Source organism: Acipenser ruthenus, chromosome 13 (genome assembly GCF_902713425.1).
Source record: "Acipenser ruthenus chromosome 13, fAciRut3.2 maternal haplotype, whole genome shotgun sequence".
Classification (NCBI taxonomy): Eukaryota; Metazoa; Chordata; class Actinopteri; order Acipenseriformes; family Acipenseridae; genus Acipenser; species Acipenser ruthenus.
This window is the reverse complement of record NC_081201.1, coordinates 28892476-29006165: the sequence shown is the minus strand read 5'-3', so window position 1 is coordinate 29006165 and position 113690 is coordinate 28892476. Positions and strand designations below refer to the sequence as shown.

The 113690-nt window shown below is 36.6% G+C and overlaps 4 protein-coding genes across 7 annotated transcripts; 3 read left to right on the top strand and 1 right to left on the bottom strand.

The window, feature by feature from the left end:
• The first annotated feature begins 10982 nt into the window (after positions 1-10982).
• Positions 10983-19126, top strand: LOC131740140 (protein TBATA-like). Its single transcript, XM_059035262.1, has 8 exons — positions 10983-11202; positions 13500-13670; positions 14771-14859; positions 15904-16071; positions 16369-16450; positions 17995-18166; positions 18656-18705; positions 19017-19126. Exons 1-8 carry the CDS (start codon positions 10983-10985, stop codon positions 19124-19126), a joined length of 1062 nt encoding a protein of 353 aa, XP_058891245.1.
• On the top strand, positions 19123-36778 carry LOC117418621 (microsomal triglyceride transfer protein large subunit-like). The gene is made up of 18 exons (XM_034031819.3): positions 19123-21393; positions 21672-21862; positions 22206-22349; positions 22672-22779; positions 24609-24725; positions 26307-26446; positions 28650-28803; positions 29741-29892; positions 31097-31265; positions 31568-31675; positions 32381-32590; positions 32904-33115; positions 33488-33585; positions 33910-34031; positions 34290-34514; positions 34978-35102; positions 35650-35820; positions 36241-36778. Exons 1-18 carry the CDS (start codon positions 21324-21326, stop codon positions 36395-36397), a joined length of 2673 nt encoding a protein of 890 aa, XP_033887710.3. The 5' UTR covers positions 19123-21323; the 3' UTR covers positions 36398-36778.
• Positions 36779-42293: 5515 nt separating this feature from the next.
• On the top strand, positions 42294-43888 carry LOC117418600 (steroidogenic acute regulatory protein, mitochondrial-like). Its single transcript, XM_034925703.2, has 3 exons — positions 42294-42377; positions 42722-42835; positions 43707-43888. Exons 1-3 carry the CDS (start codon positions 42371-42373, stop codon positions 43871-43873), a joined length of 288 nt encoding a protein of 95 aa, XP_034781594.2. The 5' UTR covers positions 42294-42370; the 3' UTR covers positions 43874-43888.
• Positions 43889-58445: 14557 nt separating this feature from the next.
• LOC117417937 (A disintegrin and metalloproteinase with thrombospondin motifs 3-like) lies at positions 58446-113488 on the bottom strand. 4 transcript variants are annotated; one of them, XM_034030359.2, is made up of 22 exons: positions 113074-113488; positions 111622-112013; positions 98840-98996; positions 94630-94826; positions 81785-81868; positions 76169-76325; positions 72755-72860; positions 71451-71594; positions 70802-70934; positions 70054-70167; positions 69358-69506; positions 67496-67668; positions 65829-65962; positions 65273-65396; positions 64777-64857; positions 63711-63874; positions 63280-63445; positions 62890-63022; positions 62166-62373; positions 61571-61700; positions 60826-60936; positions 58446-60457 (listed from the first exon to the last, which is right to left on the bottom strand). In XM_034030359.2, the coding sequence occupies exons 1-22, from the start codon at positions 113297-113299 to the stop codon at positions 59838-59840; spliced, it is 3903 nt and encodes a 1300-aa protein (XP_033886250.2). In that variant the 5' UTR covers positions 113300-113488; the 3' UTR covers positions 58446-59837. The 4 variants fall into 4 exon arrangements, with proteins under 4 accessions (XP_033886250.2, XP_058841007.1, XP_033886249.2 ...); XM_058985024.1 differs by having other exon boundaries at positions 76178-76325; XM_034030358.2 differs by having other exon boundaries at positions 64777-64860; positions 113074-113487.
• Between the last annotated feature and the right edge of the window lie 202 nt (positions 113489-113690).

The following is a 113690-nucleotide window of genomic DNA, read 5'->3' as shown; positions in this document are numbered from 1 at the left end:
TCTCTCTCTCTCTCTCTCTCTCACGTTTTTGGTCAAATACATTTTAGCAAAAATGTCTGTTCTCAATAATTTAAACAACATTGAATCGTCCTTTGACTGTGTTGCAATAAGCTATTAGTTTGATTTCGTTCATACTAATTAATACGTTTTTCATTATTTTTGAAAATGTAAGAGTGTATGTCATCGCTCATTTTATTCCAGTGCAATTCTAAATCTCTCCGAGTGAAGAATTTCACTGCCTGAAACAGGGAATATAGGCTAAAAGTTAAGCGTCTGATTGCGAGATAAGTGTCTGATGATAGCTTGACCGGCATTTAGAAACTTGCTGATAGCTTGACCGCAGTGCATCACTAACCGATTCAGAGTACAGTACGTCCTCTCTGATTAATATTTAAATCTATGGTATAAAAATGAAGTGTGTTTGTTTTCACTAATGTTAATTCATGAGTTCGATATCAAAGCCTATGCGAGATGTATTGTATGGAAGCTGTGTCTCTGCGCCGGAGCAGACCTGGCTTGAGCTTCTTAAAAATAACCTGACCTGTTGCTGAAAGTCAGATGACAAACACAATGATTAAAAAAAAATACTGTATGGCGGTCGTGCTCTGGAGATCTAGATGTTCACTGAGCGAAAAGAAATTGCTAATTGATATTCGCTGTAACTTGAGCTTTTCTTTATCATGTGCTGTGAGCCGAGTAATGGTTCATTAAGTCCCGTGACCGTTGTTGAGGGTGATGTACTTGTGGTTGCAACGGTGTTGCTCCATTAATTAAATGTCTTAATTGAGAAGCATGTTAATTTTATTTAAACAAATGTATCATTGTCTTTTAGCCTGATTTAACCAATTCTGCCAATGGTAAATGCTTTAAGGGTCAAGTGAATCTTCATAGGCTACATGTTTCCTGTCCCTCCAGTGTCTGTGAATACAGCTACATTTATGGACCTGTTTGCTGACTGTCCAAGTTCATATGCTGGGTACTGTCATTATGGGACCTGTAGGCTTATAGTTTTGGAGGCTACTGCATCTTGTATAAGTGTTTTGGGTTCTCCTTTTCTCCCCCATCCCTCTGCTTCCCATGAGCAGTTTACAAACCTCTCCCCTATCACAAGTTTTGAAGCTTGTCTTCATTTTTTTCTTCCCTCAATAGCTGTCCAGTTGGTTTTATTGGAAGCTGGTGCCAGCATGTGAATCTACTGTCATTTTTTTTTTTTTCGGAGGATTCTGACACACTGACAAGCATGTGGTTGGCAGCAATAACTGTTTGTTGCTATAGCTTTGATCTTTACAATCTGTGTAGTAGAAGACACTAGCCAAAATATTGACTTGTTATATATATATATATATATATATATATATATATATATATATATATATATATATATATATATATATATATATATAATAAAATAAATAATAATAGTTTAAGTTCTTTTTTAATGCCATTTTCCTTGCCAACAGTGCAAAAAGAGAAATTATTCATAGAATAGTTTTGAAAAATTTGTCGCTGAACTCCAGTACATGAATGTCTTCAAGGTAACCCTTTTAAGCTTTTTAATGATGGCCATAGATCAAGGAAATCTGAAATTGCATACAATACCCAGCATAAAATGACCAGACAATCCACCAAAAAAAAATTCCATCTCTTATTTTGACATGTCATTTCTTGTATATTCCAACACTCTTTCTTTCTTCCCCCACAGTGAAAGAGCAGAACTTGACATATAAGTTGAATGTTCCAATAAATATTTTAAGTATTTTAATTTATTGTTTGTTAATGCCAGGTACAACATGCCTGCCCCCCTCAAAATTGAGCTGGAATATGTTCTCAGCTATGTGTCAATTTAGAAATTGTTTACTTTACAAATATTAACTTTGCCAGCTGTTGCACAAATGTTGGTCAAGGTAATAATTAACTGGGATTGAAGCATTTCTTAATGAATGTTACATGAGTGGGTTATAAGCTTCCACTGTATTACTGTTGTCTGGACTAACCTTTTAACTTAAATGTTTTTTTTTAAATAAAATGTTATATTTACAATCCAGTCTTTGCTGTTATCTTTCAATGTATGCCTATCATGTCTAGAATATTCTGTATCTTGTCATCAATATTTCATTCTTGTCTCACCTGTCTGGTTATCAAAGAGTTGTGAATTCAGCCCATTTTAAACATTTGCATTCCCATCTTGACAGTAAACAAACTTATGCAGCTAATTTAAGAACTACAGCAACACCTACTGGGCTTAAATCCTAAAACTGACATCAGCATATACTTCTGATGGTAATTATTTCAAGACTGGACAATGCCTAAGGTTGGTCTCTGCTCATGGTGGAACAAGGAAGACAAGACCATTTCTCTAGTGTCTGTGGAAACCCAGGTAGACTTGTTTATTTTTAAAGTACAGGAAGATGCAGTGTATGAACCACTCTGTGATTAATTTCCATATGCTTATATCTTCCTTCAATCCATTTACAAAACAAAAGCTATTATCCTGCTTGACCTGAACATTGATAGTCTCTCCTACCCACTCCTGCTCCCCTTGATTATCTTCTGTTTCGTTATCTGCCCCTTGTGCTACTTTCCTCAGGATACAAAATTACAGCCCCTGCTGTAGTAGGCTGTGATACTTGTATAAGTGAATCTGATAGCCTCATCTCTTCAGAGAGGTTTTAGTTTCATGCCTTCTGACTAATGTCTGTTCAACATAGTAAAAGCTGATTTATAAACTTGAATTGCTGGTATGCCTGAAGTCTAATTACAGTAATTACCATCTCCTTAGATGTAATATTTTCTAGTGTGTTTATGAAAGTGCAGTGTAAGTTAATGTGTTGATTTCATGTTTTCTTTGAAAACAGGAGCAATACATGAATTTCTGGAATTACCATGAAGCCCAGAATTAAATTAAATTTTTAGCTAGAGAAAAAAATCGAGGGCAATGAGAACACAATGAATGGAATGAGGGAGAAGGTAGCTGTAGATGAAAGAAGGAAATGAACAGATTACATGTTCAAAGGGAAGTGTTACACTTTCATCTCCACCACTAACATTTTTGTTAATCATGGACACTGCTTCTGGGTTTGTGAAGGTTATACTGCTGAAAGAGCAACTGAATTAACTTCTTGTCATCTTTGCATTGCTAACTGTTAAACCCACTCATCACACCTCAAACGATTCCCCCAAACTGACCATATAACCACTTGACCTGGCTTCTGGTTGCACAGGAATACATCAGCCTAGAATACACACTAAATCGTTGAATCACCTTTTCAAATTATATCCATGTACTGTTGGATCTGTATCCAGTATCAGATGTGCTGATGAGACAATAAGATAGTAAAAACATGCCTTTGTTCTTTGCTGCAAAATATGTCCTGTCATATTCCTGTGGTCATTGAGATATACATGAGATATGCAGTAACAAATGTATGTTCTTTTATTGATTGAGAATGTATATGTTTAAGGGAAAAAATAAATGTAGTGCGCTATAGCCACTTGACCCTGTCCTTTTTACTACCATGACTACTAATTTATTAGATTTTTTTTTAACTGCGTACCATTAACAGGTGCTTTATTACTCAGTAATTCAACCATCAGAATAGCTTAACTGTAATATGAACTTCTTTCAAGGTAAAACAAAATGTGTCTGGTAAAAGATGTATGATTCTTAACTGAAAATCAATTCATTTTCAAAGAAAGGCTATTATAATTATTATAAGAGAAGTATGTTTGTATTAAAAACTTTCCAACAGTGGAATTCGATGTGATCTTAAGAAGGGCAAGATAAGGATTTATTGAGTGAACTGTATTGAGAGATATATGTTTTTTGATACCGAGTTTCATTTACCCTTATTTGTTCTGAAGTTATGCAATACAATAAGCATTTCTTAACACAAGACTTGAATGGGATTACAGGAGATAAGGAGTGTATTGGATTGGTCATCGGCTTTGGTTAGTTTATAGAACCCTGATTGGGAAACCCCCACTATATCTGTGCAACCTATTACAGTTCTCTGCTTCAGTTTACAATTTAAGATCAGATTCATTTATTAGACTGGTAATTCCCAGAGTGTCCACTGTTTTTGGGTGTAATTCATTTAATTTTGCGGCTGCTTATGACTGGAATGAATTTCAAATTAAAACTATAGAGTTTTGTTTCGGAGGATGTTTTTAATCGGAATCTGAATTCACTGTTGTCTGACTCAGGTGTATGTACTTGTTCATGTGTTATTTATGTATTTATTTTTTCTATGTTGTATTTGTTTGCTTTGTGCTGCTGTGATGTTTGCCTCTTGACCAGATCGTCGTTGTAAATGAGAATTTGTTCTCAATCTTCTTATCTGGTAAAATAGAGGTTAAATGAAATGAAAAAAAAAAAAATTCTGTTTCAGTAAGATGATGATTCCCTGGAATTTGCATTCTGACCCAACTGAATGATGTTAATCATACCAAACTGGCACTGGTCTAACCCCTCCCATTGTGGGTGCCAAAATTCATTGTAAACGTAGCCTTTGTTAGCCAACATTGATTTTATCAGCAAGTGTTAAAGGCTTAGAGTCTCACTGTGTATGTCTGTAAAGTTAAGTAAATTGACTTATTCAATCACAATGCAGGTACTAGCTACTGTAGCAGGCATATGCTCTTTTGCCAAACCATTATGCCTTCCTTTGAATATGACACCTATTAAAATCTGCAATAAATACAGCTGTTAAGTATCCATATTAAGTGCTGTGTTCTGTTTGTTTTTTATGTTTTAACTGCTGTTATATTACCAGAATGGAATCAACTTCGAATTTAAGACGTATGGTTTGACACAATGCAATACATCTTATTAAAGCACATTAATGCTAAATTGAGCTCACGAATTAATGATGATTTATAGCCGTATCGTATTAATCACAGTTATTACAATGAATGAATGCATTTTGTTGGGGTTACTCCAGTTTCATAGTTTGAAAGAATGTCCTTTCTAGTAAAAAGATGAGAGACTTGTGTTCCAGATACAAAGCAATTACAAAAGGGCAACTATATCTGCTTGTAGGGCAGGTTGAGAAAAGCTTGAAATGGTTGCCTGGACTGATACTTCAGACAGATTATTTTCCATGATGTGTACAGTATGTCAGTATCCTGGTGTTGATTGGATGAAAGGCGGTAGAGACTATTTTACCAGGTCACCACACAAGGGGCATCTGAAATTAAAGTGCCTCAAGAAAAGATTTGAGAAAAAATAAGGTATTTGAGAAGAAGAGAAGGGCATGAGAAGATTGTCTTGCCAAGCTATAGACCAGAGGAAGCACTTTAGCACAATTTGTTTCTTAAGGCAGAATTGAGGGGGAAAAACCTGCCACTGCTCTTGCGAAATTTGCATCTCTTAATATCTGGTCTATAATTCTTTGGCATCTTGGGTAACAACTCCACTGTCATATTGCATACATTGTTTGCCTGTACAAGTGGCATTAGCATTGATTGAAAGACCACATAGCGGAAATGCTGTCTGGTTTCTGAAAACTACAGTCTATAAGGAACAGCTACAATGATAAATCAGCTTCCTTTTAATTTTATAGCTACCAGGGTTCTTAAAGTAATGCCTTGCAGTATTGCCAAGTAATTAGATTACTTTTCAGGGCCTCAAGAAGTAGGCAGACTCCTTGTGTGTAAATAACCTTTCTTTTAGTAACTAATCCATTTTTCCACTAGTTAAAAATCAAATTTTGAGATATATTATGCTCTTTCTGAGAAGGTGGCTTTGTTATGTTTTTTTTTTTTTTTTTTTTTTTTTTAAAAGGTTATTTAAAAGATTAAAAGATTAAGAATTCTGTTTAAATTTAAAGAACAATTTCAAAGTATGCCATTTGGATTCAAGAATTTAAAGTGTATTTATGAGTAATTTTGTGTGGTTTTATTATTATTATTATTATTATTATTATTATTATTATTATTATTATTATTAGTAGTAGTAGTAGTAGTAGTATTCTTATTATTACTATTGATAACAGTCATAAGTAATCACTTATATTTTACTAACCAGGCTCCATTTTCAGAGTAGACACGTGAGACTTCATTTTACTCAATAAGGTCAGCTACCTGAGAGATTTAATAAGACTAATTACAAGACCTGCCTTTATAGACTTCTGGAATTCTGGAAAATGATACAGACCAACCCTGTGACACAGGGCCTTAGGGGCAGCAGACTTGCTTCTCCTAGGCTTGTTTTTTTCACTATGTGTAATCAGCATCAAAATAATCCAGATTTTGTATTCCTATTTATTCAAATGAGTATACATTTTATCTGGACAATTTGATCGCACTGTGGTTGATCCCCGGAGCCAGCATCGCAGCCGTTGTGTGTGCTGATGCGCTGGGGAGGCAAAATAAGCTGATCCCGGGAGCCAACATTACACTTCAGCCATCAACACCAGGCAGAAGGATATCTACATCATCAGATGGAAGGAAACGCAAATGGATGGAGATGCAGATGGATCACTTTACTGTGCTTATCTTGGCGAGAGCCGAGTTCAAATCAGCATGAAGTTTTAACATCTACGATCGTGTAATGGAAATCAAATCATCTGGCTTTTCAGAAAATGGGATTGCAGGATTCCATTTATGCAGGTATAAATACAATCTCCCCACATTATTTGTATTTTGATTTTTATTTCCAACTATTTGTGTTGAATTATTGTGTTGAACAGTATTTTTGAATGCATGCCTATATTCCTTCTTGGATTTGAAAAACAAAAATAAAAAACCTGTACTGTATGAACAATAAATTCAAATACTATACTAATGTATACAGGGGTAACAAGACTTTGTGGACACCCTACATAAAGTGTCTCTCTCTCTCTCTCTCTCTCTCTCTCTCTCTCTCTCTCTCTCTCTCTCTCTCTCTCTCTCTCTCTCTCTATATATATATATATATATATATATATATATATATATACTGCAGTTTTATATATTTATATATATATATATATATATAAAAGATGTACACAAAAAGTTTAAAAGATTAAAAAATCTTTTATTTTCAGGATGTTTCGGGCACAAAATCTGAAGAAGGGATTTTTTTAAAACCCTATTGCAAGGTTTGATCTATGGATTTGGATTTAAGAATCGGATTGCGCAACATTTATCCCAATCACATATTTAAATTTTGAAAAATCCAATTTGAAAATATAATCCTCGTAAATCGGATTTCCCAATTTTTTTTTTAAATGTGCCCTGGGGATGTAATAAATATTTGCCTCTGGTTTGTTTTTCAGCAACCTCCTGATCCTGTTTGTGGAAAAGGAAGCTATTACAAAACTAATACAATTCTATTTTGAGTTTACTGTATATGAGGTTAATTTAAAAAATGTGTATAAATTACATTGCTCAAGTTTGACTAAACACCATCTGTGTATAATGAGTCATTTTAATGCAAAACAAGAGTGTGTTTAATTCAATGGGCAGAACAGTATTTATTTTATTATTACTACAATATCAAATGCTAATGGATCTTGCAAATGAGTTATCTGTGAGCATAAGATAATTGGAAATTAATGTATTAGCATGTTTGAAGCTAAATGGCTGGTTGTAATTCAAACCATAGCACAACCATAACAGGGTTACTCAATTTGACTCAGTTTCATAGGGGAAGAGTGCTTTTTGCTTTTTTCTAACTACCCAATTTCATGTACTGCTCACAAATCTAAAGGTAGACTTAGTACTGCATCCCTGATAGGGAGTCTCTGATATTCTTGTGTAAACTAGCATTTTGCTTGTTTGTTTAATTTATAGGTAAAGTCTAACACTTGATTGATTTATAATATGTCATTGTTTAATGCTACAGTCAACAAATACATTGTGTCATTTCAGTAGACCATTGTAAAAGTGTGTAAAAGTTATTGAAGGCATTTTGTTTTTGAGAATATGCAAACCTGTTACTGCTTTCATATTCTATAATTATATGAGATGGAAGCAACAGAAAGACACAATGATCTTACAAACATCTTGGTATCTGAAGTAAAAGGCTGCCCTACATTACCTGTAGTACATTTAATTTAAAAAGCTATTGCAGTTTTCTTTTAATGGCAAACCAGAGGGCACATAACAGCAATCTAATCCGAGTTTGTTTTACAATGACAGAGAGATTAATAAACAGCAGTATACAGTCCAAAACAACGCATTCCAACAGTAATCAGCAGGATATGAGTGTCTCAGTAGCTGTTGTGGGTTCTCAATGGGTAAAATACCTGGCATTTTTTTGTCACCAATATTTCAATAAGACATTAATTGCAGACCAATAATAAACATGTAATTCTAGTGTAACTTAAACATTACATACATTAAATGTCATTGTTCAGACAGTTTCTATTTTTTTCTTAAATCCTGTGGTAATCTGATTTTAATGTGTGCTTATTGATTTGACCTTGGGGTATTTTTGTAATTCACTGAATAATAATTAAACAATTTTACAAAGATCCCTGGTTACACTGATTTGCATTCTCACCTGGGTACGTTTGACCATTTACTGTACCTAAGGCTTGAAACATCAGCTGATAGTATAGTTTGAAAGTGCAGATTCAGCTCTCTATGAAAGGAACAACATTCATTGAATCTGGTAGCTAACGGCACCAAGTTATCCCACAATGCTAACAATAAGGCCTTTTACCTTTCTGCTTAGATTAGACAGTGACCTGATCAATGAGTATGCTGTTCTATTTTGCACTTGTTACAATACCAGCAATGCTTGACTGACATACATATTAAAGTTACAGCAAAGTTCAATCTCAATATTCTAACATATAAATTGTACACTCTAAAAAGAGGGCTCCAGGTCCACAGTCATTTCTCCAGAACTTTTTTTTTTTTATTTCTGCTGTAAAGTTCCACTCAGACCGGGTTTGCATTTTCAGTCACATGTTTACTTTGTGGGATACTGTTGTGTATACTTTCACAAAGCACAACACTGGGGGTTTCACTGTAATTATAATGGTAAACTGTAATTAGAACATAATGGAACTCAACTGAGTGAATTCTGATGAGTGCTCTGTGTGTGAGATGTTCATTGTGGCAAGGTTTTTTCACTTGTTGGGTTTTAGTATCCTGGCAACTAACTTAGAAACAAAGCAAATAGAGGGACCAAGAGGATTTCCAAATGCTTTACCATTTCACTGGAAAGCTGAGGAAGGTCTGTGCTGGTAAGTTTTATTTATTTATTTTTTTTTCAAATCTATTGCCTGTTCCAAAAGTGTTTCTCACAGCAGACCTAATGTTATACTTTTGTCCCTTGTGTTTTTTGATTTATTCTTCTTCAAGAGTGTTATTTATATGTTCCCTTTTGCATGTTCTTTTTTGCTAGCTATGAAACATAATGAGGAAAATATAATGACGTATTGCTTTGGAAAAGGCTTTTTAAATCAGCAAAGAAACATATGTTTGTATAAACACATGGTACACTGATGTGTACTTTCACCTCTTCTGGTGCTTTCTCTCTTAGTACTGATACCACCTGTTGGAAGGGCAGCTTTACAGTGTAATGCTCTCATAGGGTTTGTCAGTATTGTAAATTTTGTTCATAAATGTATGAGTTAAAAATAGCGTTAGGAATAGATACAAATAATATACAGCTCTACTTAATGACCACAATTATTTCCCTGTTTTTTATGGTGCTATTCAATCAATCATCCAGACATAATCAAACTTCCAGTGCTAACGTTTTATTCATTACGATGCCAGAGAACAGGTCTACCAACGTGGGTGTTCAGTTTTGTATTGCATCTCCCCTTAGTGTGACCTACCCTTGTGTATTGGCAAAATAGTTCAATTAAATTGACCTTGCAAAGTTTTCAGTTACTATATTGATTATAACATTTTGTAGCTTTGAAAGAATTCATATTTTAAATCAGTGTTTACATATTTTCTTTTATAAACCTACTTGCGATAAGGTCAAACTCCAGAATGGCTACAGAAACCAGCAATGTTCAGAATTTGTCCTCAAAACAGGAGTAAGTACCATAGCATTTCAATTCAAGTTTAAGCACCATTATGTATTTATTTTTTTTTTACAAAAATATTAACTATTAACATAAAGTGTATGACTAAACATTTTTAAACAGCATTTTATGTTCTCTCTTCACCACACAAAGCTTATCCACTGATGCATACAGTATGGCGTAAATTAGTATGTTAATAAAAATAACTTGTATAGTGTATGTCAGTATGTTTCTGTAAAATATATGACTTGTATAATACATGTTTCTCTTGATATGTGATCAACAGACTACATTCAAATGTTTCAGACTACATTCAAATGCATAAATGTAACATACAGTATAAGTATGTTTGATCAAGGAAATTTGGTTTAATCTCTGATTAAAGAGTAGCGGGGTTCCGAAAAAATATATAGCGTTACACATCCCCACATGTTGCTACAACTGTTTAAATAAAGCACTTGTAATTTTTCTTTTCATTGTTAACATCCTGACAATTTTTTACACGTATAACTTTAAACTCTGTCAGTTTCAAAGCTCTTTTCAAAATGTCAACTCTAGTGCACTGGTAGTGTAAGGATTAGTGCCCACATTGTCAAACAAGTAGCACAGCAATAACGAATCATGATGTGGTACGAAACAGAAGAGCCAGAGCACTTGTTTTAGGTTTCTTTTTTTTTTTTTTTAATTGACCTTTCTGCAGTGATATAGAGGACAGATTTCAAACCCCAGTGCACTACAGTGGCCATTTTGAACAGAGCTTTGAAACAGAGTTTAAAGTTATAAGTGTAAAAAGTTGTCAGGATGTTAACAATAAAAATAAATATTACAGGTACATTATTTAAACCGATGTGGGGATGTATAACGCTATATTTTTTTGGAACCCAGCTACTTACCCTTTATGGTCTCTGATTTGAACAACACTGTTTGTGTAACATTTAACAGGCGTGATTGTCATACTATCTTTCATATGGTTTTGCTTTAAGTGCTTTAAATGCATCTGTAAAGAAAAGAATGAAGCAACTAGAAGATCCAGTGTCCAGTACCTTCAACCATAAGGACATACTGAAAAGCATGACTAAAGCTGGGGATGTATCATTTAATAACCCTCTACGTTTTATTGATGATGCTGTAAGGCCTCCATCCAAGGGCAGTCCTCGGTTTGGGACTCTGAGTCATCATTCCTTCTTCTCCAGGCACAACCCGCATCCCCATAGAGTGACTCACATTCAAGGTAACAAACTGTGAGATGCAAAATCACCATCAAATGGAGAGCATACCATTTGTAGTTTTGAGGTCTGCTGGCATGCTGGGGGCATCAACAGGACTGATGTGTGCATATCCCTTTGTTGAAATGGCTTTAGATCAGCAGAAAACAGCTTAATGCCCTCACAACGTACAGTAGCAATCTTGTGGTCAGTGGTTATGGTTCCTATCCTGTAATTCCTATTTGCAAAAGTCTAGGAACGTTCCTACTGTTCCTTGTACTATCACAGAGTAAATAACAGGAACCTTCATTTGTTAGCAACATTCCAAATGCTCTATTTTCTTTAGTATATACAGTAATATCATAGTGGTTCAGTTAGGGTTAAAGAAGGAACATTAATATACCAATAAGATTAAAGAATACTGCAAGTATCTCATATGTTTAGTTATAATAATGAGAACAATGTGGTTGCTAGGTTACATGTGTTGCTGTTATAGTTGCACAACAACATGTACAAAGCTATTCAAGAAAAACCTCTGATTAGCATATCTATTTTTTATATATATAGAATTATTTCTTTCTATAGAATTGCATTAAAGCCTCTATGTTTTCTCTGTGTATTTAAAATAGATCTTGTGCATGCATTTGCATAGTCCTCATCTACGTGCCACCTGCCAAAGATCATAAATAATTAATGTGTAGTTTATATGTCACTAGTCAATTTCAATGAATTGTAATCAACCCAAAACAAGCGTTTGAATTTCTTTCCAGCTTGTTTTACTTGTTCAGGCTTGTCTGTGGTGCAGTTTGAAAAGGCCAAGCACTTGCTGAGTACACGCTAGATGTTGTGCATCTTTATGTCACACAATGAACAAGCACATTAAAATAGCATTATCTTTATATTGGAGCCTTTAAAACCCATGGGTAACTGCATAATACTTTTAGCTTTCCCCCGTATCATAGAATAAAATATGCACAAAACTTAGCAGTAGTATATTAGTGATTGTAGTTACAATAAGCAGTATTTTAGGTGTTAACATTGAATTAAAATATATGAAGAATCAAAGAAATCACAAAACATGTATAGTTTACATTTTAATGCACATTTTACAGTTTTGCACTAAAATTAGGGGCTCTTCCTTCTGCTCTCATTGTTGTTGCTCATCATTGTTAAAAAAAAAAAAAATAATCTATGACCAGCAGCAAACACCTGCTTTAGTCATATTTTTATTTTGACAGCTTCTAACCTAAACTTATGTTAAGTCTTGTTATCTTCATAACATCCTTCTCCTCCACACCGAAAGAGGGCAAACTTTGAATATGCAAACAGAACATAAATTGATCCTGATAAGCTTGCATAGAATATGGATGGCAACCAATGACAATGTACTATACTGTTGGTAATGAGACTTTCCTGAACTTATATCTGCAGATAATAAAGCTTTAGATTGTGTAAAAGTCATTTTTTCTCAGTGTGTGGTACAGTACATTATTAATTTGCCACCCACATAGGATGCTGTGTGGTCTGGTGGTTAAAGAATGGACTTGCAACCAGGAGGTCCCTTGTTCAAATCCCGGCTCACTCACTGACTCACTGTGTGACCTTGAGCAAGTTGCTTAACCTCCTTGTGCTCCGTCTTTCGGGTGAGACGTATAGTTCACAGACCCTAGTTTCTGAAAGTTTCCTTGGATAAAGGCGTCTACTAAATAAACAAATAATAATGACTTGATTATACCACTCCCATCAAAGGGAAGCTTCTAAAATCCAAACACACCAATGAAGGGTATGACAATTAGCCCACTGGTAAGTGCTTTGCCCCGCATGCATTTTCCTTTTCTCACTTATTTCAAATTCTGCTTTCAGATCCTAGCAGGAGACTTTCTGAATACGCATACTGGAAGTTATTTATTTATTTATTTATTTATTTAGATAAAAGAGCTCTGAAATTTAGAATACAAAATAAGGGAACTACACTTTGTGGGTGGTAGTACTTTATCATAAAAAAACTAAAAAAGAAAATCACAAAGTCTTGATAAGTCCTTGTATTTAGGACTAGACAGGATTTTTAGGTAGATTGATCATAACATGCCGGCATGCTGAAAAGAAGAAGTAGAAATTATTAAATATGGATGACGACTATAGCTATGGAATAGCAGCTACCACATTTAAAATGTGTAATGTAATGATCAATAATATTTATGGTTGGCTTTTTTGACTTGCCCATACTCCCAACACTTTCTTTAAGAATCAAACTTGATTTAGTCAGAACATGCTGACCTAGATTTCTGAAAATATTTACTTGACCCTTTCTCCTTTTCTTAAGGTCTGAATGGAAACCCTGTGTGCATGGTAAATGACGACTGGTATGCTTCTACCCCTCTGTGTCCACACCCTTTAATTAGAAGCCAGTTTCCCATGACTGTTTTGGGAGCTCCAGGGTTGGAGTTGCCCTTTGGAGAGCTTTACGGAGGTGGTACACAAATACAGGGCACAGGTATGGTTTTATTCCACCCAGTTTTGTTAACCCTTTTCTGATGTCAATCTCCTCTTTTCACCCACCAAACAATCAAGAGGAGACAAGGGCCCAGGACTAGGAAGTCTCAGCCTGGCATTGTTGGGGGTGTCTGACCAGTATTGGTAGATTGAGCACAATGAGGAAATATCTATAGCCCCATTCTGTTTCTCCTCCCTACCCCCACGGAAGCACAAAGACCAACGCAGTGCTCCATATGAGTCCCCAGCCAATACTTGGTGCAATTAGAATAAGAACCAATTGTTACTAATTTATAGTTCAGCCTTGTTGACAGTGCAGTGAATTTCAGATATACTTTATTAAACCTGACTGACTAAATCACTGTTCTCATTATGTCATGAATTTTTTGTGTAAAGGAATGTTCATTATCTAGGGTATATGGGTCCTATTCGTGCAGCTTTAACACATGAGTAATTTAAATAATGCATTTTATCAATAATAAAATACAGTTTGATATTTACGAAACCGTTCTAGATTGCTGCTGGTTTTGTTTCTAGTGTACACAGAGCAGTTTCATGTATATCATGAATACAAACAGACCTTAATAAATGAATACATGCATTCTTTAAATAAGTTGTGCAGTTAGATCTTTGTGAATAGGGTCCAATGATAGAAGTATGCTTATCTAATCAGTGATAGCATTTGATTTCACATTGTAGTTTATCTAATAGATTTTTGGTATGGGAATCCTACAGATTACAAAACACTGCAAAGATGTACAAATATATTTACAAAAACATTTGCAGGGCTTGTTAAAATTTTAAGATCAGTAATTGAATTGCACATTCAAATTCTGAGTACTCCACATCATTTTGGATACTTTTGTATAATTTACTTGTATATTATAAATACATGTATGACACATTTTGCAGTTCCAGTGTACTTTTAGGCTCAATTTAAGATGTATTCCATTATTTTGTATGTGTTAAGATGTGTCTTCTTGGAGATAGAAACACCAGAACAATTGCATAAGTTGATAGGAGAGGGGTTTTCTTGTTGATATCCAGAACTGTGCTGTTCAATTTTGATCTTCACAAATCATTGTTTTTTTTTTGTTGCAGGTTTGCTGTCGGAGGCCTGGAGAGAGGAGCTTAAAGATCTTGCAGCTAAAGTCTGTCTGGCAGGCCCTTTTGAAAAAGAGGAAAGGAAAGTAAGTGTACAGGGTTTTGAATAATATTAACAAATACATTATTTTCATAGCTCCAGTACAGGAGTGGGTATATTATTAACAACACGACTGAACTGCAGGGCTTATCCGGTAGTAATGAGTTTTTGACCCACAGCTGAGGCTCGTTGGATGTCTGCCTTTGTTGGTCACACTGCTAATGGGTGCCTGCCTTGTGTTATGGCTGTCAGGGGTGACAGTAGCACAGATATGACCCCAGAGTATCACTGTTAGTCTGTAGGGTGGAGCAACACTTAGAGTAGGCTTAGAAGTTTAAACAAAAAGTCTATTATACATTCACAGTTGTTTGGGAAGGTCTATTTGCTGGCCGAGTTGTATGCATTTAAATTAACTGTGTTTGATGCCCAACACATTTTTGGAGAGAATTCTAAGGTACACAATCCATTGTTGCTATTTTGTTTGGTCAGGGGGTTATCAGGGGTTTCCAAATTGCCTAACAAGGGTATTAATAAAGACCGCCTTCAACTAACATGTTTAAACCTGCATTCCCCTGCTACTACTTACCGGCATAACAGAGTTAGAAATTTGGGTTTTCCAAACAATTTTGTTCAACTGATAACACTTTACATGAAAAACCTGTTGAGCTCATATTCTCAACATGGTATGGAATATGTGGGATACTGCACTTTTAATAAAAACTTAGCATGAAACATACAGTATATGTACAGGTAAATGAAAGTAAACAATGAGAGGATGATAGACAAGAGCAAATGCCATTCAATTAATGTGTCACAACATAATATAAAGAGTCTCATACAAGCATTAGTTTAAGTTTTTTTAATAATATATATATATATATATATATATATATATATATATATATATATATATATATATATATATATATATATATATATCTTAAACCATAAAGCATTGGTTAATGCTTTGTGAATTAGGCCCAAAAAGTTATTTAATATGAATGCAACCCTAAAGCAGGAGTAAAATGCTTATTTTTGGTATCAGGTGAAATCAGGTAACACTACAGGAGTATTAATAATGTGTTGATAGGTAGAAGAAGTACTGGTACACAGAGTTACACAGTACTCTGAACAGACTGGTCGAATAATCCCACCATCATCACGAGCTGCAAGTCGCCGTTCAAACCAGGCTTCAAGAAGACATGCCCGAACCAAGGGTCAATTTCCATCTGCAGCTATCTGCAATCAGGAACTTGTGGTAAAATATAGCTTTTTTTAATACAACACACCAAATTTAGTTTATTTAGTATAAATGTATATTATAAATCTGATGAGCTATCATAGGTACCATACAATATCTATTTACCCCAGTAGAAAAATTGGTACATAATAAACTGATTGAATAGAAGTAAGAATTAATTAATAATAGAGTTTGAACTCAACAGTACAAATACCAACTGCTGATTTACAAGGTTGCTTCATTGGCAGGTCAAGTGTTGTGTGCTTTGCTATTTGTGTCACACTGATCCTTGTCAAATCATTTGACCCATAACAGGTTCTGGAACTGCTCTGTCAAATTCTCCAAACTGATTCTTTATCTCAAGTTCAGCAATGGTTACTGTCAGCAGGGCAACGTGGTAAGAGGAATAATACATCTGAAACATTCAGGCAATGCTGTAAATAATTGCAGCTCTATATACAGCTTTATTTTTCAGTTGTAAAAATCTGCCAAATTGTTCCTTCTGCAAAAAAACCCCCCCAAAACATTGTGTGTGACATTTTTTTCTGCCAAATACAGAGACATTGCTTTTCAGTTTTATAATAATTAACCAACATTTGCATCTGAATCCATTTCAAAGCACACTAGCAATGATTTTGCATTATTTGCTAAACGAAACCTGTAAAAAAAAACAAAAAACTATATGAGTGGCTGTTTTCAGGCATTTATTTATTCAACATTAAAAGTTTTGCTATCTTAAGGTTTAATAAATATTTTTTAAATAGTACACATATGTTCAGTGAGAGTAAACATTACACCCCCCTAATCTCCTTCCCACAGACACTCTCCATTATGTCCCCCTAAGGTGTTATTTTTTTCACAGAACCAAGTACTACTGAGTATTGATAATCAGCCTGTGTTAGAATGTCAGTGCTAGAGAAAGGCAGATTTTTAAAATAAATAAATACATATATATATATGGAGAGAGAGAGAGAGAGAGAGAGAGAGAGAGAGAGAGAGAGCGAGCTTAGAATCTGAGTATTCATTAACCTTTTGCATACTACAAGATGGATGACTCCCTCTGATTGTCACAATACAAGACTGAAGTTGTGTTGTACCAGTAGTGATTAAAGTGGAATCTCTGGTGAAGTCCTTTGTCTGTTTCAAGAAAGACAATGTCTCACCAGAATGTAATGGGAGTCAATGGGGAAAAGCCCCTGATAGTATCACGTCAGGTTTTTAATATAACTCACATTTATCAGTCATACAACTGATTTCCACTGCACTTAGAGTAAGTAGCGGGTTTCCGAAAAATATAGTGTTATACATCCACACGTGTTGCTACAACTGTTTAAATAACTTACCTGTAATTTTCATTTTTTATTGTTAACATCCTGACTTATAACTTTAAAGTCTATTAGTTTCAAAACTATTTTCAAAATGGCTGCTCTAGTGCACTGATAGTGTAAGGATTATTTCCCACATTGTCAAACAGGTAACACAGCAATAACGATCCATGATGTGGTATGGAAGAGAAAACCCACAGCACTTGCTATGTGTTTTTTTTTTATTATTCGCTCTTCCTGCAGTGATTGAGAACAGATCTCAAACCCTACTGCGCTAGAGCGGCCATTTTGAAAATAGATTTGAAACAGACTTTAACGTTATAAGTGTAAAAAGTTGTCAAGATGTTAACAATGAAAAGAAAAATTACAAGTATGTTATTTAAAGTTTATAACGCTATTTTTATTGTTTTAATGCCTATTTTGTCAGGGTGTTGGTCAACTCCATTTAATGTCACCATTGTGGCTCAGTCCCTTTTAAAAACCCAACTGTATAAATGGGTAATTGTATGTAAAAATAATGTGAAATTGTGTAACAATTGTTAGTCGCCCTGGATAAGGGCGTCTGCTAATAAATAAATAATAATATATGTTATTTTTCTGGTCTCTCTCTATCTAGAGAAAGACATGGTTATGGGAATGATCCAAACTGCAGTGGCAAACAGACCCTTTGACCATCAACAAATTGGTGAGAATCCGGAAAGATTTATCACTCAGATGTCTCCACTGGCGCGTAGTTCCTCCTGCCCCTTGACTACTGGACACAACATGAACAAAAACCTGCTAAATCGGTAAGATGCAACATGAGCTATTATTGATAAATAAATATGAGAATCTTTGTGGGGAGCCATAAAGAGTTGTAATTTTAGCTAGATTTGTCGGTTGTCATAAGTGGTGGTGTTTCAATTTACAATATTCCATCTTCTGATGTCTGCTCATAACCACTTCTTATATCATGATTGTACTTTTCGGCTCCTGCTGTGGTTCAGGTATTATTATTTCCATATTTGATGCAACAGTTATAAGACTTTTGAAAAGTGATTTTCTGTACAATATGTTATTCAAATTGTAGATGTTCCTGGAGCATTTAGTACCAGAATTGAAGATATGAGCTGTAATCGTAACCTATACTACAATTAGCAAAGATATTAAATAATTCTGATCATTATTGTAAACAGATTTAACTTCCCACTTCTCTACTGAATCCTACAGTGTCCCATTCATTTAAAAGTAAACACATGTATCAGGGAATTAATTTGCACTACTATGCTTCTTGTCAGATTCTACCATGAACAGAAGCCCAAACCAATTAAAGAAGAGGAGATGCCAGGTAATGGAATTTATTATATTGTAGCATGGACAGGGGAAGGCAGCAACAGGGCTGGTAGGTGACGTAATCACACACAGCGATGTAAGACCGATATACGCTCCTTGCAAAAGAGCCAACTCTTTTGTACAGCGGTATCAGTGCTATGGGGGTTTGCGCCTGTGTGTGGATTGCCTCGCCCTGTGAGATCGCTACAATATATTCAATTATAAATATGACTGCAGCATCTGTACTCATACACTGGGAACATGGTTTTAAAGGATAATACAGCACTTGGCTAATATGATAACATATACATTTTCTTTTGTCTACAGAGCGTATTGGAACAGCAGAGGTTCTTCAGATTCACACAGATCCGTCTCTTGAGTCGCAAGAAAATGAAAACAGTAACTCTGGAAACTCCAAAGACAATTTAATTCAGTAGAGTATTTAATAGTGATCTGTGGACTTGTACACTGCTAGTCTCCTTATTCAAATGTGTCCAACAACTATAATCATGAATGCATTTGTGCACATCCAAGCATTTATAAAAAGAGGTGCTGACCAATATAAGGCATTTTGTACACTAAAGAATGTCTCCACAAACAAAGTCATAAAACAGTTCTTAGTAACTGTGTGACCCTGAGGAAGTCATTTAACCTCCTTGTGCTCCGTCTTTCGGGTGAGACGTTGTTATAAGTGACTTTGCAACTGATCCATAGATCACACCGTAGTCTCTGTAAGTTGCTTGGATAAAGGAGTCTGCTAAATAAACAATTAATCATCCATGTATACCTTGTTTAATTGTTGATGTTTGTGGAGTTGGGACTGGTCGCACACTCAAAAAAGCTCTTCTATATTTTTGTAGAAATGACCACTGATGTTGTGCAGAAGCATATTCTTACATTTAATTTGCTTTTGATTCAACCAGAACAAAGTAAAAACACATCCAGTCATACTGTGTCACACATTTAACCTTATGAACCAAATATAATCTTCCATACTGGGTTCTGTTCCTTTTAAACGTATGACTATAGACTTTTTAAATATAGGATATTCTGTTAAAATAAAAGGATTGATGCTGTGTAATTAATTACACAAAGCAGGGCCCAGTATTAGTTTGTGCTTAATTACACCAGTTGTAAATCTTCCAGTTTTATTGCGTATGTGAAGAATAACTTTATAATTTTTAATAAATAAACAGGACATTAAAACCAATAACGAATAATGTCAATGTTGTCAGAAGTTTCAAAGAGTTAATGTTATTGATACAAAAGACACAGAGTCTAGTTCTGATTAGGAGCTGTAGTGGAATCATGAGGCATTGTTAAGATGCTGGTTTGTAAGAAATCAATTTACTGGAGGTTTTCATTAGTTAAACCCATGTAGCTGATGCCTTTCCCTAATTGCCTTTATCAGAAGACATAGAGAACAAGAAGGAATACAATAAAATTGGAACATTCACTGACTATCAACTTACTTTTTCATAACTCGCACACAGTACCTGCATTAAATTATATGTTATCAGCTAAACAGAATGGTGCACTTACAATCACATCCTCTCTAAGTCCCTTTATTAATTTAAGTAGATGCTGTGATTTTCATAAAATATCAGTGTGTTGATGCTGTAACTTGCATTGGGCATTGTGTGTATGATTATGGAGATTCATTGAACATCCCTTGTATAACAGGCATCTATTTATAATGTGCTACTCACATTAGACGTGCTCCTCTCATAAACTGTGTTCCTCTGATGTGATAAATGCAGAGAGATAATGCAAAACAGAATACTTAGTAGGATCAATCATACTTTAAACTGTGATTAAATATATGATCGTATTAATTTATCAATTAAGCATAAACTGTACACTTATAATAATGCCAACAATCTCAATATGAAACCATTGGTTTTAGTTTTAGTTTTTATCAAAATTAAATAAAAGCTCAACTGTAACATCAGCTTTTGTAGACAGGCGCAAGAAAAATGTGTTAGTGTTCATATAGGTTGCGAATTATGATACACATGTAATCTACACTCAAGTATACCACACGCCTTGTAAATAACACACACCTTGTGTATAGTGCACCACAACCTTTTGCACAGATAAATGCTTATAAACAATGTATCTTCCAACAGTTTGTCCTTTAATGTAAATAAAGTTGTCTGAATTTTAAAGAATTATATTGAAGAAAACACTTGTCACTTGTAAATATGGATGTGAAGAGGAGAAGATTAAAGACTATTAAGGTGTAGATAACAGAAAAAGTAATCGACATTAAAAATGAATTCCTCACATGCTGGGTACATCTGATCTACAGTTTAAAATTCAGCATTGATATAAAGCAATATCAAAAATCATTATGTACAGCATATCGTGTTAAAATTAATGACTCAGCAAAACTTACATTCCATCTGTTCAACAAACAGTTAATTATTGATCATGTTTTCTGTACACACAGACTCTTTTTGGTGAAATTTGGGCATGATCTAACATGGCGGTGCCCTGCCTCTTTCCAAACTGTGCTCATTATTTGGCAAGCACTTTTATTGACTCTTGTTATTCTTATGTGAGAAGTTGAGAGAAGGGGAAGAAGGCTTTCTCTCATTTGGAATTCATTTATCCTGCACTGCTCTCTCCATCATGAAGATGACTAAAGCTTTCAAAAATACTTTGCTGACCTTGTCCTTCCTTGTTTTGATTGAGAAAAATGGTACAATTTTTAACATTTATTCAAGCTAAGTTTTTAATTGTAACTTTCTAGGTATACATTAGCATTTATTTTTTTCAAAAGACATTTTAATGCAGATTTTAATGTGGTTCTACTGTTTTTTGTTTTTTTTGTATTTGCAGTGGTCATGTTCTATTGCATCAAAGAAAAATATGCATTCTATCATAAATTAATATCTTTGAACATATTGCGTTTTTGAGAGTTGTGTGAAGCTATTTATTTACATTGTTGTGATCTCATTGTTCGTTTTTATTTTTTAGTGTCCTTTACAGTTGTCCCTCCCTATAAGTCAGGAGTTGTATATGAGTACCTCTATACACTGGACATTTTACTGGAACCTGCCTCTGGTTCTGGCATCCTAAGATCTGGGTTCGGGATAGAAGCTCTAATTCAGATACACTCACTCTGGAGAAACAGCACTAACAAGCTGGATCAGCTAATACAAATCCAAGTTAGTGTCATATTGGCAAGCTGTAGTTATACAGTACATTAGGTGCCTACAATGTTCTGTTAAATATTAGCTTTTATTCCTGCATTGTTTTTGTCCCATACCCATATGATTTTCCAATACTTATTACATGTACTGCTGTAATTACCAGACTTCCATTTTAATAAATGGGAAAATACAATTAATAGCATGAAATCTATTTTGAAAAAAGTGTTTGCTCGTCTGGACGCCTTGTCTTTGTAATGTTGTTTAGTCACTTAATTTTATTATTTGTGCTTGTTTTATTATTATTATTATTATTATTATTATTATTATTATTATTATTATTATTATTATTTTTTTTTAGTTTCAAGACATCAAGGTTCTAAAAAATGTAAAACGTGAAGACAATCAATATATCTTTGAAGACTCATCTGTGGAAGGGTTACTCGGACAAGACACTGTAATTCAATTAAGAAAACCAGTTCTGTTTCAATCTGTTTTGGGCAAGGTAATGTAACGTAGTCCTCCTTTTTACAATTCAAGGATAATTGAGCACCTCAGTAGTTTGCCTCACAATACTGACAGCATGTAATGCCATTGTTGTCACACTCATGATTTCAACATATGTTATTATGTTTTTTTGACTAGGGTATAAATAAGCTGATATGGTAATTCATTCACAGTAAAACTGTCTGACAACAATGGATGTTTACTGGTCTCCTTTAGCCTAGGAGTGGTCCAGGAGTACCCCCCCCCCCCAACCATTGTTCTAACCTAGTGAGCCCATTTTTAAGAACCCATGTTTTAATATCTTCATAACCCTCTTCCAGATTGTAAGAATGTTTGGAGCTAATGAAAACAATGGGACCGTTTTGAATATGAAAAGAGGCCTGGTCAGCATGTTCCAGTTCCAGCAACATTCTGGGTCTATAATAGAGGTGAGGCACAACCCCTTCAAATGAATATACAACTATTGATCCTATCTCATTTAAACAACAAGTGGCTATTTGTTATTAAAATGCAATCTGGATGGAACCATCATCAATAGCATTCAAAAGCCAGAAATGAGAGAGAAAGGTTATAGGAAAGCTATAGTTTTAAAATATCTGTATACCTTAAAGATAAAATATAAAAATAGAATTACACTAAATCACTCAATTATTTTCACTGGTAAAAAGAAATTGCCTAAAACTACAAAATTTGCTGGGAATACTAGGCAAGCTCTAAGAAAGGACTGACAAAATAAAATGAGCCAGTGGCATTGAAACAATTAACTTAAAGCATTACCAGTACCATTATTCTGCAGGGCTTAACAGCCATATAATTATTATTATTATTTATTTCTTAGGAGACACCCTTATCCGGGCGACTTACAATTGTTACAAGATATCACATTATTTTTATATACAATTACCCATTTATACAGTTGGGTTTTTACTGGAGCAATTTAGGTAAAGTACCTTGCTCAAGGGTACAGCAGCAGTGTCCCCTACCAGGGATTGAACCCACAACCCTCCGGTCAAGAGTCCAGAGCCCTAACCACTACTCCACACTGCTGCCCCCATAATTGAATAACTGCCAATGGTTCCTGCTGCTACATGGTAACTACATGCAGCTTTGTTCTGACTGATTTGCACATCAGTAATGAAGGAATCTGTTGTCACCATTTTTAGATTAATTAGTGTAACTCTAGTTATTTGAAATTATTTTAAGGGGGTAGAATTGAGGCTTTATGATGTTTAGCTAAAAAAATAATAATAATAAACCCTAGCCACTAATATAAAAAGAAACATGAAAAATATGGATCAGTGTATCCAAGCAAATAAATGCTGTATGCACCTTATGAAAGATAAGAGTTCTCAGTTTAAAATCTTCCGATTTGAAATTGTGTACCGTTCCAATTTTCTTTCTCTTTAATTGCTTACCTGGATAATATTCATTATGAGTTCAGTAGTATTCTGTATCACAGTTTCTGCTGCTGTTATTTTGTGTGTTTACCAGCTATACATGCCAGCTAAATAACCAGTGCTTCTGTACTTGATTGACCTTTGTTGGTTTGGTGCCTGAAACTTGGATAGTTTTCTTTTTATTGGTATGGTGCAAGAAACTAAAAAAATCCAAGTACACTTGCAGGTTAGGTAAGAGGTGTCTGTAACCATGGATGCACATACACACACAAAAATACAATAGAGATACTCAGAGACCTTAGCTCATCATATCAGACAAAGAAAAAGAAAAAAATCATAATTTCAATGGGAATTTGAATGGGACTGATGAAAAAAAACTAAGAACAATATGCCCACTCGACACAGAATGAACTCTTACTCTTCTGAAACTAAATGTTATAATTTAGCAACATATCCTAGACTATACAACAAGTGGTGTGATATATAGCATCAAATAACTTTTTTTTTATTTTTCACATTCAGTGAGTGAATATGTTTCTTACTAGATCTCATCTTGCATTCATTCAAATCCAACAACATAATCACCAGGTGACTCACACTGTTCCAAAGTACATTCAAATTAGGTTTAAGCATTCTTTTCCACAATTATGCTTGTTATATAAACAGAATACTCTATGAACATGTATAGTATTCTATGATTTAGCTCACACAAACTCTTCCATGGCTTGTGGCTTATTCGGCTATCCTCATTCGTGGAATAACTACTGTACTACAATAAGAATGTTTATGGTGTATCCTCTATGTAATGTATAAATATACCATATATGATTACACCTTATGTTTTCAAATGTTCTTTGCAGAATGATGTATCTGGTAAATGCAGTGTGACGTATGCAGTTTCTCAGAACCAGGTGCTAAAGTTAAAGAACCTCCAGAGCTGTGAAAATCCGACTTTTGGTCATACGTCTGCAAACAAGGTATAATTCTGTATTTACTTACTGTTGTGATTTAAAACTCTTTTTTTTTTGGAGATGGATGTTTTAGGATATTTTATAGATCCACAGACTTGCTGCATAAGTTTCAACAGTGAAGAATTCCTGAGGCTTTCTAACCAAAAAGATGCTAGATACATACAAGAGGTTGATGAAACCATGATAAGTGTATGCAACTACAGTATTTAATTAATGCCAACACCATCAGTTATCTTTATTACAGTTGTTTACTTTTTTAGCAGTGCCATGATATAAAATTCACCTTAGAGTCAGGATCTATTTTTATTGAGCTAAGTTTAAAATAAAACAATGTCCAACCAATGTTAAGAAACAGAATAGGGTTAAACAGTACACTCAGTTGTCAAGGTTTATTTTTTTTTGTTTAAAATTTTGATTGGAATTCACTTTTCATTTAGACTGGCATCTTGATTAGTATTGTATATCTGTTCTAAACAGAGCATGCATGTTCAATAACATTAGCATGACATTGAGTTATTTGTGATTTATTATAAATCAAGCATACCGTTACTATAAAATCAAGGCAAAGTTCATATTTGTCGTCATCAGCTTTTTTTGCAAGGACACCTGTAAACTCTGTTATCAAGGAGGAATTTGCTGGCATTTATTCAGTTTTACTTGAGGCCCATAGCAACCATCTGCTGTGAAAGACTCAGAACTGTATTATTGACACAATCTGTAAATCCTTACTGGGGCAGAAACAAATGGGACGACGGACAGGGGACTAATAGGATTATTATTAGAAGTTAATAAGTTGTATGAAGGTTGTGTATAATTGTATAAGTGAAATGATGTTATTTCGCTTCGTAGTCCCCCACTCAAACAGCTGTACATTTCTTAATATAGCTAAAGTTAGAGATGGAACCCATTATACATTCACTGTTGTGACTCGCAAGTTAAAATAGAGTGATAAACTGTGGTTCTCCCTGAGTGTATGGGGAAACGGGGACGGCAGGGGGCGTGGTAGCGTTCGGGGGGTTAGGGTAGATAATAGGGACCCCTCAGTTCTAAATATAGCACTACATCCCTGCCCTTGGGGTTGGATAAGATTTTTATTTTGTACATTGTGACAGCAAAGCAGTAAAATGGCACATCCCAAAAGGCTTTTCTGGAGAAACATTTTTCTAAAACAGCAATCGCAATGTAACCCCACTGTAAACTGCAACATTTTACTTATGGGCAGCAGTGTGGAGTAGTGGTTAGGGCTTTGGACTCTTGACCGGAGGGTTGTGGGTTCAATCCCAGGTGGAGGACACTGCTGCTGTACCCTTGAGAAAGGTACTTTACCTAGATTGCTCCAGTAAAAACCCAACTGTATAAATGGGTAATTGTATGTAAAAAATAATGTGATATCTTGTAACAATTGTAAGTTGCCCTGGTTAAGGGTGTCTGCTAAGAAATAAATAAATAATAAACAACACATTGTTAAATCAGCACTTGAACTTCTCTCTGTAGCCCAATTAAGATCACACTGAGCAAGTGCCATATGGTATCAAATTAATGCAATAGTACAACATTGTAAAACCATGCCAATTTGATGTTTTGAAGGTCTTTGGAGTGAACTGGCAGGGTATCATTAAAAGTGTCTACTCAGTAGAAAACAGCCTCATCAAATCTGTAGTATCTGAGGAAACTCATGTTATTAGTCTGAATCTGCAGTCTACTGTTGGCTCAAAGATCACCTCAAGGTTTGTATATTATATGCATTCTTTCACTTTAATTATTTTCTTGTGGTTGAAAATGCCAGTATTCTGTTTTTAAAAGTATATTTAGAAAGCAGCAGGATGTAATACAGCATGAATGTCAGGGGCAGCAATAAACTGTCTGAGAATTACCAAGCCAAACTCTCCTGGGAACTAACTACATAATACCTAGATAATACTGACCCAACATCTACTAGCCCTCACTTCTTTAACATTATGTTTAATGACAAGCGGGATAACAGAATGCTGCATTGATGTAGACTAATGCATAATTGGACTGTTGATATGTATATTGTTGAAAATCTGAACATACCAGTAACATTAAATAGCAGATAGCAATAGTACATTCATCACAATTTTAGACACCAGTTTACAAAGCAACCTCCTAATTCTCCCACATAATACCAAATGTTTAATACCCAATGAAAAGTTCATTAAATAAATAAATGAACCTCCGTAACCTGGGTTATTAATCATATTTTGACATTATAAACTTGAAATACGAAAGATGGTGGTGTCAAGCCATAAGCCATAGTGCACTAAGTACACCAATCAGAAAACCATCCATGTACTGATAAAATGTCACTTTTAGCAGGCCATTAATTTAAAAAATGTAAAAAAATCTGTGGAGATCTGTGTATATTACCCATTTATACCAGTACATAAAGAATGTGTTAATGAATACAACTTATTGCATGCCGCAGTAAGGCCACCATGTTTTAAAGCTGAAGAGATACAATAAAAATGAAATTCAATATGTTTTGCTTATTACATTATACACATCATCCATAAGTTTAAACACTCTATCGTAAGACAGTAAGTGATACTATAACTTAGATTATATTTTGGTTACATCTGAGTTGATGTTACAACAGGAACTACATTGAAATGTTTGTCTAAGTCTAATTACTATGGTACTGATTATATATAATACTGTACATGACAAACTATAAGGGGTTGTTTAATACTATCCTCTTCACAGGCAGCTATCAGTTGACATTGCAAGGAACTAACAGGACCTAGAGATCAATGTAATACTTAACTCTGTAGTATAAATCACAACCAAGTTACATAATAGTATAGAAAATCACTGACCTTGTACAGTATGAACTGAAAATCAAGCAATTGCAAGAAGCAAATGTGAGCTTTGGTTTATAGATCATGTTCAAATGTGTCAGACCTCATCCTCAAAGCAAACCACTGATTAGTTATTTTTGGCCAACTGAACTTTCAGAAACACACATTTAAAAATTAAAAGTAAAAAGTACTTTTTTGGAGCTGAAGTTATATAAAAAGTCTAGTCCATAGTCATAGTGTAGTCTAGTCATCATCATAGAACAAATACCCAGAGGTGCTAGTTATAAGAGTTTGGGTTGCTCATTGAAAATATCACAGGGCTTTGTCTGTGGCTTAAAACCTTTGCTTTTGCCTGATACAGTCCTCCAGTCATTCGATACATGAATATGTTATGTAGACATGCATGGGCGCTGATACATTGGGCCCATGAGAACCTCAGAAAGTCCAGTTACAGTGCAGAACAAATGCTGATGATAAAAGAGCTACATTATTTGAAGATCTTTAGCTAAATACATTATGAAAAATCAATAAACAGGTTAATTTCAATATAATCCTGTGTAGCTCCCTACAACAACGTTAAAATATCATACATGTTCAGAATAATTATCTGCAGTGATATTACCTGAAGAATTCGGCCTTTTCAAGAGCTATCAAGACTCAAGACACAAAGTTGTCCCTCGTCTCCCATAGCATAGCATAGTAAAAAAAAGCATAGCAACATGTGATAAAATGACAGTGAAAGCATAGGTAAGCATTGTAAAGCACAAAGATGTATGGTAAAGCATATTGTAGACCATGGTAAATTTATAGTATAACCAAGGGAAAAGCATGGAAGAACTGCAAAATGACCATGCAAAAATACCATGGCAAACTTTTATAAGGGGTTACTCTATAGTAGTTAATTATCTGCCTGATAATTACAGTCTGTATAATAACTGGTAATGCAGATTATTTCTTAACTCAACACAAAACTTCCAGTGTTTGGAAAATGGGAAGTATATACCAAGGACATTTAGTTAAGAATCACCCCTCAAACCAGTCTAGATTCACTGGTGAAACTGATTTTTCTGCAACTTACTAAAAGCAAAAAATGTCTTCACACTTGTTTTAGACAACAGCTAGAGTTGTTAACAACACACACAGGAGCTGCTGAGTTTTCAGGACCACGCTTTGAGGAAATATTGACTGCTCTTCAAGGAAGTTACATCCCAATAGATCTCAATGCTGGTCCTTTGAAGAAGAAACCTTGCACAAACTGTCCATCGGTAAGAATAATTAAGCAACTAATTTGATATTTAACCCACAATATTAGCAAGGGTCTAACAAGCTGTGTGAGTTTAGCTCAAGGTCCAACAATAGCACATGCAGAAATATGACCTAACCAGGCTTCCCTCAGCAGTAGCATTACAGCATTCTCACAAGCTCTTTATTTGTTTTGCTGGTAAAATCTATACTTATATATTTTTTTGTCAGATTTTGTTTCTTGGATCTACTCAGGTGAAACAACAAAAAACCCTGGACTTATTTTACTTTTAACTGCATGATTGTTTTAAAATGCTTAAAGATGTAATTTAGCACTGCCAGCACGAAGATCCATACACTGGGCAAGATCAAGCTTTTAGGAAAGGATTATAAATATGCTACAGTATGGTTTATTACAAATGTAATGTTTAATAAAAGCAAACTAAATTATTTTTTATCATATTTGTCCTTTATGAAGGTCATTTACATATTACATTGAAGGTTAGGGTTAGGCATTACATTCCTGAATCTATTCCCAAGGTCCTAACCTTAATCTACCAAAGAAGCGTAATACACTATTTCATTGAAATTGAATTGAAGAGCAACAAAGTATAAATCACCCTTATCATACCAAAGGGCATTTTGTTTAAAATATGTTGGTGACTTATCTTTATTGTACTACACATAAAATAGAATAATCAATCTTGTCTGACAGTGATTACAAGTAATTTGTAGATTAACATTGGCCTGTCATGGTGTTAGTCTAATTTAAATTATAATTAAAAATGTACAGTTGTTTTAAATTCTGTTTCTGGTTTCCTGCTTAAAGAGGTTCTTGTTTTATTAAAAAATAAAGCAAGCATAGCAAAGACCCCTGCATTTAAAAGTCACATTTAACTCAATTGCTTTTAGTCCTGTACTATAATAATTGATAACTATATATATATTTTTGAATTCAAGGTTACAGACTACATGAAGACTTTAAGGAAAAAAAGATTGGAAATGTATAATGTATCAACAGTGAAGAACTTTCTGAAGATGGTCAGATTGCTACGAGAGGCAGAGAAGAAAGAAATTATTCACTTGCTCAGAAAAGCAGAGGATAGTGTAATGTAAGTGTTGTATTGTAATGAACAGTACAACAGAGATAACAGGACAATAATAAACCTGCCAAAGATTGGCTGTAAATCCACCATAACACAAAGAATGATTGAATGAATAAATATCCTACTGGTGTGCAAAATGGCAGAATGACAGCTGGGATTAAGAGGCTTCAGGTTTGGAAATATAATGGCGAAAAGTACTGAAAGTTATTTCAAGTTCCAATGCACCTGACCATACTCAAATGAATACTATGAGGCTCACGTGTACAATGTAAATGACCCTGCTTGTTTATCTTGATGCTACCAACATGTTTGTAATTTTTAAAACAGGAGACACAGTAGGAAAAGTTGACAGTAAAAAAAAATAACCTCCATGATACGATCCATAATAATTACTTTATTAGAAATCTAAATCAGCTTTGCCAAATTGGAGTTTAGATTTATGTTATTGTTAGCTAAACATCATGCTCCATGCAAATTAGCCATGACAGACATCTGTGTATAAATATGTTGTCCCTAACGTAATGGCTTAGTTTGATGTTTGAAATGTGGCAGCTCCACACTTTTGAGTGAACTCTTATCACGTATTTTTCTATGCAATAATTTTACTGATAACGGTCACATTTCTCATGAAGCCCTTGGCTGAATCCTTTTTGTGTTTGTTAAGGAATTGATATTCAGGGTGATATTATATTCAGTAGGCCACTTTGAACTGCTTCTGTGGGATTCAAAGGATTCCAACTGTCAGGAGCTGTTGTGAGTCTCTGTGGAAAGGCAGAATTCTGCAGTTGTTATTATGATGGAACACTTTCTAAAAACGAACTGCCAGTGCATTCATGTGCCAAGCTTCATTGCTTGTCTTGTGAATGGTTCCACCACAGTAGCACTGTAAAGTGAAATACTGTATAATCCAGGTCTTTCTTTGACATAAGGCAAACTATTAATAAGAACATTAATTAAAGTATTGCCTGTTTTCATTTTTGATCAATACATAACTGCAATTAAACAAAACAAAATATTACTCTTAACAGCAACCTAGGTGAAAGAAAAATCTAATGAACTGGGAACTACAGCTCAAAAACTTTTCTTATTCAATAAGTACCATATTGAAATAGTTGAACTTGTATGCTCTTGGGGTCTCATGTTATTTTTATTGTGAATATTTGCTGAAAGCAATGCTAAATATGTCCCAACTTGACATTCTTGGATTAAGCCCCTTCATTATAGATGCTGCTACTGCGGCCCAGACCCCAGCCTCCCTTGGTGCTCTTACCAGCTACCTGAAATTCACTGATGAGAAGCAGAGTCCCCTCTTAAAGAAGTTTCTGTATGCCTGTGCCTTTTCTTCTCACCCAACAAAAGATTTATTGAACACTTTAACAGTAAGTACATCACCTGGTACCATTTTTCAGTAGAAGCTGTAAACCATGTTGCCATTTTTATTTCCCTTCCAATAAAAAATATGATGGAATTAAGTATCATTGGAATTCAGTTAGCAATACCGTATATGTCTTTTATATATTTCATCACATTTGAAAACCTTCTTTTCCTATGCCGTATTACCTTTTTTTTTTTTTTCAAAAGCAGCGAAAAAAGCAGGAGAGAAAAATATATTATTTGTTATTGTTGTTGGTTTTTTTTTTTTTTAATAATAATACATAACTTGTATTCACTTCAATCATAGAATGTACTGAAAGGTGAAATTACTGAAAAAGAAATACAAGAGATTGCCATTATAGCATTGGGAGGAGTACTGGGCAAAATGTGTGCAATGGATTTATGCAAATTACAGGTAAGTGTTAAAGAATTTATTCTGGAGTTTACAGCACCTGGTGTTTCCAGGCAGACTCCTAATCAAATATGAACTAGGTACAGCACTGTTTAACTATTGACGGCCACTCTTGTGTTAACATGTTCTGTAATACCTTCAGTTAAAACACATTTATAGTGCTCCTTTGCTCCCCAGATACACTGTCCACTATTGGAAGCCCTGTGTGTCAATAATGCTTACAAACGAAAGAATGTGTTACTTATGCAGCTTTTTCTCAAATCTAAACCTCAACCTGAGGAATTTCTGGACACTTATCTTAAGCATAATGTTAGTATTTGTTTAAAATATAATCAGCAGTTAAATACTTTAATTTATATACATTTGTACATTTAGAATACACAGAAATTTGAAGGCATTCTTTTTTTTTTTTTCTTTTTCGAGACCTTGCCAAAGAGTCAGCGTTGATAACAATAAACATCCTTTCATTGGTTATGATAGGCCTGGAATGTCAACGGTTTTGTTTTTCTGGATGTTATAAGGTCAAAAACTGGTGGTGGCAATCACAAAGATGGATCTAAAAAGACAGTTCAAGTAAGGGCAGTTAATTAAGGCTGACAAAAACATAAGAAAATAGAAAAGTTATTAAACTAAGTGGAAGCAAAATATGTTAATGGGTTTGTTTGTATAACTTTACAAAACTGACTGCAATGTATTTTTTTTTATTAGGAGGTGGAGTTAGCTAAAAACCTAATTTTGGAAAGGCTGATAAACACGGATGAAGTATCTGAGATTAAGACATATCTTTTAGCACTGAAGAGTGCTCTTCTGCCTGAAACTATTCCACTTTTTCTTCAGTACACAGAGAAACCCAGCACTGTTTCTGCAATTGCTCTGTCAGCACTGCAAAGGTTTCCATCAGCACACATTGATAATAAGGTATTTCATTAATTCATTGAAGAACATCGTAGAATACAGAATACAATGGTTCCATAATGTACAGTATTAACAGGGTGTGAAGGAAGAAGATACAGCATGAGTGAGAACCCTATGCATGACGCTTTAAGTTTATTAAACTTCCACTACGTTCATTAAACAGGATTTTCTGGCAATAAAAAAATGTAAATGTTGTTATATGGAGTGGCATTATTCTGCTTCATATCAATACACGATGCAATACAACATTAGAAGGTGCAATACCTCTCTAGAAGCAAAGTGCATGTGGAAAGACATCTGACAGTTTTTTCTATAGGTTAAAGATCAGATGAGAAGGATTTTTCATCAGAGAGGGAAGAGCTTTGGTGAAACTGTTCGACTCGCTGCTGCAGACATTCTACTCAACAACATTCCCCAACATGTGGACATAAGAAATATCATATTGGCTATTGGGAAAGAAGGACCAGAGGTGTCCAAATATTTAGCATCAAAAATTCAGAGTATTCTACATTCTGACCATGTGGCAAAGTATGTATGTACATTCTAATCAATGGACCATTATCTTCAAATTAAAAGATAACTATATTTAAGTGTGCAGAATGAACTTTTGCAGCCCTCATAACATTATTTATTATTTGGGAAGACTGTTCCAAATAAAATAGTTTTTTTTTTACAGTACTTTGTGTGTTTCTTTTTAAACTATTAAATAAATGACTCAGGAATTTTATTCCAAAGGGCTCCTTGGGTGCATTTGTATAGCTGCATTTGAGAAAAATTTAGCTCTGTAGAGCTGTCTCCCTGGACATATAAATACATATTACATATAAACCAGCCTTTAATATGACTTTACCCTACCAGCTGATTTTCTGAAGAAAATAAATATTATTCTTTTTTTTCTAGGAATGTCATTCTTCAAGTCTTGGAAGATCCAATGTTAAATAACTACAATCATCTCTCGAGAATTGGAAGTTCTTCCACATACTCTGGGTATTTCACAGGTAAATATATACTGAGTAGATACTTTAGTAGGTCCAGGGCTCACTGTTTCCTCTTTACACTCTAAATTATGATTAAAGGCAATTAGGGTCAATTGAGTTACCAAACTAATGACACGTGTAAGCAGTGTTGTTCGCTGACTTTCTGGATAATTGACCACACCCTGGAAGTAACAGGAATGCATTGCAGGATCAGAATCTAGCTTGTCTGCTTTATAAAAAAAAAAAAAATACATTTGTAGCCTACAGATCCCACATTATCCTTATTATTTAAATGGTTATTGATCATGCTTTTGTTTCTTTATTTTTTTTCTTCTTCAATTTTAGCTACTAAGGATATGGTTTCACCCTACCACCTGGACTTCCTTTTCTCAGAAAATGGATTCTTAAGGCAAATTAACAGTAATTTCTTTACACACAGCCATGGGAATCAAATGCATTCTTTACAGGTATTTTTTACTGAATTCCATCAATATTAGTGCCCTGTTAGATGCAGTAGACTTGATACAGTTGCCAGTCAAGAGATTGGTTTCACAATATACTGTACCAAATGTCATTTGTAGCTCTTCTTTTTATTATCTGTATAATTCCTCTTGGTGACAATTTGCCACAACAGAATCAGATGTAATGTCTATGTCAACAATATTTATTACAGCTTGGCCAATCCATTTTTTGTGGCCATTGAAGTTCTCCATGCTGTATCTTAGGTATCTATTGAAGCAAAGGGCCTCCAGTCTTTTTTTGGAGGAGACACGGAGGAGGAAGAGGAAGAGGAAGCCATGGCAGGAATGTCAGCCATGTTGTTTAATGTCCAGCTCCGTCCAGTAGTGTTCTTTCAAGGTTATAGTGACTTGATGGAGAAATTCTGGGCGGCCACTGGAGAGCCAGAAAATATAGTTAAGGGAACTATCCTGATAATTGATCATCTACAGGTAGGAAAACATACAAGCAGATATACTGGATCTCAGGTTGTAATCACAATTGCAAAATACCTGTTCCACACAATATAATATACATGACATGACATAATATACAAAGTGCTCCTTGTTTACATCTGCCATACTTTCAGACAAGGTCAAGTAACCAATTCGATCTAGAATGAATGTAGTTCTAGTATACCTATCTGTTTATGTGCGTCAGGCATGGTTATCAAGACACAATAAGATCTCAAACCAGTTTAGCAGACAGCACTTTCAATACAGACTCTTATGATCAGCCTTATTTTTTTTGCCACAAAACAAATTAAGCATCATTTCCCATGTCCACTGGACGTAACAAAACTGCATTACTGGCATTACAAATTCCACACTCAGTATTTAATTCTAAAAGTATGACTTTTATTTTAGAAGCTTAAAATAAAGTGACCAGTTATGACATCCGAGTAATATTTTTCAGGCCATTTCGCTTCAGTCTGGGCTACAGACACTGATCGAGTTTCAAGGGGCAATTAGCATAGACATATCAGGGAGTATTGAGATAAGTCTGCTCAGCCAAGAGTCCAAAAGTACTGTAACAAACAGGTAAGTGTTTGCTAAATATTGTTTCAAAATAGGGATTAAGAATCCTTACTTACAGTTCAAACACCCACTGTATGATATACATAATACATATATTGTTTGGTCTCTGAGAGTCTTATAGATGTTCTTGGAAAACAGAATTCTTGGATCAATGGACCAAGAATAAAGAAACTGACCTAAGTTGTATCTGTATCTGTGTTAGTCTTTCATTTTTAGAATATCGTACAGTTCTGAATTTCAAAAGACGATAGAAACAGTTATTTTACAATGTTGAAAAATAGATATACAAGTCTGATATAAACAGACATAAAGAATGTATTTTATCACAGTTTCTACTAATAATATGCATGTTTTTACACACAATACTGTTGTCCCATTTGTGGTTTTTGAATATATCTCTTTATTTCCTCCTGACTTGACCCAGGAGGCAGTTGTCTGTCTTTTATTATAGTCCAGTCAATTTTTAAGAATAATTTTTGGGATTCTCCTCATCAAATATGTGAGTAGTTTACTAAATGTTAACTGATAACTGGAAATTAAAATTTTACAGGGGTGCCATGGTTATTGGTAGTAGAACACAAATTGATGCTTCCTTCATACAAGCAGTTGTGGAAACCAAAGTAGAAGCTACAAACGCATTCATTTTTGGCAATACTGTAAACTTCTCAGAGTTTCCAGTTTTGTATTGTTTACAACTGAAAAAGGAGTCTTTCCCTTACAGGTAAGATTATATATATATATATATATATATATATATATATAATGAAAAGTTTATTTTTTTCATTTTTGTACACTGCAGTTATGCCTCTTTTATATGTAATCATCGTGTCTGTACAAACTATATTTATGTGTGTTTGCAGTATGTTTGTGTGTGTACAGCAGGTTATCAATTTGTCTAGTGTTAAATGTACTGGAATAATCCTCACTTGAATAGCCTATGTTGTATAGAGAATAATATTTCAATAGTTCCACTGTGGGACTGAATAGCAATCTGATAGGTAAAGGTATGGGTTTGTAATTGTAAGGTTAGGATTTGGTGGTTGTGTTGATGATACAGAGGTGTTGATGTTCCTGGAGCATTTCACACCAGACAGTTGATCCTAAAGTATACTGAAGATCTTTTCTATTCTTTCTGATATAGGGAGACCTTTTTAGTTTATGAATCTTTTGCTGATGGAAAGAATTTCACATTGCAAAAGGGAAGAAAATTCAATGTCCAAGGAGGAGAAGCATCATTGAACCAGGACAACTCGAACATGTGTAAAAAGTTGCTTGGAGACACTGACACAACGGCTTAGGAGAAGTGATGAGTCCATCACCCAGAATTAACAGAATTTTGCTTATTCTGAATGTGTAAGCAAATAGTGAAAAAAGCTTAAAGATGGGCTGATAATTTGATATACAAAGGGACTCCAAACACATTTCTCATATACATCTGCATTCAGATGTAAACAAGATTCTGAATGTTAACCAGTTGGCGAGCACACTATTATAATTTTTTTAAAGTGGTACTTTTTGTGGGGGTCTTAGATCACCCTGTCACTAATAATGCAGAACAATCAGCAACTTAATTTATAATTTAATAAAAATCAAGCAAATTAGCTTGTTTTTGACATTAGAAAAACACATGTATGTAATGTAATATTTTTAGCCCCACTAAAATATACAGTGAAACAATACTATATATATTTTTTTTTAATTTAAAAATGTCTTAAATGCTTTATGACTGAGTTATACTCCTGTGACATACATTAATAGGCCAGAAAGTTTGACAATGAAAGAAATAACATCTTCAATAAATTGATATTGTCATGTGGTTTACTTGACTATACAGGTCAAGTAAACCACATGACAATATCATATTTTATATATATATATATATATATATATATATATATATATATATATATATATATATATTAGTAACAGAACTGCACCTCTCTGCAGTTCATTGCCCCTTTAAAACACAGACCCAGGACACAGGAATGGAGTTTTCAAAGCATGGATGCGCTATTATTTAATTCATAAACACAAAAACAAAATAAAACAAAAGCCAAAATAAACACTTAGCTCTCTGAGCACTAACTAACACATCACAAGGAACCTAACTAAAAACAGGACAGTTAAGCTGTTCCCCTGTAAAACAAACCAACCAAAATAAACACAGTTTTCACAAGCCTTCACTCTCGTGGTACACCTGCACACACTCACAAGCAGGGGTCTACACACAGCAGCCCTGTGCAGACTGACTGCACCTCTTATATACCCTGCACCTGGTCCTAATTTACAATTACTACCCAGGTGCAAGGGATAATTAACAATAAAACAATTAAACAAAACAATTAAACTTAACAAAAATGTGCCTGCACACATGTTTTATGCAGGGAGGATTTTAACCCTGTCCCTGCTGTGTTACAATATATGTATATATAAAATTAAGTGACTGTCAAGTGACTATTGTAAACGAGCCTTGCGGCTCGGGTTCGTTTTGCCCCTTAAAATACCGACCAGACACAGAGATGGAGGGTTTGAAAGCGCTTTCGCGCTAATTTTTAATAAAGAACCGATGAACAAAACAAAACAAATCACGAACACAAAAGACCCACAAACAAAATAAATACCTAGCTCTGTACGAGCCCTAACTAACTCACAGGAACACCCTGACTACACGTGGGACAGCTAGGCTGTTTCCCCACTAAAAATACACAAAAACCACACAGGTTGAATACAGCACTTTTTTTTTTTTCCTCTCACGACTGCCAGGACGCAGAGTACCACTTTCTGCTCCCTTCTTCTCAGCAGTCACGAGCAAACTAACTCTTTCTCTTAAGTACCCTGCACCTGGTCCTAATTTACAATTGTTTCCAGGTGCCGGGAATAACTAAGCAATAAAATAATTAACAAAACCAATTAAACAATAAAGCAATACAATCAAACAAAACAAACCCACACATTTTACTGCAGGGATGACTCCAATCCCATCCCCACTGTGTTACACTATATAGGTCAAGTAAATCAATATATATATCTATATGTGACCTGCTCCCACAAAATCAGTCACATGTCGCCAACATTCCTTTTGCTAAGAGGCAAAAAGAGAAAAAAATGGTGTCCCTGAACAAGTTTTTGGTTTTCATGTTATTTTGGTAGTTTGAAGTCTAAACTATAACTTGGTAACAGCTATTTATATTAAACAGCTTTAAAATCTTTATTTTAAGTGTTTTATAACACATACACATTTCAGTCAAGTGCTTTTCGTGTGAGAACTCTTTTAATTATGCCTAATTTAAAGTGAAGCGGGTGTTCATTCAAAGCCGTGTACCACCTCAAGTTATACATCCCCTGAAAGTTGAAAGTCTGCGCTTTCAACACAACACCATCTGCAGGTCAGATTTCACATTACCTGCCAACGAGATGACGTTTTTAAGTGCTTTATGACTGTGTTATACTCCTGTGATATACATGAATAGGCCAGAAAGTTTGATAATGTAAATAAAATTATAACGTCAATAAATTGATATTGTCATGTGGTTTACTTTACCTATATAGTCACTTGACTAATATGAGTGATTATATAGGTAAAGTAAACCAATATCTATCTATCTATCTATCTATCTATCTATCTATCTATCTATCTATCTATCTATCTATCTATCTATCTATCTATCTATATATACACACACAGTATATATATATATATATATATATATAAAATTCACTCACTCAAAGTGGCTACATTGACAAACCTGTTTCTAAGCAAATAATACTCCAGGAGTTACAGTATGTGGTGCTTAAATCCGTTCTGTTTTTGTTAAATTATTTATTAAATAATCAATAATATACTGTTTTTGAATTACAGTAAGACCACCTGCAATACTGCAGATTTCTAACACAATAGACAGGAAAGTGACATTTTAACAGAAACAATGAACACATCAGTCATGTTAGCTTGCTTCATCCTCACATAATGTTCTGTATGCTAATAAACCAAGTTGATGTATAATGAGTCTCTGTGTAGGGGATTACAATTCCTTTGTATATTTGTAAACCAGCAGGTTCCCTACATAAACAAGAGAGCACGATACATCACAGCAGGTAAGCTGCAAACAGAGTGATTGCGTTTGGATTTTGCTGTCCATGTCCCAAAGCCTGGAGGAGGGGGTGAACATCTCTTACCTGGGTTTTGGTGTAGCAATTACACTAAATGCAACAATTTTTAATAGAATTTGAATGAACAAAATTAAAGAAAAGGCTCTTTGTGTGAATTCCTGGTCCTCACAATATGGCCATAAAGTTACTAGTGACTGTAAACTGAGGCTGTGTGGTCCAGTGGTTAAAGAAAAGTAGTAACTTGTAACCAGGAGATGTCTGGTTCAAATCAGTTCTTAGTAACTGTGTGACCCTGAGCAAATCACTTAACCTCCTTGTGCTCCGTCTTTCAGGTGAGACATTGTTGTAAGTGACTCTGCAACTGATACATAATTCACACGCACTAGTCTCTGTAAGACGCCTTGGATAAAGATGTCTGCTAAATAAACAAATAATAATAATACATTTGATGTAAGGATCACTGATTAACTTATCGGTTTGTGCTCCAGAACTGTAGCTACTGTATGTTACAGCAATAGTACCCTTGTGAGGATGAAAGACAGAAGGGAAGTATCATATTCATAATTAAATATCCCCTGCTTTTATAGGTACATTTGTGTAGCAAAAGGCATGAACTAAAAAAGAACATTGCAAATATAAGCAAATGCCCCACATACATTTTTTTCATACTTTTCTTTCTTTTAAAATGTAAAATAGCCATTTAGTGTCAGCTGTACATTGTCAAAATGTTTGTCTAATTTTAAAAGTTTTTTTCATGATTAACTGTTTAAAAGTTATGGATGGACAACATTTGCCACCATGTACTGTGCTCTTAATAATTCACAGCCTGAGGCCCAGAGGCTGTGGAAATTATTCAGAGGCTCCAGATGTTGTTTATATACGCCTCAATGCACCATGATAAAATCATGATATATGCTTATGTTTTTGTTTTTTTTTTAACCTACCCGACTCCAACAGTCACACTCACTTTCAAACTGGGATACACTATTCTTTACTCTACAATACACATATATGTTGTTACATGCCTTATTTTTTAAAGTTTTACTTTTCAAATGCTGTTGGGGGATTCCACAGCAGAATTTTAAATTTGAGTGGATACTGGAAAAATACATCCTCGTCTAAATAATACATGTCTACTGGGACAAGTAAAGAATTAATCCAGGAATTGTAAATATATACACATAGCATTTTGTATTTACAGCTTATTTACCATCCTTAACTATTAACACCTCAACAGTGCTGCATTTAGAAATACTAAATGAAACTTAAATGACATGTTTTATGTAGAAGTATTTTTCTATGTCTTTAAATATTGGAATGGTTTGAGATTTGCTACATGTACCATTTTGGAGTGTGGACTCCCACCTCTGATTGATAAAGTGTGAATGCTCTTTTAATGGCCACATTAACACACCAGCAGTGGAGATTTGGCCTTGACAAAAACAGGTGGAGGCTCCTCACCCTGGTACACACTCTCAGCAGAAAAAGAGAGGGTCATTAGAATATTGGGGATGTCTGTCACATATCCTCCCTGTTTAAGGGGTACTTTGCTATGATTCCTTGCTCAGAAACCCTGTCAAAAATGCTGCACACACATCTTCTGATGCCATCTGTTGCTGTAATGGTCTCATCCTTTGTCTTAAATCTCAAAGTTTCTCAAAGTTCAATGAAGGAAATGACTGTGGTCCACCTGTCATTTATAGGGGCGGTAAGTAGATGTCGGTGGAATACGACAGGTAACATGATAACGCAGCGTGAGCAGCGTTATATAGAAACGCTACTTCTATTGTATAGTCTGCTACCCTTATACGACATCATTTTGGTATATGGAAACGAGGCCCAGGATAGAACAATTTTATCACTGACAATGATTTGAAAATTATAATTGGGACCATTTTGTCTTAAAGGCAGTCTCTTGTGTATACGCTATTTCATTATGAAATCATGCAAGAGCATGAACCCACATTTCATTTCATGGCAATTCCAGTACTGTACAACAATCCCACAAATAATGAAACACGTCCAGTTAATAATGCCAGTTGTACAGGAAAGAAACTGAATGCACATGCCCAATATTTTCAGGATTTAAAGATTGTGCTGTGGCATTTTCAACCAAAGAACTAATTGTTATTGGCACATCTGTGAAAAGGTTATCCTGCGTTCTGTGTGCACATGAACAGACTTTAAAATGATCCCTCCCTTTTCCAAATATATTGTTCAGCATATGCACCATATATTTCTTGTTATCTTTATTACACAAAATGATAATAGAACTTAAATGTAAATCTAATTGGCTGATCCTGGGCTGGGGTGGTCTTTTAGGTCATGTTTTTGTGTACTTGCTTTAGAAAGCAAACCGGCTGTCACATGCCTGGCCTGGTGTAGTTTAATGCACTCTCGTAAGGTGTAGTGCATAATTTATTGGTCCTAAATGTAACATCTTTGTAAAATGTATTTATATTCCATTAAAGCTCATTGTAACAAATTAATTATGGTATATTAGTAGTTTGGTCCACTCATGAGCATCACAAGGTTAATAAGACAATGGAATATAAATAAATAAAAACGCTACATACTGTAAACTGCATGAAAGTAATGCTTATTTACTTCTCCCTGAAACAATTTTGTCATGGCCAATTGCTCCCCAGGTCTGTTTAGGGCCTAGTCTTGTTTTCAAAAACAAGCATTGGCGGCAAATGATAGCAGGATGCGACATGTCGGCACCTGCACAAGGTACGGGGACCAAACAAGCAAGCGTGTGGAAAGTTGAAAAAAACGGTTAAATGAGAATGAATGCCACTTCCCAATAACTTATTGAGCAGCATGCAGTTCATACAGTACATGTCTGCTCACATAATAGGTACTTATTGTAGGTTGCCAAAAAAGGTCAGTTTGCTACTTGGGGTGCACTCATCCCAATAAATTGCATAGTGTGTCAGAGATCCCCTTGAAAAAAACCAACATGATTTATTACATTTGGATTTAAATTCAATAATGTTGCAGCTGGTCCAAAGCTTGATAATCCTGTGCTATCTCTAACCTTCATGTAAAATCGTATCTAACAACCTGTGTATCTCTGTCCTTCAGAAATGCTATAAAGACAAGTCCTAATAACACATCTCTGAAACATGAGGTAATTCGGACAGCATGCTGCCAGCAACATGACAGGTAACAGGACACAGTAGTCCTAAATATGAGTAATACAATATATAAATGATAATGAGGATTGTTAAACATTTCCATAATCTGGGGTTCCTTTCTTAAGCATTACAAGTCACGTAAATCTTTAAGCAAGTAAATCGAATATACAAATGTTTTGGCTCATGTCTTCGCCATTGTAACAGCAAAGAAAGAAACGTTATGCTTTTTATTACTGCCTGTTAACTGTTTGGACATTTTAGAATATACCGTGTACAAGTCACTTTTTATTTTTTAGTGTGTTTTTTCTGTACTAATACAATGTGCATGATTCTTTTAATTTAAATAATGAATGTATCTGTTTATTATTGTAGGATTGAAACATACTGCTGTGGCTGCTATTGGACAAGAAATAAGTCAAATTAAACTGAGAGATAACAAGGTTTTATCCAACTGGGAAAGCTCTACATGGACAGGATGCAAGGCCAGTAAGTTAAAACATCTCTCAATATTTTGGATCAAAAAACGATATGCTTACTCCAGTAAGCTTGTATTTATCAACCATTTAACCAAACCACCTTTAATCTGAACAATGCAATTCGTTTTGTACATTTTAGTATATTTACTGTCTCAGTGATACTGAAAATACCTTACTATTGCTGTCTAGTGCTATATGTGTTCCTGCATCTTTAAGATAATTAAGATTGCTTTGATATCGTATTCATATACCAGCATTCCTTGCACAGTTCACAGGAGATGAACACTGTTGTACTAAAAAAATAAATTATGTGTTTGTTGTAAACTCTGCACAGCATTCAAGGTTAAGTCTAAGGGCAAGTTATCCGTTACTCATGATAACTTCCACATTTCAATAGCATCTGCATAGAGTATTCAATTTCACTCATCACATTGGGAGACTGAATTGTAATTTTTAGCACCTGGTGTGACAAAAAATGTTTTGAAAACCATGGTTGTGACCAATTTGCTTTAAAATGTACGTATAATCTACAGTATGTATTATACAATTAATTAGGTACATGGGCAGTGTGGTTTACAATGGTATGTTTGTAAGGATGTGAAACAGAACAGATTGCTTTGGTAATAAGACTACTAAATTTGGCTAGTAAATAGTCCCTCGGTTAGAATTTTACTTTGTTTTTTTCGATACTGCCCACTTGTGGCTATATTGTGGAATAGTGCATAATAATGGGTGTTGTGCAACTGTACAAACTGCAATTATAATGGGCATTGCATAATTGTAATAACTGATCCAGTGGATGTTTTATGCTAACTCCATATTATTTAAGTAATCAGGCAGATATTCTCATATTTTAATAAAACAATATATGTGTCTTCCAGGGCTTAGAAAAGAAGCTACTGTTATTCAATCTAAGGAATTTAAAGATGAAGAACTTCTCTATGTGAAGCAAGGAAAGGAAGCTTTACAAAGGGCAGTAGAGATCCTGGAACAGCAGGGGGGGTGGCAAACAGAAATATCAGCGGTATGTCATAAATATTTCCTTTAAGATTTAGCTGAACCCTCCAGCACTATAGCATTCTAGATTAAACCTGTTCTTTATTCATTCAGAAGAACAGGGGGTACCAATTTAGCAAATGTGTCAGATTCATATCCCAGCTAAATTAGTTAGCCTAGTTAAAAGAAACAAGTAGATTTCGATTATTTATTTGTATGCACTGCTGACAAAGAGAGATTGAACAGAACATTGTTGACGTTATTGTTGCACATTATCTTCATCATCTCATGTCTTTAGGATTACATCAAAAGACAAGTTCAGTAAATTCTTGAAATTAATGTATTGGTCTTGCTCGATTTGCCCCTCTGCTGTAAACCTTACCTGTATGTTTTGTTCTTTAGGAAAATGGGGATGTAGTCCTAAGCAAGATACTCCCTGGAATCGGAAAAGTCTTTAAACTAGAAGCTGTTTTGAATGCAACACCCGAGGAGCTTCACAATCAGCTATTTGCCAAAGTTGAAGAAATGAATAAATGGAACCCAAACATTAAACAAATTAAAGTATGTTTGTTAAAGTCTGAAAATCATTTATATGGTTATTCCTGAATTCTCATTCTTTAGTGACCTGCATGCATCACTAATATAAATATAGATAATGTCATGCAGCAAATGACATGATTAAATATAAGGTATAGTTTAGGTTGGTATTAAATGTATGACTTCCAAATAGGGAGGTAGACAGCTGCGAAATGCACATAGCTTTCTTTTAAAAACATAAAATTCTGTTTCTATATTTGTGTGTTTTTTTGTTTTTTCTTACAAGATCATTTCTCAGATAAGCCATGATAAAATGTTCTCCAGTACTGGCATTTTAATAATAACACACACAAAAAAAATTGTTTTCCTCAGGTCTTACATCAAGTTGACAAGGACACCATGGTGACCCATGAGGTAACTGCTGAGACATCAGGGAATCTGATTGGCCAAAGGGATTTTGTGAGCATCAGGCACTGCTGGAAACAGAAGGCTTCGTTTTATTTAGCGGGTGTTGCCATACAACTGGAATCCTTGCCACCACAAAAAGGCTTTGTAAGGTTGGCATCAAATATTATATTTCAGAGACAGAAATAGCTTATTGTTCACTGTTGAAGCTCTGTTGAAGGAATTTGGGATTAAATGCCTGCCATGGTTTTAAAGCATGTACGAACACCCTACAGCAGTTAAATTAGTGCCACTGAGGGTTCTAGGGTCAGGTCCACTTCCCCATCATTTTGTCCCCTTAAACTCATTTCCTGATGGCCTGAGGCTCTGCATTAGACAGACAGTCTGAATGCACCTGTAGGTTTGTAGGAAAAAAAAGGCATTCGTCGATTGCTGTTTCTAAATCCCTGTAAGGCTATTGCCTATTCCTAATGCATGAAAATATTCACAAGGACAAAATAAACAACTACTTGATCAAAGTTTGGGCCAGCTGCATTTCAAAGTATTTAATTTTACCCTGGACAGCCCTACAGGTGAAATTTTAATAGAACTCTGTTGTAGCTCAGATGCAAACAACCTCATTGTTTTTTTAGTGCAGAACGGGAATCTTAATCAAAAGGGAAGATTAAGAACTACCAAAAGAGTTACCACGTGATTGGTATCCAAAACAAATTGTGGTGAATTGTTACCATTTACACTAATTGGCAATAAAGTTCTGTCTTGTAATATTTACTTGAGTTTTCTGTATTTAGTTTAATAATATATATATATATATATATATATATATATATATATATATATATATATATATATATATATATATATATATTACACACAGTTTGGTTCAGTGTACGGATTGAACTGCCAAACTGAAGACAAAAAAAAAAACAACACAACAAACAACTGCCAGGATACAGTGTACACATTTCATCGAACACCGACCCCCTGCCCAATTAGAACCGGTCAGAACCAGATAATATGATAATCAATTTAGCCATTCAGGTAGAAAAAGTAGTTAATAGCTTTTCATTTCTAGACAGGTTCTTAAGACAAAAATGGGGGATTACATGTGGATTATTGAACAATATTGATTGTCTTTCATAACTCATAATAAAAATGACAAGGTTGTCAGTTTCCAATGTTTCATCAAGGTCATAGGAGACTTCAAAATGGTGGCGTTCCTGATGGGTCTCCAAGGCGGTTTTACCAAGTTTCCCTGCTATCTTTGCCTTTGGGACAGCAGGGACACCAAGGCGCACTACCACAGGCGGGACTGGCCACAGCGGACCGAGTTCTCTGTGGGGAGGAACAACGTCAAGTGGGAGCCACTGGTGGACCCCCGGAAGGTGCTGATGCCACCACTGCACATCAAATTGGGCCTTATGAAACAATTTGTCAGAGCTCTAGATAAGGAGTCGGCAGCCTTCAAGTACCTTCAAGACTTCTTTCCTAAGCTGTCTGAGGCAAAAGGTCAAAGCCGGTGTCTTCGTTGGACCACAGATAAAGAAGATCCTGGAGTGCAATGAATTCCCCAAGAAGCTCACTAGTAAGGAGAAAGCGACTTGGAACAGCTTTGTCGCAGTGGTTCGGGGCTTCCTGGGCAATCACAAGGCCGAAAACTATGTGGAGCTGGTTGAGACTCTGGTGAAGAACTACGGCACAATGGGCTGTAGGATGTCCCTCAAAGTCCATATCCTTGATGCTCATCTTGATAAATTCAAGGAGAACATGGGAGCGTACTCGGAGGAGCAAGGCGAGCGCTTCCACCAGGATATACTGGACTTTGAACGCCGTTACCAAGGACAGTACAACGAGAACATGATGGGAGACTACATTTGGGGGCTGATTCGTGAAAGTGATTTACAGTATAATCGTAAATCTCGAAAAACTATTCACTTCTAAATCTTTTGTAGTCATTTTTGTATTACTTTAGTATACATGTTAATTTGGATTCATATGTTGTTTTTTTCTGACTTTATGTGAACGAAAAGACACAAATTCGCCCGTTTTCTCATTGGAAATAGGTAAATTTCAAAATATCACTGTCCTGGTCACAAAAGCAAAGTTTGTGGGGAATAATAGCCATTTTCTATACTTTTGAGGCATAAGCAATTAGGAAATAACACTTACTACCCAGGAACAAAAATTGTGTTACATAGTGTAATCAATTACAGCTTTCAACTGTTGACAGATACAGTATAGTAAATTTTCTTTAAAAAAAAGTATTTCAGGGACTTTTCATCCAACCATCCCGATTTATTTAATTCTACAGTTAATTCCAAGGTGCAAGCCTTCTTGGACATTGCCTGACCTGGTCTCTCTCTTTCCCACATTAGAGCTCATGATGGACCTACCTGTATTATCCTTGAGCCTCTAGAAGGTGACAAAAATAAGAGCCGTTTCACGTGGCTTCTTAATATGGATCTTAAGGCAAGTTCAACCCAAAATTACCCCCCCCCCCCCCAAAAAAAAGGTAATTGTTAGCATTTAGTTATTGGATTTGTCTGGAGAATCATGTGCTAGTGTGAGCCAGCCGCCAAATGAGACTATGGTCTCCAACAGATCAAACAGTATTACTTTATACAAACCGAATTATTATGTAGTCGTGACTTGCACCAGCTTAGAGGTTAAGCAACTATTATAAATCGCTAGGTATCTGGTTAGTTTTTGGTGGGGAGCAACTCAACAATAGAGAAACGCCGAGACTGTATAAATTGCTATCAAGATGCGTTTTAAATTCCTCAAACAGAATAAATAAAAAAGTTACTAAGAGATTCTTTTTTTTTTTAATGCATACAAAAAAAAAAAAAAAAAAAAATCCACACACCATAACTATAGATGTGTATTAGGTGACCTCACCTCCTTACCGTCTGCACCAGTGAGGCTCGAGTCAGAGTGGTGATCACGCCGTTCTTACCTAGAGCAGGCTCTCGGCTACTCTTATCCCAATTTAGTTCTTAAATCAAAATGCGCCCTCCCTCCCTTAAGAGCACCACCAGACCTTCCCTCAGAGAGCATCACTTATACATTGAGGTCACAAAAACAGGGATGCTATAATAAACACACAAAAAGACACTTAAAAAAGCAATGGGAAACTTGAGAGACTATTAAATAGATTAACAGAATGGTACCCCAAAAGGTCTTTGCTCCTAATATCAGTTCGTTTCGGACCTCACAGCTGCATCTAATGGTAGCACCCCACTCGCATCAGTCCCTCCCTCTCTGGTAGTTACAACTCTAAAAATTATACAAACACAAACTGTATGAACATAAGAGGCAGGGAAACGCGCAACCACACTGCAAAACATACAGTGGCAGGGGAGCGAATCTCTCTGTCGCTTTCCCTACAAACAGTAATCTGCAAATCACGCAGTCGGCAGTCATCCCAGGACAATCTCTCTCTGGCTCCGGCTGTATACTTGATAGCTTTTGGCTCAATCCACTCGCGCTCATGGTAAATCTCTCACTGCCGTTTTCTTGCTGCCTCTGGTCTTGCTTGTTCCATTCTTTTACGTTCCCCACTTATTTTCCTCTTTTTCTGTGTGTCTGCGTGTGGTAAACCTGCTAGCTTTTTAAGCTATGCTGGCAGGCAGGCACTCATTAGTCTCAGGTGTTGGTCCTTAATCAATTTCAGTTGCAGGGGTGTGATTAATTAATATATATATATATATATATATATATATATATATATATATATATATATATATATATATTGTAGCGTTCTCGGTTCCCGCAGGCAGGCGCATGACACAGGGCGAGGCAATCCACACACAGGCGGAGGGCGGGCGCGAACCCGGGACCTCTCGCACTAAAGCATAGCGCTGATAAGGCTGTACAAAAGAGCCGGCTCCTTTGCAAGGAGCGTATATCGGGCTTATGTCTCTGTGCGTGATTACGTCACCTACCAGCCCTACTGCTGCCTTCCCCCGTGCACGCTACAATATATATATATATATATATATATATATATATATATATATATATATATATATATATATATATATATATATATATATATAAATAAAAACACCACAAATAATTAAAACATGAAACACATAAACACATCAATTATGAAATAAACATGTGCAAATATTTTAAAGTGCAATAATATACAATTAAATGAACAATACAAACGTGCCCAAAAATAAACAAATTACTACAAAAGTGCGCACCCTGCAACACTAGGACTAACAGCCTTTCTCATTTAATTTAACTCAGCCCACCTACTCTCTGTGCCAGCTGTCACTTACAAATGTCCATACAAACTGGAAACAAGCTCTTAAGTTGGTAAAGGCAGATCGGGATACTCAGGACCCAGAACCACCCGAAGTGATTTCAAACACCCTATATTAAAGGGAAATGTAAAAAAAAAACCCAAAAAAACCCCCAAAAAACCAAAAACATTTATCTACTCTTTAAATATCCCCCACCCCTTTCAGGATAAGTAGAGTAACTAAACAAACTGTAAATACTAACAAGGCACAACCCTACCTAGTTTCTGGGATATGGTGTGATTGGGGCAATGAAATGCCTACTTTTTATCTGGATTGTGTGCTTGTAATACTTTATTATTCAAACTACTTAAATAATGCTCCATTATGAATTGAAAACATGATTGTGAGTGAAGCGAATGGCAATCAGATGGTTTCAATGTGTGTTGATTGTGAATTACTTAGATAGTGCGGATACAGTATAAAATTCAATTGTTAACTTCAGTTTTTCAAATAATAATACTGGCCAGTAGTACCTCATTATTAATTGCAATCATAAGTTTTATCTTCATACTGATAGCGTTTTAACATCTCCTTACTTCCGAATAAATGGTCATTAATATAAATTATATTGTCATTAGAGTCATTAGACTTGATTAGAGAAGATTGTTTACTAATAATAAGAAATGTCTCTGCACTACAGACTGTATAGCATAAATAGGTCCAACATTTTGTTAAGCAATACTGCACACACACCAGTAATTCAAGCATGTATTTTATTGTTCTTTTTAACTTTTTAGGGCTGGCTTCCCAAGTCCATTGTCAATCAAGCTTTGCCTCAAGCCCAGGCAGATTTTACAAGACATTTGCGGAAACGACTGTCTGTGCAGCGCTGAGAGTCTGGCAGATTCATTCTTGTCTTAAGTTACACTATATGAAGATGGATCTTTGTTAGTCTACAGTAATTTGAAATTACCTTAGGTCTGCCCTTGACAGTACCATTCTAGAAGCCCTGAAAAATGTGGAAGACATTTACAGAGATAGTGGAGCAAATGGGAGGTGCTTTGAGATACAGTTGAATATAATCCTGAAATGCTGTATAAACAATATATTGCATGTATTATTATTATTTATTTCTTAGCAGACGCCCTTATCAGGGTGACTTACAATTGTTACAAGATATTACATTCTTTTTACATGCAATTCCCCATTTATACAGTTGGGTTTTTACTGGAGCAATCTAGGTGAAGTACCTTGCTCAAGGGTACAGCAGCTCCGGTCAAGAGTCCAGAGCCCTAACCACTACTCCACACTGCTACCCCATTGTCACACAGTTTAGGATTTTTTAATATATTTTTTTTGGCCAGTGGTGAGATGTATTTATGCAATAGGAAATTGGACATTGTCAAAACAAATATATTAATTAGTTTAGCATCATTTTGACATTTTCCTTCAAATGATCTATTATGGTATGTAGTGATGTCTTGTTTTGCTAAGCAAACATCCATACAACATGGATACCTCTTGACTTATTACACTGTTGAGGAGGCACATTTTGAATGTATAAAGAAGATCATTCATTATCAGAGCACCAATTAACACTTCATTGGTATCCAGGGAAAAGTAGTGTTGAATTGGTACATCTCCTCTGGCAAGAAAGTTGTCTACTGTAATATTTTTAAATTGAGCTTTCTATATTTAGTTTCAATAAAATATTACACACAGTGGTTTTGTTTCAGTGTACTTATTGAACTGCCAAGCTGTGAGCAAGAAAAACTGCCAGGATACAGTGTACACATATACCTGTTTAAAAAAAAAAACACAGTCAGAGCCAGATAACACGATACCTTCCAAAATCTAAAATCACCTGTAACAAACTAAAAAAAACAATAACCAATTAAAGCTTCCAACTGTTGGCAGATATTATTTCTTTGGTTATCATTTTTTAATTTTAAGAATGTTTATTATACTGTATTTTTAGGGGAATTTAATACATTTATTTTCAGTTTAACACACTGGAAAAAGTCTATTTGGTTCGAGGAATTGCTGAAGGAAATTTATTATTGTTTTTGTTACAAATATATATATATATATATTTCTTCAGTATAATTATTCCTGGTCTTCCCTTGGTAAAATAAAGCAAACCTTGCTGAATATCATGATGAAAAAAAAAGAATTTTCATCCAACTATCCTGATTTGTTTAATTATACACTTAATTCCCATGGTGCAAGGCTTCTTTAGAAATTACCTGACCTGGTCTCTTTTTTTTAAGGAGCCTCAGTTTTTAAAAAAAAAAAAAATTAGAATTATAATTTTTAATTTAAACTCCTTGTAAATAAAATATTACAGTTGGATGCATTGTGTGCAAGTGTTATGGGGCAGGATTTTCAAAAGTTTGTAAATGATAACTCCAGTGTTAATCAACAAATCGTTATATAGCATTGATTTTGTGCATTTTCAAGAGGTCGTTATGCATATCTCGTTATTAAATAATCAGGCTAACATGATTTTCAAAATTATGTTGATTTACGAAATAATGTTAATATCTTAACAAGCAGTGCTTCTTGCCACTATTTCTTTTGTTTGCGTGGGAATTTAAAAGCAAATCTGTATTAATTGTCATAATTTATCAGGAGTTAATTTGCACTTGGAAAAGGAGGGTTTTAATTAACGAAAAACTATAACTCACCTTGAAACAGAAATTTAACAGACCGCGGCTGTGATGCCAACGCTCTTATGGAAAATGTGATTCACCTGTGAACCATATGTTATCAGATGTTATCAGATGTGTTTGCATGGAGGCTGGTACTAGGCACTATATTATGTTCCATTAGTGTCTCTTTTTCAAACTCTGCGACCACTTGTGCTTTAGCCTAGTGGTTGCTTAATATTGCAAACGTTTTCCACTGTCTTCATGGAAGGTTTGGGGGTACTGTTCAGCACAGTATTTTGCAGTTATATTCTGTGTGTAGGATTCATCCTGTAGTTTAGAGGTGCTGCTGGGTACCAAAATAAACTAAAGCAAATGAACATGCCTGTATTTCGATTGGACATTTTTGTTTTTTCTACGTGAGAAAATGTCTGCATCACCATTGTGTTAATTCTGTATTTCTGGAGAGACGTGATAAAACATGTTAGCTTGTGATCACAAATAGTGTAGTGTTGGATGTAAAGATGCACACAAAATGCAATTGAAGTAGGTCAGTACAAAACATTGTTATTATGTGTAGTCGTGGTGTAGTGTTTCATACATGCTAACATTCTGAGAATTAAATATTGTTAAATATTGAACACTTGGCATTTTTATGTACATCAACAAGTTTTACATAAAAGTTTGGGGGGGGGGGGGGGGGGGCAAGGTCATGCCCCGGGGCCCTTCTTTTTCTTGCTCTGCCGCTGAAGCCATATTGGATTGGAAGACAAAGATTGCTCAACAAATATATGCTGCAATTTATGGTTTTGGTGATGGAAACACAACAATCCATTTAGGAACTGCCTGCGAAGGAAGGAACTTGCATTCCCCAAACGAACTAGAAAAACACAATTTTGAAAAAAAAATTGTTTATTGTCATCTTTAATGCAATCCATACTGTGACTAACCAGTGGTATCTGTACTATTGTCCAACAAGTTAATTTTCTATTATTGCCAACAATGTACCATTTATACGAGACTGGCACTGTTAAATATGACGACTGAGAATAACACAGTATATATGCCAATAAGTACTGTAAGTACTACTCTTAATTACCTGTTCTCTTTCGTTCCAAGGACAATATAACTTAGCAGCATTGAAGAAACATTTGAAGAAAACAGCTGCATACACAGGTCCATGAACAGATGGTAATACATTCAATTCAAACTGTTTTGGTTTCTAACAATAAAATATGTGTGTACAGTTATTTACCATGTGCTCATGACACTGTACAGAAAGTATTGGAAGTTACTGAAGAACCTAGAAGTGATTTTACAGTTAATGTTTTTCAAAAGAAAATATCGTCTTGCAAAAATAAAAAAAAATTAAAAAGATTCCAAACATCAGGGGTCGCAAGAAGATATATAGGGCATTTTTTTGAGCATATTAACTAGTATATTAAAAATAACACATTAAAGAATAAGTAGCAGGTTCCGAAATAAATAGTGTTATAAGTCCCGACGTGTTGCTACAACTGGTTAAATAACGTACTTGTCATTTTTCTTTTTATTGTTAACATCCTGACAACTTTTCTGCTTTAAAGCTCTTTTCGCTCTAGTGCACTGGGGTGGGGTTTGAGATCTGTCCTCTAAATCATTGCAGGAAAAGCAATTAAAAAAAAAAAAAAGCAACAAGTGCTCTGGCTTTTCTATTCCGTATCACATCATGGATTGTTAATGCTGTGTTACCTGTTTGACAATGTGGGAAATAATCCTCACACTAGCATCAGTGCACTACAGAGGATATTTTGAAAAGAGCGTTGAAACAGATTTTAAAGTTATAAGTGTAAAAAGTTGTCAGGATGTTAACAATGAAAAGAAAAATTACAAGTACGTTATTTAAACAGTTGTAGCAACACGTGGGGACGTGTAACTCTATATTTTATGGAACTTCACTACTTACTCTTTAAACATACTATCATTGGAACTGCTGATATTCAGGGTAGTGGATACATTTCCATACTGTATTATGCATTTGTAAAACTGTTTTAGTAGAGTTGTAAACCTTGTGGAAATGGGAAAATGAACAGACATTTGGAAACAGCAGTATTAGTTCTGCTTCATGTTACAGTCCAGATTCTTTACATTTCTTCTTCATATTACTGCATTACATCAACGTTTATAGAGAGGGGAGGGTATGCAAGCAGTCACTTACACGCTCACATTTAAAGAGCATACCATGGTGCAGAAAAGGACAAACATACTCTTTTCTAAAACGTCCACAATATATATTTAACGAAAATAGCTTGGTTGCGTTCAAGAATGCATTTTCTCCCCACAGAGAAGATTAGGCCTCAATGTACTAAATGCCCCATTCTCTACTCTGAAGCTCTGTTATTATATTAATTTTTCATCACCATTGTGATGGCACAGTTACACATTGGATTCGCTTAAAAAACAAGTTAAATGTATTTTTCATCATTTACTACAATTTTTAAATTTAATAAATATTAACATTTAAAGCTCTCATTCATGTATATACAAGAACTATACAAAACACATTATAACGTTAATAAATGTAACTCAGGAATGAAATAATGTAACAAGCAGCAACATGTGGCGAATTTTACAGGCTCACATTATCTAACCCTATGTACTGTAGCATCCCAGTACATTACACTTTACACTACATGGTTTCTTGCTCATTTTTTGTATTATGTTGAAATGTACACTATATACAATATTACTTGAAATATATAAGTTAAAAGACAGTACTAGGAAATAAAAAATACGTGTGACAAAAGGCAACCTGTCTGTTGTGATGTAGAGCTATACACATCGCTATCATTTATTAGGCAGCACAGTCTTCAAATTAAAGTCATTGTTTGAGCACACACTCTAAGAAGCAGGTGTTCTTTTGGGGGCACCAGGTGGAGGTACATAACAGGTAAGCACCAAGAGACCACAAATCCCATAATGCATTTCACTTATTCCAAACATTAATGTTTCACAAAGTACAATAAGTAATTCCAATGCACTTATACATTAGGTTAACAAACCTACTGTATTAACTGAACAAGTAATTATCAACAATGCTTCCAGTAAACTAAAACATGTTTGTATAGTCCGTTAAATTGTATACAGCACAATTAACAGGGCTCCAGACTAACTTTTTACCCAAGGAGCCAATGGCTCCTCCTAGGCCAAAGATTCTAGGCGCAAAAATCCAATTGCTGAGTGCCACTTTTTAAGTGATTTGATTGTTTCCATATTCAACTGCTTAAATTACAAAAAAAGCTTGCTATATTACTAAAATGATACAAAGCAAAAACGTAATGTTTGCACACACTTGTTTGCTGCCTCACTGTTCATTTATGCTGCCTTGCCTGTCTTCCGGTCTGCTATTCTGGCACTGCAATTGTCCTCAAATAGTGTTGCTGTAAAACTTTGTCACCCTCATGGTGTCATTTTATATCTTTGATATTTTAAAAGTGAACGTGGTTTCCTTTTTGTAGTGTTTTCTTAACTTAGTACTCTGAACTTAAATTTAACCTTAACTTAGGCGAGTGAAGTATAAACAACAAAGGTGCGCAACCAAAGTATTACGGGCCACATATCCAGAAAAACATTACTAAAGAATAATCAGAGCTGCAATATACTTAGCTGCAATATACATAGGCATATATAGGCAATTTCCCTTAGAATTACTGCTAATTTGATTTCGTACTGCACGATACACATCACAAACAAAAATATAAAAAACACAATTAAAAACAAAGTATTAATATCGTACTGTTACCATATACACACGCATTGCATAATAATATAAAGCAAATTAAAAATCTGCTTGCTGAAACGGTTTTTATTTTAGCCGACGAGTTGTTCATTTGTAGCAGATAGGCAGCAATGTTGCAAAAGGCACAGGGCAGTGATGTCATCTCCCTAGCAACAAGCCTGACTCCTATGTTGGGAATGGGTTCTTTCAATGCAGTGGGTTTGTGCATTTGAGAAAGGAGAGGAAGACTCATGAAATTAGTTGTAGACTTAAGTTGATGAGAAGTAATTACACTCCGCTGTACGAATTAAAACGGTGTGTCCCTAATATACAACTATTACACATTTCATATTCAGAATCTGTAAGCAGCATTGATTTCATTTTTAGTTCCCTAAAGGTTTTTTTTTTCATTTACTTCAGCAGCACGAACCATTGATCTGGCTATTGGTGTCTAGGTTGGCATACTCTTTGCAATAACATAGTCCCTAGCACTTCTGTGCTTTCTGCTTTCACCGTGCTTCTTCACAGACTCTTTCTAAAAATGGTTAGTTCCAGAAATAAAATCAGTTTTCCCTGCATAACTGGCCCTGCTTAACTGCAAAACATTAGGTTACTTACCGTAACCCTGGTTCCCTGAAAGAGAAGACGACCACCAAAACATTACGTATGGGATATGTCTGCCTATTGGTAGGTATCTTCTGAGCTCTATATACCAGAGCTGCCGATAGGCCCCTTCCTGGGATGATGCCCTCTGTCCCGCCTACCGAAGGATTAAAACCGTCATTCCACGGAAGCCATTCCTCTTTTTGCATCGAATTCATGAGGGCGACCGATGCGACCTCGCGGTTGGTGGTCGTCTTCTCTTTCAGAGAACCAGGGTGATGGTAAGTAACCTAACGCTCCCTTTCAATTCGATGACGACCACCAAAACATTATGTATGAGAAATGTATACCAGAGCCGTCGTGAGGGAGAAGGAATGGCAGCATACGAGGGACGCATCAGAACCGCTTAACACTATGTTAGCGGTACGAGCATGCAACCTCAAGGACCCTCATGCCTATTGAAGGCAAAGAAGGATCTACCACATTCAAGTGGTAGAACCTGGAGAATGCATGCGGCGTAGCCCAGCTAGCCGTCGTACATATATCGGACATTGAGGCCCCTCTGAAGAGGGCCCAAGATGTAGCCAACCCTCTAGTAGAGTGCGCAGCTACTCTCCCAGGTGGGGGTAAGCCAGCACTGTCATACACCGCAGAGACTGTGTCCGGAATCCAATGCAACAGTCGCTGCTTCGAGACGGGCTGTCCTAGGGTCTGTATACCAGGACAGACATGCAGAGCTCTTGTCCTATCCACGTAACAGCTCAATGCCCACATCGGGCAGAGGAAATTCAATCTCCTGTCCTCCTCTGAAGCAAACAGAGGTGGATGGAAAGACTCTAATTTCACCTTGGGGAGGAAAGCAGGGTTTATAACAGTGACACCCTGCTGCCATCATCCCAAATACGCATACAGGAGCTGTATGCAGCTCACTGACCCGCTCTGCGAAGGTGATAGCCAAGAGGAAGGCTGTCTTCATAGACAGATGCTTCAACGCTATGGAGTGTATAGGTTCAAACAGAGCCTTCGTGAGAGCCTCCAGTACAACATCAAGGCTCCATTCGGGGAGAACGGCCGAGCGCCTTTGAGAAACTGGGTAGCCAAAAAATGCGCACCCAGAGATATCGAATCTACAGGGGCATGGAATGCAGAGACATCCGCTAAATACACCTTCAGTGTGGAAGCCTCTAAATACAACTTCAATGACCTACCAGCATCAAGCAGTTCTTGCAGAAACTGCAAAATAACTGGCATGGGGCAAGAAACTGGGTCATGACATCTAGTAAGACACCAATTCTGAAAATACTTCCACTTATAGGCATACAGCGACTAGTGCTCTGCAGAGTACCCAAAACCGCATCTGATAGCCCTAGGGCTGTCCAGCGGTCCCGTTCAGGGGCCAGACTCATAATTTACCCGGTTCCGGATGCCAGAGAGTGACTCTCGTCTGACTGAGGAGATTCAGGCGAAGCGGGAGGAGCATCCTGGGCTACTCATAGGGCGTACTCCTTATAGGGCATCAACACCGAGTGGACCGCCCAAGTGGTGGAGGAAATACCACAGGGGGCAATGCGTCGTCTCAGCCGAGGCAAAGAGATTGACCTGCGCACCTTTCCCAGATGCACTCCACCACCTGCGGGTGGAGTCGCCACTCTGACGGATGCGCACCCTCCCTCGACAGGAAGTCCGCTGCCCAGTTCGCCACTCCAGGAAGATGTGTCGTACGTATGGACAGCAGGTTCCGTTGTGTCCAAGTCAGTAGCTGGAAGGTGATGCGATGCAACCCCGGGGACCAGAGGCCACCCTGGTGGTTGACATATGCCACAGCTGATGTTTGGACCAGCACATGTTTTCCGTGCTACACTGGAAGAAAGTGCTGGAGAGCCAGGAAAACAGTCTGCAGCTCCAGCATATTTATGTGCAGGGCTATCCAACGGCCCAACCAGGTGCCACCTGTCGTCTGTCGTCACCACATAGCGAGATAACACCACTCCCATCCTCATGATCTCGCGCAGGTCAGAGGGCATCCTCCACCATCGCAGGGCAGTGGAGCACGTGTGAGACACTGTCAGCCGATGGTGTCTGTCATGCTTGGGGTGTAAATGGAACGCATTGAGCCACGCTTGGAGGGGGCGCATGCGTAATAGACCCAGCTCGATGGATGATACGGCTGCGGCCATCAGACCCAACAGTTTTTGGAACTGCACCAAGGGGACCTTCGATCCCTGTTGGAACAGGGAGAGGCAACCCTGAATAGCTGCTACTCTGTCATCCGACAGGTATGCACGCAAGAACTTGTTGAGGAATCTCAGGTCTAGGATGGGGCGAAAGCCGCTGTCCCTCTTGGTACCAGAAAATATCTTGAGTAGAAACCCTCTCCACAGGGGATGGGGTCTACGACATGAATGGCTCGCCAATGGCTCGACCTACCCCGCGTCGCAGCATGATGAGGGAGCAGCGAAGCCACCTGCCGAGATGCTTCATGCTCTCGAAGGGAGCACTGTAAAATCTCCTCCACAGCCGGCCTGAATGTATGTCCCGGGGATATCAGTGCGTCCAGCAATGCTGCCTTATCCGTTGGGTACCCTTGCTTGCGACAGCCATAGCTGTCTGTGAGCCACCACCAGGCTTGCCAGGCTCCGGCCTAGGGCTTCTCCTTGAAGACCGGAGATCTGGAGCAGCATACTTGAAAGGAGGCGCCGGCTCCTCTCCTTCAACCATCTCCATGAAGAAGGAGGCCGCTAAGGATAGCGTGTCCTCCTCTGCCATCAAGGTCTGTGGCTCCGGCTCAGCCTGGGCTCCCAATATATATATATATATATATATATGTTATACATATTTAACTGCTAACAGCAGCCAGCAGAGTCGCTTAATAGCGGGGGTAAGGTTGCTGAGGAAAGATAGAAGAAAGGCTGAATCAGAAGTCACTGATTCCGTGAAAGCGGCAATCCAGCTTTCATCCTTAAAGGCAAGGGAACTGCAGTAGACTCAAGCTCTTTTTCAAAAAACACTCAGATACCAACACAGAGGGTCTTACCTTACCATCTTGAGGGGCAAAAAGAGAAATGGTTTCCATGAAATGACGGTTTTAATCTCTCGGTAGGCGGGACCGAGGGCGTCATCCCAGGTAGGGGCCTATCGGCAGCTTTGGTATAGAGAGCTCAGAAAATACCTACCAATAGGCAGGCATATCCCTTACGTAATGTTTTGGTGGTCATCTTTGAACTCACAATACATGTTTTAACGTAACCAGGGAAATTCTTGAAGCACTTGCTTTTTTTGCTGTGAAGGTGCACTTTCCGCCGGTTCATCGTCTGAATCGTCTATAAGCTGTCACGCAATAGAATCATCATCAACAAATTCTCGTCTCTCACACATGCACTGCACGTTAAAATACATTGGTGTATTTACGTATTACGTATGAGCGTAATGAGTGAAAAAAAAACACGGCTCTGCTTGTTGGGGTTTTCAATTTTTTTGGCGCCTAACATAAAAAATACTGTCGCCGAAAATATTTTTAAGTCGCATTGCTGACTAATTTAGTCACAGTCTGGAGCCCTGATTAAGTCCATTTTTTGTTTTGTTTCATAAAGCATGGAGTGTTGTGTAATACACTACTTGTAAGTGAAACATTGAATAATTTCTGTCAACTTTGAGGTAACCATCGCTGGTCAAAATTCACTTGCACAGAAATCATTTACTTGCAGCAACTGGTTAAAAAAAGTGCCTCAGAGTCACAGTTAAAACAAAAAAAAAACAGGTATGTTGATGTCAGCTTCAATATTAAATGTGCATGTTCACAGATGAAGTCACAATTCATGTAACTACAGGTGAGGTTTGGTGTGTCAAGTCTGTCTCAGATCCATAATCATCTCTTCTTGACCTGGTCACACCTGAGGAACCTAAAGTGCTGCTTTTACTAGTAGTGCTATGGATAGTCTTATTGGAGTCTAATGCAAGCCTTTTTGAGGTCATGGTATCCAGAGCACCTACAGTGCTTGTCCCCACTGATTTTTGGCCAGGAGGTAGGCTAAATAGGTTTCCAAAGCTTTCACTGTCTACAGCTGTGGAGCTGCTGGCAGTACCCTGAGACTGAACCGTGGAGCTCAAAATTGAGGTGCCAGCAGCCCTGAGGTCTGATGCATTGACAGTCAAGGCTTGAAGTGGTGCCGATGTATTCATCACTGTTATAGCAGCTCCGTTGGTCATTTGAGGTTGGTTTTGGGCAGTTGGCTTGACTACCATGTCTGGGATGGGAATGGGACTGGCCCGGATGGCCAGCGAATCAGTTTTCTCAAGGTTTGGCAGTGGTGTTGTAGTAGCTATCTTCTTATTACAGGACTCGCAGCACAGCTTGTTGTAGCCAGGGATGGAGCAATAGCGGGCTAAGACTTCCATCTGACAGAATATGGATTTATCACCAAGGCAGGGCTCATCTGTGCATGAAACAAATCAGGAAATAAATAAACACTCTGAATGTCTATTCCATTTAAACTGTGCAGAATCCAGTGCTTGATTAAGGTAATGGATTGATGGTACTGGTGGCAAACAGTCTTTAACTTGCTGCACCTTTGCTGTAGACCTTCATATCTTGAACAGTAAGAATTATATTTTAAAATGATACAGTATTTCCCCAATATGTGTGCTAGGATGCAATGTATTTTTTTTTTTTAACTATAACTTGGGCAGATACTTTTTTCACCGTATTACTTCTACTTTCAGATCATTCAGGATTCCAATGCAGGAGGTGTGCAGTTTGAAATAATCTATTTACTTCACACCATACACAATAATGAACACTTACTAGTAGAGATTTTATTAACAGGACTTTCTGGAATCATCTGGGATACCCACTGAACTTTGGGGGTCACATGTCCAACAGTTTCTGTGCTTGGCAAAGGTAACATGGATTTTCCTATACAAAAAACAAATGTAATAGTATGTGCATATTAGGTTTTTGAAAACAGCTTAAAAAAACATTAACAAAAACACAATGTACAAACAATGAGTTTTCTTTCTGTATTTGGCTGGGGTTGCAATCATTTGAGAATCTGTTTTTTTCTGTTGTGCATTTTGCAAAATTGACAAAATAATAGCGCACAATGATTTTTAATGAATGTTTAACTTGTTCCTTTAAGAAACTACATTTTTATATGTAGGAGGAAACCTGTAATAAAGATTCAAGATATTTTTAGCACAACACCCCAAATGACTTTCTTTCATAAAAAGAACTAGTGTTCTTTCTCTAAATGTCTTTCATTCAAGTGTGGGCACCTCCCAATTCATCCCACTATTGACTACACTGGAATATTTTCAGAATCCCCCCCCACAAACACACCTAAAGGAAGAGTGGAGACATACTTTAATAGAAAATATTATCACTGGGAACTTTGAGTGCAATACACAATACAAGGCGAGTATACTGATAGAATGTCATTGTATTTCTAGCTCAGACATAGAGGTATGAGGTATATTTAAATGTAGGTATGCCAGTATATTTCAATTACAATGCAATTCACAACCAATCAACTATGTACATTTTAATTTACCTGGGCAGGGTTCCAATTTACAAATCAGTACCGTTTCTGGCTTGCCACTCTCACAGTGGCCAATGCTGTTGTCCGTAGCTCGGCACACTACCTGTCGTTGTTGAATTCCTTCTCCGCAACTCACAGAGCACTGCACACAGGCAAGGACATGTAAAAAAAGCAATAACAATAACAATAAGATAAATGGCAAATTATATGTATTTTCCTTCATTTGAATTACTAAGAATCTGACAGCATCTTTTAGGATGCCTGGACTGTAGTATACCTGACTTGCTTCATACTTAGTTGAAAATAACTTACCTATTTTAAATGTCTAAAGATCTGTTTTATATCTTTACTGTTTCACTGTCAGCAAAACAGTCAGTAGATGATAGTATACGTGACAGCCCTTTGAATATGCTTTCCAGCTCAGATTATGGAAGATGTACACCCCTATCCTGGGAAATACCACTGGGTAAATCCCCCTGATCTTCAACAACTTCATTATGTGAGGTCTATATGCATCCTAAAGCACTGTGGCTGCAGTTATTAACTCCATTTAGATTCATATGTAAAAAATGGGCAAGTGGTGTACCAGTGAGGGATCTGTACCCACCTGAGACCAGGCTCCTGTTCGCCATTGTGCTGGACATGGTGAACGGTTACAGGGTCTCCGGCTCTCTGGCCGCTCCCCAGTGCAGTATTTGGTGTGGACTGTCCTGTTAGTGCCATTTTGAAGGGACTGAAGGCATTGCACCACCCTTGACTGGAATCCAAGTTTCCCACATACCTTGCTACAAGAGCCCCAGTCTTCTGCCACCCACCTGCAAAATTAAACAGAAGGGTGCTTAACAAAGCCAGTCTCTTCTTGAAGAGCAGTGAATGTGGGTTATTTGTTCTAACCTTGCAGGATTTACTATGATTACTCCTGGGTGAGTCAAACTTATCTGAGGATTGGTCACACTGTCTTTCATACCGTATATACAGATACAAGATATTAAGAAAATAATATCTGTGCCTTTGTCTTTCTCAGTCATCTCACAAGCATAAATGTACATCAAAAACTGCCCTATTTTAATTAGACATTGCTAAGCAGAAAACTCTTTAAAGTATAAAGCACCAATCGGATATTTTTTTACTACACCATGGTAAAAGCAGAGATGCTTCAAAAGCCGTGATGAATAATTTACAGCTATAGAGGTGTTATTTTTAGATTGACCTGCTGTAGACAAAAAAAAATAATCACTGATGAAGACATTACACAAAATGTTATCGACTTGGAATACAGTGCTAGATTCTTTTTTTTTTTAGTAATTCATATTTAACTGGGCAAGACTTACGTTGGCTGGCTACATTCATTGAGGTTACAGCGTCTTCTGATTGGCTTGGGTTTCTTGTTGGTGTCGCAGAAGTTTCTGTGCACCATCCTGTTGTCACTCTTTCTCCTACAGCCATACTTTGTATACTGTATACCTGCAACATTTCAAATCACATTGTAAATATGCATGGCCCAGTTTTATTGTTTTAAGGAATAAAGTACAAGCCACTTAGACTACAAGAATGTAGTGAATAATTCATTTTCTTCATTTTTTCTTTAGATTAAAGTGTAATCTCATAGGTATCCCTGGTCTTGTAATGCATTTTGTTGGGGATGTAATATCCTGGTATAATTTACCCAGAGTCTGGGTGCAGAGATATTCAAATAGGGATGGGGATTTATGATAACCAACCTCCCCCACAGGGTTTTGAACACGGTGACCAGCTCTTCAAGGCCCACTCATATGTGTCCATCTCTTCCAAAAGGACATTGTTGTTTCCAATAACCGGCAGTAGATCTTCATGGATAATGTACTTATACATTAGGCTGGTTTTGGAGTCATCATCTTGAGGAATTGCCTGTTAAATCATATCATTTTTGGTTAAAGAGCAGGGTAAATTCCAAAGGAATACATTTTCCTAATATAAAACTTTATTTAAGTCCATAAAAACAGACTTGAATTAAATATTTTTGATTGGGCCCATCATATGATACTGTAGATACCCAATTGAACTACAAAAAACACTAAATTGGGATTAAAAATACACTAGCTTTCATGCTCAGATATTTAAGCGTTGCGTTGGTCTTTTACATCATTCGTTTTTTGAAAACAGATATCCTTACCAAAACGATAATGCTGTCATGCAGGGGGCCGTTAGTTTTCAAGGTTTCCTTGCCATCTTCAATGGTGTACTCCCACTCCAAACCACTGTCAACAAATGTTTTGGGCTTGGCATCCTCAATTTTTGCATTCAGTATGAAATTACCTGTTGCTTGATTTTTAACAGCTGCAATGAAACAAAAGAAAAAAAAGTCTAAAAGTTTTAAAAGGGCTTACTATGAGACATGATATAACTTTATATTACATGCATTAATATTTATTGTTAAGTAGTAAATTATTATTGTTCTTGTTATTGATGTTGTGACTTTATGGTAGTAACCTTGTCTGTGCAATGCCGCTTCTTTTACCAATAACTCTCAAAGTTCCTTCTCCTCTTACTTTGAATTAATACTTTTTTTAGGAAGGCTTTTCCCTCAGAGGCTTTTTTAGGAAGGCTTTTCCCTCAGAGAGTAATCCTTACAGAGAAGTATTGTGAGTGTGCTGAAAGAAGAGCCACAAACACCTACACTAATCTGACAACCTTCAGGAGGCCCTGCATGGCCCTGCATGGCCTGATTCAGGACAGAGATGCAAGCAGATACAAAAAACTAAGAAAGCCTGACTGATTATCATAAATACTGCTTGGTGGGATTTGATACAACATGAAACATCTATGCCTACTGTCTAACACACACAGTGCCTTGTAATTCCCCTTATGCCCCTGCTTAAATGTAAACAATAATGGCATTGTAGCCTCTTGAGATAAGCCTCTCAGTGAAGCCTGATGCTGTTGAAATTGTGTTTCAGTCTTTATACTTCACTCCTTGTAAAGGGAACTACTGAAATAGTAAAACCATGGACATCAATGGTGGTTCTTGCCTTTCTGTAACAGAAATATATTGTCTGTTACAGAAGAATTCCTACTTGTTAAGGAAAGGATCACCTGTGTTACAGCTCTCCTGCATCAGACTAGCACCCTGTAATCACCATCAAACTTACTATTAAAAGTGGAGTGACACAAATGAAAGGTTTCACAAATTATCCTTAATAGAGAGTGACTTTTTGATCATGACAAACCAGTACACTTACCAATAACATGAGGTGATGTCTCAGTCTCCTCTATAAGAATATGCCTCGCTCCTGCTGGTATGTCAAACATTTTCAGCATGCCTGCTAAGTAAAATGAATTAAACAATGTAATAGTATACCCTCAAAAAATAAATTCATAATCCAAAATATGAATGCAAAATAGAGCTATTGATTTGAAGACACTAGCCTTTCCATAACTGTACCCTCATGGTCTAATATGTGAGAAAATCCCTTAATACAAAAGCATGGGCCAAGGTGCTGTTATTATTTATTTAAAAAAAAAAACATTTTTTGTACTCTTGTAGAAGTAATATGTCTTTATTAGTATGCTTCTACAGAAATGAATATTGCTACAGCTACAATCACCTTCCCTCTCCAGTTTGAAATGGCTAAGTGTAATAGTTGCATGATCTTAATAGGAAAGTCAAATACTTTATGTTCAGTTTACAGTATGTGGGTAATACAAAGGGTACGCTTCACTTTTCAACTTTTGTACCTGGTCTTTTGGGAGTCTTGACAAATGTCCCTTTGACTGTCCGACAATGTGAGTTGTCCCCACCGCACACACCACACTTATCTTCCTGTTTAAAGGAGTCAATCTCCTTGTCACATCCCACATGCTGGAAAAGTCAATGTAACAGTCTTAATGCCATACTTAAATGAACGTGATTTTTAAAAATTGCATTGTACTAAAATATTTTAAATTTAGGATCATACTGATCACATTTCTGTAACAGAAAGAAGGTATACATTATACAGTAAGCGCTCATGGTATATTTTATTGCAAAGGGCACAGAAAAACAGATTTATATTTTTTACAGACAGATATACACTGAAGATTATTACTTACATTATTGAGCAGTTTTCCCGTGGTTATACTGTGCATTGACAATCATTTCATTTAATATGCTTTGCTATACCTCTCTGGGCTTTACCATGCTTTCACCTTGTTTTCTTACACTTCACTATGCTTTTAATGTGGTAAACTTTTATAAAATGTAATGAAATGAGGGATGTAATTAGATTTGCAGATATCTACATCAGCTACTTACCATGCACTCGCCTCGGGCACAGACGCTAAAAGGGTCTTTGTAACTGCACCGTGTCCCATCATGGATCACCTGATTCATGAACACCACATCTCCTGTTTCTTTAGACTGGCAAATCAGCTCACACTTCTGGGCCTCTGAAACACACCAGCCCCAAGAACATTTAATGCTGAAACTGAAACTCTAATGGTATATATATATATATATATATATATATATATATATATATATATATATATAGTACTGTGCAAAAGTTTTAGGCAGGTGTGAAAAAATGCTGTAAAGTAAGAATGCTTTCAAAAATAGACATGTTAATAGATTACATTTATCAATTAACTAAATGCAAAGTGAGTGAACAGAAGAAAAATCTAAATCAAATCCATATTTGGTGTGACCACCCTTTGCCTTCAAAACAGCATCAATTCTTCTAGGTACACTTGCACAAAGTCAGGGATTTTGTAGGCATATAGTCAGGTGTATGATTAAACAATTATACCAAACAGGTGCTAATGATCATCAATTCAATATGTAGGTTGAAACACAATCATTAACTGAAACAGAAACAGCTGTGTAGGAAGAATAAAACTGGGTGAGGAACAGCCAAACTCAGCTAACAAGGTGAGGTTGCTGAAGACAGTTTACTGTCAAAAGTCATACACCATGGCAAGACTAAGCAGAGCAACAAGACACAAGGTAGTCTCCTCAATGCTGAGAAGTACAGGCAGATACTTATCCATCATGCAATACCATCAGGGAGGCATCTGATTGGCCCCAAATTTATTCTGCAGCATGACAACGACCCCAAACATACAGCGAAAGTCATTAAGAACTATCTTCAGCGTAAAGAAGAACAAGGAGTCCTGGAAGTGATGGTATGGCCCCCACAGAGCCCTGATCTCAACATCATCGAGTCTGTCTGGGATTACATGAAGAGAGAGAAGCAACAGAGGCTGCCTAAATCCACAGAAGAACTGTGGTTAGTTCTCCAAGATGTTTGGGCCAACCTACCTGCCGAGTTCCTTCAAAAACTGTGTGCAAGTGTACCTAGAAGAATTGATGCTGTTTTGAAGGCAAAGGGTGGTCACACCAAATATTGATTTGATGTAGATTTTTCTTCTGTTCACTCACTTTGCATTTTGTTAATTGATAAATATAAACTATTAACATGTCTATTTTTGAAAGCATTCTTACTTTACAGCATTTTTTCACACCTGCCTAAAACTTTTGCACAGTACTGTGTATATATATATATATATATATATATATATATATATATATATAGCGTGCTACGGGGGTAAAGGTCAGGGCTGGTAGGTGACGCAGTTAAATATGAAGACATAAGCCCGATACCAGCTCCTGCAAAGGAGCCCCGGGTTCACGTCCTACCTCCGCCTGTGAGAAACCCTGTCTGTGGGAACTGAGATTGTTACATTGGTGTTAGCAGTTGGATGCAGGTACTCCCGCATGCACTTGGAAGCCTGTAGCCTGGTGAGCAAGTCCAAGGGCAGACTTGAGGCTGGCAGGGGAGAGTGTAGCATGCTATGGGGGTAGGGGTCAGGGTTGGTATGTGACGCAATCACATATGAATACTTAAGCCCAATACCAGCTCCTGCAAAGTATCAGGCAGTATCAGCGCTATGCTTCAGTCCTACCTCTTTATATGAACTCACCATCTGGGTGTTCATATGGAAGCCAGGTATGTTTTTTGTTCTGGTGGTAATGGGAGCTTCGTTGTGAGCACTGCTGGGCTCTGAAATCTTCATATGGGCCACGACATTCTTCAGTATTACATATTTGGTATTCAAATGTGGATCCATGGCAGTCACGTCCTCCATATGCGGGGCTGGAAATACATAAATAAACACATTATTATTATTATTATTATTATTATTATTATTATTATTATTATTATTATTATTATTATAATAATAATAATAATAGCAAAATTACCCACTAGAAAAAAAAACAACATTGTGGAAGTCCTTTTAAAGAACAAAGTTTATAATTATGTTAATCTATTCTGTGTGGTTCAGAGGGTGGAGCTAGGCTCCCCTGCTCCCCCTATCTCGTCTCCTTTCATAATTTAAATATACCTTATTTAGCCATCAGTCACCTCTATCTAGCTCTCTTGTGTTTTTTTGTTTTCGGTGTAAACCTAAGCAGATTTCAAGACTCTCGACGTCTATCAAGCATAATGGAGAACTTACAGCATCTGTCTTCAGGTTCAGAGGATTCTCAGGATTTCCTGTCTATACCAGACCATTCTACTCCAGCTTCAATCCAAGGTCCCTCCAGCCCCCAATTTTTCTCTCCCTTCGGCATCTCAGTTAGATTCGATCAGGCTCCCGTTCAAGTTTCTTCATGTCTACCTACCACCTAAGGCATTGGATTAATTCAAGGCATTGGATTTCTTCACATCTCTCCACTGTGGTGTCCAGAGCAGGTCTTCCCTCACAATTCTACACTCCTCATTCATTCAGAATAGGAGCAGCCATATGAGCTGCAAAAGCAAATATCAACCAGCATCTAATCAATAAAATGGGGTGCTGGGCCTCATCAGCAGTCATATTCGTTCTTCATCATCCAAAATATCCTCTGCCCATCAGTCCTCTGCTAGTATGTCAAGAGTGGGGATGACCTTACCGCCAGAGCCACCAAAGATTTTCTCCTAAAATTTCCACTGTGCGGAGGGACTTTACATAGTCAGTAGGGTGCAGCTTACTAACCCCTTTGTCATGTTAAGTGTTTTCTTTCCTTTTTGTGTTAAATGTTTTCTCTCTTTTTCTCCTTTTCTATATGCATTGGCGGTTCCCTTTTTCTTCTCATAGGTGTCTTCAGCGGGGAGCCAGGGGTCCATTCTTTGGGGGGTTAGTGATTCCTCTTTGTCCAACCCTTTGTTAAGCTTCGCTTCATTTACCTCTTAAAAGTGGGATCTCCGCGAGTCAGAGCCTCTTCGAATGTCGGGTCACCTCCAAGACGATGTCCGTCTTTGTATGTCGGGTTACCTCAGAGACAGTAACCCTCCTCCTGTTTGTCGGATCTCCTCAATGACGAAACCCCCCTTCTATATGTTGGGCCTTGAAGAGGCGGAGCCCCTCTCTCTATATGTTTTATATGTTACTAACTCCATGTCTTTAAATACTACATCAGGTGGCCTTGCTCCACCCCGTGAAAGTTGTGAACAACAAGACTGACACCAACATTAGAATGTATCATAGCTTACAGAGCAAAACAATGAAGTACTCCTATTTCAATGTATCACCAGCATTTAAAATATCTTTAGTGAATTCCAAAGTTTCAACATTTCATATTGTGCTTTTTTCATTCTTTCAGGGAATAAGACGATACAATTTTTTACAGTTTGAATGGGGTAAGAAGCAAACACGGAGGATTGCTTATTATTAAAATTGGTCTACTAAGATACTGCCGCTGTATTATTTGCATCTTGTCAGCAGCAACTGAAACACTGAATAAACAATTGTGCAGGGAGATAAAACTATCAGCCAAGTTTGAATGTTTTAAGATGACTTACGGTGGGTTGTTACACTGTCTGCTGCGGGAACGTATTCCTCCACCACAGGTCCTGGAGCAAGACCCAAATTTATTCCAGGAGCCCCAGTTTCCATCCTGGCTGTATGGCTGGTCTGCAGTCTTCCATATGCAGTGACCCTTAAAGCACCACTAGACATAATATAGAAATTAAATGCTAGGATTTCAATGCAACGATAATTAATTATTTTTTGCAATTAATTTTGGTGTTGATGAAAACTCCAGAATTAGCAGCACTGGAGACACACTGGAGTATATTGAATTGATCTAAAGAGATCTAATTATAGCCATGAAAACAATAAAAGAAAAGGTGGCACAACCAGAATCTCTCTGTATGTATGGTCCTAATTTAATATTTAAACAGTGTCAGTATTAGGATCTGCTATTAAGACTAATTGTATAGACCCTACTGTGTGGTGTTTTTTTAAAATGTATTTTGTAAACTAATTCAAACTAATTTCAAACTAATCCCCCTCTGCTCCACCAAGATTGGAATTCTAGAACAATGGGCAAGAGAATACCAAAGCTTACCTACTTAGTTAGCGAACACAAAAGTAAATAAATTACATAAAATATCAATGCAGTATAAACACTGGAAAATACATTTGATCAAAATATATTTTAATAAGTGTCTATTGTTGCAGTTTTCATTTATAGTACAATTCTTTATTGTACCCACCTTTGCTGGTGCACATTCTGTCCCATCGAGAGGGGGACCCTTCTTAGTTTTGCAGAAATACTGATTATCAGGGTGACTGCACCAAAGCTGCTTACAAGGGTCAAATGTTCGAAACTAAAAAAATAGAAAAAAAAATAACAATCGTCAACAGTATACACTGGCAGATGACTGTTTTCATCAGATTGACATCTAGAAGTGTAATTATATTATAAACATCCTCCTCTTGGAGCACATGGTAATTGTTTCCATGTTTGTCAGGCTTTGTCAACTAGTAATCCCATCGGTATTTAGAATGTGTGCTTACAGTACATCAAGCGCACCAGTGTCAACTCTGACAGCTGCTATCACCACTACCTGACACATGGAAAACTGCCATAATTGAGTCTTAATCAAGCTGTCCTTCTTAATATATTTCTAATCAATCAAAGACAAAACCTCCAACACATACTGTAACCCTCTATCTTCCAACACATAGCATGGGCGTTTCTATATTTACATTTTAATTTCATTGAAACTTGCAATGGCTTTTTACTGAACAATCAAGGGCACTTTAGTTATAGTGTATAGCAAAGAGCAATCATCTACACTGTGTAAAACAGCTACTTGGAGATCACCACCATTAACTTTATAGAGACCCACAGCCCTTCAATGCTGAACCCCAAAACCTTGTATTACCCACATACTGTAACCTGACAGTTTTCCTAAAAATATTCACCATGGAAAACCTGACATTAAAGGAAACACGTACAGCAGTGCACATTTTGTATCCCACGCCAAAATCAAAGCGACACTGTTCGTCCATTGAGTAGTTTATTCCCGGGAGCTCTGGAAGCTTGGGCCATTTGTGTTCAAAGGGATCATCCAGCAGGCAGTCATAAGAACTAAACCCAATAGAAAACAGAAACAAGAAGAAACATTAAAGAAAAATAATTCCAAATAAGGAAGAGTAAAAAACACTCAAGGGAATAAAACACCCCATAGGTTGTGTTTGTGATAGCTTCCATAATTCCCTTCTATGGTGTATTTACCTGGTTTCAAAGCAGTCAAGCCTGGCTTGCCCTCAAACTGCCACAGCCATAAGAAACATATATGTTTTACTGCAATCCCATGTTTTCAATAAACCAATGTCTATTACGCTTTTTCAAATAAAGTACTCATTTGTCATAGGATAGGCATCAACATTTGCAAGCTGATTGGCTGAAGAATGGTGTACAATCATGCCTGAGGCATTTGACAGTACATTTTTATGGACCAAAGAAAGCCAAAAATGTTCTAAAATGCAATAAAATAGCTTTTCTTTTGTTACTATGCAATGCTTACATGTATATATCGCAGACAGACATGTATATGTATTATTTAAATTATTAGAAAAAAAGAATACCAGAGAAGCCACATACTGTATGTATCTGTTCAGCTCCTGTTTGCTGCAGCGTGACCAGTGATAGCGATGGAAGGCGGCCTGTACCAGTGGTGCCATTATGCTGCCCATGCTGGTTTCATCAGCACAGCGATTCCCCTGACCATCATGTTCCATACCTAACCTGTTGAAATAGTACATTACTTACTTCATTAAATAACAGCAAGGGTACAGGTGAGACCTCCTTTTACAACATGGAATAAATCACTTGTTTTGAATAAACCAAGAAAATTGTAGATGGCAATGTGCGAAAAATCTTATAGTAGCCAAATATAGCAATTTTGGAACTCTAAGCTCAGATGAATAAGTTATAGCAGTATCTCCTTATTCACTGGTTGGATTAGCGAAATTTGAACTGTTAGCTGTACTCAAGGTTTCTGGCAGAAAGCCCCAATGCATTTGATTTAGATTGTAATAAGAAAATAGTAAAAAAAAATATTCATTTGTATAACTGTACTTTACTTTGTAACATGGTAACAGTTGGTTAAGATACTAATGAGCTGATTTGTATATTGGATGGATATGATTTGGATGGATATGCTTCTTGTACAATATGCTTCTTGTACAATATGCTTCTTGTACAATATTTCTATTAGCAATGTATTCTCAGCTTCAGGTATTAAACGAAACAATAGGTAAAACAAATCAGTGAGAAGCTAACATTTTATTTTGAATGGATTAATTGTAAATCATTCTTCTGAATAAAGCTGCTCTTTGAAGATTTGACTCACTTCTTAAATAAACAGATCTGTTTTAACACCCATGGCTATGGCTATTTCCTATGGGTGGTGCTCTTGAGCCAACTTTTATAAAATGTCAGTCGCACATGTGGAAATCAATAGGCTTTCTTAGAAAAAAAAAACATTACTTTAAGACATGTCGATTTAAAACCACTGGAGAAACTACTTTATTTTAACAAACATACTTGCTAAAAATCCAAAGTAATTGATTACTTTATTCATATATTTCACTTGTGCTATTGTGTTTCAACATCAAGTCAAACCAGACTTTTTTTGTTTCAAGGGGGAAAAAAAACCTTTTTTTTTTTTTTAAATCTCAGTAGTAAAAATGCCACATAGAACAAATGTAGAAAAAGTCCAATCCTTCTGGAACAGAAACCAGTGGTTAACATTGATGGTTTTAAATCTGATTTTTGAGTCATGATTTTCATCATTGTGGGTTAGACAGTCTAAAATGAGTACTCTGGGATATACATGCCACACAAAAAAATAGCAACTTAAGATTTATTTAAAGGAAGTCTGCAACAGTGAATTCTGAACTTACACATGGCCAGTCTCATGGGCCACTACGAACGCAGAGGAGAAGCCGTCTTCATGGTTGAGTGTGCAGCTTCTTAACGGATGACACATGCCTGTCACAGGAGCGTAACCTGAGTGAGACACAGATAAGGGAAATCAATGATAAACCTCAGAGTATCACCCCCTCCACAAGAAATATGAGATTAAGAGTTAAAAACACTAAACAAAAAAACATTTGTTTTTACTGAGTGGCAAGTCTTCAGCAAACCTGCTAAAACTCATAAGGACTGAATTTCCTTGTCAAAGGCAACAGAAGCCCTTGTCTTGTTGCCCTTCATTTGGTGCCTCAGTCTGTCAAGTTACAGCACTACATCAACTGGCACAATGTTATATTATAATCCTGTTATTTGTAAGACTTATACTGTTTTATACTGTTTGGCCACTTTATTCTGAACTACCGGATTGGATTTGACATTGCCTGAATCAGATGCAAATTAGGTTGATCATGTGAAGTGATATTCAGCACTATAAAGCTATAGCAGGAGCACAAACCAGAAATGGGGGAAAGGCAAAGATCTATGAGCATTCAAAATATGCATGATAGTGGTGGGTGCACCTTGAGCAGGTGCTACAGTAGCAAAGACAGTTATGTTTGCAGACTTTCTCCAAGACATCATTATCATAGTGTATCAGTAGCATGAAAGGGTAAAGTGGTTGCCAAGAAAGACAGCTGTGGATGTAAACAGTTAGTGATGGACAGGGAAAAGATGGTTAGACAGGCTAGTCAAGTCTGAAATATAAACTGACTGACTGAATTAACATCCCTAGACCACGCTGTGTCAAGGATGTGATCAGGGCAAGAATGGCACAGCTGATATTAGGTCAGAAAAAAGTGGACAGGCAGTGTAGTTATATACACAAATGCTAACAATAGTTCAATAATGTAGTACTGTCTTTACTTTAAGAAGGGCAACTAATGTAATTGCTAGAAATTATTTAATTTTTAAATAACTGGACCCCATAAAACAACCCACCTGAACTACAGGGCTTTTGTTTAACCCTGCTAACCCCACTATAAACACAGCACAACAGTTAAAAATAGCAGTAACTGACACAAAAAAACAACCCTCTTTTAAACACATTATTTCTATCATAAAACATATTGTGTACTATACTCGATCAAGTTGTGTGCAGTGATTCAGCTTAGCATAGTGTGGCCCAGAAGCACCTTTTCTTTTTTGTCATTGAACAAATGTCATGCTTTCTGACCATTTGAAGAACTTTGGCATGCAGAAAAAAAGCAGTCAGCATCAATATAAGTACAATAATTAGAAGCCAACAGCACATAAGCCTGCAGTGGTGTAGTATAAACAGAGTGAACACCAAGTCACACCAGACATTAAGGTGCTAAAATAACAGGATGCATGCCAGTACCTACTGAAAAACTAACAATATCTACAAGGGCATGTTATTTGCATAACTAACTAGAAGGGTGTTTTTGTTCACGAAATTAATTGTTAGTAAATCTTGAATAAATTGTTCCAGTACTTTCATGACACACTGCATTCTGCTTTTAGTTTGGATAAGGGATTGAGTCTCCTTTATAGAAGTCATGTCCTAATTGATATGTAACACAAGCTGATATTGACTGTGTTATTTTTAAGACATCCTCAATATTCCAGCTGTACCTGTAAGTTAATGGATTTTCATTGTGTGACTATGCAATGCAATGCCTACAATGCAAATAAAAACACATATACAATAGCATGTTGTCTAGATAATGCTATAATTTTGACCACAAGCCCTATATGAAAATCACTACAAAATATGAAAATGATTTTGGAGTCTTATGCCCTAAGTTGCTCAATTATGACTCCTAATACACAACACCACTTGGATATCTGAAACATTGCATCATTAGCCATGTTTTCCTGAGTTAACATATACAATATGCTATATGAGAACAGATTATTTTGCTTTTTGCTGTGCGATTTAATTTGAAACAGAATTATGAGGAAGTGACAGCATTCATACCGCAAAATGTGTTCCCAGTCACAAGTTGTTACTAAGTTTCTACATAAAACTCAAATTGGATGGCAGTCAACCAACAACCCTGAATAAGTGACCACTAGATCATTGCATTACCTCCAAAGTGATATATCAAACACAATTAAATTCTTACACCATTGACTATTTAATTGACATAAAAATGTGTGACACATTTCCCCCTCTATACTAGTTTCGCTCATTAGTGTAATGTTTGCATTCCCGCCCGAATGGGTGCTCTTTGGAGCAGAGGGCAAGGCAAATCTAAAACTGTCCTGGATACAGGGCTGTTATGACCAAAATACAGCTGAAACTATGGCAACATTTTCTGTGCGACAAAAACAAGTTAAAGTACTCAAAATGTGTATCTCGAATCTTCAGAAAGGAATATTTTTTAAATATTATTTTTAAAAAAAATGGATGAATACAGAATTAAAAACTAGGCAATAAAATTATAAAAATCTGTCATAGTTTACTAGTTATACAATGATGTTTAATTAACCCTTGACATTAAAATGAACCATTTTTTTCTTGGGGTCTGCAGGTACTGGAGTTATTAGCAAGCAATTTTTTTTACTGGTTTTACACAGGGGAACACAAACCATGCAGAAAAAATTAAAAGATGAAATTACAAGTAAGCAAAAATAATGCAAACAGCATACAGAAAGACAAAAGCAACACAGAATAAATGCATCTGGAAAATACCAGTTTAGACATTACAATGCTAAACTACAGCCATGACCAAAAGTTTTGCATCACCCTATTAAATTATAAGAATTAACTAATCTTGCTTCATAAGGTCGAATGAAATCTGCTTAATAATGTTACGTTAACATATTGAATTATGTAATACTTTGTAGCTTTCCACATACTTAACAAAAAACTTTTGAGAAATGTGACCCTTCAAAATCCAACATGAAATACTGTACTATTATTATGGCTTCTGCTAGACTTTTGCGTTATCATTTTGTAGTTTTTTTAATTATGTTCATACAGTTTTTCTCAATCCTAAAATTCTAGGTGATGCAAAACGTTTGGCCAAAGCTGTAAGTATACTGCCATTTTTTCCCCCTTTACATGCCAAACACTTCATTTTTTTTTTTTTTTAAATACAATAAAGTTCTCTAGTGGTTGGCACCAATGCCCAGTCAGCAAGGTGCTGGAAAATTACTTCAAGGCATCTACAAGAGGCAATAACTGATTGCTAAGTTGAGATCCTTCAATGGACATTTAATTCTCTAAAACATAGATGACCCCATTACATGGCACACTGTACATTTCCAGAAGCCTTACCTGAGTAAGACTTGAAGCAAACCTTTGTGAACAGATGCAGATACTAATCAGCACCCAGTCTGCAGTACTGCACAGGCCTCGATCGAGAAAAATACAGTACCTTGCATACCTGCGGGACCAAAATCTTGCCTTGTCAGGAATATGGCGTGGTCATGGTATTCTGCATGGTCGGGCTCAGAGCGCTGCTGTGAATGAGCCCATCGGCAGACCTGTTCAAGGCTTCGCGAAGGGTTCCCTTGTTCAATCAGGCTGATAGACTGCAGGAGGAAACCGAAGTAGAGATTTACAAAGTTATAGGAAGCACATGTGACCCCAAACTGAGTTTGTAAGAAAGAAGATACATGGTATATATGTGTAACTTCATAATTGTTAATAAAACCTGTTTAACCCTTTGTGGACGACCAATTATAATTTAGATCGAATTAGATCGATGATGTAATTTCAAATTAGCACAAAAGCCTTTGTCAGACAATCAACCAAAACACAGTTATTTTTTAGTAAAGTTTTAGGTTTTGGTTTTTTGATAGGAGATTCAGTGATCAAAAGTACAAAGCTTACCTGAAATCATACTAAATTGCCCAAAATGTTCAAAACCCCCAAAAGAAATTAAAAATATTTACTGTAGTGATATATCCATAGGAGAAATTTCAGGGATGATTCTCCAATCACAACACATTTCACTAAAGCCCCAAGCCATTTCAGTATCTATGGTTTCGATTACCATATACCATGGCTTCAAAGTGCACAAATTACTGGGAAGCATACTTAATCTCTCTACTTAACCAAGAAGGCTTACCAATCTGAAAGAAAACAAAATAATAATAAGAAGATATTGTTGGGATGACAGAAGGGGAAGATCTCATGGACAACAAACTTATTCACACTGATTCTAGTAAAGAATCTGAAGTAGATGAGCCTGCGCACCGGTCAAACAATTCTGTGTAAAATCAAAACCATGCATGATATTTGTAAAATTCTTTCTGATTCTAGTTTTTGAGGGTTGTAGCTACCACTGTTTTTTAGATAGGCGTTCACTAAATTGCACTTATGAGGAAAATTAATTTTTCAGTGAATTTTAAAACTTTTTTTAACGTAGGGTATACTTTTTAATAGAGTGAACACATGTTTCCTCAAAAATCTGCAGACCTTTTAGAAAGGTATAATACTGTATTCTTTGCACTGATACATGCCCTACAGTCAAGTCACGTCAGGTGGATCTAAATAAGGGTAACATTTTCACAGTCAGCAAAGGGTTAAAAGAGGCATGTTTGGGAGTAAAAGAGTCTCCTTGATTGTGTGTGCGAAACAATCCCAAAGCATCTACTTATATCATTTAAAGTTAAAAAACATTCCCACAAACAGAAAAAGTTCCAACACGATACTATTCCTTAAAGGTCAGCTGCTCATTGTTTCATCTGCATTGATGAATGGCTGTTGTCTATGACAATGTGCGCTTTGTTGTTGGCTGTAGTGATGACAAATGGTTCTGCCAAAAAACTCACAAACATCACTAATGAAGCATCTGCCCTAAAATTATTACGTATTTTGCTTTTCTGTCAGCAGATCACCAGGAAAAACACCCATTGTTTTATAATTCCTTAAAGAGTAAGTAGCAGGGTTCTGAAAAATATAGCGTTACACGTCCCCATGTGTTGCTACAAGTGTTTAAACAATGTACTTGTAATTTCTCTTTTCATTGTTAACATCCTGACAACTTTTTACACTTATAACTTTAAAGTCTGTTTCAAAGCTCTTTTCAAAATGGCCGCTCTAGCTCATTGGGGTTTGAGATGTTTCCTCTAAATCACTGCAGGAAGAGGGAACAAAAAAAAAAAAACCATACCTACGAATGCTCTGGCTTTTCTGTTCCGTATCACATCATGGATTGCAGTGTTTCTTGTTTGACAATGTGGGCAATAATCCTTACACGATCAGTGAACTAGAGCGGCCATTTTGAAAAAAGCTTTGAAACGACTTTAATGTTACAAATGTAAAACATTGTCAGGATGTTAACAATGAAAAGAAAAAATACAGGTATGTTATTTAAACAGTTGTAGCAACACCTGGGGATGGGTAACGCTATATTTTTCAGAACCCCGCTACTTACTCTTTAAAGAGGATTCTGGTTCACTTTCCACTTACACTTTTCTCAAGAACTGTATCTGTTTCCTGCTGTATAATATATGTTACTGAACATGCTCATCCACTGAACTGACCATTATGAGACAGTTTAGACACAATAGTGACCAGTGGAATGAAGGACTCGACCTTCATTCTTGTCTCACATTCAGCATTCTAGTATTACTTAGGTACTTGACCTTAGAAATATGTTTATTATAAATAGGAGCATTTTTTTAACTTAACTTAGGTTGATAGAAAGCATACCAGAGCAATGCTTTCTATCAACCTCTGTTGTTAGCGTAAACATTCAAACTGTTAGGTCAGCCTTGCTTTGTTTTATTCAAGGAAGCAATGCACATTTGACCTCTCTCGATTTATAAAACAATAAATACCATCCAGCAGGCAACCATGTAAACTGAGTTGATAGAAAAACAGTTACTTAAAGATATAACTTCCCTATTCAAGGCTGGTTGGAGTACATCATTTCTTAACTTTTGTAAGCAGTTGTTTGGAATTCTATAACCCATTTCCATTGCTAAACGTTTTGTAAAATGTCTGTTGACATATTATTCCTCAATAACTGAAAAAAAAAACAAATATTTGAAAAGACAGCTAACAGTTCATTTAGTCCTAAATATTTGCTTTTACAAAAGCTGTACCCTGACAATGAATCTCCTGGGAGCACATTTGGTCACTGACAGATTTGTGTCTTTCATCTCGGTCTTCCTGACATTCAGTAGGTGAGCTTTAGCTCAATGTCAGAAAGACCCATGTGTGCTCAGTCCCATTGGAATGTATAGGAGTGTCCTTCCTCTGATCTCGCCAGCCTGAGAAACTCATCCATCATAGTATGAGCACTGGAAAAAAACCTGCGAGGAACAGAGCTATGGTGTCTTTGAACTTCAGAGGTGATCTAACCTCTTATTGTTACCTAACAGGTCTGGCCTTCTGGGGCAACCTAACCGCACAGCTATGTTCCATAAAACAATGAACATACCTGGGAGAAACTAACAAAGTCCTTGACATAACCAAACACCCTACAAAACAGACACAGTTCATGATATGCCTAACTGTTAATGAAATTAAAAGAAACTCGCAGGCAAATTGCCAATCTCAATCTTCAAAGCATGGTTACATCTACTACATGTCATTTAGTAAAATTAATATAGTTGGAAAATACAAATGATTAATTTCTACCATATAAAACCAATTCAAAATACTGCACCATTTCTCCTGTTGCTTTATACATTTGTCGATCCAGTGTACCATAATCTGAAGTGATTGCCCATCTTAAATCACAGCAGGTAGTCACGCGTCAGTCTGCTCCAGAGTTCCCACAGCCAGGAAATTAATTGAGTCGGAGTTGGGGGGGGGGGGGGGGGGAGGAGGAGGAGGGAAATCATTCATACTGTAGTGCAAAAACATTTGAGTACATCTGAGCTCCTGTTGTTCTCGTAGCTCATGGACTCTGTGTGTGACAGGTCAGGGATTTTCAGTACAAATATAAATTTGATGATGTATGTTTCTAATTATTTTGGCATGCAGTGAGGTATTGTAGACGTTAAGTGGAAACACTAATCCTCAAGTGCTAAAGCTTGAGTTGGGGGGGTGGGGTCCACTTGTCTGGTAGTCCCTTAACAATGATCTGTGTAAAACTGGCTTTGGGGGGCAAAGTGGATTAATGTGTTGCTTTGACCTACACAAGGTGGACTTAGATCATGACCAAATACAAAGTGAGAAATCCTTTTTTGTGTGTGCTGCTACAGTGGTCAAGAGTCCTAGTGACACTGTTATGCCTGCCATTTCAAGTCCCCATTGGACTTTTTAACAGCCTATAACCAGACTTTAATTTTCTCAAAAGGGGAATTAATTAAAGAAGATATGTCTCCAAGATCAAAAACTGTATGTACAGTTCAGGTTAATTAAATTTAGGTAACCTCCAAATGTCACTTATTTATCATGCCTGTATTGTGATTCTTAAACTGTTTTCTATGTTTGACTTGATATTTTAGGGGCACCATCACTGTAAAACTGTCTCCAGTAATGGTCCAAATTCACAATTATTCTATAGCACCTGTGATTCTCTGATCATCCACAGAGAGGGAACATTAACTCCTACCATACTGAATGTTTCACTTAAACATTTCCTGCAGCTTGAATTAAACTAGACTCATACTCTTTTAAAGTTTTCAAAATAGCCAGCGATTCTAATTGTAAATGCAGAAAGTTCTGAAGAACAGGGTATGTTGTTTTACTAGAAATCTTTACTTAAACATTGAGAGTACAGGTATCTGATTTTTGTCACATTCGAGGTAATAATACAAAAAAACAAAAAAAAACCTGATGAGTAGTTTAGTTTGAATTAAATACATTTTAGAGTTATGTGTCACTTTTTAAATAAACAAGATTTGAAAGTTCCTAGCTTTCACTTTTGGAGTGCATATAAAAGTATAATACAAATGAGCAGGACAGCACATACCTGATTCTATAACAGATTAATTTTAGCCACAAAAGTATAAAGGAATAATACAAACCATAAGCTTGAGAAATCTATCAGGCCAGATAACAGTTTAAGTCCAAGTTTGCAAAGTTGACATTGATGTTTGCCAGTGAAAAGCAAAAGCAAATAGTGCTGGCTGGCAGTGAGTCAATTCTTCAAACTATTTTTTTTTTTTTTTTTTAACATAGACTCTAGCAGGTCTTGTGCTCGCTTTACCCTCAGGGTGTCCTATCCATCTCAGTCTACATCCAAGTAAACACACACTTGCAACTGAACTGCTCACAGCAGATCCTGCTGATTTCTATTGTATTCACTAATGAAACAAAAGGAAAGATTCCACTGGCCTACAGAATAATACTTTTCTTTGCTTTTTAGTATTTTTTTCCATTCATTATTGTGTTTACATCTAAAAAGAAGTAATATCATGTTTCAAAGTCAGTTGTTATAATGGTGTTCCTCCTGCTAGAGCCCTAAATGTGCTGTATATACCAATCTGTGTGTATCACACTTCTCTGCCAACTGATTCTGTTCTTAATGAGAGATAGACTGACTTATTAGAGCTGACCTGGTCTATAGGGTGTAAGACCTCATTATCTTTTGTTGAAGCACTGCAGTCTTGTGACCGCTGAAACCTGTTCTTGAGTTGTATCAAGGGACAATCACAAGGCTTTCACAGGATTATGGACTGATAAAACTTAAAGTAACAACAAGTATAACATCCAGTTGTCAATTGATTTTATTGCTGTGAAAAGTTTCATTCTTGTCTGTTTTTATTTGGTCTAGATTCTCAAAGCTATTTAGTTGACAATCCATAAATAAACAACTTTAGAATTGTACATTTAGTTTTACCTGGAATCTAGACCTTAAGTCACAATCAAACAATATATTTAAATGACATGTGATGCCACGGTATTATAAAGATTCAGTTGAGCACAACTTTCTCAATAGGAAAAAAGCAGAATAATACAGTTACGTGAAAAACTGCCAAATTATTAAAGTATAAACATAAATGTAGAAAAATATACATGATTTTAATTCACTGCAACCAATAGTAGCTAATTCTACATATATTATTTAATTTAAATTAAAACGTACCTGGCGATATCCCACCATAATCATACGGACAAGCACAATGTTGATATGGGTTCCCAAGGACTCATCATGGTAAATTTCATCCACCTGTAAGAAACATCAGGCAATATGATGTGGAAGCTAGGATTAGGAGTGCCTATTATACTAACTTAAATTACAAAGATTTTCAAAAGCTACCACTGTATGACCTATTAAGTTTATCTTCAACCATCTGCAAAATGAAAATGCAAAAGAAACTGTTCAGAATAGAAAAAAGGACCCCACCACCCCCTCTCACGACCCCCCAAATATTAACCTAAAACAAAAACACATGCATGAAGTTACTTGTTTCATTGAAGAGACCAAGTCAGAATTTTCTTTAAATTGTAAAAAGGGTCATAATAGAATAGGCAAAGGCTGTAATTACATTGAAAAGGGAATCATAAGCTGAGTATATGTCCACATGTGAAGGAGCTGCAGTAGTAAAATACAAAACGAAGTAGTAGTACAAAAATAATAAACAACACCAACGAGGAAGGCAGACATTGAGTGATCCTTTCCCCAGAGAAACCTGACTCTGTAGACCTCATTATTCTTGCTCAAGGGGTGTGGAAGACAGACCAAGTCGTGGCAGATAGAAATTCGACAACACACAGGCACAGACAGATACACTTTGAATAGGTAGCTTTGAGCAGCCACTAATTCATACTCCCTTAAGTTAATTTAAGTTTCACTATAGTCATAAAGTTCCTGAGTTTAATTACATGTCAGAAGCCTAAAGAGGCTCAAACTGGTTTTGAGTGAGTCGTACCTTAATTCCTGCTGCTTACACTAACAGGGTGGTGAACACTCCAGCAGAGGAATAGTGTGCTTACTTCAGTATGACTTGTAGTTTTGTATAAATGCTTCATTATTTCTATTACACCTTTTGGTTCAGGTGCAGGGAACTCCCATGCTGTTTGTTTTAAAGGTTTGGTCTTCAGTGATATTAACATGTTCACTGCAGTTATGAATCACTTCATTGTCTCTCAAGATTAGCTGCTTGGGAAAGGAAATAATAATTAATTCTGCATTCTCCGCTGTTGTAATCAGTCCTAACCCTGGGGTACATTTTTATTAGTGGAAATTATTTTCTTCAGGGTAAGTCATAAAAGAACATGACAATGAAACATCAGCATTTTGTTAACTGGGAGCCAGGGTTTAGGGTTACGGTATATCAAAAAAACTTTTATGGAACTACATAAAGCATGTGGTCTGTGGTCAAAGCACAAATCTGATTTCTGTATTAGAAAAATACATTTTACTAACCAAGTTAATTTAGGAACCCAATAACTTGGGTGAAGCCCGTTTCTCCTGCTAAACTCTTGATTTTCAGAGCTATTTACTCCAAATCGTCATTAGTTTTTTTTTTTTTTTTTTTTTTTTCCCAGATAGTGAAATGCACCCAATAGAGTTTCCAAACCAGAAATAAAGATGTGTTTAATTTATGTGCTTGTGAGTACTCTGAAATCGTTTCAGACATTCATTTTTTTATCCTTTGAGATGAAAACTGAGCTAATGATTTTAGCTTTGACAATCTAGCGCAATATCTGGAAAGCTCTTCAATCTAACTTGTCATTTGCACCTGACCACACTGAGTTCTTCAAGCATAAAACATTAAAGAGCAGATTTAATTTGGGTACCTGCAGCCCAAGATGAAGTCGTGCATGAAACTTTCTCATCCTATAGTACTTACAGTGTTGTGGCAGGATAAACGGGAAAATAAAGTCTGGGAATCTAAAAGATCTGCAGTAAAAGGTCAAGGAACTTGTGAGCTTGTTGTTGTGCTAGTGAGAAGTAAGAAATTGTGTTTTTAAAGCCTTGGTTATTATCACTTTAAATGCAGTTTTTGTAATAAATATAAGCTTGATGGAAACATATCCGCAGCATTGCCCACGTAAAACAGACGTGAAGGACTACAGTCAAGCCTGTACAAACATTTTAAAGACTAATTGACTCTAAACTGTATTGCTGTTTCTAATTTAAAGTAAAACATTCCTTCCACACAGAGTTATTGCAGCACTGTAATATTAACAGAATGTAAGACATCATTAGCTTTCCAAATACTAGCTGGTTTGTCGTTTATGAAGCAGCCCAAGTTCAAAACGGAAACATGTGGTAAATATACTGTATTCATCTTGTTTCATGTATATCAGCATATAACTCATGGTACTAGCATGGTGTGATATGAATAACAGACTGTAAGCAACAATATAAAGGTGTTTTACCACTATTAGCCATAGCTTACCATGGTCTCCATGCTGAATCAGAATCAATACTCCCCTAACTCCACCCCACTGCTTGACTACTAGGTGTTTCAATGAGCCTCTGGCTGGCAAGACTACCTTATCTTGGCCAACATATCTGTCAAACAGACCAGCTCAAAGACCCATTTATTTTTCAAAGCATGAAATTGGTTGGCCACACACATGCTTTTCAACATAAACTGCCTAATAAATGCCACTGCTTTAGCGCCGACAATAAAAAAAAAAGAAATGGAAATGTATCAGCCTTAAAAAAAAAAATTAAAAAAAAAAAATCAGCCAGTTATTATGCAATGGCCTGTCAGATCTGACTAAGAAATGTCTCAAGTGCATTCTGGCCTGTCAGTGAGAGAAATGCAGCTGTATAACTAGAAACAAACCTGGAATTAAAATAAAATATTTTCCATTTGCACATCTTTTATCTCAGTTAGATAATCTCTATACTCCAAGTATGTCCCAAGCGCCATTATATGAGCACCAGATATTCCCCTGATAACATATTAGAAAAACAATCCCTCGTAGAACCATATTCTCAGCTTGACATAATTCTTGCTGAAATCGCACTTAAATACTTTTTCATATCCACGATTCAATTGTTGTGATATTTACATCAAAAACTGGATAGCCAATTCTTTTTTTTGTGATCAAATATTTGTATTGGGGTTAGTACAAAAATACAAACAAAAACATGCATAAATGAACTCCCCATTTTCCTTTTTTACCCTCTCCCTCCCTCCCCTCCCTCTCCCGGGCGGCTAGCCTCATCCCTCCCATAACCCCTCCACAAGGACCTCAGGGACCTAAATTAATTTGGATTTAACAAAGACTTAATAAGATCTGCTATGCTTTCTCAGGCTTGGATCGTCTTCTCTCTGGCACCATGGATCAGAGAGGTAAAAAGTTCTAAGTAAATAATATCAAGAAACATTAGGATCCATTGGCGCCAGGGCAGAGAGTGTGGTGGCTGCCAATGCAGAGCCACCATCTTTTTCACTGCAGTAAGGCCAGCTAACCAAATCCGTATCTGTTGTGGTGTTAAGTCAAGGGATGTATCATTGTTCACTAAGAAAACCAGAGCGGAGCAAGGGATTATCTTTCCAAATATAGTAGAAAAAGCAGATGATACCTGCTCCCAAAGCTACGACTGGGCACTCCCAAAACATATGCAAAAAGGAGCCAAGGGCGCCCTGGGGGCAAAGCCAGCAGATAGGGGTAGGGGCAAGTTTCATTTGAAAGTGTCTGTGAGGGGTTAAGTATGTCCTATGAAGAAAATTAAAATGAATCAACTGATGGTTGGGGTTCTTAGACGCTGAGCCTAAATTATTCCAGATAGTTTCCCAGCTGATCTCCATATCTAAGGAAGCTAAGTTGTTATTCCAGATAGTGTAAGCTGCTAGATGGCCAATTCTAAAGTATATTACTAACCCTCTAGTTCAAATGAACTGTTATTAAAGAGAAAAGTGCTTTTGTTCTAAGTCGTTTTGAAAACATTATTTTAAATCAGCAGCCTTTCAAAATGAAATAAATGTCAAGCATTGATTAAATTCTACACCTATATTCCTTTGTCCCCTTCAGTCTTTCTGCGTCAGCAGGACAGTTTTCTATACAGTACTGTATACATTTCCTTGAGTCACTGGTGTATCCCTAGTAAACAAAAAACAAAAAACAAATCATGAAAACAGAAACTTCATCCTTTCATCTATATAAGTATATATGTTGCTATGGCACCATGAATCAGTAGTATGATGCCATTTCCATCCCAACAAGCCATGATATATATATACAGCTCTGGAAAAAATTAAGAGACCACTGCAAAATTATCAGTTTCTCTGGTTTTACTATTTATAGGTATGTGTTTGGGTAAAATGAACATTTTTGTTTTATTCTATAAACTACTGACAACATTTCTCCCAAATTCCAAATAAAAATATTGTCATTTAGAGCATTTATTTGCAGAAAATGACAACTGGTCAAAATAACAAAAAAGATGCAGTGTTGTCAGACCTCGAATAATGCAAAGAAAATAAGTTCATATTCATTTTTAAACAACACAATACTAATGTTTTAACTTAGGAAGAGTTCAGAAATCAATATTTGGTGGAATAACCCTGATTTTCAAGCACAGCTTTCATGCGTCTTGGCATGCTCTCCACCAGTCTTTCCCATTGATGTTGGGTGACTTTATGCCACTCCTGGCGCAAAATTCATGCGTCCTTCACAAAGACAAATCCACGATTTCAGCCTTGCTGAAGCACCCCCAGATCATCACCGATCCTCCACCACATTTCACAGTGGGTGCGAGACACTGTGGCTTGTAGACCTCTCCAGGTCTCCGTCTAACCATTAGACGACCAGGTGTTGGGCAAAGCTGAAAATTGGACTCATCTGGGGGTGCTTCAGCAAGGCTGGAATCGGGCAGATTTGTCTTTGTGAAGGACGCATGAATCAAGCCAAGTACAAGGTTGTCCTGGAAGAAAACTTGCTTCCTTCTGCTTTGACAATGTTCCCCAACTCTGAGGATTGGTTTTTCCAGCAGGACAATGCTCCATGCCACACAGCCAGGTCAATCAAGGTGTGGATGGAGGACCACCAGATCAAGACCCTGTCATGGCCAGCCCAATCTCCAGACCTGAACCCCACTGAAAACCTCTGGAATGTGATCAACAGGAAGATGGATGGTCACAAGCCATCAAACAAAGCCGAGCTGCTTGAATTTGTGCGCCAGGAGTGGCATAAAGTCACCCAACATCAATGGGAAAGACTGGTGGAGAGCATGCCAAGACGCATGAAAGCTGTGCTTGAAAATCAGGGTTATTCCACCAAATATTGATTTCTGAACTCTTCCTAAGTTAAAACATTAGTATTGTGTTGTTTAAAAATGAATATGAACTTATTTTCTTTGCATTATTTGAGGTCTGACAACACTGCATCTTTTTTGTCATTTTGACCAGTTGTCATTTTCTGCAAATAAATGCTCTAAATGACAATATTTTTATTTGGAATTTGGGAGAAATGTTGTCAGTAGTTTATAGAATAAAACAAAAATGTTCATTTTACCCAAACACATACCTATAAATAGTAAAACCAGAGAAACTGATAATTTTGCAGTGGTCTCTTAATTTTTTCCAGAGCTGTATATATATATATATATATATATATATATATATATATATATATATATATATATATTGTGACAAAGCACAACTCACTCGGGTTCGTTGCCCCTTTAAAAATACGACCCAGAACAATGAAATTGATTTTTAAGCGCTGGTGCGCTATTTTTTAATAAACACAAAAATCAAACACACAAAACCAAATAAACACCTAGCTCTTATCGAGCACTAACTACACACACAGGAACCTAACTAACACAGGACGGCTAAGCCGTTTCCCTGCCCCAAAACTTAATTAGACCACACAGGTTTGACACAGCACTTACTTCAATCTTACTGCTCGGAGACAGAGCACACCATCTGCCTCCTTCTACTCAGCAGCAATGAGCAGACTAGCTGCCTCTCTTAAATACCCTGCACCTGGTCCTAATTTAACAATAATTACCAGGTGCAGGGGATAATTAACAATTAAACAATCAAACAAATGTGCATTCTCACATGTTTCTTTTATGCAGGGAGGATTAACCCCCTCCCTGCTGTGTTACACTTCCCCCCCCTTAAGTGCACAGCACTGATCGGCCATTCCAAGGCCACATTTCCCCCCCCCCCTTTGAAGTCCGGTGTCCAGCGGAAGGGACCGCGATCCGGCGAGTAGGGACCCAAACGGCTTGCCAGGGGCGACCGACGCATAGGCCGGTAACCTGGACGGTGCAGCGACAGGCAGAGGTGCGAGCCACGGGACCGGCGCAGCGACATCTGAGAGTCCAGGGGGAACATAGCGGGAGGAAGGGGGAACGCCAGTGACGTCACACGACCGCGTCGTGACGTCTGAGGTTTCAGGGGGAGTGTAGCAAGGGACCAGGTGAGGAACTGTGCCTGGCGGTGCCCCGACCTGGGCACGAGGTCGAGCACAGGGAGGTCCACGCAATCCGGCAGGGTGTCAACAAGCACGGGGCAAGGGACCGTGCCCGGCAGCACTGGACTGGTTTCCAGGGGTGGTGGTCGGGGCTGTGGTGGAGGTGACTCCCTCACCTCCTCTGGTTCCCGAGACGGCAGCTTCAGCCCCTCTGGCTCCCGAGACTGCAGCTCCACCCCCTCTGGCTCTTGGGTTGGCAGCTCCACCCCTTCTGGCTCTTGGGTTGGCAGCTCCACCCCTTCTGGCTTTCGGGACAGCTCCAGCCCTTCTGGCTCTTGGGACGACAGCTCCACCCTCTCTGGCTCTTGGGACAGCTGCTCTACCTCCCATTTCTAGAGCAGCAGGTCCAGCTCTGTAGGCTCCGGTTCCGGTAGCCCTAGCTCCAGTCTCCATGTCTTATTCTGCTCCACTTGAGCAGCAGTGTTTCTCTTGATTTTCTCAATTAGTTCTTGAAAATCCTTTTTTTTTTTTTTTTTTTTTATTATTATTTACTGGGTCGTAGGGGTGCCCGCATTCTCCACCATATGTGACAAAGCACAACTCACTCGGGTTCGTTGCCCCTTTAAAAATACGACCCAGAACAATGAAATTGATTTTTAAGCGCTGGTGCGCTATTTTTTAATAAACACAAAAATCAAACACACAAAACCAAATAAACACCTAGCTCTTATCGAGCACTAACTACACACACAGGAACCTAACTAACACAGGACGGCTAAGCCGTTTCCCTGCCCCAAAACTTAATTAGACCACACAGGTTTGACACAGCACTTACTTCAATCTTACTGCTCGGAGACAGAGCACACCATCTGCCTCCTTCTACTCAGCAGCAATGAGCAGACTAGCTGCCTCTCTTAAATACCCTGCACCTGGTCCTAATTTAACAATAATTACCAGGTGCAGGGGATAATTAACAATTAAACAATCAAACAAATGTGCATTCTCACATGTTTCTTTTATGCAGGGAGGATTAACCCCCTCCCTGCTGTGTTACAATATATATATATATATATATATATATATATATATATATATATATATATATATATATATATATATATTGTGATGCTAATATTAAAGAAGATGACGTTCAGCAGTACAGTTGTTTTTTGTTTTTTTTTAAACAGTGTTTCAGTGCTGTACAGTCTATGTCGTTATCCGTTAGTGTTTCAGCTTTATTTGGATGATTGCCTTTACCTTGTTTTAATTTCCCGTTCCTCTCCAGTTTCTGAGATACGAATGTACCAGCTTTACGTCATTCTTTTTTCTTTTTTTGACGTATTCTCATTTTGTTGATCATTAATGAACATTTCTGTACTGTTTGTGTTGTCGAGTGATTGAAAACTAGACATTTTGTGTTTGAATTGAAAGTGATGGTCTCGAGGAGTCGAATGGGTCAAAGTTCAAGTATATTTTCCTCTAGAGGAATTATCACATTTTGACGGCACTACTGTGGTATTAAACCTTTTTTTTCGAATGGCTCAGGATGCAAATATAGCCTATATATATATATATATCAAGTGTCAAAATGTCATATATATATATATATATATAAAATATATATATATATATATATTTTAGCTCAAAGAGCCAGCTACCCATATATATACATATATATATGTGTGTATATAGTCAGCACTTGGATATCCGTTACCCAGATACATGTCAGTCGTGTTTTACTGCCTTTGTATTAAGAATAAAATCAATCCCCATTAGACAGTATATATTAATGCACTTACCTGTCACACGCGATTTCCAACTCCATGACCAATTTTCTGACACAGAGCTCTTCAATGTTACAATTAATTTAATTATCCTTCACAGCCCACGTTTTTTGTTTTTTTTTCTTGCCTGTGCAAATCAGTCTGTCATACTGTGCATTTAACAGCGCTTCCTCCAGTTAACACCTGACGAAAATGCAGTCAAAGCAAAGTGAACAAGACAAGCTACGGTAATGTAAAAGTTAATCATTAAACAGTTTAGATACTGTGATGCCATTTTTAAAAAAAATCGGTGATCTTTAGATGCTTTTGTGCATTTTCATTTGCAAGTGAACGGTGACATTAGGGCCTTGTCAAGCACTATATTCTGCAATTTTAAATACTGACTTTGGATACTGTTGTAATTCTGGAAACTGTGTTGTTGTGTTCATGATATTTTCAGAATCATATCGTTCTGAATTAAAATACTTTTGTTGAATATATAGTACTGCACCAACAAAACCAACTACAGTACATCTAAATGGAAGCCTGCTTATTTTAAAATACAGTCCTTTCAGCTATGTATTTTTGACATTGTATTTTTTGTCTTCCCTGAAAAAACAGACAAAAGTTTGTTTTTTACTGCTGTGTTATTCCCCCAACACGTGCACTAACAAATTTCAATGAAAGAATCAATGAAATATCCCCCTGGATGAAAAATGAAACTAACAGGAGGGCCGTCTTCAAAAACTTAAACATTCAAGACAGATTGCTGTAAATATCCTACCTTGACCCTGCTGAATCAAATCTTCCATGAACAATCTACCATCATCATGATGCATCTCTTGTGATATGTCAGATATAAGAAAAAAATAAGAAGCAGTGCCAAAGAATAGACAAATACGTGCTACAGTATACTTCTCCCTGTACAGTTCCTCAAACCCAAGTCATATTTTTTCTTTCCATACAAAATGTGTGTGTGAGTGTGTGTGTGTGTGTGTGTGTGTGTGTGTGTGTGTGTGTGTGTGTGTGTGTGTGTGTGTGTGTGTGTGTGTGTGCAGGGCAGGGGGTTGTTTGGGTGGTAGAGGGCCGGTTACAATGTGCTCACCTACATGCACGTCAAATCGGATGAAATAATCAGATATGCGTCACACTCGTTTAACCGTCACTGAAGTTAAAATTTTATAGGGTTGGATATGTGAGTGCTGACTGTATATATATTGAACACACAGCACATCCATATCCTTGAGTAGGAATTAATGACCTCAGCTAATGAGTGACTTGGCTTCACTCAAATCATGACTCATACATCCATATGGCTGAACACCCAGTGAGGTGCATTTAGTTTCTTTCCACAGATGTATAATAAGATCTGGAAGTGTTTCAGCTTTCAATTATGTCACAGCAGTAAATTATAAAAGCATACATTCTATGGCTGTTCTTCTGAAGAGCATCAATAGGGACTCATACATCTAAGTTTGCTGTGTTTCCCAACAAAGTAACTATGTATCTTTCAGAATTCTTCATCACTATTGTAGCATTTTTTTGCAATATTTATATTCTGTGAGGATATTACCAAAATGCTTCATTAAGTGGATAGCAAATGTATGTTAAGGGGTTGTATATCATATGTGAAAACATTAATTGTGTTTATTTTGCAGAAACTTGAAGCTCTTAATTGACTATATGGAAAATCATCGCTAGAACCTTACAACTTAGATTGTGAATTAAAAGTGTTCTATTTATAGGTAAACCTATTCTAATTTTCCTGACCAACAAATACTGGTAATGTTATGCTCTTTTTCATTGCGGTCATATAAAGTAAAACCCTATTTAGTACAAAGTACTGTTATGTAATCTTTAAAAAATAATAACTACTCATTCAATTCAACTTCATGCCAGGGATACAGTATATTTCAACTGTCCTGAATTAGTCTGGACAACCTTCACCTGACATCTGTCAGAAATGTCTAGCCTAACTTTGACGTTGACCTATATTTAGGGGTTTATGTGGGCCTTTAAAGAGCCAGGTGTTAAGAACTGAGAACAACTTACAGACTTATTTTTAAAACTTGATTTTGACTAAATGTGCTTGCTTTTAGCAATTTCTGCTTTTCTTTTGTATGCCAACTTAAATGTAATGTTGGTGTTTTTTTGGGGTTTTTTTGTGCAGTGAAATTATCTACATGAATTTACAAACATGAGATGTACACTTTGTTCAACATAAGTTACCAAGTACAGACAATGAAAATGCCTGACTCCAAAATGCTCCCCTGTAAATTGAGAAAAAAACTCAAACTCAAAGTGGTGGATGCTAAAAACCAGGTGGGCCTTTGGCATGATAATATCAATGTTATAAAAAGCTTTCAGTTTAATTTTGTAATAAACAAACAAACTGGTCTAGTCAATGCATTGAGAATTTTAATATATTAATGTATAGATCTGTATTGAGCGGGTGTACTTACTGTGTATTCCTGCCTAGACTAACACAAGGGTGCGGTACAAGGCACCGTACCCTGCATAGTTTCATGATTTAATTGGCCCTGTGCCAAGAATGAAGTGGAATAAAATACTACACGTCTGTGAAATGTTGTATTGTGAATTCCACTTTTAAAATGCAATCGCTGTGTCTCGGGCTGGTTAAGGGTCCCATGTGTGCACTATTGGATCAAAGGAATAAATAGAATGATTTAAGTAAGATAAAATACCTATTCTGAAAAACACTCCAGCTATCTTTGTATCCCTGTCAGGACAGCTGGGTCTGCTTTATTCAGTTATCATCCCCTGAAGGTACAACCTTCGCAGGTGGGATGGCGTTCTCCTTCCTCCAGATGGGAACATTAACCTGAATCCTGAACCCTGGTGGGATCATTTAAGACTGCAGCATCACAAGGGTATTTACAAAGGATTTACATTTTTAATAAATTGTACCGCACATTAACATAACAACATTTTCCCAGTGACTCTGGTGTACTCTATTTAACCATCCTCATCACTGTACATTCACCCTGTACAATAGGTACACCTCACCTTGCTTTGATGCACAAAGTGGTGTGGGTGGAAACCTGAAACCTGCTGCCAAAGGAGTGAATATAGTATATAAAGATTAATGTGCAAACAACTATTGTACAGTTCTTTGTTTTCTCTAAGTTTCTATCAATCCATTATACTAGCTGAAGGACTAGTGAATACCTGTTTGTGTACAGTAACGTTGCACCTAACTGAGATAGCAAGTACCTTTGAGCAGACTTACATTCTCCTTAAGCCAAACAGTTAAGATTAAGGGAGAAAATGAATGATCACTTTAGTATGCAGTCCACTATCAGGATACATCAGGGTGAAGAAAACCCTAAGCTTAAAATGACAGTCCTGAAAACCAAGGGCTCCATGCAAAATACGAGGTGCCAAAAATTGGAACATTTTCATATGATACATGTATTTTTGTTTTGGAAACATTAAGAAATTACACTTGCTAATTGTTTCAGGCAGATGTTGTGGACACAAATTCCAGTAATGACAGCACAGGGTAAAGCTCTTAATTGTGGGGTTTTCAGTTTCCGGAAAGAATAGCCACACACAGCCTTTGCTGAAATCCACTGAGATCTTTCTTTGGTTATGTGTGTTAATTCCATCTCTATAGAGCACAATCAGACCCCTTATTTTGTGGTGCTTTTCTCCCTCTCAACCCCCAGTCAAGTCTGTAATTGGCCTACTGCTGCTAATCAGACCACCCTACAGGTGCCAAATCGTAACTGTTACAGAGTGAAACCAGCTCCCTGTGAAAATCTGACTCGAAGGATTTTCTCAGACTAATCTGATTAGGGTGGCAGGAGCTGGTGGAACTCTTAATGACAAGACTGACATTTTTTATAAGCAGCCCATAAGCAGTTACCAAAAGTGGGTACTACTTGGTTCTATCGTTCTTCTGTTACTGCTGTTGAAGAGAATACTACTGTATTTCCACTAAAAAAACGTATATATTGTAAACTCAATGAATTTCTAAGGATACCAGAAAGTGAAATCTGCCTAATTTTCAAGTCAGTTTTCTTGGATTTCTTGGTTTGTCATTATAAACCACCATATCTCTTATATCAGCTTGTACGAATATAAGAAAGCTCATGGGTTTCTACTGCTTGTGGATCTTGTTTTAACATTTGTGGTCGTCAACACTGGTCCTCAGTGCTGCTCCTCTTCTGGCCTTCTGTGAGTCACTTGCTAAGTTAAGCTAAGAGAAACTAGAGAACCCACAATATATCAAATTAGTCTACTGACTGGAAAGGAGTTTTAACATAAAATACTCCAAATCCAAATTGAACCCTATAAGTAATGTTACTTATTCACGGCAAGTGTTTGGTATTCTTTCGCAATTTAAGGCTGCTTTTGAGGAATATTTAGGAGTTCAGTTAAAATGATTTTAAACAACACTGCCAGTCATCTTTATGTTACCCATCAGTACAAAATCAGTGGCATAGATTTAATGATACTCTACACCATTAGAAATAGGTAAGTATCTACTTTAAAATAATAATTCATTTATAAAGATCAGATATTGATAACTGCACCTCCAACAATCTTATAAATCGAGAAGAAATAAAGTCAGCCAACAGCTATTTTTATCAGATCCTCATGTAACCAGCACACAATTGTACGGTGCAAAAGGAAAATTAGAACAACTCTTAATTAAACCCTGTGAAAATTGTTTGGTTTATAGCTTAGGAGCCAAATGAGATCCCATATGCTTGTTTTATGGGGTGAAATACATTTTATATTCACTAAATTCCTGAATTGCTGACCAAGATACATGAATTGCCTTTGTTTAATGACTGTCTAAACTTACTATATTCATGAGCGTTAGGACATAGTTTTGCACATGTTCCTTCCCATGGAATCGCACTACCGAATCGTCCACCGCTAGCAGCACCTCGATATTGTAGTCGTCTTTTTTGGCATGTCTCCTTTTGCGATCTGACTGGATCAATTGATGCTCTATCTTGTCCAGAGAGTTCTGCAGCTGTCCTACGCCAAAGTCAGGAACTGAAAAAACAAAACAAAACCCCAAAAAATTACAGAGGAGGTACAAAGACAGTATTTCTTATGGATTTTAACCAGCACTTTTTATAATAATCCTATCAATAGTTATGATCACTGTGACAAACTGATTTCGAACCAAGAAAAGTATTTTATACTGCAATTACGGTCAATGTCAGTGATTTATATTTACATAAGGGTGTCTGTTTTGAGAGGATGGCAGCTCATTTCCATAAAACTGTGCTACATGTTGCAGGTGTCAGAATTTTTGTTCCATCCCTCTTCATACATGCAGTTGATAATCCTTTTTCTGGCAAGGGATAGCTTTGCTGAACAAATAGACAAATTATCAGAATGGGAGACACTTGCCAAAATACTTGCTAGCAGATGATTCCACTCTTTGAAATGAGTGATTTCACTGGCATAAAGAAACTCATCAGCTTTTTAACAAAGACGCGTCTTTATCCCTGCATTGTGTTCCGATGAAAAATGCTTCCTTAAACTTTCAAAGAAACTAGATTTCGTAATAACAGCAGATAGCTTCCTCCTAGTTGTCATTTCCTTTAGTTTTTAGATTACAGCACTCTGTTTGTTAGGATCTGCATTTGTTTCTATCCATTGTGTTGTACAGATGCTGCTTGGCATCTTAACAAAGAAAGAGCTTTTTCTGTTCCTGACACCATTTGGCAAAATCCGCTGCCTCGAGTGATTCATTGTTTTGGTGCCAAGATGCACGACAGTGTGTCATATTTAAAAAGCATCATCAATAAACCAATGTCCATGTTGCTACAGAATCCAAAGGTAAACCACAATCTCACAACAATACATTTTGTGGATTAAAATCACCTAATGTTAACCCAAATGATTTGAAAACAGAAGATTATTATTATTATTATTATTAGTTGTTTATTTAGCAGACGCCTTTATCCAAGGCGACTTACAGAGACTAGGGTGTGTGAACAATGCATCAGCTGCAGAGTCACTTACAATTACGTCTCACCCGAAAGACGGAGCACAAGGAGGTTAAGTGACTTGCTCTGGGTCACACAATGGCTGAGGTGGGATTTGAACCCGGGACCTCCTGGTTACAAGCCCTTTTATTTAACCACTGGACCACACAGCCTCCAGATGTGGTGGAGCCAAAGGAATATGTTAAAGGGATACTTTGTAACATATATATTTATGGAATATTTCATTTTCTGCCTGTTTATTATCCTTTTATGTTTGAATAATTATCTAATGCTGTTTTTAATTAGATCATTATATGCAATAAAAAAGTGAATTATCTGGCCCGTACACAATAAAATAGACTTAAGAGTTTGCACAGAACAGATGGCTAACATTACATTTTCTCCTGATCTCTGCTATGTTCAGAACATCATTGAAAATTAGATGCTGGTAAAATAAATACAATACATAAGGAACGCAAGTCTGTTTAACATACTGAGAGAATGCATTTATAAATGTTTCTTGTGGACAAAGGCAGCCGTTCTTTCCAAAAGAAAGGGAAGTGAGGAAAGTGAAGTTTCCAGCCCCTCAGTGCACCATGGTTTCTCTTTCCTATTCCATGCTTCTCGGCTACAAATCTGAACCAGAAGTTTTGAATGACTTCCTCCTCGCCTCTCCAGTACCCTCTGGCAGACACAAAAGCCTAATTTGTTAAATATCAGTTTAAAAGGTAAAAAAAAAGTGTTGCATCAGCATTGCGAAGCAAGACCTAACAACTGATGCCAACTAAGGCTTAGTCTTCATTTTCTGCCAGATTCCACTATAAATCAGACCCTCTTTAAAAATGTGCAGTGGCAATGTCTGGAATTGACTCAACATGCTGTAAAATAAATCAATTGCAAAAAAGAATGGAGATGATAATATTACAGTATACCTAGCAAAGCAGTCTGTTTAGTTAAAAAAAGGGTGCATACTGCATACAGCACATCAATAAATACAGCTGTATTTTGTTTTAATCTTATTCAAGTTGCACTTGAAATATTATTTTTTACTTAAAACTTTAAAATCCTGTAATATCTGTGATTCACATAATAGAAAATGTATGTTTAGCGCAAAGTGTAATTTTGGAGCTAACAGCTGTTGTTTAAATACAATTTTACTAATTTGTAGACTGTCAAGCCAGCAAATACTGAAATACTGTGTTATGGGAAAGGAGGCTGTGGAATCTGTCATCACCCCCAATAATTCAGTCAGTCAGTTCACATGCATTGAGTCACAGACTCTTCACTCTGTCAATCTTCACTTTAATACAGACAAAAACTAAACAAGGCCATATTGGCAATAAAACAGATACTACTTACTAACAATTTAGGTAGAGAATAAAAAGCTTTAAATTAAAATAGCATCAAGTAAGGTCTGGCCTAGAATAACATTGTACTTTCATTATTTGTAGCCTCAATTCATTTAAAAGAAATCTACCCATTCAGTGTAAATCACACACCTTTTCTAAAAAGATATAGCTCGAATAATGATTTCAAGCTCTGCTATAAAAAAAAAAGACTTTCGTGCTCCAATGGATTTTGCCATAAAACCTACGAGTGAGCACTCTCATAATATAAATGTATGTATTTCCAGTCGTGGTCTTATTATTATTAGTGAATTCAAATAAATGATGAGCCAATTGTGTTATCCCAATACAACTGAGTAATGAACAAAATACATAATGCCTGCACATCAGTTTGTAGTACTATACAGTATGGGCTCACAATCTGTATGCAGATTGAATGTACAAGAATATTTAATTACTATGACTAGCGCCAACTGCTAACTGTAAAAATGATATTTGTATCCATTTACAGCAACTTTGATTCTTGTCCATTTTGAATTAATATTTTTTCTACACTCAAAAAGGAACACCAAACAAAATAACAATTGCAACAACAATTGTGACAGGTGTGTCTTTCTGTATTTCAGGTTTCAGTGTGAAATGTAGATGATGTGATTATCCATAACCTGTAGTTAATCTGCATTGCCAATCGACTTGGTGGAACTGAAGAGGAAGGCAATCTTTATCATCTTTATCTTTGTCTCTTTGTGTTAATACAATGGTTAAATTATCATTTCACCGAAAAGTTACCAACAACTGCAAAAGAACAAGCAAAAAATACTTGAATGAAATGCTCACTGCCAGATGTCACATATTAACACAGGTTTTGTTAACATTTGAACTGTGGCTGTACGCATTAATGGGGAATATTTTGCCTTGGAGCTCCCAGCACATCCACAGGAGCCCTGCATTCCTCATTCTTACCAGCTGGTGAGCTGAGTACTGCAGCAGCTGTGTTGAACTGTTCTTTTGGTGAGAGAAAGAGAGGGGAAAAGGAGGGGTCAGCCTACATTCACTTAAGCAGAGCCTGACAGGAATGACACAAATTCTTCAGCAATAATGGAAAAACCTGACTGGGCACTTAACACTAAGCACCTGTTTAAACTGTAAAAAAAAAAAAAAAATCATCAATGTTAGATTCACTGAACTGATGGACCCAAACATTACTGAAATACAGTACACTAAACAAAAAATTAAAAAAAAGTTTTTTTGTATTAGTATGGGTAAATAAAACCATATTAGTAGTATATTTACAGATTTTTAATATAGCAAGTGTATTTATAATGACTCCAGTGTTAAATTATCCCTTGCTTTGAATTGACAATGGATAAAGTTAACTTTCAACTGAATTCCAGTGCTTTTGTGAAAAGCAGTACTAGGCGCTTGGAAATACATGTAGCCATAAAGACAGTACAACAATCTGTCCTCTGATTAAATGCAAGCATTTACGACAAACACAATGCTAGGACAGTATTACATTGTTTCAGCCAGTGCCATTGCAAAAAAAAAGCTGTAAGGTCTCCTTCCCAACAATGAGCAAGGACTGCCAGAGTTCTTTACTCAACAGTGGAGCCATCTGCCTTGCCTGCATTAAAAGAACACTGTTGCTCACCAACATTATACTGTAGCTGAAGGCTAATACCCATATACATCGTCCTGGAGTATTATCTTACTTCATGCCTACCTTCATTGTGGAGGTCCTCCCTTGTTTCCAATGGTTCCCTTTTGATGGCGGACCTGCGGTACACCACATGAACACGCCCCTTTTCTTCCACTTCCTGTTGCCCTTTTTCTAGGGGCTCAATGAAAAACTCCCCATTATCAGTGCGAATCATCCCTGCCTGAAAAAGAGTTTCAGATATTAGTATTTATTTCAGGCGTTCAAACTATTGCAGGCTGGCAAGATGCTAGTGAGCCAACTGCAATACAGGACGGTATGTGTGGGTATTTAAAAAATACCCAGTATTGTAACATTCCTCATTATGTAAAAAAAGGGATCGAGATATACTGTAGGCTGCATTGATGTTTTCATCACAGATGTCTAGCGTCACTTTTTTTTTGCTTATGTAGTCAGCTGTTTATCCCTCTGGAGAAGTAGAAACTGGAGAAGTAGATGAACTATAGGCAGATGACAGCTGCATTAGGTATATGCAACTGAAAGTACAGAGCCCTTAGTAATGTAGTAAAGTTAACATCTTTTAGAAACTTACTGTAATAATCAACCCATCAATGAGTTGCAACAGCTCTACAAAGCTATAGACTGCTTCTGATGTCTCTTTACTGTTACGCAACTGTAGTTTCAAAGGGAAAGTCTTTTTTTGTTTGCTGTAGCAGTTTGTAAGGGGGAAAGGGTTAAACTATTTTAGAAGGAAACAGGCACACATCAACATTCTTTTGATGAGCCTACTTACACATTATTAGTCTCTTTTACTGAGGGAATGCAGTGTTTTGTAACACTGGAATCATGTTTCCTATAAGGAAGAATGAGGAATTCAAATTTAAACCTGATATAAATTCTTAGTTGCATTGCTGGCTGGGGGCGCAGATGATGATATTCCAAGGACCACAGCAATTTATTACAAATCAGAGAACATACTTTTCATTGTCGTAAACAATCACAGATATGCGGGTTGAATGTAATGGCTAAAAAATATGTGCAAATGTAGTCTTGTTTAGTATCATTACATAGGGCTACATCAGCCTCGGTCCGTACAATTCTACTCGTGCCGATATTCCGCCACACACAGACGTTTGCCGTCCTATAAGCCTACTGCTTTATTATTAATAGACAAGTTAAAAATCCAACTATATTTGTTTTATCATCATTACCAACCTTTATTTAGTCAATTTCATTGAAAAGAGGTAAAAGATTGGTGAAGAGAACACCGTTAAGTGGCTGAGGTACACAGCCGATTGTGATGTCACCGTTTTTAATGAAATTTGCAGTTAAAAGGAATTTCTGAGAGGTGCCTGAGGTATGGTTTCAAAGCAGGTGACGTCAACTGTGCGGCTATTGAGAATACAGCTCAGTAAAAACTGAAAGTAGCCCAGTTAATGTCATGAATGGGGTGATGTGTCGTGGAATACAGAAGATGAAACGCTCGCTCTGATTGGCTGAAAGATCCTGAGCAGTATAATAAAGCATGACTGTAGAGTGCATAGGACCATGTGTACAGTGCATAAAATACTGTACAATTTCAAATGCAATCATTCTCCACTTTTCTGCAATACAACATCTGAGAAAATAATGAAGACTGCAGTTTAAAAGCAGCTCAAATACATCTAAGAAGAATGCAAACAACCTACTTTTTGGATTGGTTTCATGAGCAAACAGACACATCTAGGGTTGAATTTCCCTGCTTCTGAGATTATATTGCATTCTCCACAGGTAGGTAGCCTCGACCTTGGCTGGTACAGTTTCATAAATTTATTTTCACTAGAGTTATAGACTTACACTGTACTCACTGCTGGGAAATATAACTATCCTCTTAATTCAGTACCAAATGCTGCTTACAATAAATGCTATACTGCCCAAAGTCAGAATTAAACACCATGCGGAAATAGGTTTTGACAGATAATTAATAAGTAAAAAGAGCAGAAGCCGTGTTTTAAAATGTGGGGTAACAATAGGGAGTTTTTTCTTTTCTTGTTCTACAGTATTTTTACATTCATATAAATATTTATAGTTAAGCGAGCATTACTCTTGAATCACTAATTAGGGAAATATGTCCAGATTTTGTACCCTAAACCAATTCACTGATATTAAACAAAACATATATAAGTAGTCATCTTTTTTTCTAAGACTTTAATCATTGAACCTTTGAATCTTTGAACTCTTAACAACTGACCATGCAAGCAGCAGAGAAATTGTACAGTAATGTACAGTATCAATGGGAATTATGTCTCATGACTGGACAACTTGCATGATTGTCAGACCGAGACCTCCTCACCAGATGATGTACGCATGATCCCTACACTCCTCTAGGAAAAACACATTTTTATTAGAAATCTCTTTTCCCCCAGCATATTTTCATTGACATATCAGAGATTACAGATCTCTGAATTATCAGTCCTAACATTTTCATTGAACTCATCAAACAATTTCTAGACTCATTTGGAGTGGTCTGAGTAACTTTGTGTGTGGTTGTAGATTTGCTTTTCTTTGTTGGAGTTATTTATCAAAGCTTTGTACTCTTAAGCTTGGTCTTGTCCCAAGTTGGCACCATTCTGTCTTTTGATACTTTCCTATACCTTGCAGGTACGCATTGATCTATCCCATCCACTTACCAGGACAGCATTTAGTATTTGAGTCCTCAAAAAGGAAACACCACTCTAAGCAAGAAAAAACATGTTAGTTCACATTTGTTAGAGGGTGTGTAATTATTTTGGTTTAGCTGTTTTTAAGTACATATTTTAGCTGACAAATGGTAAGCCATACAAAGCTGCCATACAAAGCTGCCATACCACAGACTTTTTTTTACAGAGTGTACACTGTCATTTAAGTTTACAAAACAAAAACAAAAACAAAAAAAAGACTGAACTCTCCTTCTGAACAAGCAGTGCTTTGTGGTCGCATTTAAGTGTTTGTTCACAATATTAATTTACATTCAACATTCTTTTAAACATAAAGACTACAAATGCTTTTTGGTTTTAGAAGTATTTTGCCCAAATTCCCTCTGAAAACCTCAAATAAGAACTGTCCAGACTCAACATAAAGTACTATATTTTCTTGAATAAACACCTAGTATCCCTCAATTTTAGTAGACTAGGAAAACTAAACCCTGTATTATATGTATCAAATATAAATTCACAATGCCTTATTTTTTGTTCTTTCAGTGTTTTTTTTTTTTTAAACCAGTATTATTACGGTATTGTTACTGAGTACAATATCACCAAGTAAAATAATCCTAATCCATATGATGTGCTTAGAAGTCTAGTGAAACTATTGTTAACTGCAAATGCTCCCTTCCAATGTCTGTTTCTCATATAGGTACGGCCAGACAAATTCTGCATGGTTGTCCAAAGTGGACCTTTTTCAGCTCTCCTTTAAGTTGCAATATATTTTATACAGACTTTAGATACAGTAGTCCAAGGCTAGTGCTAATCAAGGTCTGTGAAACCAGTCTTAAATGTACTGCATCATTAATATATGCTTACAGTTTCAAGTCTGTAGGAATTCAGAACATTCAAGTAATTATCCATGAACTTAGCGCCACACAGACAAGGTATGAGTGAGGAATGAAAAAGGTCTCCCATGTACTTACTGAAATTTTGAAGCCCCATCTATTGACACTTTACATCAAAAATTTAAATATATCACAATTTAAAGCACACGGACACACCAAACTATACTTAATGGTCAGAGAAGATGGATGCTTCTACTCCTACTGTATACTGTATATTTCCATCACCCTGACTTCATCTGTGCAGCATTAATAGACAGCGTGGTTTCAGGTTCCAAGTCTACAAAAAGCTGGTATAGACTGGATGGAATTTAAATGCTATTGGACATATGTTACACATCAGAAAACAAGCTCATCATGATGCAAAGTTTGTAGCAGAAAGATTTAACTCATTAATGATGGGTAGAAAGAAAGAAAGAAAGAAAGAAAGAAAGAAAGAAAGAAAGAAAGAAAATCTGGTGTCCAGATTTCTCCCTTTACACATGAAATACTCTTTTTGAGTTGGATAAAAAATCCCATAGTCTGTATGAATGACCCACTAGACCAATATAAGCTGTGCACAATAGTATACTTTTGTGCGCAACATACTGTGAAAAGCAACAGATGTGTTACTGTGGCCCAAACCACAGAAACACTGGACACACATCTGTTTCCAAAGTGTACACTATTTTTTTGCCAGTCAGTGTATTTTTGTTAACAATTTGGTTCCTTGCATTGGCGAGAAGTTGAAACAGAACACGTGCTGAATAGACTGTTTCATTTACCGTTTTAATAATGTTGTTTTAATAAATCTGTTCCAAAGGGTGTGCCAGAAATGTAATATGTGGGAAAGAAAAATAACACCTGTTATGAAGGACTCACAGCATTCATGGAAATCCATATTATTTTTCCATTCCATAGACACCAGTTGCCATCTGTAAGAGGACTGGTGAAAGACTTCAGCAGTGAGTTAATTAATGTTGGCAAAAACAGTGTGCATTCTGGTGAGGGTGAGTCTGTATGTGTGGAACTGAGAGCTGGGGGTGAAAAGGACATAAACCATTAACCTTTCGTGGACCAAATAGTGCCCTGTTTGCCCCACCCCCCTTCACTCAATCAACTCAACCCTGTTCAACTTGGAAAATCTCCCATATATACTTCGGGTAGTTACAGCAAAGCCCAAGAACTTCCTGTGCCCAGAATTCTCATGTATCATCTATACTGCAGTTGTGCATACTGCCATGACAGTATGAAAAATTAATACAGCAGATTTGTAATACCTGAGTGTGGCAAAGTGGGTTACCATGCGCAGGTGCAGGAGTCATGCGGTGATCAATGAAAGACAGACAACGATAATCCAAAGTGCAGCGTGTTTATTAATAATCCTGGTCTGGTGAACACAGATAATTATAATCCCAGGCAATACACAACAATGTGTATCGCACTGTTCTAAATAACGGGTTGCAGTCCCAAATAATAACACAGTCAATTTACGCACACAAATACACACACGATCACTTGCACAGAGTGAGTGCAAGTGGTGAAATACAATTTAATATGTGAACAATGGTGCAGTGTTGTCCAGGTTTGTGCTGGCCTTAAGCCACAGCACCTGGATCGTGTTTAGCCGTCTAATAATCACAAATCAAACACAGTATTAGCAACGACAAAACAAACAAACACTCACGATATTATCACGCTCCTTTCCAGTTCGTCTGTAACCATAACAAAGGAACAGATCACCTCGCTACGTGCCATTATGTACCATGAATCACGCCCCCTTGGTTAACGATTGCGATCCTCCAATCTGCGGCTGCCATATCGCTTCCCTTCCGGGTCGATGACTTGGTGTACCATAGCTCCGCCCCCTTTCTAGATGGCCAACTTCCACCTAACCCTGGGAATGAATTGTCTGGCCATCCAGTCCAGGGCACTCTGTTCCCTTTACACAGCTTGTGATGGGGTGCCCTCCTCTTGTGCATATTTATGTATTATTATTATTATTATTATTATTATTATTATTATTATTATTATTATTATATTGTATTTGTGTGCGAGCGGATGAAAGCCGTCCGTCATTTTATTTATTATTTGAGACCGGCGAAAAGCTGGTCTCTTAAAGTGCAATTGGCGTGGATGGGGTTAAATACCCCATCCCTATAAAATCAGTGGTAATGTGGCTGGAGCCTTAATAAGGTAATTTATTAATAGGTAATTAAGGCTCCAGCCACAAATATAAAAAGACCCACTCCAGGCTTATTAGGGGAGAGGAGTTTAGGAGAGAGCTATATAGAAAGAGGGCGAATGCTACCCAAAACTGTGAAAGTTAAAGGTAGTCATTGTATTTGTGATTACAGTTATTATTTGTCTGTTTTGTTTTGTCCCATGTGCCCTTTTCTTTGTGTTTTTTTTTTGTTTAAACTGTTTATGTTTCATTAATTTACTAAAACGCTGAGGTGCCAATGCACCTCCGTTTCAACCCTGTACAAACTGTTTGTTTTGCACTTCTTCCTGGTCCGTGATGTTCAACCCACACGCCACTCAAACTCACCTGATCACAGAAGGACAAACTTCATAGTGCATTAAGCAGTTGGGGTGTGTGTGTGCAGTGGGGGGGGGGGTATAATATAAATGAATGAACATTGGCAACCAGTCAGGAAGATCCATTAGCAGAGGGCCATGCAACTTTCAGCTAGAATGTCTCCCCCCCCCAAAAAGAAACTGTGTGGGCAGTAATGGAAGATCTAACCTTCCTGGAGTGGTCCTTGCAATCAGAGTTCTATTTCTTCATTAGAACTGAATACCTGCAAATAGGACAGCTGTGCTATAGGTAAGAGGAAAGACTGCAGATTCCTATGCTGCAGTTATGTACTGGTGCTCTACAGATTTTAACAACATAGAAAGACCAAATGGGGAATGACTGAGTGATGTTTACTTAAGATTTGCTCAGTGTTAAATAAGAGGTGCTACCTCAATCTATCTAAATAATGTGTTGGAGGATAAGTTGTCCTCACACATTCCCAAGTGTTTTTAACATGTGTACGTTATTTTTATTGCTGTATTGTCATGTATGTTAGATGAAAGTTTCTAAGTTTCTACATTAATGATCTTGACAGAAACCATCTAAATGACCCTGCACAGTTTATCATTACGATTTTGGAGATGTCAGTTAAAACACAAAGGGACACAACAACACGAGAATGTTCATCGAGGATTTCTTAATAATTAATTTCTATTTTTTATCATTATTATTATTACCATATTTGCTGGCTAACCAGGAAAATATACAGACATTTTCTTATATAAAATAATACAAATCTATATATTTTTTTGTTTTCAATATTTCATGATTCAGAAAAGGGAAAAGGTCACCTGTTCGGACCATTATGCATTTACTGGATCAATGGGTTTTAAAATTAATTAAAAGCTAAACTCTGTTTACTCAGCAGCATTAGAGTCTGAAATAATACTGCAGGACAGGTCTCCAGAGCAGGGGATTATTAGCAGTTAAGTCTTTTTCATCTAGTTTCACCTCTTCCAGATATGTGGCAGAAATATGCATAACTTGGGATTAGTGGATAGATTTTGAGTAAAACAAATTTATGAGATGAATAGGAATAATATAACCTAAAACTCAAATAGTTGGTTTATCATTTTACTAATTTACCACAGTAGATATGTCCCCCAGCAACACTCTGCCCACAGAAAGAAACCTCAAACTAATTCATGTGAAGTGGGCTATGATTCCAAAATATAGCTCTAGTGAGATATCAAGTGTTCCAACAGGAATAAGGTTAGTACAGTATTTACAGTATAACCCATCTGTCCCTGAAGCACATTCTATATATACTTTTTGACTGAAAAGCCAGTGCAAACAGACCAGTAATAACAGCAACCAGTTATTCCCTTATGGCATGTTCCACCTGTCTTTCTTGCGTCAGATGCCAGTGATGAGCAATCAGATTGCTCTGGAGTTGGGCAATGGACCAAGATATTTTAGTGCAGGCATTTCTGTGATGTCATGTATTATTCCGCATAAGAATTCTATGTACACTAAATGAGTATTGACTGGCCACATGACAACTTAAATCTGACTGCAATTTCAAGCGAGTTTACATTTCACTGCATCCGTTGTAAAGGCAACAGTACAGAGGGGATCTGACAAATGTCAAACCACACTTGGTCCTTCTGGAATCTGGGTTCATGCCAAAGGAGCTGTTATGGTGTGTACAATTAAAAATGATAGCAGTGTCAGAAGCAAAAGATTGCCATTACATACTATAAATATAGCAATACATAGTGCATAGTTCTATATACTGTACTAAAAAGCATTCACTCTAAGCTTTTTAGATACCGAGAAACTTTTGGCCACGCATTAACCCTTTTAAAATATTTTTGTTGCATTATACAATCTTGAAACAATATTCCAACACAAGTATCTCAACAAGTTTACAATTTACTTTACATTTAAACAAGACATTTATTGTGGCTCTCCCTCTGATTTTGAATCATCCTCTGATCCTATGCAGCCCTGTCAGTTGTTATCATAGATATAGACTGCATGCTTAACTGGTAGCCTGCATAACATTTTTGTATACTACTGTAGAAAACACTGGCATGCGCACTGCCTTCAATTGTAACCATCTTTAGGGATACTAATTGTTCCATTCTTGGGAATACCAAATTCTGTTTTTCAAAAATGGCCAATTCCATTTGTTCCCACATTTTATCAATGTATTAATAATTAAATATGGCATTTGAACATAAATATAATACATATAGTATATATATAGTAAGTAAAGCACCTAAAGACACCTCAAACCTGTCATAATGTAGACATCACTTGGCTCATTGCTGTCATTAAATTAAGCAGGAAAACTTAAGAATTATATTACAACTATTCAGAAAACAAATGTCCAACACGGTTGTGAGAATCATATTTACAGTCTTCCACTAACACAGTAGTTCAGTCTACAAATAAATGTGTTTTAAAAAGACCTGTTTAGCTTATTGCTGGCATTTACAATAACAATAAAAATATGAAACAGTTTAGTAACAGTCCAGCAAACGGTCATGGCTTAAAATAGCTAATTATAGCTTCATTAAAGGCAGGTAGCGTGGAAAGCAATAAACTAAACAATAATGAAATCCGCAATTAATTTAGCTTACTTACTTCGGAAAAGCTCCGCCTTGAAAGCAGTATCTTAGGTCTTAGTTTTCAGCATTGAAGAATGCAGTGTTTTGCCACTGTTGCCATCTTATTTGCTTTCTTATTCTCTATGTGTTTACGACTGGAATTATGAATTACAGCAAAACTAAGAATACTATCACACCATCCTCATATAGATAATCAGATTTCTATCAGCTCTGTCTTACTGAAACATTGCTTTTTTTTCTTCGTTGGTGCAGCCACCATTTTGAGTTTCAGCAGAGACATGGAGTGAAGTCACATGATGAATAAACTCTCAAAAAAAATGGACATGGTATGTCTTCTTCAGTTACTATACACTTAAATGTATTTTCAACTAATGTGCTGATTACATTTTTACCAGTTTCAAAACGTTTGAGATGAGTTCTGAAATGGTCGTTTTTTAAAAGGGAAATAAAACAAAAACCGTCAAAGTGTGAGTATTGCGATTTTTATTTATGTATTCCGGAGTATTTATACTTCCAAATAACACAGGAAGATTGTGCTGATTTTAGTATTCAATTATACGACGAGTTAAAAACTGTAAAGTTCATGAGCTGCACTGAGCAGCACTCTCTATAGATGCACAATCTCCAGACGCCTGCTTCGCCCACCCTGTAGATTATCTAGTGACCGAGCAAGCTCTGCACTAATGTGACATGCATTTTTACAGAGGGAAATCAGAGAATCAGCTGCAAGACAAACACAAATATGCTTATGTTAATGCTTTGCAAGAATGGTCTCAAAATAAAAGGTTTACCTCAAGAGGCTGGAGTCTCGATTTGAGGTTGATATTTATGATAATAACTTGCGAAAGTTAGTAAACTGAGTGTGAAGGTTGTTGCCAGTTACTGCGAAGAATGCGCACATTTTAGCCTTAGACTCTAATGCTGGTACGAGAATGGGTAAGGATCAGTGTTCACTGAAACCTTACTAGGACACTTCCCAATAAATTATTTCCACACTCAGATACTGAAAGCAAACTGTTACTAAAACCATCCATTATGTACTTCACAAGCAGAAAGCCATCCCTGTCATTTACACACCCTCAATGAAAAAAAAAAAAATCAATAAATACACACAAAATACAAAAGTAAAAATTAACAAGCACAACTCTTTCTGGGTTATACATGTCAATCTTCAGATTAAGTATTAACATTATGGAGACACAATAGGAGATCTGCATGCATGCTGCCTTAGCCCATACTGGAGACAACTGCCCACTAGGTACATTCAATGCAAACGGCTATCAAAACCATCCTTATTGCAGGATATGGAATCAATAAAAACAGACAGACACTTTAGCCTGGAGGAGGGGGAGTCCAAGCAACCAAAGCATCACATAATTCTTTGATAGGTGTTTGCTAAAGTTAGTCACAGAATAATCTGCCATCGTGGGCTGTAACAAAGGGTATATTTTAATCTTCAAAGGTTTTGAGTAAACATTGCCAATGCAGGTTTGAACCTTCAGCCTCATGGAGCCCTTCAGAGCACTTTACAGCTTGTTTATGTATAAACAGAACATCAGTTTGTAGAACTGCAAAAATGTTATAAAAAATCCCGCAGAGATATTTTAAGACACCAAGCTACTGTATTTTTCACCCAATTTAGAATTTCTGAAACGCTACAACAATCTCTAAGGAAGTGGGTGTCAGTGACGAAAGTACTATGAGCCGCATTCTGAATATAGTTCTGGTTAAAATAAATAAATAAATAAATAAATAAATAAATAAATAAATAAAAGTAGTGCTGGATATTTTAAGTGCCGCGAGACTTTATTCTCTTGTACGTGATTCTCGGCCACTATCTTTAAGCATTATAGAAATTCATTACACTGCAGTAAGTAAACAGTTTTGAAAATAAACACACAATATTAAATCTATCTAGGTGTTGTTTTGCAAGCGGTGACTTTCACTTTAACTCTTAAAACTCAGCCCCATTCACCACATATTACTCAGGCACTGTAAAAGCCACCTACCTGGCGGTATCATTGGAAAGCTTAGAAGCTCAGTCCCCCCATGTTCATTTCATATTGAGGTTCAATGGTGCAGTGTTTTTTTTAGCCATCTATGATTACAATAATATAGCAGTGACCAGTTATTTTTTTGGAAAAGCATTTTTTTTCTCTTTTTTTATACATATTTTCTCATCTCTACCACATATAGTATGTGTGATCCTGTTGCAACTTACATAATATGAAAGAAAATGTTGTGGCCTTTCATTTGATATGTTACATACATGCAGCACAAGCTATCCAGTAGTTAAACATACATAAATGAAAAACAGGCAGAAATAGGGCTGAGTGTAAAGAGTTAAAAAAAGAAATGGAGCTCTGGTTTAAAAGAAAAGCACCTTTTTCCTCTGCTGCAGCAAAAACTTCATGTCAGACAATGGCAAAAGCAATAGAGAGTGCTCTGTCTCACAGTGATGAACAGCTGTTAGGTCTCTGAAAGCAGTTGCTGGTTGCTGTTAAGCAGCAAAAGTGCCTTTTTTTTGCCATTCCCCTTAAAATTTTGGAATCCCCCCCATTGGCTGCAGCATAGTTGGGAAATCCCCCCAGCACACAAAAATGAAATTCAAGCCCTGTGTTTTCTAAAGTGCAGTGACAGATCATAAATATAGATAGATCAATATCTGATGGACTGTCCTTTCACTCGGTACAGTACACCAACAAGGGCAGGAAATAAATTAGATTCTGGAGCTGAATGATTTTTACAGACAATCAATGTAAACTGAGCAAGTAAGAGAACTGGGTCAACATAAATTCATATCCAGGATAACAGAATTCACTGAGAAAACAACAAGGCTTGTTAGTTACAAAAAGTACACATCCCTCTACCAAGGAGATGTGTACTAAATGAACGAAAACATAACAATGTCATTGCCAGAAATGGTATGAACATTAATCACTCTCCAACCAAAGCACAACCCATCCAGTGCAGTATATAGCACATTTCAACCCAAAAGAAAAATAAATGCATCCTACTGCAGTTAAGCTAGTCACTAAGTGCTGTGGTAAGGTTTTTCCTCCAATGCAAAGGCATGTGTTCAGATCTAACTGAAATGACAATTTGATTAGAAAGAGCCTGATTGTCTTACACAGGATGGTATTGTCTTTAATAGACGGTGGCTATTACCTCCAAAGTTGCTGAATGACACCTGAATGAATGATTGCATTGTTCTTTTGGGTGTCAATTTAATACTGGTAAGTCTACACTTACTCAGAAAACAATAGCACCTATGAAAGTTTTAAAATACCTTGAGGCAAAACTACTGCAATTTAATAAGACAACCCTTCCGTTCTTAAAGACACTGCTTGAATTGTGCAGGACTACATGCCAACTTTATGTAGGTTAGTTTATTAATGTCCCCTAATATATATATATATATATATATATATATATATATATATATATATATATATATATATATATATATACAGTATATATATAACAGTGTGAATGCCGGTGCTACAAAAGTGTTGAAACATTTTTTAAGCACGGGGGTGCTTCGTCTTCGGACAACTGCATACAAAAATCTCCTCCAGTGGACAACCACAGCAAATGGGAAGGAAAGACATGAATATGAATTTTTTTATATATATATATATATATATATATATATATATATATATATATATATATATATAAACAAAGAAGCTGAAAGCTATACATGGCTGTAACCTGTTACAAAACTATTTCTGCCTTGGAGCAGAGGCAGGGTATAGGGACAGGCAGATGTGTACAGGAACATTAGGATGCTCAGCCTGGTACTCTGCCTATAGAACTGCCAGTGCATGAAGCTGCTGAGGAACCTTGTATGTATTTTTACATATCCCCATGTTCTCAATCTTATATTCATATAGGCCTAAGGATCATACTGTTTTTTATTGTATTGTAGGGCAAATATTAAAATACTGTCTCCTGTGGTTTGCTGCTCTTGGGCAGGTATTGGGGAGCCTGTGATTTGTGGGGTTTTGCTCTCAGAGTTTCCCATGGGCAAAATTAAATAACTGATAGTGGGTTGCTCTGAGATAAGTTACATCATATACAAATGGGCATCCAATCTTTAATAAACCACATATTTAATGAATTTTCTACAAGACAGACAACTTACCAGTCCATCGCAGTTGCTTATTGCCACAGTAGTCCCTGGCATGTCAGTTACATCCCCATTAAAAGCACAGTCCCCATGGATAGGTTCCTTGGAAATTTCCTGAAAATCCTCTTGCCATTCCACAAAGGCACCAGGGGCTACCAGCTTACTATTGGCCTTCAGGCGTAAGTGCAATTCCTTTCCAAATACTGTGACATTGAAAAACAAATGCTGGCCTGATGAGGTGAATTTGAAAGGGTCCTGGGCGCTCCGTGCCACCCTCCTCCGCCCAGAAGATGAACCACCTTCATTTCTTCCAGTTGCTGAAAGCACGTGAGAAATATACCGACCGTGGGAATCTGTACTAAAAGGCACAATTAGCCCATATTCAGTTAGCTTTCCAGAGAGGTTTGCTGCGAGAATAGAAAAGGTACATAGATTAATTGCAATTTTTAATGACATTTAATGACTACCATAGTTTACAACGCAAATGTCCAAACTCCTGACTCAAAAATGAAGTTTTCTGAAAAACAATAATAAAAACCGAACCAATTGAACTACTATACATTGTTATTTATGTGTTTATTGCTATTTATTGTTGTTCATAAAGATATATGGACTCAGTCTGCCTCTTTGGTAATGTCATAATACAAAATGATGGATTTACAGTAAGTTGATACCAAAATATCTGTTTAAAAAGTATTGTAATTAATATGTATTATTATTAGTTTATTTAGCAGACGCCTTTATCCAAGGCGACTTACAGAAACTAGGGTGTGTGAACTATGCATCAGCTGCAGAGTTACTTACAACTAAGTCTCACCCGAAAGACGGAGCACAAGGAGATTAAGTGACTTGCTCAGGGTCACACAATGAGTCAGTGGCTGAGGTGGGATTTGAACCGGGGACTTCCTAGTTATAAACCCTTTTCTTTAACCACTGGACCACACAGCCTCCTACAAAATGCCTTCCAAATACATTGTTATAATTAGTACTACGTTTAATTATATAGTCCAGCTACAAAAATATATTTTGAGTTCCAACAAAATGTTGATAATATTTATTTTTTTAGAATAATTAAGAAAAAGCTAAATTGAATGTGTCACTAAACGCGTTGGGAGTACAGTAAATGTACACCTGTCAAAAGGTGTCTTATTGCATGTCTCCAAGTTTTAGGAGTAATGTGGGTTTATTTAAAATGATCAAAGCTCAGTTATGTAAATAATAATAAACTCGTTTGTTGATTTTTTTAAAAAAAATAATAACAATAATAATAACTAATAACAGCACAGATCTGTCACATTGTTTTTATGCAAATTCCAAAGATTCAAACGATTTTGCTGAATGACATAGAGAGTGTAACATGTTAGCATTATTTTTTACAGTTTAATATAACAGAAATATGGCGAAATTGTAATTCAGGATTAAAAATTAAATGCATTAAAAAATATATATAACAAAAGCAAAATGTACCTTCAGTTTTTGCTGAATGCACCCAGGAATCCAAAAATATCAAACTGACAAGATAAGACAGCATTAAATAAATATAATCCATTGCGAGACAAAATAAGACATATGGTTCCAGTTGAATCAAGAGAAAATAAACTGCTGAGAAAAGGAAAACCCAGTCCTTGGTAAAAGTAACCCTCTTCTTGGCCAGTGGAAGCACTGTCTCTGCAGCACTCAAACTGCCAAGCATTCGTAACGTCCCACAAAAGTCGAAACTAACGAGTATTCACAAGTTGTTCCAATCTTTTGGCCTCTGTTGAACTGTGTATTAACCGGGACAACCTCATCCATTTACGAAGAAAAAAAAAAAAAACTCATTGCTGGTGACGACATCTCACTGACTAATCACAGAGTGCAGCCGGTAGACCGTGGGTGGTGAGGGGTGGTTTACAAAAGAACGCTGCAGCACACACATGCAGAGCTGGCTGGAGCGCTGGGCTTTACAGTTTCGGGCTTCGGAAGGATTTACTACTTACAAATGGTCTAAAAGAAAGCTATGCGCGTTTACTGTATGTTAATATGGTTTTGACAGACTATTGTGGTTCAATTGGCATTACCGAAAACTAGAAGAATAAAATAGA

What these genes read in the sequence shown, in the direction of transcription:
- LOC117418621 (XM_034031819.3), top strand. Translation starts at nt 21,324, where the DNA reads ATGAAGATGACTAAAGCTTTCAAAAATACTTTGCTGACCTTGTCCTTC. An exon ending in ATTCTGGGTCTATAATAGAG is followed by an intron (nt 22,780 to 24,608) that starts GTGAGGCACAAC and finishes TGTTCTTTGCAG; the next exon opens with AATGATGTATCTGGTAAATG. An exon ending in AAAGCAGAGGATAGTGTAAT is followed by an intron (nt 29,893 to 31,096) that starts GTAAGTGTTGTA and finishes TCTTGGATTAAG; the next exon opens with CCCCTTCATTATAGATGCTG.
- LOC131740140 (XM_059035262.1), top strand. Translation starts at nt 10,983, where the DNA reads ATGAAGCAACTAGAAGATCCAGTGTCCAGTACCTTCAACCATAAGGAC. An exon ending in TAGAGTGACTCACATTCAAG is followed by an intron (nt 11,203 to 13,499) that starts GTAACAAACTGT and finishes CCTTTTCTTAAG; the next exon opens with GTCTGAATGGAAACCCTGTG. An exon ending in TACACAAATACAGGGCACAG is followed by an intron (nt 13,671 to 14,770) that starts GTATGGTTTTAT and finishes TTTTTGTTGCAG; the next exon opens with GTTTGCTGTCGGAGGCCTGG.
- LOC117418600 (XM_034925703.2), top strand. An exon ending in ATGGACAGGATGCAAGGCCA is followed by an intron (nt 42,836 to 43,706) that starts GTAAGTTAAAAC and finishes TGTGTCTTCCAG; the next exon opens with GGCTTAGAAAAGAAGCTACT.
- LOC117417937 (XM_034030358.2), bottom strand. Translation starts at nt 113,299, where the DNA reads ATGCTTGGCAGTTTGAGTGCTGCAGAGACAGTGCTTCCACTGGCCAAG. An exon ending in TAAGCAACTGCGATGGACTG is followed by an intron (nt 98,997 to 111,621) that starts GTAAGTTGTCTG and finishes ACTCTTTTTCAG; the next exon opens with GCAGGGATGATTCGCACTGA. An exon ending in TGGTCCCGCAGGTATGCAAG is followed by an intron (nt 72,861 to 76,168) that starts GTACTGTATTTT and finishes TGTCTCACTCAG; the next exon opens with GTTACGCTCCTGTGACAGGC.